The sequence below is a fragment of the Agelaius phoeniceus genome, unplaced genomic scaffold (genome assembly GCF_051311805.1).
Source record: "Agelaius phoeniceus isolate bAgePho1 unplaced genomic scaffold, bAgePho1.hap1 Scaffold_105, whole genome shotgun sequence".
Classification (NCBI taxonomy): Eukaryota; Metazoa; Chordata; class Aves; order Passeriformes; family Icteridae; genus Agelaius; species Agelaius phoeniceus.
The window spans coordinates 2,964,762-3,106,545 of record NW_027509873.1 but is presented as its reverse complement, the minus strand read 5'-3'; the positions used below and the strand labels follow the sequence as shown (position 1 = coordinate 3,106,545).

The following is a 141,784-nucleotide window of genomic DNA, read 5'->3' as shown; positions in this document are numbered from 1 at the left end:
CAACTGTGGCTGAGAGCCCAGACCCCCCTGGGCCAGCCGGGCTTTCAGCTGCCAGGGCAGCACGGAGGGAAAGGGGCAAGAGAGAGCTGAGGACGCTGCCAGAGCAGCCCTTGGGCAGTGCAGGGTGAGAGTGGCTTAAAGTGCTGCTGAGCCCCACTGCGGGGGCACAGGAGGCTGCTCTGCCATGGCCGCGGCTGTGCCGCCCATCCCGACAGAAAGGCAGAGCCAGCAGGCTCTGATGGGGGAGAGCAGCTCCATCCCTCCAAAACTTGGTCAGTCCTGCTAAAACCTCTCTTTGTCCTTCTGTCTGAACGCTGACACTGCTTTGGAAAACAGAATGGAGGTGACACGAGACAATCGATTATAACTTGGAAACAAATTTCCATGGGTTTTTTGGTTTTGTGAAAAATGCATGTATTTTATGATTGGCTTTTCACAAATATTAAAATGAATATTATATGTCTTGTGTTAGAAATTAATGCTGTATTGATTCTCTTAAGTACTGTGTTAAATATAGTTTTAGGTTATAAAAATTGTTAAAATAGAAACGATGCTATGTAGGATACTTTTTTTAAAGGAAGGGCTTGCAGCGAGATAGCAGCCACAGGACACCTAAATCTTTCAGAGAAAAAGAATTTATGGCCCTCTTATCAGAAGAAACGAACTTCTTCCTGCCTCAATGGCGCTGTTAGGATTTGGAGGAAGAAGTTGAGGATGACCAGACAGAATCCTGTGTTTGAATGGAATTTATGCATCATGTATGAAGTGTATGAATATGCAACAGGCTGTTGCTTTTAAGGGTTAATCCTGTGTTAACGGGTGTCCTTTTTTGGGCTTTTGCTGCCCAGAAAAAGGTACCCCAGAAAAAGGTACCCGGACGTCCATAACTCTTTGTATTTGTTGTCTCATATTGTCCTAATTCAAATTGTCCAAATTATTACTACTCTAATTGTATTACAATTTTTATGACTATTTTATTACTATTAAACTTTTAAAATGTTAAAAACAAGTGATTGGTGTTTTTCAGAGTTTGTTGTGGTGTTTCAGTTTGGTTTGGGTTTTTTGCATGTGTGTGAGGCTTACATGTGTCCTAAAGTTCTTGTGCATGCATAAGGCTGTAGAGTGGCCTCCACGGGGATCTCCTTGGCTCTGCACAAGCCCAGAGAGCAGCACGGGCACCTCAGGCCGAGCACAAAGGAGCACAGGATGATCTGCAGGGTGCTCTGTGACAACAGGCACTTGGAGCTGTTGTCCAGTGTGTAAGAGCTACATCCCCTTTTCTTCAGATTCTCCTAAAAATGCCCACTGGTGTTGTTTTGTATGATGCAGCTCTCCTAAGCCCCTATTACACTGTATCTGCATGAGCATTCACACAGGTGTTTGCTAAAACAATTCTGCTCCAGCTGAAAAGCACTGGGTACCCTGAGCAATAGCAGCAGATAAATGGACATAGAGAGACTTCAGGAGCAGAAGCAGCATTAAATCCATGACAATTGTGGAGATGTGAAAATACAGAAATCCACCAATGGGAGCAAAGCCCACACATCTCCACTGGGTTCTGCAGAATGGCAGCAAATAATGCACAGGTGTGGAGACCATGAACTGGTTGGTGCTGCACTTATTTGTCAGTGAGCAGAGCTGTGGGAGGCAGGGATTAAGGGTGATTTTGGAACAGGAAGAAGAAAGGGACAGACAAATTCCAGGTGGAGGCAGAGTGGCTCTGCTCTGCCGACCCAAGGAGAGCAGGGAACAAGTTGGAAAGGAGTAGGAAAAAAGAGTTTTGTAAAAGGAAACCTTGCTATATAGGCATTAGTGTTCTTGCCACAGCCCACAGAGCTTAGAGCATGAATATTCATCCCATTTAAATATTCCTGCAAGAAAAAATCCTTCACATGTGGTTATTGACACAAACATACCCATGAACAAATAAAAAAACTGCACAACTACATGTATCATTAAGCAGGATACTCTGTAGATTCTCACATTAACACTTGCAGAATTATATATGATACTTCCAAACATATAGAGACTCTTGTTCTCTGTTTGCTTCTTTAAAACTCACAAAATGTAATGAAATTCTCTTTCAAAAGTGCAGAGCCTGCTGTGTGGCTAAGCAAGCCATTATTTGCTTGCTCACAATCATCTCTTCCTTGTGTGTTAGTCACTGATGCATTAATTGCTTATCCAAACTTGAAACAGTTCATGAGTCATTCTGAAGAGAAACTAAATATGAAGGAGCCCATTTGAATGGAATTCATGTCCTCTGCCTCTTAAAGCTGAAGGTCTGTATTTATTACCTGTCAGAATGAAGTCTTGTTGCCTAATAAATGGGAAAATAGGAAATATGCTGACTAGAGCACCATGTTTCAAGGGATCATTGCATTTTAGTTTTATTTGACCAAATCAGTAGTCAAAGAGAGAAAGGACTGGTCAATTACAACAGAGAAAGCAGGTGAAAGAGATGTCTAGGTCTGCTGCAGCTGGAGTCAAAAATGAAGTGTGTGGGTTTTGAAGTGGGGAAGGGATTCCAGATCAGATGATTTTAACTAACTTGCATTACTAAATGCATGATCTTCAAACAAACACGTTGGTATTCCTTGTATTGAGGAAAGGAAGGGTATTGGGGAAGATGAAACAGGAAAGCCTTATAAATATGATTGTCTGGCAAAAGATTTTGAGAATATAGAAACTATAAGCAAGATTGAAATGAAAGCAAGCTTTGAGATACCTTAGTTAGTGAACAACTGGAAAACAATGGTGTGGCCCAACTGAAGGTAATCCCCTTTTGAGGAAACAATTCCCTCTGCTTGCAGGCAGGTCCAAGGTTCAGAGCAGACCCTACTAGCTCAGCAGAAGGGGTCCAAAGAGGAGTTTTTAGGGTTTAAAATGTAACACAGTATGGTAATGTAATGATTCTTACAGGCTGGATGTAAATGCTATAGGATTTGTATCTTGGACTAGATTGGTTAGTGAGAATTAGAATATTCAACAGAGAAGAAGGTTTATTGTATTGTAGCGGGAACCTCGCTCTCTTACGCTCTTCCGCTCTTACTCTCTCCCCCTCTCATCCTCTCTGCCCCTCTCTTCTCTCGGGCCTGCTCCGAGCTGTGCCTGGCAGCTCCAAGCAGGGCCCTGCACCCAGGCCCTTTGCAATGAGCCGCAGGTTCCACGGCCTGGCTGCAGAGATCTCTCATCTCCGTCCGTCCCGACCGTCCCACCCGCCAGTGCTCCTGCAGAAGGGGAGAAAGAAGGCATGGAGTTTCCAGGAGTATCCAGATAAATCCACTTTATTCTGGATCAATATGGAATTTTCATGAAGCAAAAGCATTAAGTGGAGGGCTCTTCACCCATTTTTTTTTTACTAAAATTCTGTGAAAGATACTATTTTGGAGTGTAAAAATTGTCATGTTGAAAACATGAATGTGCTGAGAGAATTTGAAGTCTGGGCCAATGACAATTCACTATTGAAAATCCAAGTCTAAAACTTTTCAAATTAAGTGACCCAGGATGAAGTAGGAAACACAAGTCCTGGGCATGCAGATTTCTGAAGGGAGGAAAGAAAAGTGTTGACAAGAATAAGCCTGACTTTTAAACGCCTGAAAGAGTCAAAAATAACACGTTGTGGGATATTGTACCAGATGTTCCACAGAGTTAAAACCAACCACAACTCATTAGTATCTGGACTTCCTTGCCCACTATGCTTAGAAATGTTGCTTGAAGGCACTTTGTATCTAAAAATCCAGTTCCTGTAGATGACTGTAGATGTAGATCAAAATCCTACCAAAAACTCCGTGTCAAAACCAGCAAGAGTGAGACTTCTGTCCTTGGCAGTAGCTTCCAGGTGCTCCTGGAAATCGCCAGGCCTAGACACAAAGATGTGTATTCGGCGGAGGGAGAGAAGCCTTATGCTTAGCTCTAACTGCGACCTTTGCTAGCAGATCTTACTAGCAGCTAATAAATTCCATTTGCTCTGCTCTTAGCCAGAGCCAAGATGGGAATCAAAGTCTAGATCACAGGAGCTTCAGCTTTTCCAGAGGAGGAAAAATACAAAGGCTAGTAAATTTGCGCTGGGTTGACAGGGGTTTTTTACAGATCCATAGACAAGTGATGAAGCTTAAAAGATGACAGCAGAGGAAAATCAACAGATATGCTGAAACTGAGTGAAGAGGAAGGAGACTTCAAATTAACTGAAAAGCTGCAGCGAAAGCTTCTCTACTTTTTGCAGTTGCTTCAAGTTCAAAATGACAAACTCTAGCAGCACTTCCAACTTATTGTTCTTAATTCTAGAATAAAGACCATCAAAACTGTGTACTCCTGCTTAGAGTATGAAGTAAAGCACAGGAAGGCATTAGAGTAAGAAAAATTGTGTTTAGAAGGCTGAGGCAGCCTTAGGGCTAGGAGGAATGGGGAGGCGTGGAAATCAGGCCTGTGGGCACCAGGCAGGGAGCATCCAGTCCCTGAGCGGTCCCTCACAGTGGGTATCCCTGCAGATGGAGTCCAAATGGAGCCACAGCTCGGTGGGAAAAGTGCCGGGCTGGTGAGCCGTGCTTAGCAGGGGCTCCTGCATCAAATTGCTCCCTGACAGGTGCGGTATGCTGTGTGTGTGTGTGTGCCCAACAGCTGGCAAGAGCAGGCTGGCCCAGATGTGGGAAAAGGCCAAGGAGGCAGCAGAGTGGGAATGGGGCTGTGCAGGAGGCCCTGGTGTTGCACACAGACGTGGGGGATCAGGCTGGCCCAGATGGTCCCGGGGGCTCTGGGCTGAAAAGGGGGGAAAAGAGAAGCCGGGAGGAAGGGCCAGATGCCGCTATGAGAATGCCATTCCATCCCATAGGGGACATAGTGAGAGGAGGCTGGGAACAAAATGGTCATTCCTGCTGATCACCCTGACATCTTCACGACAAGAGGCCCAGAAAGGAGTGCACATCTGCCTCCTGGTGTTGTCCTGAATGGGAGCTCATTACCTGGCGTTCATTACCCGCAAGTCTGGCAGCTTCCCGCGGGCATTCCACGCTTCAGGCAAGCAAAGCTGCTTACCTCACTATGTTCTTTGGGCCTCTGAAGGGGACCGTCCACTTAGCTACAGCCTGGCAAGGAAGGGAGTCTTACAACACTCTGGATATTTTAGACTTTTATTCTCACTCGGCCTGAAACAAAGTATCCCCTCACTACTTCTCCATCTTCATCCTTCTGTCCTGCAGGTGGTCTGTTCAGGCTGACAGCTTGGAGCGCCTGCAGGCTCCAGTTCCGCTGCAGCCCAGCTTTTCCTCTCACGGCTTAATTCTTCTTATGACAATTCTTTCATTTCTACTTCAAAGATACCTCAGAGCTTCCTTAAATTAACAACACTCTATTCTAAGCTAAACAATCCTCTATTATCTAAGCTATCTACGTTGCATAGCCCTTCAATGTTGATCCCAATATATCCTAATTCTTTTGAACTTTCATCTCTTTGAGAAAGAAAAAACAACAGAGCTTTAAATTGAACCTAGCACACACCTAACCAAACCTAACCTAACCAAACCTAACCTAACCTAACCTTACCTTACCTTACCTTACCTTACCTTACCTTACCAAACACCTAAACTGAGCAAATACGAAAAAAAAATCATATTTCCTATCTATGGCACAGCTCCTCTTAATACCCGGGGGATGGCTGGAGCTCTGCCCAAAGATGACACATCCCCTTTTCCCTCCTCTTGGCTGGCGGGGCATAAGAGCCTCCTCAGGCGCAGGTGTCTCCTCTCCAGTCTTCCTGCACTTGCTTGGCTGAGGTGATCAGAGCAGCCAGGCTGGAGGCAGGATCGCCGGAGGTAACAAAGGGATGCTGCCCAGAGGAAAAAGAACAAAGAAAGGAACTCTTACTTTCCAGGATCCCATCCTCACGGGCTCAGGCAGGATTCCCTGGCTACCAGGAAGACACACAAAGAGCACCGAGGGCAGCATGTCCCCCTGCGCCTTCCTGTGCTGGGAACTGCCTGCGCCACGTGGCCCACACTCCTCCTCATGCCTTCATGCAGGTGTCCTCAGCTGACAGGGCTTTTTGCCCCTTTGCTTTTCTTACCTGCAGGAGTTCCTGGGCAGACCAGCGCCTGTCCTCGTCTGCCTGCAGGCAGCAGCGGAGGAAGTCACGCAGGAGAGCCGAGTGGTGCCTGGGGTTCTGCAGTTTTGGGGGCCCGTTCCTTTCTATCAGTTCAAAAACCTACAGCACATGGATGCAAGAGGACACTGCACCTGCTCCTTTGCTAGCCACATCAGCTCTCTCCACACAGAGCCCTCTTGCTAAGCTGCACCTTACCCTGAGACGGGCTTCCCGCTCGTAAGGAGCTTCCCCTTCCACCATTTCCAGCCCCATGATGCCCAGGGACCAGATGTCCACTTTGGGGCCGTAGGCTTCTCCTCTCACCACCTCCGGTGCCATCCAGCTGGGAGTGCCGACGCTGGAGCTGCGCTTGCTGCGCTCAGGGCTGAGCTGAGCACAGAGGCCAAAGTCACCTGAGGCCAAAAACAAAGCCTGTCAAAGCCAGCTCCCACTGGCAAAGCGGCCAAAACCATTGCCCACTCCAAGCCTGACCAGGCCATGCTGAATCGAGCTGAAAAAGCAGCTGAGCTCTCCTTCCACGTGCCTGGAGCCAGGCAAAGAAGGCATCGGCCACTTCCACAACACCCTCACCATTCACGCACTGGCCAAGCGGCGCTTCTGCCCAAGTGGCAGTCACCGAAATGCAAGCGCACGGCAGGTGCTGCAAATGCTGCAGCCCAGCAGGGATACCCACCCAACTTGACAGATCCATCCATGCCCACAAGGACGTTGTTGCTTTTGATGTCTCTGTGGATGACTTGGCGGGAATGAAGGAAATGCAGTCCTTGCAGGCACTGAGAGAGAAAAAGGAGGGAGGGAAAGTTAACGTACAGGATGGGATTTCATCCCACCAGAAAGGAAAGAGCTCAACGGGATTGACGGCTTTCTCAGGGAATTGTGAGCGAGGGCACAGCATCATGGTGCTGTCACGAAGAAGAGCTTGCTGCTTCAACACTCTTGGAAGTTTTTTTCTCGATTCCAAGCGAAGGCATCCGGGCTCCCAAAAGTTCCGCCGGCCTTGGGTAGGAAGCGCGTCACCTTTGGCTGGGAGGCGGCACGGCAAAGATTTTTGGGGAAGCCTAGTGGTAGCAGAGGAGGAAGCAGCACCTTAGAGCTGTACCAGAATCCATCGCCATGCGGGCTGCAATGCTATCCTTTGCAGCTGAGGACGGCTCTTTGGCCTTAGCTTGAAATTCTGCCGCCTGCATGCTGCCTTCCCGTGGCAAGGAATGTAGGACAGACAGACAGGCTCCAGGCTAACATTCCCAGGCAAAGCTGAGAAGAGGAAGCAAGTGAACCCAAGCGAGTGAGGCAGCACCAGCGCCAGAGGACACACAGGATGGAAGAGTGCAAGAACAGAGCCTGAGGAGTGCGGGGACAGCGGCAGGCAGTTCACTTCCCATGCTCGCTCTTCTCCTGTGTGTGGTGACAGCAGCAGCAGCAGCAGCAAAAGAAAGGTGAGAGCAAGAAATCCCGGCTGTCCTTAACCTCCAGCTGGCAAGCAGCATCCTGGACAGGCTTGGGGAAGCACAAGCGGGATCCCTCACCTCCCGACAGACAGCGCCTATCTGTCCTTCCTCCGGGTACACTGCGCTGAGCACATCAAACAAGGTGCCGCCGTCCATGAACTCCATGGCCAGCCAGAGCTCCGCATCCACCAGGTAGCTGAAAGAAGAAAACCACGGCATGGAGAGACAGCAATGGGCACAGCCTCAGTCAGCTGAGGGCCCGAGCCAGGTTTTTGCAACTGCTCTCCAAACTACGTGTGCCACACGAGATTCATGATCACCAGCTCCACCTCCTGCCACGCTCTGGAGACCAGCAGAGAAATCACCACCAGCTCCCTTCTCTGCCAGTGACCAAAGGGCATCGTCTCTTCGGGCTTGCACTAGCTAAAGCTACATTGACAGGAGAATACGCCAACCTGTCTAAGTAGGTAACGATATTGGGACTCCTGTTGTCCCTCATGGCCAGGATTTCATTGGCAGCCAGCTCCTCGGACATCTCCTCCTCAAGCGACATGATCTTGATTGCCACCTGAAATGACATTGGCCACCGTTTACCTTGAGAAGACGCCCCCTGCTCGAGATGACAAGCAGCACGGAGCGAGTGCTGCTGCAATGAGGCAGCGGGCTGGGCCAAAGGGCCTTGTCACTAGACAGCAGAGCTTAGCAGAAGCACCAAAGGCCATCCCAAATGCATTCTGCCCCCTGAGCCTAGAGTGTACTTCAGAGGAACAGCCTCTGCTGCAGACATGGAGCTGCCACCCAAACCTCCAGGCAGGGCTCACAGCAGCGGGGAAAGCGCTCCGGAGCTGCAAAATGGCATGGGGCTGTTGGCACTTTACCTGTTGTCCGCTGCTGGTGTCAAGGGCTTTATAAACAGCTCCAAAGCCCCTGGAAAGACAAAAGCAGCAGAAAGAGCCCTTTATCCCTTGGCACTGAAATCAAGCCTAGGCAGCAGATCTCCCCAGGCTGCCTGCACGCCTTCCTTAGAAAACGCCTGGCTGCGGCGTCTCTTCGGCCAACAGCACGTCGGGCCGTGAGCCCTCTGCCATGCGGGGCAGCCTGTCCAAGGGAACACTAAGGTGCAGCATGAAGACCAAGGGCCGCTGGAAATCTCCAAGGCGCACGCCCAGCCAGGTCATTTCCAAACCTAAGGGGAACAGTCCTCCTTGTGCAGGTGTGCATGCATGTGTGTGTCAAAAGAGTGAGAACAATGAGAGTCAGAAGACTGTCCTTGAGAATCTGACATTTCTTGAATGGCAAGGTGCTCTTTCAGGCCAGAAAGCTGCAGGGGCAGAGGGCTTCCCAGCTCCTGCTCCTCCTTGCTGCAAGCAAGACAATGCCAGCATCAACTTGTCTTTGATGAGGCCTTCGGATTGCTCTGCCCCAGCAGTCCAGGCAGGCGACAGGAGGTAAAGCCAGAGCCTGACCGTGATTGGAGCTTGCCTGACTTCACGCTTGATATTGCACCAGCCAAAGACCTGGCCCACACTTTTGTAAAAGGAGCCGAGGCCACGCTTACCCTCGTCCCAGTTCTTCAAATGCCGTGTATTTGCTCATTGGCTGGCCCGGACTCACAATGCTCCCTGAAAGACAAAAGCAGCGCAGGGCGCTCACTCGCACACAGAGACGCCGCTCCCCACACCCTCCCAAAGGCAGCCCCGCTGCCGGCAGCTCTGGGCCCTTTGCGGTCCCCTGGCTTCCAGCTGCTGAGACCAGCAAGTGGGAGGGCCATCTTCTCCACCTTTCATCAGGTGGCCTTTCCAAGAAGGCCTTGGTTTCTTTCAAGCGCAGCATCCCATGCCATAAGCCAAAATGATGAGACCTTAAGAAGAGGGCCCTAAGAGGTCACCAAGGGCCTTTGCAGCCTCTGCAGTCACAGCCACCATCACTGGCAGGTCCACTGCCAGGGCCACAAGGTGTCTGAGCCAGAGGAGGTGTAAGAACGGGAGCCCGAAAACAGCTGGGGCCAGAGAGCTCCCTGGGGCCTAGTCACTTGCTAGGTGCCAGCCTTCTGCTCAAGCAGAAACAATCTCTGCTTTTGTCTTTGGCACACAAGGCAGCCCAGGCAGAGCCAAGCCAGGCCCAGCCGCCCTCACAGGCAGCAGGAAGTCCCTGAGCGCTGCCGCGCTGCCTCAAAGCACAACAACGGCTTCTGCCGAGAGGCCTAAGCGCCTCTGAGAGCGAGGGGCAACTTCTGGCACAGCCTACACCCAGACACGCACACAACACACTGCTCTGGCAGACAAGAAATGCAGCCGACTTACTCAGTGTCTTCCGGCCCTGCTCCTGCCTCATCTCGGGCTGCTGGGCTGCGCTGCTGCAGGAAGTGCCAGCAGCGGGGGGCGAGCTGGCTGCTGCAGGCCACGCTGGTCCAGCGGCACCAGGTTGAATTGCAGAGCCTGTGTTGAGCTGGGACCAGAAAGGATTGCCCGTCAGAAGGGTGCCTGGCACACATCATGCTCCGCCGAGTGCACGGCCAAAGCAAGGCCTTGGGAAGGTGCTGTCAGCCACCGCCAGGCCTCTCCAGCTGGGGCCTTTCCCATGTCCCCTTCTCAAAGGCAACTTTGGCAAAAGCCCAAAGGCTACTTGGATCCAGCCCCTCAGGGCCACCTCCATGCTCCATGTTTTCAGCTTTTCTGCAAGACACTGGCAACAAGGGATCCATGGGGCTGCCAAGATCCAGAAAGCCATCAGAGCAGTTCCCCAGAGCCTTGTTGCTTTCCTCCTCCTGTCTTTCCCTGGGCAATGAAATCAGCCCGCAGCTGGCATGCAGTGCTCTGCTCAGAAGCCCGCAGCATGGCCCCTTCTCTGATCCTTCTCACGCATTGCCCCTCTCCATGGAAGCCTTTAGGGAGCGGCCCTTCGGAGACGCCTTCCTGCCCTGCCCAGACCCACGCGCCCTTCACAATGTAGGGCTGCCAAGGATTCTCCTCTGCAAAGGCTGCTCTGAGCGGCTGGAAGTGAAGCACAGCCTGAAGCTAATTAGTCCATGGAGAGGGCAGGTCCCTTCCAGGGGCCAGTGTCTGCCAGGTCCCCTGCAAGGCCGGCAACTGCGTCTTTGGGCCGCTCCGTCCGCTGACCACAGGCAGCCTGCACTGACAATGGGCACACGGGGCTGACTGCTACACTGAGAATCATTGAATGCTGCCTCCTGTCTGATGCCAGGAGACATTCTCGGGCCCTCTCAGCATCCCAGCTTAAATGCCAAACTTCAGACCCCATTGGCCAGGGCTCCCTGGCTTGCCTGAAGCAGCACTAGGTCCCGGCAGGCACACAGCCGCCAGCATCTTCAGCCACGAGCAACAAGGGCTGCTCCAAAACTGGAAGCCTGGCCCTGCACCAAAGGCAGTGCCAAGCTCACTGCCACTTACCGGCTCTGCAAGCTCAGGCTGTGCAGGGAGAGCAGCTGGAGGCTTGATGCTCTTTTGCTCCTCTTCAGCCTCTTCCTCAATGCCAGAGGCAGCCAGAGGAGCTGCTGACCCTGCTGTTGAGGCCTGCAGACAGACAGAAGTGAGAGAGATGGGCAAAAGGCAATCCCTCAGGAGCTGCTTTCTGTTGAGCTGGGAAAGGACCCAGAAGAAGGGGAAATGGTAGACTTTGATACAAGTGGGACTCTGAGTCATGAAAAGCCCAGGAAGTTGGCTGAATGAGGGGCTACTCCCATCTTGCTGTGCATTTGAGCTTCCCTGCTGCCTAGAAGCAGCAAGATGCCTTGCAGCTGTCCCATTTGCCTTTCATCTCTTGAAAGGCTCTTCCCTGCAAAATCAGCAAACAGCCAGTGCTCCCTTTGCTACTGCTGATGCCACGGGGCACTTGGCCTTTCTTTCAGCCTCCCACGCTGGCACTCCACACTGGACTGCAAGAGGCCAAGCTGGCAGAATTGCCGCCCCATTGTCACACGCCAGCAACGTCCCAGCTTCCTTTGCCACTCACCAAAGGCCAGGCTTGCCTCCATCCGCGTGTCAGGTGACCTGCAGCGAGCAAGGCAAAAGGAACCAGAGGCCCTTAGAAAAGTGCCTGTGCTGGCCACTCCCGCAGCACAAGGCAGTCCCAACACAGAGCATTTCCCTTTCCCAACAGGCCTCCAGGAGCAACAGCTCTTTCCCACAGCAGCCAAGAGAACAACAAGGACGCTAGAGTAGGCTCTGTCTACATTTGGGCCTCTTTTGCCAAGAGAGAAATAGAAAGACGCTGCTGGAAATGCCCCTTGCTCTTCAACACTCTGAGCTTCCCTTGTGCCCAACAGCTCAAGCAGCATTTTCCTCTTCTCTTTCCTGCATTTTAGATGTAGATTCTTTTAAATGGCATGCCCTAATTCCCATGCCTTGGCTGAAGATGGTAGCCCAGCAGAGCTTCCCCAAAGGGCCCCTTCCCTGTGGCAGCTCCCTGCTGAAGCAGCCCAGGAACAGCTGCTGGGCTCAGCAGCAAACCCTCCCTGCACTGGACTTTGTGCTGCATCGCCAAGGCAATCGCAGCCTTGGCACACCATCAAGGGGTCAAGTCACGCAGCCAAGGCCTCTAAGGGGCAATGTTGTAGCGAAAGGCGCTTTCCTTCGCTCCTGGAGAGAGCCACTGAGTTGCTAGCAGTACTTCTGAGCATCTCCCCTCCGAGTCTGCAATTAGCAGCTTTGTCTTGCTTGAAGCAGCAAGCGCAGGAAATGACAGACTCCAGTGCCGCGCACTCTCTCGGGGAGGGAAGGCAACCGCTGCAGGTTGCAGGGCAAATACTCTGCACCCGCCCCCCAGTACACAGATGCCCCCTTTTTAGCTGATGCTGCTGGCAGGACATTGACCAAAGCGGTGGCATCTTCATGGCCATTTTGTTCCCAAATAAACTCGGTCACTGCTGTGGCATGAAGAGCAGAGTCAAGCAAAAGCCGGGTGATGCCAGCCCCAGGAGAAACCTTTACTTACGAGTCAGCTGGGTCAGGTAGTAGCCAGAATAGACAACAGAAAAGACCGTGCAAACCGCGGCACAGACCTGCCCGATCATTTTGGCAGCGCTGTGCGGGTTTGCACACTGGATGCCAGCCAAGGCAAAGCCCAGACTCCTCTCGGGGTGCAGGCCGTCTGCTGAGAACTCCTTGAGCACAAGGATCCTCCTGCAGGGAGCCAGCAGAAGAGCCGCTCTGGACAAGCAGGCCTTGCGTGCACCGGGGCAACGCTGTGCTGACAGCACTGTGACGTGGCACCGCTCCCCTGACCTCACAATAGCAGCTGTTCTATGGCTTCCTTGTGCCCAGCAAGGCAACCTTCTGTACAGCTGATGCGAAAGAAAAGCCTGGGAAGTTCTCCTCACTCATAAAGCAGCAGAAAATGTCCTCCCAGTCCATAAGGCAGTGCTCAAGGCATCCCAGGGGAACTCAGAAAATGGGCCAACCCAAGCGGCATCCAAGGAATCCAAGCAAATGCGCCTTTTGGTCCCAAAAGCTTTGACTGAAAGCAAAAGTCTGCTTCTTCTAGGTGGCATGCTAGCTGGTTCTGAAAAGTCTCACTTCTTCAATGCCATTTAGGGGGGAAAAGAAGCAAAGATAATAAATTTCCAGGAGTATTTTAGGCTGCAGTCACTTCTCAAGCACGCGGGTGCGTGCTGACCTATGGAGGGGCTTGACAGCTGGCCTGCAAGCAAAGCTGAGTTCATAGAAGACACCCCAATTGATGGGTTTTCAGTGTATCCATAGCAAGGAAGAAGACAAGGCCGTCAGCATGGAAACCAATTAGAAAAGAGAGATGAAATTTTCGTAAGCTAGACTAGTGCCTAAGTAGATGTGTATACTTGCCTTATAAATGTCTGTAAAACTTTTGCCAATTCTATTGACGTTAATTGCTTTGCACCAATGGATATAAGAAGTTCTGGTGGTGTAGTCAGTGACTTAAGATCACGCTTGGTTAAGAGTGTATAAGCTGGAGAACAGGCAGAATAAAGAAAACTTTTTTCTTCTTGGACCCTGATCACGTGTGTATGCCACGTCCGGCCTAATGGTGACAGTTGCCCATCTCTGGGTCAAGAGACAAGTATTGTCTGACAGGTAGCTTGTCAACAAACTGAGAAAGAATTGAGTACCTGGGCATGCAGATTTCTGAAGGGAGGAAAGAAAAGTGTTGACAAGAATAAGCCTGAGTTTTAAACGCCTGAAAGAGTCAAAAATAACACGTTGTGGGATATTGTACCAGATGTTCCACAGAGTTAAAACCAACCACAACTCATTAGTATCTGGACTTCCTTGCCCACTATGCTTAGAAATGTTGCTTGAAGGCACTTTGTATCTAAAAATCCAGTTCCTGTAGATGACTGTAGATGTAGATCAAAATCCTACCAAAAACTCCATGTCAAAACCAGCAAGAGTGAGACTTTTGTCCTTGGCAGTAGCTTCCAGGTGCTCCTGTGTCGCAGACGTCTTTCATGAAAAATCCTTTCTTAGGATTTTTCCTTGTGAGAAGCTGCAGTTTCAGCAACCCAAAGTAAACAATGGTTATCTGCTGCTGTGGAATGCAACAGGCAGTCCTGTGATTGGTCTCCTGTGGATGTTTGGATTTCCTGACCACTCATTGCAGAGCTGGCTCTCGCTCTGTCTGAGACACAGATCTTTGTTATTCATTCTTTTCTATTCTTAGCTTAGCTAGCTTCTGAAGAAACCTTTTCCTTTGTATTGTTTTTTAGTATAGTCTTGATGTAACATATATCATAAAATAATAAATCAAGCCTTCTGATCATGGAGTCAACATTCTCGTCTCTTCTTCATCCTGAGAACCCTTATGACCACGGTCACAGTCTATGTCCACGGAATCTTCTTTCCAAATTGTGCATTCCAAATTAAGCCAGATCCTTTAGGCAAATGAATCCTCTCACATGCAGTGACATGCAGTGACATGTCACATGCACATGAACTCCATGCAGTTCATGTGCTTATGCACATGGCTAAATACCCCAATAAATCAGATATCAGGATCTGTCAATGCCTTTTTTTAATCTCTCCCTCAAAGTTTCCATATACTGTCTGTAAAAAGCTACTTCATTTCAGCCAGATCTAGAAATCACTGGATAGAGCTAATCAAAGATTCTGACTAACGGGCAAAATGCAGTTTCACCAACTTCTTGTATCAGATGATTGTTATTTACCTCTGAATCTTAAAAAAATCTTGTCAGAAAAATATTCAAAATTTTTTTCTTAATTTGATTCATTGCTTTATGTCATCCACCAATGACATTTTAATAGGAAAACAATAAACCAGGATTTAGCGCTACATGATATATAAAAATAATAAACAGATTTCATTATTTAATAAATAAATAAATATGATATATCGCATTATGTGATTTAACCATAGGTTATTTTTTCTCTATACTGCATAGGAATAATCAGTATTCATCTTTTTCTTATCTACATAGGCCTGTGTAGGTTTGCACCAAACTGCAGTTTAATTACGTTTAGGCAAATTGCTGTATTTGGACTGGCAGAGAAATTCTGCCATTTGAACATTGGTTTCCATCTAGATTGCAATGAAAGTTTAAAAGAGAGAAAGAAAATCCAGAGAAATATTTTATAGAGATGTCAATGCAATTTTTTAATGCTGAGAAGTTCCAGTATGGAACAGCCATTTGCTAGAGGATTTTAGAAAAAATGGCTTTCCTACTTTGGGAAGGAAGAAAGGAACTGACACCAATTCCCATATACTTGATCATGTGTTTGTCACAGATTAGATTTTGCAGCATCTACAAAATGGATTAACTGCCTGAATCCAATTATCTTTCTCAGCAGAAGGAATTGGGGCAATAACATTACAGAAGGGCCCTCCAGCCCAACAGTCCTCACACAATGCATTTTTACATAGGAAAAGGTCCACACTGGCTGTCCTTGTGCAGCTGGAAGGAGCAGTCAGCACAACTGCAAATGTGTGAAATCCACAAATGCTGAATGAAAATAATCAACGGGGGCAATCAGCTGGTCAAACCCTGAGATGGAAAACACAGCTCTCAGAACAAAACCAAATTGGTGTTTGGAACAGGCAGGGACTGTGCAGCACATCCCTGGGAGCAGAATGTGTGCCTGAGAGTTGCCTGTTCCTGGGTGTTTCCAGGACCAACACACCAATGTGCACTAACAGCAACACAGTGGAGAGCGCCAGCCCCAGGGCAGCAGAATGGAGCTGGCCCTGAATGCACGGGTGTGCAGTCACCTGTGTGTCTGGGGAGAGGCTGCCCGGCTGCCGCAGCAGGAGCTGCTCCCGCTGCCCGGGGCTGCTCCGGCCCCGCAGGAGCTCTCGGAGCCCCGAGCGGAGCACACGGCATCGAGCCCGAGCTGCTGAGCTCCCATCCCTGCTCCTGACGCTCCGGGACGGGCTCGGATCCGTGGGACGGAAAGAGCTGAGCAGGTGAGACGCCGCTTGGATCCGCGCTTGGGGCACTCGGGACCGCAGGGAAAGTGTCACCGCCAGCTGTCATTTGTTTGGCCATTTGTGTGGTGAGGAACGCATTTGTGTCTGAGCTCGGCCTTATTTGGCTGTGCCATATCTGGGAGCACAAAAACTATTTTTCATGAAGGTAAGAAACATGGTTTGATCGTTATCTTATGTGCACATGATGCTAAATATAAACACTCCCTATTTTACATACCAGAGGCCTGCCTTAAAGAACCTATGGCTTTGCAGATATTATTTCCACAATTTTATATCTTTCAGAGGAAGCAGCACAGTTCATCTGAACTAAATCCTACCTTACACTTCAGAGAAAAAACAGGCTGTGTGAGAGCTCTGCTAGCTGGGAATGAATGAATGGAAGAATTTTAGGACACTGCTATGGAAAGTGCAGACGTTCAACCATGAATTAATTTAGGGAAAAGAGCTAGTAGGTATGCTCATTTATGAAGGTAAGTACCAAAATCTGAATTTTTCCTGTATTATATTGAGCCCCCAATATGTTTTGTAATTGCACTTTTCTCTGTATTTTTTCATGCAGATGTCACTGGCAGTGACATGCTCTGTGCTAAGTGCTGGATTGGATGGTTGGCTGGGGAGATGCCTTTAGTTTTATGGCATACAGGGGTCTAGGGAGGGTGTGCGGGTGTCCCTGTGCCCTGGCACCAGCTGAAGTGCAGGAGCACTTCCAGGGCTGCCTCCAGGCACGATGAGCTGGAGTTAAAGCTGTGCCTTCTGCTGAGCAGCTGATACCACCTCTGACCATGAACAGCTGGGCCTGATATCATAAATAGAGCTTTCTTCCTTTCTTACTAAGAGCCAGAGTCTGATAAAATGGGTTCTTCATCCTGCTGTGATCAGTGAAGACAGGGTTCATTTCCAGAAATTTCCCGCTTTCTCTGCTTTGTACCTGCCAGCTACATCAGCCATAATGTCCTGCTGCTCAGCTTCCTTGAGAGAAGCTGGCATTTCTTTGGAAAAGGGCTCTTCACTAACAGTTGGACTCACAAGTGGCTCATTGATGTCCCTCTAATTCCCAAGTTGTTTCCCATCTACAGTTGCCTTTTAGGGATAGACCCTGATGCTCCTCTGATTTCTGTGGGATCCTCTTTGCCTACCACTTTCAGGAATGAGCTAGAAGAGGCAAATCAAGGTTCAAGGGAAGGACTTGTGTTTCCTACTTCATCCTGGGTCATTTAATTTGAAAAGTTTTAGACTTGGATTTTCAACAGTGAATTGTCATTGGCCCAGACTTCAAATTCTCTCAGCACATTCATGTTTTCAACATGAAAGTTTTTACACTCCAAAATAGTATCTTTCACAGAATTTTAGTAAAAAAAGAAATGGGTGAAGAGCCCTCCACTTAATGCTTTTGCTTCATGAAAATTCCATATTGGTCCAGAATAAAGTGAATTTATCTGGATACTCCTGGAAACTCCATGCCTTCTTTCTCCCCTTCTGCAGGAGCACTGCGGGGTGGGACGGTCGGGACGGACGGAGACGAGAGATCTCTGCAGCCAGGCCATGGAACCTGCGGCTCATTGCAAAGGGCCTGGGTGCAGGGCCCTGCTTGGAGCTGCCAGGCACAGCTCGGAGCAGGCCCGAGAGAAGGGAGGGGCAGAGAGGCTGAGAGGGGGAGAGAGTAAGAGGGGAAGAGCGTAAGAGAGCGAGGTTCCTGCTACAATACAATAAATCTTCTTCTGTGTTGAATAGTCTAATTCTCACTAACCAATCTAGTCCAAGATACAAATCCTATAGCATTTACATCCAGCCTGTAAGAATCATTACATTACCATACTGTGTTACATTTTAAACCCTAAAAACTCCTCTTTGGACCCCTTCTGCTGAGCTAGTAGGGTCTGCTCTGAACCTTGGACCTGCCTGCAAGCAGAGGGAATTGTTTCCTCAAAAGGGGATTACCTTCAGTTGGGCCACACCATTGTTTTCCAGTTGTTCACTAACTAAGGTATCTCAAAGCTTGCTTTCTTTCAATCTTGCTTATAGTTTCTATATTCTCAAAATCTTTTGCCAGACAATCATATTTATAAGGCTTTCCTGTTTCATCTTCCTCAATACCCTTCCTTACCTCAAGACAAGGAATACCAACATTTCTTATGCCATGATATTTGTTGCCAATGTGTTTGTTTGAAGATCGTGCATTTAGTAATTCAAGTTAGTTAAAATCATCTGATCTGGAATCCCTTCCCCACTTCAAAACCCACACACCATTTTTGACTCCAGCTGCAGCAGACCTAGACATCTTTCACCTGCTTTCTCTGTTGTAATTGACCAGTCCATTCTCTCTTTGACTACTGATTTGGTCAAATAAAACTAAAATGCAATGATCCCTTGAAACATGGTGCTCTAGTCAGCATAGTTCCTATTTTCCCATTGATTAGGCAACAAGACTTCATTCTGACAGGTAATAAATACAGACCTTCAGCTTTAAGAGGCAGAGGACATGAATTCCATTCAAATGGGCTCCTTCATATTTAGTTTCTCTTCAGAATGACTCATGAACCGTTTCAAGTTTGGATAAGCAATTAATGCATCAGTGACTAACACACAAGGAAGAGATGATTGTGAGCAAGCAAATAATGGCTTGCTTAGCCACACAGCAGGCTCTGCACTTTTGAAAGAGAATTTCATTACATTTTGTGAGTTTTAAAGAAGCAAACAGAGAACAAGAGTCTCTATATGTTTGGAAGTATCATATATAATTCTGCAAGTGTTAATGTGAGAATCTACAGAGTATCCTGCTTAATGATACATGTAGTTGTGCAGTTTTTATATTTGTTCATGGGTAAGTTTGTGTCAATAACCACATGGAAAGGAATTTTTCTTACATCTTGCAGGAATATTTAAATGGGATGAATATTCATGCTCTAAGCTCTGTGGGCTGTGGCAAGAACACTAATGCCTATATAGCAAGGTTTCCTTTTACAAAACTCTTTTTTCCTACTCCTTTCCAACTTGTTCCCTGCTCTCCTTGGGTCAGCAGAGCAGAGCCACTCTGCCTCCACCTGGAATTTGTCTGTCCCTTTCTTCTTCCTGTTCCAAAATCACCCTTAATCCCTGCCTCCCACAGCTCTGCTCACTGACAAATAAGTGCAGCACCAACCAGTTCATGGTCTCCACACCTGTGCATTATTTGCTGCCATTCTGCAGAACCCAGTGGAGATGTGTGGGCTTTGCTACCACTGGTGGATTTCTGTATTTTCACATCTCCACAATTGTCATGGATTTAATGCTGCTTCTGCTCCTGAAGTCTCTCTATGTCCATTTATCTGCTGCTATTGCTCAGGGTACCCAGTGCTTTTCAGCTGGAGCAGAATTGTTTTAGCAAACACCTGTGGGAATGCTCATGCAGATACAGTGTAATAGGGGCTTAGGAGAGCTGCATCATACAAAACAACATCAGTGGGCATTTTTAGGAGAATCTGAAGAAGAGGGGATGTAGCTCTTACACACTGGACAACAGCTCCAAGTGCCTGTTGTCACAGAGCACCCTGCAGATCATCCTGTGCTCCTTTGTGCTCGGCCTGAGGTGCCCGTGCTGCTCTCTGGGCTTGTGCAGAGCCAAGGAGATCCCCGTGGAGGCCACTCTACAGCCTCATGCATGCACAAGAACTTTAGGACACATGTAAGCCTCACACACATTTAAAAAACCCAAACCAAACTGAAACACCACAACAAACTCTGAAAAACACCAATCACTTGTTTTTAACATTTTAAAAGTTTAATAGTAATAAAATAGTCATAAAAATTGTAATACAATTAGAGTAGTAATAATTTGGACAATTTGAATTAGGACAATATGAGACAACAAATACAAAGAGTTATGGACGTCCGGGTACCTTTTTCTGGGGTACCTTTTTCTGGGCAGCAAAAGCCCAAAAAAGGACACCCGTTAACACAGGATTAACCCTTAAAAGCAACAGCCTGTTGCATATTCATACACTTCATACATGATGCATAAATTCCATTCAAACACAGGATTCTGTCTGGTCATTGTCAACTTCTTCCTCCAAATCCTAACAGCGCCTTTGAGGCAGGAAGAAGTTCGTTTCTTCTGATAAGAGGGCCATAAATTCTTTTTCTCTGAAAGATTCAGGTGTCCTGTGGCTGCTATCTCGCTGCAAGCCCTTCCTTTAAAAAAAGTATCCTACATAGCATCGTTTCTATTTTAACAATTTTTATAACCTAAAACTATATTTAACACAGTACTTAAGAGAATCAATACAGCATTACTTTCTAACACAAGACATATAATATTCATTTTAATATTTGTGAAAAGCCAATCATAAAATACATGCATTTTTCACAAAACCAAAAAACCCATGGAAATTTGTTTCCAAGTTATAATCGATTGTCTCGTGTCACCTCCATTCTGTTTTCCAAAGCAGTGTCAGTGTTCAGACAGAAGGACAAAGAGAGGTTTTAGCAGGACTGACCAAGTTTTGGAGGGATGGAGCTGCTCTCCCCCATCAGAGCCTGCTGGCTCTGCCTTTCTGTCGGGATGGGCGGCACAGCCGCGGCCATGGCAGAGCAGCCTCCTGTGCCCCCGCAGTGGGGCTCAGCAGCACTTTAAGCCACTCTCACCCTGCACTGCCCAAGGGCTGCTCTGGCAGCGTCCTCAGCTCTCTCTTGCCCCTTTCCCTCCGTGCTGCCCTGGCAGCTGAAAGCCCGGCTGGCCCAGGGGGGTCTGGGCTCTCAGCCACAGTTGGGTTCTGCTGCTCCAAGCCTGGAGCTGCCACGCTGGGGAAGCCACAGCTGAGAGCTTCCCTGGAGTGCAGCAAACAGAGGGCCTGACACGAGGGGAAAGGGCCCTGAGGTCAGGCCAGAGATGAAGGAAAAGGGAAATGGCAAAGGAGAGAAGAGAAAATTCACAGGGCTTGAGAGCTCAATCTTCCCTGCAAACTTTGCATACAAGTCTGGATTCCCAAAAGATCACTGGTGTCTGAGTTTATTATGAAATAAAAGAGATTAAAAAGAATATTGATTAGTTGCTTATCGGCTATTCTGAGCACTGATGATTTTGGGATCGGAAGGAAAATGCAGTATGTGACCATGCTATCAAACAAAGATACATATGCATATAAAATGTAGCAATCAGAAACACAACATAAAAAACCAAAGATCAAACTAATTCTGGCATTTCCTCATTTGGAAAGTAAGGAATCTGAGCTACAGGTTTCTAAAATCCTTGCAGGTCCTTTTATATGTAATACAAGCATACAAGACTTCAGAATGGCATTTTCAAAAGCACTGTGTCTTCACCATGTTCTAGCAGTTTTCCAAACAGTTGGAGACAAGAAAATATCAAAGTTCTGGAACCTCTCAAGTCCTTTCATCTCAGTCTAATCCTGAAAGAAAAATCTAAGTTATTGTCTTCTGAATAATAGGTATATTATATTCTATTAAGGAGACATTTGCCTTGTTGGTTATTTTTTTTAATCAGCTGTCCAGTACTGGAAAGAAAACAAGATCTTTCTGGAGGTCTAGAATGGTAGCAGAAAGAAGATTTTAAGAGACTCCATTTAGAGCTTCATTTTTCTTACTGGTTATTTTTTCTGGAATTGCCTAGCTAAAACCAGCCAGAATTGCTCTAATAGACTGGTTTCTTCCAAGAGAGTAAGAAGGAGAGGAAAATACAGGTCAGTCAGCCCTGCCTCCATCCCCTGACAGGTGATGGAGTAACCAATCCTGGAAAACGATCCAAACAAATGGAGAAGAAGTTGATTGGGAGTGATGGTTAAGCTACCTGATGCCCGTGATAGGACAATCAAACGGATGGATATGGGTGGAGCAATGGATGATGTCTACCCCAGCTTTCCCCAAGCCTTTGAGACAGTCTCCTACAGCATCCTTAAACACAAACTGCCAAAATGCCCAGCGAGGAAGGCTGAGAAATGGATGAGGACTGTCATCAGTGGCACAAAGTAGAGCTGGAGGCAAGTCACGGGTGCTCTGAGCCCCAGGGGCTGATGCTGGGGCAGATGCTCTTTAATGTCTTCATTCACGGCCGGGCTGGAGGAGCAGCTCACCCTCAGCAAGTCTGCAGACAAAACAAAGCTGGCAGGAGCAGCTGAGAGCCCAAATGATTGCGCCATTCAGAGGGACCTCGGCAGGCTAAAGAACCGGCCTGAGGGGAATCTGATGGAGTTCAAGGATGGGAAATGAGAAGTCTGGGACCTGGGCAGGAATAAGCACAGGCATCAAGAGCTGCAGGAGGCTGACTGCGAGAGAAGCGGCTGTTTTCTCTTCCTTGTCTTGCTGGTTGGGGGTTGTAGCGCAAGGCCAAGGCAGAAGGATGCCTGCAGGCAGAGAAAGAGGGGGTTGGCAGCTGGCCCTGCCGAGCCGAGCGCGGCCAGCCCCGGAGCCGCCCCGCCCGCGCTGTGCCCGCAGCCCCGGCTCTGCCGCGCTCGTCCCCGCCAAGTCCGGCCCGCGCCGGGGCCGCGCTGGGGGCGCGCGGGACCCAGCGCAGCGCCCCCCTCAGGTCGCGCGCCGCCGGCGCAGCCGCGGCCGTTGCGCTGCGGGCGTTGTGGCCACAGTCGGCGATGGACGCCATGGCGGAGCTGCCGCTGCCCGCCGGGCTCAGCGCCGGCACCTTCCCCGCCAAGCTCTGGCGCCTGGTGAACAGCCCCCGCGTCCGCTCCGTGCGCTGGGACAGCCGCGCCCAGGGGCTGCTCATCGACCGCTGCCTCTTGGAGCGAGAGCTGCTCAGCTCGGGCCACGCCCACAGGGGCCGTGGCCATGGGCCGGCCCCGGTGCCGCACACCTTCAGGGCCACGCAGTTCCGCAGCTTCGTGCGGCAGCTCTACCGCTACGGCTTCCGCAAGGTGCCGGGCTGGGTGGGCTCGGCTGCGCCGGGCGATGCCGGGGCCTGGCTCCACTACTGCAACCCCTGCTTTCGCCGCGACCGCCCCGACCTCCTGCTCCGCATCAAGCGCCGCAGCGCGGCCAACAGGCAGCGGCCGGCGGCGGGCCGGGAGGGCCGCAGGCGCCCGCCCTGCGGCTCCCGGCAGCTCCCCGGGCCGCGGCCGCTGCCGGCCGGGCGGCGCGGGCGCGGTCGCTTCCAGCCGCTGCCCAGGGAGCGGCCGCCGCTGCCGGCCGGGCGCCCGCCCAGCGGCTTCCTCCTGCTGCACGGGGAGCGGACGCTGCCGGACGGGCGGGAGCTGCGCAGCCCCCGGCCCGGCCGCCTCCAGCAGCCCCCCGGCGAGCGGCCGCTGCTCGCCCGGCGCCCGCCCTGCGGCTTCCACCTGCTGCACAGGGAGCGGCCGCTGCCGGCCCGGCGGGAGGGGCCGAGCCGCTTCCAGGAGCTCTACGGGGAGCGGCCGCCGCCCGCCGAGCGGGAGGTGCTCGGCATCCCGCCCTGCCACTTCCTCGGGCTCCACGGGGAGCGGCCGCTGCCGCTCGGGCGGGAGGGACCCCGCAGCCGCTCGCAGGAGCTCTACGGGGAGCAGCTGCCTCCGGCCGAGCGGGAGGTGCTCGGGCTCCAGCCCTGCAGCTTCCAGCAGCTCCACAGGGAGCAGCAGCCCCCAGCCTACGACGCACGAGGTAGGAAAAGAGCTGTAGCCTTGTTTTTCTGAAAGGTCGTTAAAAGTGACCATTTCAAGTCGTTTTCCACAAGGCTCTGTCATTCTCGGCCTGAGGCTGTCAAGCCTACTAGCAAGGGGCACCTAGGAGGCCGAAAGATTCTCTGCCTGCTTTGCCTGTGTGCTTCCCGTGATGTTTGATCCACAGCAGCACCAGAGCTCTGTGTCCCACAGCCACGTTGTGGAGCCTGACCAATGTGTTTGGATTCTTGCAGCCAGCCCGGGCACTTCAGGGCCCAGCGCTCCCGCTGGCAGTGCAGCTTGTGCAGCATGGACGGCCTCCAGCTCAGCACAGAACGCGCCTGGGGAGGAGGAATGGCCACCAGCAGATCTAGGCCTTGCTGTAGAGAAAATTATTCGGGAGATCAGGAGGTCCCTGTCTGAAAGATCTCCCTCTGCTCGGGTAATTCCATTGGATGGGGATAAAAGGGGCTGGACTGAAAGCTTTTGAACCTTGTGACATGGTTGAGAAGCAAAGGCTTCTTTAATTGAACTTATTTCATTATTATTTAGTTATTGAATTATTCTTGGTTAAGAAAGATTTCTAAAAGAGGGGATGAAGAAGAAATGAAGAAGAGGTTTTACTTGCTGGGAAAGAGGAGAAGAGTGTTTGGAGAATTGGCACTGAAGGCCAAGTGTCCCGTGCAGGGAGGGGCATGCCAGAGGTGCCTCTGTCCCAGCTGCAGCAGATGTGGGCTGTGCCTCTTTTGGGTGGGAAGGCCAAGGCAAAGCAAGGGCTGGGCTGCAGCTGCTGCTGCTGTTGTTAGCGTTCAAAAACACACAATCACATAAGCGATTATATGCGGTGCTTTTTATTTAAGAGCTCTGGGAATCGGGGTAGTTTCCACCCAAATCTGATTCCGACCATACATTCGAGGTGAACGTGTTTTATACTCTATCGTTATATAACTTTCATGTTAATTATTAAACTTATATTGTTCTATTGTAGGCACAGATTTCAGCTAAACATAGCTTCTCATGGTTCCCCCTTAAATTTCTAACATAGTTTCTCATGATTCTTCTTATGATTATACAATAATTATATTTAGTTACTAAACAATCATCACATCTAACAATTATATCATTTATCCTACTGCTTACGCAGGTGCAGTGATCTGAGAAAACACAAAGCCCAACATTTTCAAAGTCTATCTTTAACATTTTCCAGGCCTCCACTATCACTGTGTGAGCCCTGCCGTGCGTGTAGGCGCTCCCAGAGCCGTGGCTGGGGCTGGGCTGCAGCTGCAGCTCTCTGTCCTTTTGCAGATTATGACATGTGTTGGCCAAAGAATGTCTCTCTTTCTGTTGATGTGCTGACCCATTGCCTGCAGTACATTTGTGATTATGACTCAAGTGGGGAGTGGGATTTACCAATACCTTATTCTCAAGTGGCATGACTTTTGTCTTCTGTAAAGTCACACATAGCAGTTTAGAGAAGCATTTTATTCCATAAGAAAAGGACACATTGCAGGCTCTGAACCATCTTTAGAATCTTTAGGGTTCTGATGGATGAGCTATGGCAGAAGAGATGAATATTCTGAAACTGGTCATAGTGAGAGTATCTTTGTGACCAAAGGTAATTTGCTTCATTGTGGACACTTACTTCCTCAGTGGAATAGAAACACTACTTGGTTGTCTGGCTTTTCCTGTCTTTTGGGTTGTTTTTTTTCCCTACCCTAACGATGTACAGATTTTTGCCACTGATCACCAATGTGATCCTGGAAATACCCAGGGTGCATAAATGTTTGCCTGGATGACACCCGTGGGGCAGCAGCAGAGGGCTCCGAGAAGCAGCACCTTGTGATGGGTTGTGTGAGCGGTTGGCTGCGGGTGCTGAGACTCCCAGGCAGAAATGTGTGCTTTGCCTGTGGGTTTGCAGCACACAGCCCTGGGCAGGGCTGGGAGCGAGCTCTGCCCTTGCTGGCAGCCGTGCTGGCAGCAAGGAGAGCCCCTGGCTTTGTGCTGGCTGATTTCTCACAGCTCTGGGATAAGGCAGGCTCAGAGCGTGGGGGCACCTCCCCTCACTTGGTGTCTTCTGGTTTTCTGTGTTCGTGTTTTGTCTCAAAGGTCATTTTGGAAGAGCTTCAGTTTCACCTTGGCCCCCTGAATCCCGAGTTTAAAAGGCTTGTCATATGAACCGTGGGGGCAGTGTTCCCTCCTCTGTGCTCCATGTCCTTTGGGAGTGGAGAAGGAGAGTTATTGTATCCCTGATATGATTCCAGCAAAATAGCGAGTGATCTTTGGGTTCCTTTCTTTCTGTTTTTCTGCTCAGGACAATGTTGGTGCTGCCCCTGATTCTTCAGGAGGGGAGCCTGTGAACAGAGCTGCAGCAGAGGAGGCTTCATCTGGCACCGAGAGCTGCAGGAACAGTTCCCAGGAGCCCCAGGAGCCTGGTAAGGACAGAGCCCACACTGATTTAGAGAGCTGTGAGATGGCTGCTCTGAGCAGGGTTGGTGCTTCCTGGTGCCTTTAGTTCAAATCCTGCAAGGGGCACAACCTCCCTGAGCCTTGCCCTCCACGCTTCTCCAGAGGCTCTGACACTGAGTCCTCTGCTGTGGCAAGAGAGCAGGGAATAAACCTGACCTTGTGGGAGTTGTGTCACCAAGCCGGGTGTCCCAGTTTTGTGCTGAAGTGGGTGGATAAATTTGCTGCAGGGTGCCAGGGCAGGCCAGGCTGAGCGACTCTTGAAGGAACAGGGGGAAAAAAGAGCAAAACGTCAGGGTAGAAGTCCAAATCACTGACTAAATGTAATACCAGTCTGCTGGTATTGGGCCTGACCCACAAGAAAAACAAGGAGCACAACATCAGAGGCCAACCAATAGAAAAATCACAGTAACTCCAGTATCAGAAGGAAAAGCTTGAATGCCCCCTGATTGGGGGGGCCTAAGAGGAGAGAGGGAGCACTGTGGATCCATTCCTTAGCCAAGCTGGTGCAGCCTGCAGGCCTTGTAGGGAGCTCTGTCCCTCCCAGCCCTTCCTGCCAGAGCTGATGGTCGAGTTGGAGCAGCTGCTGCTGACTGCAGAGGGCAGTTTGTAGATGCCAGGTAATGGAGCTGGTTCATGACTCAGCTCCCAGCACCTTCAGCTTCAGCCATTTCAGTGAGGGCTGAGGTCTCTCTGTCAGCACAGAGAAAGAACAAGGCTGGGCTTCCTTGTGGCAGCTGGGACTGTCTGTGTTTCAAGCTCTCCTGGGTGCCCTTTGCACTGCGGGGGCTGAGACTTTATCAAGATACTTCAGTGTTTTGAAACACACTTTTGAACACTTGGAATGGTCCCTGTTCTTTTAAGGGCAGATTACTTCAAATTGCCAAGTGAGAGTCTGCCTTTCAGGCCATCTTGGACAGCCCCTGGTCGAAGGACAATTGCTGCCCAAGGGAAAGGTGCAGAAGGGCCAATATTGACTGAGCGTTGCCTTTGCTTCCCAGATGCCATCTGACCAACATCTCCAGGAGGGCTGCCCTGCATGGCAGGAAGAGACAGGGGAGAGCCTGTGACCATCGGGCAGGTAGAATTCCTCTGTTTGTAGATATGTTTATAGATTTCTATGGTTCTATTTATTAGTGGGTATAGTTCCATTTATAGATGATAGTGTTCTATTTATATGGACATAGCTTGATAGATCTGTATAGTTAAATGTGGATATGTATATAGTTATAGATGTGATATAATTATATTTTATTATATATTTACATTTATAGATTTTCAGAGTTAGTTTTTTATATGTGTAGAGTAAAATATTTTTATATATATATATATATACATATGTATGAAGTTACATTTATGAATGTGTATAGTTATATAGTAAGAGGAATAGGAATGTTTAGATGGAGAGATGGATGGATAGATTGCTGTTTGTGTAGGCCTAGGTTGCATTTTTAGCTCTTTGCCCCCTCGGCTGCCTTTTTTACCTCTTGCTTTTGCCCCGGTGCCCCCTGTGTCCCCTGTCCCTGTGCTGGGTCCGAGCTGGCGGCCGGGCCGGGCGGAGCAGCACTTCCAGCCCCGGCTGTCCCTGGAGCGGTGGGAGCTGCCGCTGGCCCCAGGCACTGTCCCCTGAGGAGCTGCTGAAGGACGGTGAGACAGAGGGGGCTCAGGGGGCGCTGAAGGGACGGTGACCCTGAGCTGCTGCTGGGGCTGAGGGCTGTGGGGCAGCCGAGGGCCATGGTGGCACTGAGGTGACAGGCAAGTGGCACAGGCTGGCAGGGTGGTGGGTCTCAGGGGACGGGATGGGTCAGAAGGGACTGAGGGGGGTGAGAGGACTGGGAGGGGCTGAAGAAACTGAAGGGGGCTGGGGCTTCACCGAGAGCATGGCGGGGCTGAGGGGATGGAGGGGGCCAGCAGGGAGCACAGAGGGCTCCGGGACTGCAGCTCTGCCAGGCCTTGGAAGCAATTCCAGAGCCTCCACTTTTGCCACAGCTGCCATGAAGACCTTGAGGACAGCCAGAGACTGACGGGAGCCAGCAGGGAGGAGCTGAAGGCCAGCAGCAAGAGCAGTGAACGGGGACCTGCTGCTGCCAGCTTGGAGAGAGCCCGGGTGAGGCCACAGGCCCGGGGAGGCAGGTGGGGCTGAGGGTGCCGTGGGCTGTGGCCGTGGGCACTGCCCGGCGGGGCAGGAGCGGGCCCTGCCCGTGCTGGGGCTGCTCAGCGCAGCTGCCCCGGCCGGCACAGGGGCTGTCCTTGGGCAAGGCAGCTGTGCCGGCAGGGCCGGGAGCTGTGCCGGCTCTGCCGGGCTGCCGGGGCTGCGGGACAGTCCCGCCGCGGCTGCGCTCACCACAGCCTGGCCCGCTCGGCTGCTTTCTCTTTCTGACCCCCCTGGGAGGCTCTGACATTTCCTCTTCCCTGATGGAAGTGCAGCTGCTGCCAAGGGAAACGTCCCCATACTCACTCCGTGTTCCCTTTGCTTGCCAGGTGTTCCATCTGCTGTCACTGTCCAGGAGAGCTGCTCTGCACGGGAGGAGGAGACCGAGCGAGAGGCTTTGAAGATGGGGCAGCTGGGATCCCTCTGCTTCGAGTGCTGTTTAAAGATACACAGACTCGAACGTAGCCATGGTTTTTTATATGTGTATTTCCATATGTGGGTTGCTATTTGTATGTGTTTATTTCCATGTGTATATTCTTATATTTATGTATATTTATTTTGTTATGAATGTATGCTATGTGTATATATATATATTTGAAATTACATATATGTGTATAAATTTATCTATGTAGACATGGATATTGTTATATCTGTGTTAATTTCTATTTCCTGTGGGTAAAGTTGTGTAGGTATCTCTTTTGATACAATTTTTGTTATATGGCTTTTAAAATAGGAATATTGGTATTTGTATAGGTATATAAGTCTATTTTTATATGCATATCTCTCTGTTTCTGGATGTAATTCTATTTACATATCTACAGAGATATTTTTGTATTCCTAGATGAGCTTAATCTTTGTAGTAATATGTAATAAATTAAGTTGTTAAACACCTAATTGATCTTTGTGTATAGTGCGTTGTTGTGGAGGTTGGCAATAAATTAACTGAAGTTGGTATTTGTATATTATTACATAGAAAGGTTGTAATAATAGAATAAATTCCCATTTTTAACCTAAATTGAGATTTGTATAGTTCTGTATTGTCGGCGTGGGTGTAGCACTTTGTAATAAATGACATTTTTCAGCTGAAATTGATTCTCGTGTATTTGTGGATCAGCAGTGCGGCTGTAGCAATCTGCAAGAAATGCCATTTGTCAGCTGCGATGGGTGTTGTGTGATTTGTGCTACCCAAAGCCATGAGCAGATGGAAATGCTGGAGGATTTTGGCCATGCAAGTCTCCGGCCATGCCCAGCACATGCCCCACCTGCACTCAGGCTGGGCAGGGGAAGCGCAGATTTGGGCTGGCAGCAGAGCCCCACCTTGGCTCAGAACTCGCTGCAGAGGCCTGCTGAGAAAATTCAGGGGCTCCACTGAGAGCAGAACTCCAAGCAGGAGCAACCCTGGCAGGAGAAATCATTCACAATGAAAAAAGAGAGAAAATGTGGCCAAGCAGATGTGGGGATACTCTGTGAGGCTGATAAAATGCTCTGAATCACCCCTGCCTGGCCACGTCTTCTGCAAAAATGTTTTGTTAAAAACTGAACACCTCCCATGAAATACAGATTGCACTTTCCCCTTCACTTACCTTGCTGAGTGAGTGGAGACACTCTCTCCTTAGCACTGAGAATTTTTGCCCTTCAGCACCTCACATTTAATCAAAGATGGTGTACTACCACTTGGCACCATCAATGAAAACAGCCCTGCCCTCGTGGCAGCGTTTGCAAAGTCTTCCCTCCTCCTGTCCCCACATCTGACAGATGGAACCATCCCCTTCTGTCCCAACTGTGCCTGAGCTGAGTGAGGGCTCCAGGAGCTCAGGACGGTGCAAGAGCACCGCACGTGGGAAGGTTTTGCAAAGCTTCCTAAGCACCAGTAACCTCTGGGTTTGCCAGTCTTCCCCTGCAATATTGTCCTACTCAAGAATGATCCTGGAGGACACTGTGCCTCCAGCTCACTCAAGCGAAGTTTGTTTTCTTCAAGGCTTGAATAGAGGAAAATGAAACTTGTGGTTTTTAGAGTGAAATTTGGGGGTTGGTGCGGCTGGGTTTGCTCCACTATTTGCTGTGGAAAGTAGGGTAAAAGCTTTAAATTCCCAGCAGAAGCTGACTACCAGCCCACACAGAGCTGAATGAGTCCCAGGTGGGCTTGCTGCATGCTGGGCCAAGGGAAAAGCTGGAACAAAGTCCCCTTTTATTGCAGATGGAGTCTGTACTGGTGTCTCCAGGGCTGTCTGTGGTAAGACACGGCAATCCAGCCAGAAACTGTGGATAGGAGAGTTCCAACAGCAACCTGCTTCTCCAGGGTGAGGGACGAGGCCAGCCCAAAAGCCTGGAAGGTGCTCTGGGCACTGGAGAAGGCCAGGCTGTCCTTGTGCAGGGACGGCCTTCAAAGGGCACCTCACACCTTGTGCTGCTGACCAAGGGCAGCTGGTGGCCTTCCACAAAATGCTTCTTTTGTCCAGCTCTTGGAAAAGTTCCAGCCAGCAACAATTCCTGCTGCTCACACCAGCCCTTTCCAAGCAGGAGGAATTTCAGCAGCAGCCTGACAGCTTAGTGGCAGGAGAATAAAATCCTCAGCTGAGCGTTATCAACTCTCTGTCAGAAGCCACATCCTCAGCCCCTCATCTCCTCCAGTTGTCTCAGACGTGGAGGAAGCAGCAGGAAATCTCTGATCCTGGAAGGGAAAGCAGAAGGAGGAGAGGCAGTGGCTGGTCCCTGCGGCCTTGGGAGCAGTGAGAGCCATCCAAAACAGGATCTCTGCCGGGCTGTGGTGATAAGAGTGACCAACCAGCAATGCTCTGTGCGAGACTGGAGCCAGATTACCAGAAGCAGTTACACTGATTATTGACCTCCACAATTAGAAATGCACAACAACCACTTAGGTGACTTCATCTGGCCATGATCTTTAGCTGCAATGCCAAAATCTCATCAAATATGTTGCTATCCTTTAAACAAGGAAGGAGAGCACAAATACCAACAATTCTCATCAGCCTTCTGGCTTGGAAAGACCATTTAATTTATGCTCCCTTAGCTGTCAGCCTAAACTCTACTGTGCAAGCCTTAGGTCTATGTTGGACCACATAAACTTCTTGAGCATCAACTTAGGTGCAAACCTGCTACAAAACCCTTCAGGCACCACACTGATTTAGAGTGGCAGGACTTCACTGTTCCAGCAGAGAATTTTATTCACTTGCTCCTGCAAGTCATTTCCAGAGTGGAAGTGAAATCAGTGCCTTGCTATCTGGATGTGATAGGAGTTTCCTCCTGTCCCAACAGACAACAGGGGAAAAGATTTGTTCCTATTATACCATTACATCGAAATCTTTGGTTTGAGAGCAAAAGGAAAATGTTCCTTTAAGAAGTAAGTTCTGCCTGGGCTTTTTGGCATGAGGACAAACTGGGGTGTGCTGGCAGGAGCAGCACTGTCCCTGTGGGTGCAAACCCCCTGAAGGACGAACAGGCTGCTGTCACAGGGGCCACACCTGCAGCATGAAAAGCCACCGTGCCATTAACTCGATGCAAACTAAACACAAGTGACACAGCTCTGCATCCTCAGCAAGGACTTGCCTCTGCAGAGATGTTACTGACAGACTCAGCTCTTGTTTGCAAGTGCTGTTAAATTGTCACACAAATCAACCACCCCTCCCTCTCTTGTCCTTCTTGGCGTCCGGCTGCTGAGCTGCTGCTGAGAAAGAAGAGGCAGAGTCCTTCAGGGCAAACGGGGACTTTGCAATGGGCAGAAACTTCCTCCTTTCTTTTGTTTTCAGTGACAACAGAGGGGTTTGTCTTCAGTCCCTGTGTCAGCAGGGAAACTGTGCCTGCCCGTCACACCTAGGATCTGAACAACCTGGATTTTTATTGGTGGAAAACCCACAGTGACCTGACCTTCTTCAGGAATATGGAGAGAAGAGTCAAAAGGGATTCCTGGAATGTTGCAATAAGCAGATAGTGGTCTTAAACATATATAGATAAAAAGGCATAAAAGCTCATAAAAGCGTATGGAACTGATGTAAACCTAATAAAAACAAGCATTTTATTGTAGTAAAGAGTGAGGGTTGCAGACCACAGTGTGAGAAATAGCTACTCACTTTTCATAGTTTAGGAAGGTTTATTAAACCTTATCAAAAATACAACAGAAGACTGAATAAAGAAAAAAGGTTACAGCACCAGCAGCAAAAGATTTTCCTCGCCATGTGCTCAGCCCCCTCGCGCTGGAGGCTTTCCCTTTTTTAACCCTTTAAGCCCTCCCAAAGTTCTGTCCATCAACCCCTTCTTCGCTGTCCAGTGGTGGAGATCTCTTCCTCAAATTCTGATTGGGGCTCAGGTGTCGCCATAGTGACAAGCCAGCCCTCCCAGATGTCCCAACCCCAGTTTTCCCTTGATAACCAGGGCATGGGGTGCAGCATAACTATAAATCTATAAAACTTTCCTTAAGTTATATACATGATATTTGTCTATTAATTGTGAGAGTCAATCATCACATTACTCATCTGTCACAACAGGAAAAGAAGTTTCTGGTGGGAGGAACACTGGTTTTCAAGGTAGGACCAGCTGTTGAGGTTTGATTTGTTCCCTCTTTCAGATTACAAGGAAGTCATGGTGTTCCAGAGTAGAAGCTGGTGCCAAAAGTTTGAGAACAGGGTGTGATAAGATCACCAGAGTATTTTATCTGTATCTAGTGTTATAAGTTGCGGTGAGGAACCAATCACTGACAAGTGAGTCCAAATAAAGTGTAATTTAATAATTGATAAAGCAAGCGATAACAGGCAAATTACAGCACTGGGTGAAGCCAACAAAAGGCTTGCACCCACCGGGAGCACTGGGTGTAGCTGGGGAGTCACCGCTCCACCATCGGCCCACACCGCCCGGCAGTTCAGTCCTCCTTTTTATCTGTTGTTGTTGGGTGTCCTTCCAGTGTTCTCTGCGTCTGTGCCGAGAGTTGCTAGGGGGTCTTATTCTGCCTTCTGGTGGTCGTCTGGACGAAGGCTCCCATCCTCTTCCTCAAGGTCTCACAATAGCCTTTACCATATATAGGCATATAGCTACATCTAGCTACACATTGCTTATTTAGCCTTTCAACATATTAGCTTCTGACATTTTGCAGTTTAAGCCTTATGACAGTTATTTTGCAATATATTAGCCCGTTATATTCATCTTGCAACATATTAGCTGGTTACATCTATCCTTGCAGTTTTTCTATTATTGGCTTTTCCCCTTTTTATAGTCTTTTTAGCAACTTGATGAACTAACTAAGACATTAACTCATTACATCTGGAACACTTTTCAAAAGGTTCTCTTTGTGGTCAGCCTTGCTGTGAACTCTGTCCAAATTCAGGATCTTCAGTTCTTCAGCTCCTGGCTAGAATCCAATTCTGTGGTCACTTGTGTGGTGACCATCAATGCCACACACTCGGGGTTTAGCCAGTGTAGCAGTGCTCCTCTGGGGTCTCACCAAATGAGGAATTCTTCAGTCACTCGAGGTCACAAATCACAAATTGTGACGGTGTTCGCAGGGGTCTTAGGATGAGGGAAGAGACGAAGATCTGACTCCATGTTTCAGAAGGCTTGATTTATTATTTTATGATATATATGATATTAAAACTATACTAAAAGAATAGAAGAAAGGATTTCATCAGAAGGCTAGCTGAGAATAGAAAAGAAATGGATTGAATAACAAAGGCTTGTGTCTCAGACAGAGAGTCTGAGCCAGCTGACTGTGATGGCCATTAATTAGAAACAACCACATGAGACCAATCACAGATGCACCTGTTGCATTCCACAGCAGCAGATAACCATTGTTTACATTTTGTTCCTGAGGCCTCTCAGCTTCTCAGGAGAAAAAAATCCTAAGGAAAGGATTTTTCATAAAATGTCCCTGTGACAGGGATGCAATTCAGGTTTCGTACAGAAAATACTTCTTCCCTGTCAGGGTGGTGAAGTCCTGGCACAGGTTGCTCAGACAAGCCTAGTAAATAAAGTTTCAGAATTCTTCCTTTCTGTCCCATTCCTATTCCCTAAGTGCAGGTTTGGTTTCCAGAGTGCCACCTTCTCGGCTGGTTGCCATTTGTGTCCTGCTTTCTCTCCTGCCTTCCTTTGTCTGCTCCTTTTCCCTTCCAGTGTCTCTCTTTACCTGTGGCAGCTCCCAGCCAAAGACCCTCCCCTGATTTTTCTTTTTTTTCCTTCCCCAATCCAGGTGCTCAAACAGCCCTGGATGAAGTTATGGAGGCTGGCAGTGAAATGTCTTTGTAAGATCTCGCTCCGTTTGTGCCTTGGCCCCTTCAGAATTTTGCCTTGAAGGGCAGGACCATCTTTTCCTCGCTGGCAGCTGGAATTGCAGCCCATTGCAGTGTGTGCCAGAGCTGTCAGAGGGCAATTGCTGAGGCTGCCAGGGTGCTGCTCCTGCCGTGCCTCCCAAGGGAGCTGTGCAGGGGCAGGGTCAAGCTCCAGCAGCTGGCTGGGCTCCCTGAGCAGACAGCAAAGGCGGCTTTGCTGCACATTCTGCAGCTGGAAGCAGAGGGAAGAAGGGAAGGGAGTCCCTGACAGAATGCTGGAATGCTTGTGGCTGGAAGGAACCTGCCCATGCTTCCATCCAGGCTTAAGGTGTCATGAGGGAGAGGCGCCTCTGCCCCAGTGAAGGCACAAATGAGACCACAGGAGAACAAAACCAGATTGTTTTGGACATGGATTTTATTGAACAAGAAATGGGAGCTAGGGAGATCGAAAGAGGTCTTGGAGAGAGAGAGCTCAGAGGATGATCAGTTGGAAGTAGATACTTTTTAAGGTCCTTTCCTGCATTCTGGGATTCTAGAAGACATGTAGATGTGCATTTTGATTTAATATCCTTCATCTTATTATTATTTCTTCTTCTTTCTCTTCTTCTTTCTCGTCTTCTTCTTCCCCTTCTTCTTCTTCTTAATTGCTGCTAGTATTCTTTCTTCTTCTTTAAAATATTCTTCTTCTTCTCCTTCTAAGTAATCTTATTCACTTGTTATGCTTACTTACTATGTCATTCTTATTTTTTTAATATTCTGATATTAATTACTAGTTGTTCATCTTCCTCTTCATCTTATTCCTATTCTCATTCTTATTATTCTTACTAAATTTATTACTACTATTTCCTCTTCTTCATCTTCTTATTCCTATTCTTTTTTTTAATTTTTAAAATACTTTTCATCTAAGTTTTTTTTCTTTTTTCTTTTTTCTTTTTTCTTTTTTTACTACTACTATTTCTTAAACTCAACTTTAATTTGTTTTGGAAGAATCAAAGTCCTGCAGTCAAATCCATGGAGCAACAGCTCCCATCTGTGCCCATTCTTCAGGGATATAATCCCAAAGGACCAGGGTGGAATCCTTTCAAGATGAGAGGAAATGGCCTTTGATGGCACCAGGGGAGGTTCGGATTCAATATCAGAAGGAATTTTTCTCTGACAGAGGGGTGAGGCATTGGAAGAAGCTGCCCAGGGAGGCGGTGGAGTCGCTGTCTCTGAGGCTTTGAGGAGTTGTGCGGATGTGGCCCTTAGGGATGTGGTTTTGCGGTGGTGATGGTGCTGCCAGGGTGCCAGTGGCACTGGGTGAGCATCAGGGTCTCTTCCCATCTCGATGACTCTGGGATTCCCTGCTGAGCGCTCTGGCACCAATCGTGTCCCACGCGTGCTGTTTAGGGCTGGCCCCAGCAGTGACTGTGGGTGCTGGGGAGATGCTCCAGGTTGGCCGGGGCAGCTGAGGCTGCGGGGCCATGTCCAGGCCGAGGCCGCCCGTGTGGCTCCCTGGGGCCCCGCGCAGGGAGCAGCCGCCATCGGCCGGCCCGGGCTGGGCAGGGCCACGGGCGCTGCTCCTGCAGCTGCCGCGCCAGGCAGGGCCAGCAGAGCAGCGCCCGCAGCGCCCGCAGCGCCCGCCTGAGGCGGCCGGGCCGTTTGCCTGGGGCAGCCGCTGCTGCCTGCGGGCCTGCGCTCCCGGCTGGCCAGCTGAGGCGCCGCCAGGGCTCTGCGGGGCAGGCCCCGGGCTCTGTGGCCCTGCCTCGGGCCCCTGCTGGCCCACGGAGCCTTCGCTGCACAGCCAGGGAAGCGAGGCACACAGGGACTCCGCTGCCTGCCCCTCAACCCAGACCTGCTGAGGGACAGGCAGTGGCAGCCCATCTGCCGCCAGACCTGCCAGCCTTTGGGCCCTGCCTTCGCCTTTATACAGCTCCTGGACGTGGACTTCATGCCAGCCGTCGTCCTCCTCTTCCTCCCACAGCAAGGGAATGGGCCCAAAGCTGAAGAGGCTGTTACCTTCACAGCAGTCCTGTGGCAGGTCTGTGCTGCTGCTGTCTTCCTCCGTGGAATCATCTTGGAGTTCTCTGAGCTCTGGTTCGCTGCAGTCTTCCCAGCTGGAGAGGTCTTGGGAGCTGCTGAACTCTCCTTGGGACAGCTCTGGCTCTGCCTCACCTTGGCACTCTTGGGACAGCTCAGTCTGGCTGTAGGATTCCCAGTCTTCATCACTGCCAGCTGAGGTGCCTTCCTCACTCTCCTTCTCTGCCAGCACTGAGCCCTGCTCTGCCTCTTCCAGCTGCTCACTGGGGCTTTGGGCTCCCAGTGGGCTGGGTGAGGGGCTGGGGGGGCAGCAGGGGCTGTCTGGAGCAGGGACTGGGCTCTGTGTCCCTGCTGATGGCACCTCCTCCCTGGGGGCAGGAGAATGTGCCTGCTTCTCCAGGCTGTTCACACTTCCTTCCCCTCGCTGGCTCAGCTCTGGCTCAGTCACCTCCTTTTCCATTGGGGGCAGCTCCTGGACTGTTGCCCTTTGTTGCCACTGGCAGGGCTGTTGCTGTGCCCCATCTCCCCACAGCACCCTCACAGCCGCCTTCCACTGGTGCAGCTTGTGGGCACTCCTTGCTCTGCGTGGGGACGCTTCCTTCGCTGCCACTGCTGGCACCGACTGGGAGAATTCACAGCTTGTGGCCTCTTCCCTCAGGCCAAGCTCTCGGGCCCCAACATCTCCCCACTTGTCATCGACGTCAGGTTTCTTCTCTTCTTCCATGATGACAAAGGGTCTCTCCTCCTGACTTTTGCCACACGCCGGTTCTCATCATGCCAACACAAGAGGAGAGGGAGGAGGCTCCGGCTCACAATTCTCGTGAGAGGCTTTTCCCCCTCTTCCACTACCAGCTCCATCACTTTGCAGAAGAGCTGAATGGAGAGCAGCTGCACATGGCTGTTGTCCTGGAGGAAAGGAAAAGACCTCAGCACCAAGTATTCCAGGCCCATCAGGGCAGAGGCCCAAAAGTGCACAAGGCACAACATTTCTGGGCAGCGTCCAGTGCCCATGGCTGGGGGCACAGAGCCTTACATTCTCCAAGCATGGCAGGAGTGGCTCAGCCAGCTTCAGGGCGGTGGCGCTGGGTATCTTGAGGTCTTCCTCCTGTAGCATCTGTGTGAGCACAGAGGATCATGCTGACTGTAATAAGTAGCAATATGTTCGTTCATTAATTAAATCAATAGCTAAATAATTATACAATATAAAAGCAATGACTAAATAGCTAAAACTGCTTGATTCTTAAATGTGCAGCCACATACGGTTGCTTGGCTTGCAGGAATCGTATAGTGCTTTGGGAATTCCATGGTAAAGATATACCTTATAAGGAAAAGTTCACCCAGAGGTCACAGAGGAAGGCTGTAACAACAATCCTTAAACTCGCAAGAATTGCTTAGGCTTGCAGGAATCGTACAGTGTTCTGAAAATTCCACTGTCTAGATATGCCTTATAAGGGCAAGTTCACTCAGCGGTTAAAGAGGAAGACTTGGAGCCTTCATCCCATGACCACCAGAAGGCAGAAAAAGACCCCCTAGCAACTGAACGAGCAAGCGCAAAAGACAGACCACGTCATCCCTGGACCCGGGAGAAGAAGGCAATAAAAGGCGAACTTTGGGGATAGGAACGGTGCCAGCCTAGAGGAGACTCCCGGCCGCCCAGCGCTGAACTTTGCTTATTCTCACTTGCATAATAATAAAAATAATTATATGGCCCTTAAATCCAGTGGACTCGTTTATCACAGAAGGGACTCTAAAGAGCTTGGAAGCTTCTTCTCAGCAAAGTCCCCAAGAGGCAAGGCCGGGTGGGCAGGCTGTGCAAGATGACCCATACCGGACCCTTGGGAAGGGTAGTAATGATGGCTCTAATTGCTGGTGGAGCTCTGGGGAGCCCAGGAGAGCCGTGCAGTGAGTGCTACCAACCCCTCTGTGAGGAGGAAGTGAGCTCCTTGTCTAGAGTCCATCAATTCTAACCCTAATTGTGTTAACCTCTCGCAGTTGGTCTTTTGTCAAGAAGATAAGAGAATGTATTGGATAGCCCAGAATACCGCCTTTTTTAGGCAGCAACTCCTGGGACAGTGCCCTGTAGGAGAAGCCTGGTTGCGCTTTGAATGTGATGCTGCTGAAGCAAGCCTGGTAGATCTGGTCAAAGAGAAAGAGTTAATAAAAGCAATAAGAAAACAAGATCATTTAGAGATACCCCGAGGTAAGAACCTTTTCATAGATTCAGTAGAAAGAGTCAGCCACAAACTAAATTTAACCGATTGTCGAGTTTGTACCCAGATGACTGAAATTTGGCCATGGGAAAAAATTAATCTAAGGCTATTAGAAATATTAAATTGGATACGGAATAACTCAGAATTTAGTATTAAAGGGTACAACAGGCCAGTCAAAAGAATGGTCTGTAAAAGGTATCTAGCAGTAAAGAACTCTGCTACCTGGTGGATCTCAGGAGATCCAAATAGATTTTGGTCTGTTGAAAGGAAAGAAAAGAACAAGTGTATCTACCATGAAGCATATGAATTTTATGAATGTATTGAAGAAGGGATAAACCCCTTTTGGAGAATGAAAGACATTTCTAAATATTGGGAATGTCCAACAGAAGCTAAAAACACATTTTTGGGGAGCCCCTAAACACCTGTTTTTGATCTATAGTACTATAGAATGCACTAAATTGCCGAGAAGCTGGTCTGGCAGCTGCACCGCTAGAATGATAAAACCAGCTTTCTTCTTATTACCCAAAGAAACTGGATCAAGTTTAGGAGTTCCTATACACAATGATTTAAGAGAAACCAAACAGAAGAGGCAAAATGCAATAGAAATTGGGAGAATCCAAGATTCTAAGAGCCAGGTTTGGACCCCAAGAAAAATTATCAAGACTTATGGCCCAGCCACCTGGGCTCAAGATGGGTCCTGGGGTTATCGGGCCCCGATATCCATGTTAAACAGAATCATCAGGCTTCAGGCAGTATTAGAGATGAAGAGAGCAATCATTAGAAACCTCTCCAACAAGATAAAAAACTAGCATGTGTAAGTAACCAAGAACGGACTCCTAAATTTGATTCCAGTTGCTGGAATAACCTATGGACTTTCAAAGGAGATTGGTGGAAAAAGTAGCTTTCTTCACTGTGTGTACACTTGCTGGTTTGCTCTTTTTACTATGCTTACTTCCCTGCTTCATTAAAATGGTAGTATCTGCCAGGCAGACCAACCTAAAGATCTCTAAAAAAGTTAACCTGAAGAAACCAGGAAAGGGAACAAAGTTAAGTAGCCATGATTATCAGAGTGTTCAAGAAATTTATAATCAATACAAAAAATTAAGGAAATTCTGTGCTCATGAGTCAGAAATTGCAAGTTGATGCAAGCTTAAGTTTAAGCCTGATCAAAGAAAAAGAGGGGGGACTGTTATAAGTAGAAAAAGCTGCCAATTTTTTTTAAAAGGTGGCAGAGTGAACAGGTTGGACCAGTTGCTGCCAGGGTGGAGTTCTAACTGTTTGTTATTATAATCACCAGTCCTTTTAGTTACCTACTCCTTTTGTCAGTACCACCCTGACTGCTGCCAGGTGGATGACATGGCGGGGGGACATGGGAGGGCATGCAAATGACCTTGGAGCCAGCCTGCCACGGGAAAGCCACCCCTCCAAACTTACCAAAAGACCCCAAAAACAACGAACCAACACAGAATTAAGAGATCAAAGTGATGTCTGGATGTGAGGAACAAAGCCCAGAGCCTGCAGAGATGCTGAGACCCTTTCTTTGCCCCTTGCCCTAGCCAAGGGAGGACCTGAGCTACAGGCAGGACCCTGGGAGTGAAACTGAAAAAGTGAACAAGGGATTATTCCTGATGCTCCCATGAGGACAGAATCCCCAGCTCTGGCCACAGACCAGTGGACAAAGCTGCACTCTTCCTCCTCCTCCAAGTCACCACTGGGAGCAGTGGCAGCGTGAGCGTGAACCCGTCAGCTCTCCCCCCAGAGCTCATCACTTGCAATAAAGGCATTAAAAAGGAGAAAAGTCTCCCGCCTGTGTTTATTTCACAGTGGTGCTCAGATCACTTTCTCACAGCTGGATTGGAGGTCAGGTGCTGCCATAGTAACAAGCCGACCCTCCCAAGTGCCCCAACTACTGAGGCCACCCTGTGATAACAATGCAAGGGAGAGGGAAAACATAACTATACAGCTGCAAAACTTCTCTTAACATATACTTAATATTTGCCCCTTACTTGGGAGAGTCCACCATGGCATTACTGATCTGTAACAAAGATATTGATCCTTGTTCTGTCACTGCAAGATCTGTGAGAAAATAACTTTGACCACTGTTTCCATTTTCAAAGACCACGTTGAGGACCCAAAAATCTCCCAAGATGGGGTTGGGAGGCCTCATCACATAACCAGATGTAGAGGCTGATGGCTCTGGGCTCAGTTGTGTGCAGACTGAGGACAGGAGTAGCCTGAAAGGAATTGGAGGGTGGTTCCACAGATGCTGGAGTTTTTCTTCATTGTATGAAACAGGCAGAGAAAGAAAGAATGGCACCAAGGGTGTGGAGTGCCCCCGCCCCAGGCGGCGGGGATTCTACCCAGACAGAGAGCATCGGGCGAGGGGCGAGATTTAACAAAGATTCCACCCCTCCACCCTGTGGGGCGTGGCCCTGCAAGCCCGGGAAAAGACACTCCACCCCATCTGGTCAAAACAGGAATGGCCCCAGAATGTTCTTCCTTTCCTGTGCCCTCATTGCTTTAAATTCTACTGCAGTGTCCCCACCTTATTTTTTTCCATTGGTTTGCTCCTTGATCCACCCCATTGCAGTCCCCTGCTCCTCCTGCTATTGGACCCTGACCCTAAACTCCACCCCTACCCTGTCATGTAAAACCCATGACCCGACCCCTGCCCCTCATTTCTTGTCTTGTTCCCTGGCACAATAAAGGGTCCTGGATTTTGCTAAAGCCGCACCCGTCCTGTTGCATTCCTGTCCCTGTTGGTCACCGGTGGCTGCCTGAGGTCTGAGACTCCGGGGCCGGGGGAGTTGTTGTGCCCCTCGCTGGGGCAGAATGCAGCACAAGGGCAGCTGGGGAGGCCCAGAGTGGCACCAGGAGAAAGGAATTTCCCTGGCAGGGCAGGGCTGTGGTGCAGCACGTCCCCAGCAGGAGCCTGGAGAAGCCCAAGGCTTTGTGTGGGCAGGCAGGGGCAGGCAGGAGGCAGAGCTGCCAGCAAGGGAAGGGCCCAGCCAGGTGGGGCAGCCGGGGGATGCCGAGAGCCTGCAGGGACAGAGGCCAGGGCAGGGACACCGTGGGACAGCCTGGGCTGCACAGGGCACAGGGATGGGCAGCAGCTGCAAGACAGCCCTGCCAGAGCCAGCCTGGGCAGCACCTTGGCCATGGCTGCTGGCCCTGGGCCTGAGCCGTGAGGAGGGGACAAGTGACCCTTGCAGGCCTGGGGCCTCATGGCCTCCTTGTCCCTGCTCAGCAGCGTGGCAGGGGCCGCCCCATGCTCCTGCCCTTGGCATTGCCCATCCCCACATGCCAGTGCCCATCCCGGGAAGAGCCTGAGCAAGGAGGGAGGGACAGGATCTGCCTGGCCAGGCCCTGGGGCTCAGGCCTTGGCCCTTTGCATTCCTGAAACACATCCAGGTTTGCTCAGCACCAGAGACACCTTTGCCTTGCTTGTCCCCAGCTGTCATCACTGCCTCCGGTGTTCTGCTCTCCCTGGAACCTGGGGACACTTTCTCAGTCCTGTCCCTCACAGGGTTCTATTTAAAGTACAAGAAACTTCAGTATTTCAATCTCCCTTTGAGTTCTTGAGAAGTCTTTGAGCCCACTCTGAGGGACTGGCTCTGATGCAAAGAGCACCAAAGCCCCAGAGGGTCATTGAAGTCCTGGTGCTGTGTCTGTGCTGCTGAGCTGGGCCGGGCTCCTGGCCCCGAGGCAGCTCCTGGCAAGGGCAGCAGAGCTGCAGAGAGACAGCTCTGGCCAGGAGCAGCTCCTGGGCACAGCCCAGCAGGGCTGGGGCACTGCCAGGGCCCCTCAGGGACACCAGCAGGGCACAGACAGAGCTCCCAGGGGCTCAGCACTGGCAGGGGCTGTGGGATGTCCCAGAGGGGGCTGTGTCACAGTGGCACCTCTGTGGCTGTGTCACAGAGGCACAGAGCAGCTGGGATGTCAGAAAGGGGCTGTGTGACAACACAGAGTGGGTTCTGTGAGATCACAGATTGGGCTATGACATCCCAGAGTTTGTTGTGTGAGGTCATTGAGCAGCTACAGCATCATAGAGGAGCATCAGGGAGCAGAATGGGCCTCCTGTTATCCAGGAGGAGGCAATCAGAGAACTGCTGAGCTGCTTGGATGTTCATAGATCCCTGGGAGCAGATGGGATCCACCCCAGGGTGATGAGGGAGCTGGCAGCTGAGCTTGCCAAGCCAGTCTCCATCATTTACCAACAGTCCTGGCTCCCTGGTGAGGTTCCAGATGACTGGAAGCTGCCCAATGTGACACCCATTCACAACAAGGGTGGGAAGGAGGATCCTGGTAATTATAGGCCAGGCAGCCTGACCTCAGTACCCGGTAAGGCAATGGAACAGTTTCTAGTGAGTGTCATCAGCCAGCACTTCCAGGATGGCCAGGGGATCAGAGCCAGCCAGCAGGGGTTTAGGAGGGGTAGGTCGTGTTTGAGCAAGCTGGTCTCCTTCTATGACCAGGTGAGCCTCCTGGTGGATGCAGGAAAGGCTGTGGGTGTTGTGTGCCTGGACTCCAGCAAGGCCTTTGGCACTGTCTCCCCCAGCACACTCCTGGAAAAGCTGCAGCCCAGGGCTGGGATAGGAGCAGTCTGTGCTGGGTTCAGAACTGGCTGGCTGGGCCCAGAGAGTGGTGGTGAGCGGTGCTGCATCCAGCTGGGGCCAGGCACCAGTGGTGTCCCTCAGGGCTCTGTGCTGGGGCCAGCTCTGTTCAATATTTCTATTGACACCATGGATGAGGGGCTTGAGTCTTTCATTAGTAAATCTGCAGATGACACTAAGCTGGGAGCGTGTGTCCATCTCCTGGAAGGTAGGAGGGCTCTGCAGGGAGACCTGGAATGGTTGGAGGGAGGGGCAGAGTCCAATGAGATGAAGTTAATTAAGTCCAAGTGCCGAGTCCTGCATTTTGGCCACAATAACCCCTGCAAGGCCAGAGGCTGGGGACGGTGTGGCTGGACAGTGCCCAGGCAGAAAGGGACCTGGGGGTGCTGGTTGGCAGCCGGCTGAACATGAGCCAGCAGAGTGCCCTGGTGGCCAAGAGGGCCAAGGGCTCCTGGTGTGGATCAGGAACAGTGTGGCCAGCAGGAGCAGGGAGATCATTCTCCACCTGTACCTGGCTCTGGTGTACTTGGCATTCTTGCCCTGTACTGGCACCGTACCTTGAGTGCTGTGTCCAGTTCTGGGTGCCCCAACTTAGGAGGGACATGGAGGGGCTGGAGCGTGTCCAGAGAAGGGCAACAAGGCTGGGGAGGGGTCTGGAACACAAATCCTGTGAGGAGAGGGAGCTGGGGTTGTTCAGTCTGGAGAAAAGGAGACTCAGAGGTGACCTTACCACTCTCTCCACCTTCCTGAAAGGAGGTTGTAGTCAGGTGGGGGTCAGTCTCTTTCTCCAGGCAGCAACTGACAGATCCAGAGCACACAATCTTAAGCTGCGCCAAGGGAAATATAGTTTGGATATTAGGAAGAAGGGTTTTCACAGAATGTGTGATAAAGTCCTGGATTGCTTTGCCTGGGGAGGTAATGGAGTCACCTTCTCTGGATGTGTTTATAAAAGGCTGGATGTGGCACTCAGTGTCATGGTTTAGTTGAAGTGTTCGGGCATGGGTGGGACTTGATGGTCTTGAAGGTCTCTTCCAACCCAGTAATTCTCTGATTCTGTGATTCTGGGATTTGATGATCCCATTGGGTCCCTCCCAGCTCAGCCCCTTCTGCAATTCTCATCCTTTGGCTCAGTCTTTGTGTTCCCTCAAGGTGCTGGCAGAGCTGTTGGGGACAGGGCAGAAGTGGAGCAGCCCCAGCGTTGCCCTGTGTGTGACACCCCAGTGGTGACAGCCCCAGTGTCCCCTGTGTGTGACACCCCATTGGTGACAGCCCCAGTGTCCCTGTGTGTGACACCCCATTGGTGACAGCCCCAGCGTCCCCTGTGTGTGACACCCCAGCAGTGACAGCCCCAGTGTCCCCTGTGTGTGACACCCCATTGGTGACAGCCCCAGTGTTCCCTGTGTGTGACACCCCATTGGTGACAGCCCCAGTGTCCCCTGTGTGTGACACCCCATTGGTGACAGCCCCAGTGTCCCCTGTGTGTGACACCCCAGCAGTGACAGCCCCAGCGTTCCCTCCCTGCAGTCGCTCCAAGGGAAGCGTCCAGAGCCGCGTCCAGTCCATGGAACTGAGCGGCCACTGCCCACCCCGGCCTGGGCTGATGTGGATTCCTCTGCACACAGCTCGGGGAAGGTCCCCCTGGCCACCTGCACAGTGCCACAGACAAGTGTCAGACACAGTCACAGAGCTCTGCCCAGAGCTTCTAGGAAGAGAGAATTAAAAAAAACTCCAAAACCATATAAACCAAAAAATAAAAAAAAGAAAAACCAAAAAATGAAAAAACAATAAAAAACCAAACAAAACCATATCAAAAGAAACCCCAGCACCCTAACCAAATAACCAAACCAAAACAACAACACAAACAAACCAACCAAAACAGAACAAAGAATAAAAAACCAAATCAAGCCAAACCAACCAAATAAACAAAAAAACAAATCAAGAAAAAGAGAACTCCCTCCAAGTAGAGCTGTTCCATCCTTCGGTTGTCACACTTGCACTCACACAAGACCTGGGGCTGCAAAAAAAGAGAATTGATTGGGCACATTTGCAGGAAAAGCAGGTTTAGGACAGGCTCTCAGCAGAACTGTTCTCAGCTGAGCCAAAAAAGCCCCTTTGGCAGCTGCAGGGCCATTGGAAATGCAGAGCCTCAGCCCACAGGGCAGAAAAGGGCTCTGAGTTCCCCTCCCCTGACACTAAACCCTGTTCCCAGGCTGCTTCACACTCCAGATTCTGCTGGAGGACTGCACAGAGCTGAGAGTGGGCTCTGGCTTTTCCATGTTGTGTGTCCTGAAGCTGCCTGGGAGAAGAAATTTCGGGTCAGCTCCGCTGGCACAATCCCTGCTGGCACAGGGCAGAGCCCCAGGAAGGGCTTTGCGTGCCGAGGCTTTGCTGCAGGCAAGGAAAGCTCCTGGCTCAGGGTCACCTTTGCTGCTCAGCCAGAGCCCCGAGTGCCCCAGCAGCAGCAGAGAATGGCAGCAGTGCCACGGGCAACCATCACCATTGCATGGCAACCATCACCAGCCCCTGTTGCTATGGTCAGTTTCCATGGCAACCATCCCCAGCTCCCTGTTGCTCTGGTCAGTTTCCATGGCAACCATCCCCATCTCCCTGTTACTATGGTCAGTTTCCTTGGAACCATGCCCACCCCCTGTTTCTATGGTCAGTTTCCATGGCAACAATCCCCATCTCCTTGTTATCACAGTCAGTTTCCATGGCACCATCACCAGCCCCCTGTTGCTATGGTCAGTTTACATGGCAACCATCAGCAGCCCCTTGTTGCTATTGTCAGTTGCCATGGCAACCATCCCCATCTCCCTGTTGCTATGGTCAGTTTCCATGGCAACCATCACCAGCTCCCTGTTGCTATGCTCAGTCCCTCGGCAGCTCCATGGAGACCCCATGCCAGGGGTGGTTGCCATGGACACCAGCTCAGGCCTGCAGCCAGAGCCCGTTGCCATGGCAACCATTGGCCGCCCCATCCCAGGCTCATGGGATCCCAGAAGCACAGAATTGGCTGAGCTGGGAGGGACCCATCAGGATCCTCCAGTCCAACTGCTGGCCCTGCACAGGACACCCCAACAATGCCAGCCTGGGCCTGGCAGCGCTGGCCAAACGCTGCTGCAGCTCAGAGAGCCCTGGAGCTGGGACCCTTCCCTGGGGAGCCTGGCCAGGGCCCCAGCAGCCTCTGGGCAAAAACCTTTTCCTGACATCCAACCTGAGCCTGCCCCGACTCAGCTGCAGCCGCTCCCTCCACTCCTGTCCCTGGGCATCAGAGGGAAGAGGTTCCCACAGCCCCAGCCAGGGACCCGCTCCCAAGGCTGCTGCCATGGCCACCAGGGCTGGCACCAGCTGGGATGCTCGGTTTCCACCTGCTGGGGTTCAGGAATGGGATTCCTCAAATTCCTGCTCCCGCTAAAACCGCGCTGCCCTCGCTGCCCTCCCACCTCCCATGGAAAGCACAAAAGACAAAGATCCCGGGCTGGGATAAGAACAATTTCCTGGGAACAGCAACGAGATAAAGAACAAAAGGAACAGAAATAATATTGGTAACAGAAGGGATAAGAAAATCTATTTACAGGGAAAACTACATCACCAGCGACTGGCTCTTCCCGGCCACGTATTCCCTGCTGCCTGGAAAGGACACCTTTCTTGTCAGGGAGAGAGAGAGTCCCTTTCCTGCCCCTGGCAATGACCTGAGGTGGGAGTGACTGTAATGACACGGCCATGGCCAGACCCTCATGTTCTTCCATCTCCCATCATGACACTGGCAGGGGCAGGAAAAGGGACAGGTGTCTTCCCAGCATGGATCACAGGGAACATGGATCACCAGAGCTCTTCCCAACGTGCGTCCTCCAATAGGGGATGAAGCTGGAGCAGTGCATGAAGCTCCTCCTTCAGTCGAATCATTCCAGGGCTTCCCTTACCGGTGCCTCTGTTGGTGTTTGTTCAAGTGAGAGCTCTGGCTGAAGCTCTTCCCACACTCAGAGCACTTGTAGGGCCTCTCCCCGGTGTGGATGCGCCGGTGCCTGACGAGGGTGGAGTTGTGCTTGAATCCCTTCCCACAGTCAGGGCAGCGGAAGGGCCTCTCCTCAGTGTGAATCCGCTGGTACAGGAGGAGGTGGGAGCTGCTCTGAAACCTCTTCAGACACTCAGGACACTGGTAGGGCCTCTGCCAAGTGTGGATGCACTGGTGGATGATGAGGGTGGAGCTGCAGCTGAAGCCCTTTCCACACTTGCCACGCTTGCCACACTCCTAAGGCCATTCCCCAGTGTGGATCATCTGGTGGCAGATCAGGCTGTTGCTCTGCCTGAAGCTCTTCCCACACTCCAAGCTGGTCATGGGCCACCAGCTCCGAGCTCTGGCTGAAGCTCTGTCCACCTTCCTGGCACAGGGTCGGCCTTTCCTCCTCAGAGCACCCTGGGCTGGGCTTGCAGCCCCTCCTTGTGTGGGATCTGCAGGGATTTTCCTCCCTCTTGCATTCCTGTGCTGTGGAGTCACTCAAAACAGCCTCTTCCATGAGATTATACCATGAGGATTTGTCCTCCCTGGTCTCCATCCTCAGCTCCTGGTCTGGGGGAGGAAGGACAAGGAGAGGATGGGATTTGCCTCCATGCCAGAGGGAAGGAGATCCTCCCAATGTGTCCCTGGCTGCAGGACGGCATCGGCAGCAGGATTGTCCTGCAGCCAGGGCCCGTGCTGGGCTGGGAGATGGAGCAGGAGAGAGGGGGAAAGGGGCACTGACTTCCTCCTCACCTGCCTGCGTGTCCTGGGACATCTTCCTCTTCCTCACAGCCTCCTTCTCCATCCAGCCAAGGTTTGGGAAAGAGAAATCCTGGTTTGGGGAAAAATACAATGGATGAGCACATTGGGTTAGAGGGTTCCTACTGCCCAAGCCCATCCCTAGAAGTCACTGGGAATCTGCCACCCATATAAACCTCCAAAGCACCAAGATTCAGTCCCCCAAAATACACAAATGACCAAGATGCAGCAAAAACACCCAGCCCTCAGTTTCCCCTCTCTAGTCTCTCCACTTTGGGCTCCTGGAGGCCCCCCCTGTCTGGGTTGCTCCAGTTCAAGTTTGTATTGGTGTTCCCCTCTCTGGGCTCTGGGGCTCCTGGCAATCCCGCAGGTTCCCCTTCTCTGGGCTCCCCACTTTGGCATCACAGGCGTCCCAGGGGTCAGCACTGTCCGGGGTCCCTGTTTCAGGCTCCTGGGCTATCCATGGGTCCCCCCTGTCCATGCTCCCAACATGTCCAGGCTTCTGGAGCACCCCCAGCTCTCGTATTGCCCATTTCTGCTGCCCCAGTGCCGGTTTCCCTGCTGCTCTGCCGGTACCGGGCGATCCCCACGTGGCTCTGGGCTGGCAGTGCAGCCCCTGGCCCGGGCAGATCATTCTGCTCTCTGACACTGTCTACCAACCCAAGAGGACAGTTATCCTGTAGGCAAGCCTTCCCACTAAAGACTGAGGCAAAGAAGGTGTTAAGCACCTCTGCCTTCTCCTCATCTGCGGTTACTAAGTCCCCTCCCACATCTAATAAAGAACAAGGGTTGGTCCTACCCTTCCTTTTGCCATTAATATATTTGTAAAAACATTTTTTTATTATCCCTTAAAAAATGTCCCAAGTTAAGTTCATATTGAGCTTTGGCCTCCCTAATTTCTTTCCTACATGCCCTAGCAACCCCCTTAAATACTTGCTGAGAGACCTGACCCTCCTTCCAAAGATGATACATCCTCTTTTTATTCCTATGTTCCATCAAAACCTCCTTGCCCATCCAGGCTGGATGTTTGCCTCATCAACTCTTCTTTCAGCACACAGGGACAGTCTGTTCCTGTTCCCACAAGATCTCTGTTTTGAAGCACACCCACCCTTCCCAAACTCCTTTGTTTTTAAGGGCTGCTTCCCAAGGAACTCTCTGAATAAGTCTCCTAATGAGGCCAAAGTCTGCCCTCCAGAAGTCCAATGTAAGAGTCTTATAGATGTTCCTCCTGATTTCACAAATATTGGGAACTCTATAATTTCATGCTCACTGTGCCCCAAGCAGCCTCCAACCACCACATCTCCCCCCAGCCCATCTCTAATCCCAAACAACAGGTCCAGCATAGTCCCTCCCCTGCTGGGCTCACTCACCAGCTGTGACAAAAAGTTGTCCTCCACACACTCTAAAAACTTGGAGGCTGCTGCTGAATTTTACTTCTCCAGAGGCTTGTTCAGCCTTCAGCTCTTCAGTTAAGGAATTCAGTGCCCCAGAGCTCATTGACATTCAGCACACCTTAACAAGCTGAGCCTCTGGGAATAATCTGATTTACATTTCCAAATCTTTTCTGGTTAATGGGACAGATTTCAGAACTGCATTCCAAGTGAATATATTATATTTACAAAGACAGTGAGGAAATATTTTTTGGTTCTGTTTAGGTTTTCCTGTTAATTCATTGATATGTGCAATCTCCAGTTGATACTGAATCCAAGTACCTCCTCATGCAGTTGGAATAGATATGAAAATCAAGACCCTTTATGTCTGACAATCAATCAGACTCTGTCCCTACCCCCATCCCACCATTTCCCCCACCCAAGCCCTGGCACTCAGAGCAGCCTTGTGCAAATCTGAGCTCCCTCCAGCCCAGGCTGGACCTGCAGGTTTCAGCTCCTTGGCTCCAGTTCCCCCCTGCTTTCCTTGGAGAAGGAGCTGCCAGAGACCAGAGGGATGTTCATTTATTGTCAGCCAGCAAAGCCAAGGGGAGGCACAGCTCTGTAAAATGCAAAAGTCATTCATTTCCCTGGCTGTGCCCTGCACCTGATCCCCACAGCCTGTCCTGTTTCCTTCATCCCTGCATTGCCAGGCACTTTCTGGGACAAGGGAGCTCTGCTCTGGCTATGGAGCAAGGTCCAAGTGCCACCATTGGAGTGGGAACCACAACTCATCAGGTTTGTGTCCATTGGGGACCAGGAACTGGTGGGACTCAGAGGCACAGAAAGTTTCTCTTCAAGGCCAGCAGACCATAGTTGAACAGGACACAATTAAATAACAATCACGCTCCTCCCTGAGCTCTGTGCAATGTCCCAGCAGTGTCTGATGAGTGCACCCTCCACAGGTGATTTCCATACTAAAATTAATTTTAGACAAACCTGGTAATAGATATAAACACAATTAATTTCTTGTATCACGATGCTCATCCTGGTGTCGGGGCACAACAGCTCAAACAATTCCTGATTTGCAAAGCTGCCAGTGGTGGATGGAGAAGGGAGGTCAGGCTGCTCTTGGTGTTGAGGAAATGCTGAAAGCAGCCTGACTCATTTCATCTCCTCATGCCCTGGCTGATCTCCCCTCTTTCCCCTCCCACCCATTGGCTTTTGTCTCCCACCAGCCCCCCTGTGAAGAGCCTGGCTCTGTGTTCTCCATCCCCTCCTCGCTGGCACTGCCAGGCTGGGATGAGGAGCCCCTCAGCCTTCCCTGCTCCAGGCTGGACAAGCCCAGCTCCCTCAGCCTCTGCTCACAGCCCAAGGGCTCCAGCCCCACCTTGGAGGCCCTTCCCAGGCCCTGCTCCAGCTGCCAGACATCTTTCCTGCCCTGGGCAACCCAACCCAGGCCACAGTGACCTGGATAATCCCCGTCCTTGATGTCCTGGTCACACAGCCCTGGCCCCTTGCCCCCTGTCAGGCTCTGGGGTGGATCCTGTGGAACATCCTTTGGTGGAGGCTGTGGCTCCAGGTGGGCTGGGGGGATCCCGGGGGACAGGGACCCTGCTGGGCATGGACAGCATTGGACTTGTTGGGAGAAACGGTGAGGGGGAGCTGGGGCAGAGTGAGCAACCCAGTGACCTGACACAGCCCTTCTGGGATGTCACACAGCCCCTCTGGGATGTCACAGCCTCCTCTGTGATGTCACAGCCCATTCTGTAATGTCACACAGCCCCTCTGGGATGTCACAGCCTGCTCTGTGATGTCACAGCCCATTCTGTAATGTCACACAGCCCCTCTGGGATGTCACAGCCTCCTCTGTGATGTCACAGCCCATTCTGTAATGTCACACAGCCCCTCTGGGATGTCACAGCCTCCTCTGTGATGACACACCAGAGTCTGTGATGTCATAGTCTGCCCTGTGATGTCAGACCTCTGCCCTGTGATGTCACAGCTGGCTCTGTGATGTCACAGACCATTCTCTAATGTCACACAGCTGCTCTCTGATGTCACACCAGAGTCTGTGATGTCATAGTCTGCCCTGTGATGTCAGACCTCTGCCCTGTGATGTCACAGCCTGATCTATGATGTCACAGAGGCAGTCTATGATGCCACAGCTGCTCGATGACCTCACATGATCCACTCTGTGATGTCACAGCCCACTCTGTGACCTCATGTTACCAGATGATAAATTGTCTCCACCAGCTGAGCTGACCCCTGGAGATTGTTCTCCACAACCCCAGGCCTGTGGAGAGCACACAATGCCCATTGTGTGAGAAGGGGAACTGGAAGTTCAGCAGCCTCAGTGTCCTGCCAGCTCAGCCAGGCCCACAGGAACATTGGGCTCCACGAGCACCAGGGACCAGCAGGGACACCCCCAGGACAGAAGAACACATGGGTTAAGAGGAGGGGAAATATGTTAATGATTTTCGGGAAATTATTATCACATGTGTAAAAAAGAATAGAAAATCAGCAAATTTGGAGATGACAGCAAGCTGGGTGTGAGTGTGGATCTGCTGGAGGGTAGGAGGGCTCTGCACAGGGCCCTGGACAGGCTGGATGCAGGGCCCAAATCCAACAAGGTGAGGTTGAACAAGTCCAAGTGCCGGGTCCTGCACTTTGGCCACAACAACCCCTGCAGCTCTACAGGCTGGGGACAGAGGGGCTGGAGAGCAGCCAGGCAGAAAGGGACCTGCAGGGACAGATGGACAGCAGGCTGGACATGAGCCAGCCGTGTGCCCAGGTGGCCAAGAAGGCCAATGGCTCCTGGCCTGGCTCAGGAATGGTGTGGGCAGCAGGAGCAGGGCAGGGATTGTTCCCCTGTGCTAAGCACTGCTTGGGCAGCACCTCGAGTGCTGTTTGCAGTTCTGGGCCCCCAATTTAGGAAGGACATGGAGGGGCTGGAGCGTGTCCAGAGAAGGGCAACAAGGCTGGGGAGGGGTCTGAAACACAAGAGCTTTGAGGAGCAGCTGAGGGAGCTGGGCTTGTTTATCCTGGAGAAGAGGAGGCCCAGGGGAGACAAGGCGGTGTCAGGGCACAGGTTGGACTTGATGATCTCCATGGCCTGTTCCAGCCTTGCTGATTCTGGGATTCTCTGAAAGAACCCTTGGAGCAGCTGCAGGATGAGCCCTGGGCCTCCTCTTGAGGAGCTCCAGCAGCCCAGGGCCCTCAGCTTCTCCTGGCAGCCCCAGAGCCCATCCTGTCAGTCGTGCAGAGCCTCTGCAGCTCCTCCTCACTGCCCAGAACAGGGAGCCCCAGAGGCAGACACAGCAGCCCAGATGTGCCCCCCTGGCCTGGGCTGCCTCTGGCAAGGGAGCAGCAGCAGGCACTGCAGGAGCCTGCAGACAATTCCTGCAGCACTTGTAGGATGATCCTGCTGCCCAAGGGATGTTCCCATGGGGCCAAGTCAGGAACTGCAATGGGCAGTGGGGCCAGAGAGGAAAGGGCAACCAGGGATGGGCTGTTTGCAGGGGAGGGAACGGGGGTGGGCAATGGGAAGACATTTGTATCAGGAAGAGGAAAGAAAGCAAAGGTGAAGCCAAGGAAATGCTGAGGGCAGTTTGGGGGTGGCTGCCAGGCAGCCCTGGCTCTGAGCAACAGCGTCTGCAGTGGCACAGGAAACTCCCAGCTGATGGGAACAAACTTTCTGGCTGACTGCAGAGGCCAGGACAAAGCTGAGTGGTTTCCCTGGTGTCCCCCAGCCCTTGCTGGCCCCAGGGCTGATGGCATTTGTGCTCCCTCAGGTTCATGTCCCCACAGCAACAGCATGGGGGTGCTGCCCCTGCTGTGGGCAATGCAAACAGGGGCTGCTGAGCCAGTGCTGCCGTGTCTGTGCCTGCAAGGATGGGGCACCTGTGTGAGCTGGGGGAGAGGCCAGGGCTGCAGAGGGGGGATGTTGTTGGCAGCTGCATGAGGACGCTCTGGGACGCTGCCCTGGGCTGTGCAGCGCACTGGGCATGGATCAGCCCCTGCTCTGCTGCTCCTTCCCGTCTGCCCCAGGGCCCTTGCAGAGCCCCAGCCATGCTGTTTGCCCCCACCTGCCCACGGCCAGCCTGGGGCTGCTCACGGGGGTTTCTGTGCTGAGCATTGGCCTGGCCGTGTTCTTGAGAGAGCCTGGGCAAGGAGCCTGGAGCCCCCAGGGCCTGGGCTGAGGCATCAGCGCTGCCCCAGCAGTGCCCATGGCCTGTCCCTGCTGCAGCCCCGGCACTGCCACCCCCAGGGCTGTGCCCGGCCCCGAGAGCACTCAGGCCCTGCAGCAACACCAGGGCCACCAGGGCAGCGGGGCAGGGCCACGGCAGCAGCACTGGCAACACCAAGTGCTGCTGCTGCTGCTGCTGGGCACAGCTGCTGGGCCAGCCCTGATCTGCCCCAGCTCTGCACACAGACATTGCTGCTGCAGCTCCAGAGAAGGCAACAAAAGGGCATCTCTGCAGAAAACTCTGCTGGGAGATCCTTCAGTTCCTTTAAAGGCACCAAGAGCTCATTGACACAGTCTGTGGCCACAGGGAAGATGGAGAGAAACAAAATGAGAAATGGCACAAACAATGACATTTCTTTGTGGACAATATGAAAAAAAACTAAAACAAAGAAAAAGAACTGCCAAACTGAAACCAACAAGAAGTATTAAAGATGACTTTTATTACAAGTGATTTGCTGAAACTGGCAAGCAGATGAATGTTCCTGAAAGCATCCAGTCATCAGTCTCCACACTGCAGCCTTGAGCTCCTGGTTCCTCAGGCTGTAGATGAGGGGGTTCAGGGCTGGAGACACCACTGAGTACAGAACTGACAGGGCCAGATCCAGGGATGGGGAGGACATGGAGGGGGGCTTCAACTGAGCAAATATGCCAGTGCTGACAAACAGGGAGAGCACGGCCAGGTGAGGGAGGCAGGTGGAAAAGGCTTTGTGCTGTCCCTGCTCAGAGGGGCTCCTCAGCACAGCCCTGAAGATCTGCACATAGGAGAAAACAATGAACACAAAACAACCAAATACCAAAGAGGCACTAACTGTGATGAGTCCAACTTCCCTGAGAGTGTTGGAGTGTGAGCAGGAGAGCCTGAGGATCTGGGGCACCTCACAGAAGAACTGGCCCAGGGCATTGCCATGGCACAGGGGCAGGGAAAATGTATTGGCTGTGTGCATGAGAGCATGGAGAAAGGCACTGGCCCAGGCAGCTGCTGCCATGTGGGCACAAGCTCTGCTGCCCAGGAGGGTCCCATAGTGCAGGGGTTTGCAGATGGACACGTAGCAGTCGTAGCACATGATGGTCAGCAGTGAATACCCTGCTGTGATAAAGAACAGAAAGAAAAAGAGCTGAGCAGCACAAGCTGAGTAGGAGATGGTGCTGGTGTCCCGGAGGGAATTGTGCATGGCTTTGGGGACAGTGGTGCAGATGGAGCCCAGGTCGCTGAGGGCCAGGCTGAGCAGGAAGAAGAACATGGGCGTGTGCAGGTGGTGGCCGCAGGCTACGGCGCTGATGATGAGGCCGTTGGCCAGGAGGGCAGCCAGGGAGATGCCCAGCAAGAGGCAGAAGTGCAGGAGCTGCAGCTGCCGCGTGTCTGCCAATGTCAGCAGGAGGAAGTGCCTGATGGAGCTGCTGTTGGACATTTGCTGGGGCTGGCCATGGGGACCTGTTCATGGAGAAAGGACAGTGAAGAGTTAGAGGAGATCCCTGTAACCAAAATCAAAGCCATTTCCTATACACTCTCCCCAAAACACACACAGACACATCCTTTTGTGTTCAAGAGTTCTGGGGTTTTTCTTATAAGCTTCCCCACACCTCTTCTGGTGTTTTTGGATATCAGAAGCCCTCAGCATTTCTGCTGCACTCAGGGAGAACAGAGCAAGTTCTGTGAGGCAGAGTGATGAGTGGAGACTGAGGAGAGATGGTCTGTCATTGTGACCTGTTCAGAGTTTCTCTGGGCTTTAACCTGTCTCAGGTGGAGGGTGATCACCTTCCCATGCTTCCCCTAAAATGTCACCAGGTACTGCTGAGAGCAGATGGATCCACCCCAGCCCAGCTGCACATTTGTAGCCAAGGACTCGCATTGCTCATTTCACCAACCCAGCAGCATTTTCAGAGTCAGAACACCTCTGCCTTTCCCCATCAATCTCATGACTCAGAGATGCTCTAGGACAGGTTTGCACCCTGGATTGGAGCTCCCAGCTTGGACTGAAATCTCAGGGAGACTCCCAAGTGTCCTTCTGCTGGCATTGGATTGTGGGAGATGCAGCTCCTTCCCTGGCTGCACTGACAGCATTGCCCAGAGCTGGGCACTGGGGACAGCATCACCCTGAGCCAGCTGTGCCCCCTCCAGAGCCCCCAGGGCCAGGCAGCTGCTCCCAGCCCTGTGCTCTGCAGAGGGAACTGGGCCCGGGGCTGCAGAGCTGCCCCACGGCTCTGCTGCAGCTCTGCCTGCACAGGAGGGGCTGCACGCCTTGGAGCCCCGGCCCTGAGGGCAGAGGCTTGGCTGGGGCACAGGAGGGAGGGGGCTTGTTCAGAGGGAGAGGCTGCACTGCAGGGGATCCTGTGCACATCTCTAATCTTAGCCTGCCACAGCATTGCTGGGTTTTGTTTTCTCTCCTTCCCTGATCTTCTCTCTGTTTCCTGGAGACTTTCCTCCTGCAGGTGTTTCCCTGTGCCCGATCTCTCCACACCAGCACTCACAGACCCCAAATCTCTGTGCACTCCCTGTGCCCCTACAGCCTGTTTGCAGGGCATGGGCTGGGGGCAGGTTCTGTTTGCAGCTTGGAGAAAGGACAGCTCAGACTGAATCTCATGGGTCCAGCAAAAGTGATGCTGGTCCTGGCCATGGGCAGAGGAGTGGCTGAAAGCACATTAGGGATCTCCTGTGAACCTATTGATCACTAAAAGTAACAGTTCAGATGTCTCAGGCACTTGTCAAAATCCATAATCATCCTTTAATATTTATCACCCCCTCCCTGCCATTCTCCAATAGTAGGAAACTGAATACAAAGTCTTAGGAAATTTCCTCATTTTTATCAAAATCCTTGTCTTGGGAATATTCTGTGACTGATCAGAACCCCTCAGTACATCAGAGCTTCATGAGCATTTCACCTCCCCTGCACCAGAAATACTCAGAGTGGTACTCACAGAGTCTGCAGGCATTGGGATGTTGCAGCTTTAGGAGATCACTGCAGGAGCTGCAGCTGCATTGTCCTGCAGCCAGAGGTTGCTGTGCCAAGGGCTGGCAGTGATTGTGCCCCAGGCACTTCTCAGCCCCTTCCCAGCCCTGAGTGCTTGAAGCTCTCTGTGCCTCTGTGCTGTGCCCGGGCTGGCTGCAGGCAGTGCCCCAGCCCTGCTGGGCTGTGCACAGGAGCTGCTCCTGGCCAGAGCTGTCTCTCTGCAGCTCTGCTGCCCTTGCCAGGAGCTGCCTCTGGGCCAGGAGCCCGGCCCAGCTCAGCAGCACAGACACAGCACCAGGACTTGAATGAGCCTCTGGGGCTTTGTGCTGAGGCCCTGAACATCAGTCCCTGAGGGGGAGCTGAAGAAACCTCTCCAGAACTCTGAGTCAGAATCCAACTCTAAAGTTTCTTTAATTTTTAATGCGTCCCACTGAGGGACAGGACGGAGAAAGTGTCCCCAGGCCGCAGGCAGAGCAGAGAACTGGAGGCAGTGATGGCAGGAGGGGACAAAGAGAAGCCAAGTCTTGGTGCCCTGGGGCACAGCAGGGTCTGTGCCACCAAGGGCTGTGAGGAGACACCTTGTCCTGAGGCCCTGGGGCCTCCTGGCACAGCCCCAGCCAGGCTGGGCACTGCCAGCCCCTTGTCCTGCCCTCAGCATCCCCCCCTAGCCCACATCCCAGTGGCCTCAAGGATCTGCTGGAAGGAGTCCCAGGGGAGCCTTGCTCAGGAATGGCCCTGGGGGCTCCTGAATGCTCCCTGCAGGGACTGCAGGTTTTTCAAAGGACTTTGGGTTTTGCTTTTGCCTTGGAGTCTCTGAGAGGTTTGTGCAATCATGGCCCCAATTATCTGCTTTAAGGAGTCCCTTGAGGGCTTTGTACTGACACTCAGTGGGGCTCATTAATACTTTGAGATACTCAAGATTTTTAAGGTGATTTGTGTGGAGGCTGGAGAACTGGCCAAGGAAAAGTCTGCTCTACTCCCCTGGAGGACCAACCCCTAAGCCATAACCTCTGGTTAGGGAGAGCAAAAAGATCACCCCCAAAATCCTTTGTTGCTTTATGTTGATCCCTTGCAATCCATTGGTCCTTCCCCTTTGCTCTGCCCTGTGCCCTGATCCCATTCACTCTAGTGTTCTGTCCTGCCCTTCGAGACCCCAATATAAAGCCCTGCTTTCCCTGCCTGAGTGGCTTTTTGTCCCTGGACCCTTTTGAGGATGAAGCTCAGGAAAGGTTCTCCTTGGAACACCACACCAAGACCCCATCTCTCCTCCTGCGTCGCCGGGATCACAGAAGAGCTGAAATCCCTCGGCATGAGCACAGACATTGCCTGTGCCCCGAGGTGTCTTCTTCAAGAAGTTTCTTCGGGAAGGTTGCAGCGCTCTGAGCACCACCTGCCACAACCTGTGGCGCCCAGCGTGCGGCCTCTGCAAAGAGATCCCTGAAGAAGTGTCTCCTGCAGCCTCCCACTGCAGGACAAAAGTCGCTGTTGGCGCAGCCGCTTTCCCCAGGAGAAGCCCTCACGTTTTAGTGGGGGCTGTCCGAAGGGCGACCGGGACCCTCCGAAGACTGAAGAGGCCGAAGAGCTCCCGGAGTAGTGGAGGCCAATTGAGGGGCTGAGCACCTGCCCAGCAGATTTTCATTGACCCGATGGGCAATGGCCCAAAGAGCAACTGTAAGTTATATATATATATATATATATTTTTATATATATATATATATATATATATATGAGGGTCTTCTGCTTTTTCATTTTCCTTTTTCTGCTGGGTGTGGGAACAAAGTCTAAGGATGGGCAACAACCTTAGTCACCCTAAGCTGAGTCCTCCTCAAAGACACGTCTATTCCAAGGTTGTGGGTGCCCTTGTTGATTGGAGAATTTGTTTTTCTAAGGGAAATTGGAAAGCTTTTGTTCATTTTCTTTCCAAATACTTTGCAAATGTTATGAGGGAATCGGTTTTATTTCTTGAGTTTTGGATGTGGTTGGGATCAAGTTATTTGTTTTACAAATGGAGGGAAATTTTAAAGTGGGGAAGTTTTATCCTCTTTTCCATTTATCCTTATTTTCATTCTATTTATGATTCAGTTAAACAATCGGGGGAAAATTCAGGAAAAGGTTTTGGTCCCCAGTTCAAAACCACTTCCCCTTCTTCCTGTCCCCATGTACCCAAAGCCCTTCCTCACCTGAGGGGCAATGGGCAGGCAGTCGTTGTCACTTGGCCCAGGGTTGCTATCGATCCCCTGACGCCTCCCGATCCCCTCTCTCCCTTTGCCTGGAGAGCAAAGCGTCTGCTGCCCTGGACCTTCCCCTCATCCTCCCTCCTGTGCCCCTTTACCCACTTCCCCCTCCTGTTGATTCCCCACTAAACAGTGCCAGCAACGTATCCAGCCCCACCATTTTGTTGCCTCCATTTCCAAGTTTTCCTGCCCTTACACCCCGAAGTGGCCACCTCCCCACCTCTCCTCCTCCCTTTTCTGTGCCCTCCATTGCACTCGTCTCCCCCCTTCCCCCCATGTTGATGGGTGTACCCACACCAGGACCCCCCCCCAGTGGTCAGGAATCCCCTCCCCATCATGGACCCCATTGCAGTTGTGTATAAACAGGGGAGAAGGACAACATCACCCAGCTCCTGGGACCCCATCCCCTGCAGGGACACCTCCTCAGCAGAATGTCCCCGGGTTGTCCAGAGCCGTGCCCCTGCCCCAGGTGGGGATGGCGAGCTGGGGGGTGCCCTGCTGCTGCACAGACCTGCAGGGACAGCCCCTGCCAGTGCCCGTCACCAGCGGAGCACACTGCCCCTGGAGCAGGCAGGTTGGAGCTGGGAGACATCCTGCCCCGTTTGGGATTTCAGGAGGCAGCACCCACTCGGGGTCACAGGCCCATGGACATGAGCACTGGGTGGAGGAAAGATCTAATGTTAAAAACATCATCCAGGCAATGCTCTTTTGACAAGTTCTGCCCTGAGTTTTCCTTAAGAAGATCTGAAACGCTCAATGTCACCAGCAAAAGCTCCTGCAATGGCTGCAGGCCAGCAGAGCACGGCTGTCAGCTGTGAAACAAGTGCTGCCACAAGCAGCAGCTCCCCCAGGGCAGCAAACCAAGAGCTGGGAAGGAGCTGATCTAAAGTCCAAACCTCCTTAGCTCCTTCTGAAAGAGCAGGAACAGTTCCTCATTCCAGTGAGGTGGAATGCTGGGCACCACAGCTCCAGGTGAGGACTGGACACAAGTTTGCTCCCACTGAGTGCTGTGATGGGTTCTGCAGGAGCTCTGGGCTCCTGTGCTTGCCAGGCACAATGAGCAGAGAAGGAGCCAAGTGCACTGATGTGGGAAATGGGTTTGTAGAAAGTTTTCAGGGCCTAATAGAAGGCCCACACAGTATGAATCTGTTTATAAACCTTGAGACAAGAAATGCTAACTTAAAAATGCCATGGAATAGGACAGATATTGTTGAGAGAGGAATGGAGCTGGAAAAAAGTTTCAAAAGATGGCCTTGCAAATAAGACTTTGGAAAAATAGAGCTAGGAAAGATGCATTGTAGAGGGACCCACAAGGGGTAGTTTGAAATAATTGGCTTTAAGGCATCTACAACATGGTGTGGCAAAAAGCTGATAGACAAAGAAACACTTATAATGTACTGTAATTAGGAAATAGTCAGCTTCTGATTGAATTATAACATCTGTATTGTCTCACCCTTCTCATGAGACTGAAAACGGAATACAAGTTTTTAAAACACCTCTCAGTGTCCCCATCTCTAGGTCAAGAAAAGAGTATTATCCAACACACTGACACACCTTTGCCTCGAGCACAACCCAGCCTGGACCAAACACACTGAAAGGTTTCCCCTTTGGGCCATGACTCGAAACGTCAGGTCTGCTGTTTGACAACTCAGGTTGGTTTGGTGTCAAGGAGTTTCCCTCAGAAATACTGGGTTTGTCTTCCTCTGTGCCTTCCCCTCAGCAGCCTTGGGGATGCTCCTATGTGAAGCCATCTGTCTCACACAGTTTGAGACAACTTAAAACAGGATATTGTGCAATAAGTCATCTCCTCTAAAGTGTTCCCGCAATCCCTTTCCAGCAATAGGAAATTGTTACTAATAGATGAAAGTGGGAAAACCCCAGCAGTTTATTAACAAACAGAATCCCCCCATGACACGCGTTCCAAGAAGGCGCCGGGTTCTCTCTCGGGAAGAACAGGAGCTGTCGCGGAGCAGTTCCAGCAGCTGATGGAAGCTCGGTGGCTCGTGCGGCGTCACTTTCTCCCATGGCAGAGCTCCATGGAACGGTCAGGGCAGGGGAAGCAGCTGGGCTGGAGCCCCTCGCTGTCTTTTCTCCCCGGCGTGGCTCAGCTCACAGACTCTCGGGCTGGGAGCGGGGCCGCTCCGCTTCTGCCGGCACCATGTCCCTGGGCTTGGACAAACAGTTTTCTGCCAGGAGAGCCCTGCACACTGCTCCACAGATCTCCCAGAAAGGCCCAAACCAACTCCAAACACTCTGTCTGCAGCAGCTTTTCACAAAGGGCTGCAGAAATCCAGGACAGCTGCAAGGGAGTGTCGCAAGGCTCTTGTCTTGTTCCTGACAGCAGAATTCTTGATGATCTGATGCAATTTTATTCAAATGTAACAAGAGAGCTGAGATATTTTGTTAAAATATTTCATGAGGAGTAACAAGCCTTGGGAGCATGAGGTACAGGACTGACATGTGAAAGCATGAGCATATCCTCCAAAGTGGCCAGTTTAATTGTCCATTTTATTACTCTTGTATTTACTCCACACTAATAAGGAAAGCCAAGCTTTTCTTGGAGGCAAAACAGGCATGGGATACACTACAGTCCCTCGCAGGCTCACCAGGGCTGGCAGTGACAAAGCAGGCAGTCTGCTTCATTGTGAACCACTACAGAGCCACATCCCAATCTGGTTTAAGTAGCGTGGTATTATTAAGAGCTCCTTTTCTGCATGAGATAGAAAAAGGAGATCCCAAATGATCTTCATGCAAGCATGCAGTCAAGAACTGGTCCTGCTATGCTAATGAAGCGTTTGCTTTGGCAATTACACTCTTCCCATTCATCTTTGGATGCAGACACTTCAGGTTCTCCCCTACACCCCTGCAAGGCTGGCAGTCGCTGGTTCCCATTTCCTGTTCTTCCCTAGAGATGGTGCAGTGGCTGCTTTGAGACAAAAAGCCCTGAGATCTGGACAGCTCGAAGGAGCATGAAATGCTAATTAAGTGCTCATATTGGTAATACCCAGGTCTGCACTGCCCAGTGCTCTGAAGCAGCAGCAGCAGCAGGACCATGCATCATTCCTGCTGGTGGATGTTCATGTTTCTGGTGTGCAAGAGCAATGGCTTTGAGGAGGGACAAAAATGCCCCTCTTCAAACAGTGGGTGTGCAAGGAGATGTGAAGTTTCACAGCCTTTTCTAGGATATTTTAGAAAGATCTAAGAGAATATTGTGGCATGGAGTAGGTCCCTAATTTTGTCTCCAGAGAAATCCCCAAAGGGCACATTCACTCTGCTGCTGATGGCAACCCCATAAGCTCATGGACCCATTTTCCCTGCAACATGCCACCCTGCCTGGGCTTTACTAGGCCAGGACTAGACCCAGAGCTCAGCAAACAAATGCAGCCAGGTGACATTGTGTGACATCAGAAGCTGGCAACCATGAGGACTTTGCTGTCAAAAGGTTACAGTTTGCACTGGGCCCAGAAGTGTTCTTCCCTAAGGCAAAGCACATTGAAATGTGAAGTTTAAAAGCTTCAAATGATTATGAAAGGAAACTGCAGAATAATTTCTGGGAGGGCAGCATTGTCAATGACCATGCAGCCCACCAAGAGCTGGAGCTGAATCCAGAATTGCTTCTTCCAGCTGTGCAGGAATTCATTACACTGGCAAGCACTGGTCCATGGGAACAAATGATCCCCAGGCTCTGGGCTGAATGGCACCCAGGCTGCAGTACAGATTGGAGGAACCCTTGGCACTTGTTATTGGCCTCCCAGGGCACTCATCCTTCTGCAAACAAGGTGCAAACAACACAGCTGGACTGCTGTCCTGGGTAAATATACATACAGGTGACTCTGCCAAAGCCATGCATCATTTCCCAGGGAAAGACATGACCTCTTCTTACCTGTGGAATTGTGATTGAAGACACCTGTGAGCCAGATCTGTGGGAGATTGCAAAGGAGCAAAGCTTTGGCATTTGGGCACACTTCTCTTGGTTTCTTTGCTCAGGCCTTTGGTGAGCCCAGAACACACCTAGGTAGAAAACCTTTGACTAGACAGGATCTTTTGGATCCATTGTCCCCCAAACAGGTCAACAGGAGACCCTGTTGTAATGCCAAGTAACAAAGAGCAGCACAAATGACACAAAGAAAACATGGCCAAAGAGGAAGAGGAGAGGCCCAATGAGGAAAGGATGTGGTGAGACACTGGCACATTGAGTGAGCTGCACTCCCATAATCTCTAGGCTAGCAGGTCCTGGTCTCACATACTCCTTTTAATTTATTTAAATGTAATTTATTTATTTATTTACTTTTTTATCATCAAAATAAAATATATACAATTAAAAATATGTCATCAAATTTTAAAGACAGAATCAAAACACATTAATTCAAAACTACATCTAAAGATCAGAACATATGTACAGCTTTAACTACGAAGCCTAAGGCATCAATCCTGTTCTTCAAACACTCTTCATACAGGTGGCAGCTTCTTCCTGAGCTTGGAGGAAAGAGAGCTCTTCTGGACGGGAGGCGAGGACTTTGTGGGTGAGGGAACATTGGAAGTGTCCCGAGAAAACTTCTCGGTAAGACTGTAACCAGCCAGATCTGCAAAATGGAGACACAAAGTTTAACAGAGGCCACCATGCAAACCTAAAGCAGCTGAAGCTCCATATTTCATGGGACACATTTCCTGGAAACTTCTAAACAGCTGCACAGGGAAACATGCTCCTGCTGGCAGACACTTGAGGCAGGCCAGGGCAAAACCCTGAGCCACTTGCCCAGAGCTAGCACAGGCACAGCCTGGCCTCTGGGCTGCCCTGGGACAGCAGGGAGCCCAGAGCCCTGTGCTCTCCAGGAATGGCTCAGCTGCACATGCACCCTCCTGCTCCTCTGCCTGCCCCACAGCTCAGCAGCCCTGCAGCTCCAGGGGCACTGGCAGCAGCACAGCTCCTTGCAGGGGCACATGCAGGGCACAGCTGTTCCCTGGCAATGTGCACAGCCTCTCTGCGCTGCCACAAGACCCTTCCTCCCAACAGAGACTGGCCCAGCTCCCCCTCACCTCTGTGTGAGGCTGAGCCATGGTTCCCTTCACCTTGTCCTCCATCTGGAGCTGCTCCAGGCCCCCCATGCCATGACCAGGAAGGGCAATGGAGAGAGCAGGGGCAGATGCAAACCCTTCCTTTGGATTTGGTCATTTTTGGCACAGCTAAAAAGGCAAATCCAGAGGTGTCCAACTCAGCGCTTCCTCAGCTTTCTGGAGAACATCTCGCCCTCACCAGCCCAGCATTTTGGAGAGGTTTTCCTGCACGTGTGCAGGCTTGCTGGCAGCACATTTCTTCAGCTGGGTGCCCATCACCTTGTAGAGGGCAGAGGCGAGCTTGGTGGCCACGGTGCGGACATTGGCGCTCCGCACGGGCAGCGCCTTGTTCTCCAGGAAGGACCAGAGCACGGGCAGGGCGTCGCGCTGGACGACTGCAGGGCTCCTGGCATGGACCCACTGCACAAGCACTGCCGGGACAGAGACACAGCTCCTTAGCCACAACCTCAATGCAAACAAGCATCTACCTCTGCTTTTGCTTCTGGCAAGCCTCTCTGGCCAAGGTCAGCAAAACGGCACACAGAGCCCCTTGATCCAGAAACGGGCAAAGCAGCTGATCATCCTGGAAACAGAACCACCAACCCCTCAGGACTAATTGCTCCAACCAGAGCCTTGTCCCTGTGGCAGACTTTACTAAATTATTTCACCTTTACTAAATTATTTCACAATCTCTTTCTGCATGAACAATGAATGAAATGTCCAACTGCCTTTTATTTCCATTAAGAAGTTGTCTAAACCCACCCTGAAGATTTGGAACTGCACCATAGAGAGGAAATGGAGAGATTTCTAATAAAAGGGAAGATTCCATTTTTGTACCTTTGATGTCAAGTGCCAAATACCTAATCTGGCTCTTCCCTTGGCTCAGTGGCACACAGCAAAGGGCAGGATTAGAACACACCTCAAAACTCCAGCCCACCAGAGATGGCTGCTGCCTGACAGCTGGATGAGAAACATCAGGGACCAGCTGGTGTCTTTGGCTGAATGCTTTTGGGGCTTCCTACAAAGAGCTGTTTCAAACCTCAGGGTGTCTTAGAGAATTACCCAGACCCCATTGCTGTGGCATTTGGGCATCTCCACATTTTAATGCCACTTCCCCTCCCAATGTTAATGGCATTTTTTCTTATAATGTCCACTGAAATAGGGGCATAGAGAGAGAAAAATGCTACACAGGGGACTGAAATGTAGCCAAAACACGAGTGTTTTCTCATATTGTCTCTGAAATCTCTCTGCCCATTTTCTGAACTGAACTGTATCAAACACAGACAAAAAGTTACTACCAACAGGCTTCTTGCATGGCAGATTTGGCTGAGAGATCAAAACCTGAAATGCTCTGGAGACCATTCTTATTTCCTGATCAGACAAAATGTTATCTAGCAGCCATTTAATATTCTGTGGTGGAAGAGACTTCATTTTCTCAATGCTGTTAATCCACCAGCAGTCATCAACATTGAAAGAGTTCCTGCAAGTACCCAAAACCAATTCTGCTAAGCAGGAAAGGGTTATGGTACCCATTTTAAAATGGGAATTCATTTGAGTTTAAATGCAATTAAAGACATTGGTGACTACTGAACGTGAGGAACAGCTGTCTGTTCCTACTAAATCTCAGAGAGAACATCTGCTCTTTCTAAAGTACTCCTAATTTATGGTTGATTCCTTTATTTGAAAAAGAGATCAAAAGAACTGCTAAACTAAATTCCCTATTGCTGGAGATCTACTTTATTCAAATGCTCTTTAAAGGGCCTTTGACATTCCCAATTGCTGAACATGCCCTTTTGAGATTCCTAATGAAAACACAAAGTGTATTAAACCTTGCATTCAAAGATGCTGGCATCATTAGCAGTGGATTTAGCCCCAGGTAAAGCAAGGCTATCAATCATCTTCTATATATTGAGATTATCCTTTTTCCATTCCTTGGCTGTTGCTGACATAGCAAGCTCCTCTGAGGAATCAATTATCAGCTGCATTTGTAGCATTTTGGACAGCGCTGGCACAGGCAGACACTGTTTGCACACCCTGAAAGGCTCAGTCCAAGGCCACTTGGACAGCACAGGCAGGGAGCCTCAGCCCTCTGCTTCTGTCCCTGTGCCCCAGAGGCTGCCTTGCACTAAACCCGTGCCTCTGATGCCTCTGTTGAGTTTTGACCTAAGCTGTGACCCCCAGGCTCTGCACGGTTCAGCCTCAAAACTTTCCAAGAGAAAAACAAGAATTCCATGAGGACAAAACAAACTGATGCCCTGAAAGAGCATTTGCCACCATTTCCCCTCAAAGATCACAGATGTCCCTGAGCTTCCCAGAGAGGAGCCAGCTGGGGTATTTGTAGCCCCTCCCTTTGCTGGAGGTGGTTCTGAGATGCCCCAGTGAGAGCTCAGCCCGAGGCCGAGCGCTGCCCCCATCTCAGATGCTGCCCAGCTCTGCAGCAGCCAGGGCAAACCTGCCAAATCCACCTGCCTGGGCTATTGGGCAGCAGGGACAAGCTCAGCACCTCCTGATGTGGAGGAGCTGCTCTGCTGTCTGTTCACAGGCATTCCCTGTCAATACTCCCTGGGCAGAGCTCTTGGCTTAGAAGGGGAGGCCATACCTGTGATACGCTCGGTGACATCCAGCAGAGCTTGGCCACTCAGGTGATTCCATTGGTAGCTGAACTCTTTCAGCAGTGACACTTGATCTACAAGGGAAACACATGGTTCTGCTCACTTTTCTCAGGTCATAGGAGAAAGGACAGTGGGGAGGCAAAGGGCAGGGCCAACCCCATTTTATAAAATCAAGTACATTTCTGCTGGGTTTTGAATCCTTTTCTTCATTCCTTCCAGCCTCCTTGGCAGGGTTTTAAATTCCAAAAGAAAAGCTCTCCTTTCACATTTGTAAATGCAAACTTCTCTGCTGTAGCAGGAGCTGTGTTAAAACATCTCACATCAGGGACCTCAAGAGTTCAGTCACATGGAAGCAGTGAAAAGGTTTTGCATCCCAGAGCAAAAAGGAAGAAGCCCATACTTGGGTCACAGAAAGGCACTGAGTCAGGCAGTTCCTGAGTTCACAGAGCAACTGGGGAGGAGAAAGTGGAAACTCCCCTTGAAGACCTGCCTCTTCAACACTCCTTTTTCCAGGCATATTTCCCCAGTGCAGCATTCTCAGAGCTGACATAAATCTGTGTGGCAGAGGAATTTAGAGCAGCCCTTGCCTATGTAGTTAATTGCTGTGGCCATCTTGCTCCATGCAAAACAACATGTGGAGCAAGGCATCATTGACAGCTGGGTTTATACCTGTTTGTTCTAAAGAAATGAACTTGGTGAATCATCAGTTCCCCTTTGAAAATAGAAGACAAAGAAGAAAAGTGGAAAATAGGCAGCTGATGCCTCTAATGTAGAGCCTTGCAGGTGGCTGCTCTGCAGAAGCTCTGATGGGTCAGTGTCCCTTCATGCCAACAGCAAAGCTGTTCATTTGGGAAGTCAGACAGGGCCTAAGCAAACTCCAAACCCCCTTTGCCTCTGAACTGCAGCAAAGCTGTAGCCCAGGACTTGCTCTTCAGACAAGCAGCACAGAGCCAAGGGCTCCTGGGACTGTTGGGAAATGCTGATGACATTCCAGCCTGTTGGGGATGGTGCATAAGGACTGCAGCTGCACAGCTTCTGGTGGGTGTCAGCTGCAGTGTTCCACAGACAAGAGCAGCTGTCAAGGCACTCAGCGCTCTCTTGTGCAGGAGAGACAGAGACGAAGTTGAGGAGAGTCCCTGCCAGGGCTCAGCCTTACCCAAATGAGCAATGGATTCTTCCAGTGCTTTCACAGCTGCCCCACGAACCCTGGCATCCTTTGAATTCAGGTTCTTTGTTATTCCTTCCACCAAACCAATGATCACCGGGTTCAGGGCATCTTTCAGGGCTCCTGTGATTTCAGCCAGCACGTCCAGCGCCCTCTGCTTCACTTTCTTGTGGCTGTCAGATATTCTCAGGACAAAATAATCAAAAATCTGTGAAGAGAACAAGCAACGTGAAAGCTGGATTCAAATGTCCTTGTTTGAAGAGTGGCTGTAGCAGTCAGCAATGTCAAAGATGAAAGTGATCCTTTCTCTCAGGCCAGCACTCGCTTGCACAATTGCACTGTTTTCCTGTGGGCCACTCACTGGAATGGTGGCACAACCTCATGCTGGTTGAAAGATTTTCTTCTGTTTTTAGGAGGTTTGGCTGGGGACAGAATAGTTCCTATGGCATTTCTCTCCATCTCTAAATCATTAAATCAATTCCATTTATTAATGCTAAAGAGTACCTTTGCTCTGAATGGAAGCAGATGTTTACAATGCCCGGTTTTCTATACAGTTGCCTCAAGTACTGAGGGCAGTTATGATTTTGCCAAAACTATGGCTGGAGGAGATCTGAGTTTTCTTTTGTTTGTCTCAGAGGCTGTGTCTGGAGAAGTGCAGGGCTCTGATCAACTCTTCCACGATCCAGACCATTTCTCTAAGTAACAGGTGGACTTCTGAAATGTCATGTGCTGTACAGCTCTCATTAGAGCAGGCTCAGTCCCTTGACAGCCTCATTGTCAGGCAGCTTTTCCTGGAAAAAGGGAAAAAGCAGCTACTGGGAGGAGAAGGCAGAGATGAGTCCTTCGCTGTTTTCCTCCTTTTCCAAAGAGAAAAAAAGACCCCCAAGAAGGGTGAGCACTGTCTTTACAAGAGGAATAGGAACAAGGATGGAAATGAGTAGCCAGAGCTGTGCCTGTGCAAGAGAAGATGGAGTTTACAGAAGTATTCTTTAAAAAAAAACAACTGGGTTTAAATCAACCAAGCCTGATACTTCTTTTCCCTATGCAAACCCATTTTTGGTCTAGAGAACAATTGCCTTGCTTTCAGGGGCTGGATTCCCTTAACCCAACTGGGAGTAGGAGAGAGCAGCAGTTACACCAGCAGAAAATTCTGCCATCATCTGATGAACAGCATCAATAGGCACCTGCCAGACAAATACAGCTGGACTGAAATAACTTGTCCTGAAGCCTGGACCTGAATTACATTTGTCTGGGTAAGAGGGACCAGCATGTCCAAACAGCCAGGACAGAGTGCCAAGACACACTGAATTAACTTTGCTGCTACAGGCTTAGGAAAGGAGCTAAAGGAAAGGAGCAGTGAAGATACCCTACATACTTGGACAATGTTAGTGGAGATGAGCTGGGGGTTTGTTCTGCACAGGTCTTGGAGGAGTTCCACTCCTTCCATCCTTGTCTGAAACCCCTTGGCTTCCAGGAGATGGTAAAGCTTCTGGAGCAGCTCTGTTTCTTCCACAGCTGGAGGTGACGTGACCTGGGCTTTTGCACCGTGTAGGAGGTGCCCATCAGAGGGAGATTTCACCCTGGAAAATAAAACCAAATGAGGACCTGGTGGTGATCATTATCATAGCATGGCATCCCCATCAAGGAAATAATTAGCATTGCCTCCATGATTCCAGAAGGCTGAGGCTGATCAATCACTTTATTATACTGTACTATACTGTACTATACTATACTATACTATACTATACTATACTATACTATACTATACTATACTATACTATACTATACAGAAACTCATTGCCCTTACAGACAGTCTGATACAGACAGACCAGATTGGTCAATTGAATCCAATTGACTAATTAAGTGGCCAATTAAGAAACTACCCTTTGGTAAACAAATCTCCATAACACATTCCACATGTTCACAACAAGAGGTGCAGCAAGTGCAGCTAAGAATTGTTTCTCATTCTTTTCTCTGATCTTCTCACAGCCTTCCCCAGGACAATGCCTGGGAAAGTTGTGCCTGCTGCTCTCTATGGAGAGAGCTGCAGCCACAGACAATACCTTCAGTTAATTGTGAACAAAACATCTTGAGCAGCTTTCCCAATTATGTGATTTCAAGCTGGAAAATCATCAGGCTCTGAAGAACAACGTGGACCTCATGACAATCATTATGGCAGACAATCTGCAAGTGACATTCTCAGCACTGCTCACTCAGGAAAACCAAGGATGAGATGCATCTGATCTATCTTCAGATGGCTGCCAGGGCACACAGGTCACATTGCTTTGTGGAGAAAGAGAGACACTACTTCCAAGTTTAAATGCCTCCTCATATGGGACGTGTGTGTCTTACAATAAGGAAACTCATCACTCTGGAGAAGTGTCTCTACAACCAGGCATGACAATCTGGAAAAGTAGCTCAGATGCATCTGAACAGATAAACAGGGCCATATTTGAAGGATTCAGAAAATCAGTAACAGAGATAAAAACAGAAGCCTGACATGCCAGAACTACACTCACATTTCATTTGCTTCCCTAGAGACTAGATGCACAGCTTAACAACCCCACTGGGAACAATTCTCCTGATCAACCTGTCTCTTCCACGAGCACAGGAAGATGCTAGCTGTGCTACTGAGGCATGTGGTCACTTTCCTGCCACTGCTGAGCAGGACAGAGCTAAAGAAATCCCCTCTGCTATCAGAGGAGAACAGGTACAAGTAGCTCTGCCAGTGGCATGAAGAGACAGCAAGGAGCAAATTCCTGTCTTAAATGTTGATTGCAGCACAGGGGAAAATAAACCAAACATGCTGTCCATCAAGCAAGTTACATGAAGGACAGGAATATCAAGACAAAAAGTCCACATTCAGACACCTGTTGACTGAAGTTGCTCAGAAATTGCCTTGCTCCTTACTACTCAAACTTGGTACTGTTTGAGGGTAAGAAAACCATGATTCAGCCAGGCCAAAGCCCATGGATGAGAACTGCATCTTTGTGGAATGGCATCTTGCATCCAGACTGAGATTTCTCATCAAAACACCCATCTGAAAAAGACTCCACTCAGATGGAAAAAAAGCCCTGGTTGAATTTACTTGTCCCAAGTCAGGCAGCAGAAACTTGGCCCTCTCCCAGCCTCCACAACACTGCCCTTGCCACTGCACTGCATCGTCTGAGCTGCAACCAATGGGTGTCTTTTTGTCTCTCCATTTTTGTGGAAACCCCTCCAGAGAAGTTGTGTTCAGCACAATGCAGAAGTCGACATTTTTTATCCTAGAGCATTTGTAGGGAAAGGAAACAATCTGTGGCACTGGTCATGTCTTCCAGGAAGATTTTCCTGAGGAAGAGACATGTAAAGCTTGTCATGTGCTTTGTCTCATCTGACAAAAGTGCTCAGTACCGTTTGCTAGAAGACAATGTGGCCTGGGGCTTCTTTGAGCCATCGTTCCTCTCCTTCACCGGCTCCTTGACAGATGGGCCTTCAGCCTTCTGGTTTGCCATGCCCTACAAAGACATAGAGAAACCCCATCCATCTTTAGAATATAAAACAGGAAATTCCCTCTTGAAAACACAAGTTAGAACCAGGATCACTGCTACCAAGGCTTAGGGAAACATTTCCTAACTTACAGATGGAAGCAGAGCAGAGACTGAGTGATGCCAACTCTTTGTTTTCAACAGCCCAAGGCAGGTTACGGGTGCTACCAGACTGAGCAGCAGTCTAAAATCCCAAATTCCTTCGTCTTGAGCATAAATGGGAATAATGCAAACTGGCAGGCAATGAGTGTTTGTGAAGGAAGCAGCAGAACAAACTGGACTCTTTGGGGGTTGGCCCATTGTGTTGGAAGTTGATTTGGTTCAACACTCACTCTCCCTGTGCCTGCTCAAAGGCAGGCTCCCTTCTGAAATGTCAATAAAAAAAAATAAAATCCCCCCCATCAAACAAACAAAGGATTTTCCACTGGATGCTGCTGAATTCACCAAGCTCCTTCCAGCTCCACAGGGCTTGACAGCAGGGCAGCATTCCCAAAAGACAGACAGTCATTGTAGTAACTAGGACTGACTTGGACATCTTTTGTAAATTTGGAAATTTTCTTGGTGCTACTACTTCCAGTGTCCTTTGCAAAGACTCTGTTATCTTCAGAAGCACAATTCTCACTTAATTGCTTTACAGGGGGCAGAGTAGGGAGAGCATGGCGGGGGTTACTCTTAAATGTAAACCCATTTTCTCCTCTTTCCCTTCCCTCTTTGTGACTGATATTGAAAATATTCAAAACCCCACTTCTTCCCTAATAATATCAGTTCCTTTGTGGCCTGCTGATGAACAGGCTGAGGATCAACAACTCATTCCCAGGAGCAAAATGATTCAGCAGAAGAGGAATGAGCTCAAGACAGATTGGGTATGTTTGATCTCATATTAGCAGTGGCAATACTTGCACAAAGGAGACATTTCTCCTGCCAAGCACTTACTTCCTTCTTAATTCTTGTCAGAATATCTTCCAGGTCACGGGGGGAAAGAGATTGTTCCAGAAGCATTTTAAATTGTTGATGAGTGAGCAACATCTTCACCATCTCCTGTCCATAATGCCTAAGGAAGGAAGGAAGGAAGGAAATGAAAAAAAAGTGAACAAACACAGGAAGAGTGTTAACAGAAGAGGCTGATACCTTAAACTCATCAGGTGCAATCCCTGCATGAGAAGGCATTACCTACTCAGCAAAGAGGGAGATTTACCTCACTTGACACTGCACAGTGCTGTCAGCTGAACACAAGAGGCAGGAGGAGAATGTGGGGCAACAGAAAAATACCATTTCACTCTGAAACTGGGGGTGTGCTTCTGTGGCATCACAGGATCCCAGGGAACAAGCAAAACACATCTGCTTTGTTGTCAGAGCCTCTTAGCAGTGTCTTGCTGCCATTGCACAATAATTTGCCTTTCTTTAACTGGCAGGGAAGCCAGGACAAAACACCTCATGCATCCTCTTGATTATTCTATACTATGTGTATGCACAGGGGCAGCTAGTTGCTCTGGTGTTCTTGGCAGCTATTCATGGGAATTTCATCACCAAAGGAAGGGGATTTTAGTGGTTTGGTTGATTTTGCCACTAGGAAACCACAGTTTTCTTCAAGAAGAAATGTGGAGCTCACTGAGCCACAGATAACAGCATTCTAGAAATCTGCAGAACAGGTTTAGAAAGACTGAATATGTTGGCTAAAGACCCCTGAAATATTTCTAGGAAAGTCTGAAGTTAATGAGAAATGGATGTTTGGGATCCTTCAGTGATGAACATTAGCCAACACTTTGGCTTTGTGTTGTGCACCTAAGGCCAAACAAGACTGTTGGACTGGCTGATCTGAGCTCTTTTGATCTCAGGAAAGAATCCTTCAAGCCACAGGAAAAAGTTGGCAATGCTCCTTTTTGCTGGCCAACCTCAGGTTTCCCAGTACAGCCATTTGCCCAGGCAGCCCAGAGCAGTGGTCACAGCACCAAGGCTGACAGAGCTGAAGAAGTGTTTGGACAATGCTCTCAAGCACATGGAGTGACTCTTGGGGTCACTGCACATGGCCAGGGGATGGACTCCATGACCCTGATGGGTCCCTTCCAACTCAGCATATTCCGTGATTCTATGACCTTTATTCACACCATGAGGTAACTTCATATTCCCTTTAGTTTCCACTCTTGTGTGGTTTCACCTTTATAGCCAGACACAAAAGGGTTTTCCTGTTTTAGGAGGTGAAATGAAGATCATTACCTTGTGTCCTTGTGATAGTCCTGAGCAAGCTTCCCTGCCACGTGTGCCAGCCTCTCAGCCCAGGCTGTGCCTGCGAGCTTGGTGACTCCAATTGTCTGCATCAGGGACAGGAGGAGTTGGGCCGCACACTGCCGCACCGGGGCGGGGCGGCTGCTGGGGAGGAGAGAGCAAACCCTGGGCCACAGGGACCAGGAGCAGCAGCAGCACAGGCCTTGGCCAGAGCCTGCTCCCTGCCCGTGCTGGGGGAAGGAGCCTGGGCTCTCCCTGCACCTTCAGACACCTGCAGAAGGTTCTGTCCTCAGGTAAACACAAAGTTAGCATTGTACACAAGGCCTGCCTGCACGGAAGAGGGAGGAATTCAGTCTCCCTGCACTGTCTGATCCTCAATTTCTTTCACAGTATTTACTCGGAGAAAGATTCAAGAAATAGATGACATATGAATAATTTAGAGATTAAGGACAATTGATGCTGACCATCAGAGGGCACCCAGTACACAGAGCTGCAGCAGGATTGAGGCTCTTTCCACTCATTTATCCCCAAATCTGCAGACCTTTGGAAAACAACAAATGCAGGGAAAACACATTGTGGGCCATGAAGTTGCAGAATATCCAGCAATGCAGCCTGTTTCTTCTGTGGGGCTTGGCAACGGATCCATCTGAATGTTTTACCCTATTCCAAAGCTGAGGAAAGGGTGGCAGGCAGTTTAGCCAGGTTGTCCTGTTCTAGAGAGTGTCTCTTGGGAACTATCAGGCCCAGCACCAACATTTAAGGCAGCATTTGCTTCAACTGTCCCATGGCAGTCAGCCTGTGAAGGTGCCTGTAAAGTGATTCATCATCTCAAGGCTAACATGAAACATCAGTTTGAATAGAAAGTAGAGCTCCAAGGCCAGGACAGTCATACAAGGCTTCTTTGGCAGGAGCTGCACCTGCTGTGCAGGCTGGGCCACACCCAGCAGATTGTCCCCCATGTGCTCCACGCCCCAGCAAGGACCCTCCTCATTTCTCAAGTTAATGGCATCATGAGGAGCCATGGTTTTCCCAGGGCCTCTGTGGTTAGTGCTGTGAAATACCAAACACTGCTCACAGCTGCAATTGCAATTGTCCCTCTTCCCACTAAAGCCCAAGGCTCTATCCTTGGCCTTTGCAGGCACTTTCACTTCCCCACTGATCACCACATCTAGGAAAATCTGACAGGCTGGGAGAACTCCAGGAAGCAGCAGGAAGCTGAGTCAGAGGAGCTTTACTTTGGGTATCAGGAAAAAGGGTTTTTCACCCAGAGGGTGGCTGGGCACTGGAACAGGCTCCCCAGGGCAGTGGTCACAGCACCAAGCCTGACAGGGGTGAAGAAGCATTTGGACAACAATCCCAGGCACTTGGTGTGACCCTTGGGCTGTTCTGGGCGAGGCCAGGAGCTGGACTCGATGGTCCTGATGGGCCCCTTCCAACTCCCCATATTCTACAGTTCTGTGATTCTGAGAACTGATAGGCTGCAGGAGGGCAGAAATAGGTGACAAGAGGAAAGAAGTGAGGTTCGTTGGAGAATCAAGTCACTGAGTTCACGGAAGATGCAGGATACAGGACCCTTCCCTCCCACCATTCCCATTCTCTGTCTCATCCCTTCTCCCTCCCACGCACACGAAGGTGAAGAACATCACTAAAAGAAGAAGAACCTACTTGACTCCCATGTCCATGAGAGCAGTCATTGCTCGTGCAGGAGTCACATTCTCCACCATGATCCCCAGGGTCTGACTGGCTGCTTTCCGAACAAATTCTGGGGAGTTGGACACCATCTGGAGAAGGACCCGAGCAACCTCATCCACCTCAGAGTCCATGTCCTTCTTCAAGGTCACAAAGAGCTCTCCCAGAGTGACAATGGCAGAGTAGGACACCTTGGAACGGAGGTTGGTCACCTGGGGAAATCATGAGGGGAAACAGAAGAATCACCTTGGAAAGAAAACCAGTTGCCTTCAACAGAAGTCCCAGGAAATGACAACACATCCCACTGTGTCCAGAGGAACATACAAGTACAGGGAGAGCAGGAGAGCACAAGCACAGAAAGGCACTTACTCTGGCACCAATTTCTGGCCTCAGACCTGCTCACTGCAGGCCTAAAATAAAAATTTCATTAAGTGTTCTACTTAACCCTTCTAAAATGTCCACAGCTTTGATTGTAGGCCCTTTTACTAGAAAATCAAAGCAAGAGCTGCTTTCAAATCAGAAAGGCACAAGTGATAAAGATAAAAGAGTCAGGTGCTCCTGTTCAAAAAAGCAACACCAGCAGTTGAAGCACTCAGCCAGGAAACAGAAAACACAGGCTCAGCTCTACAGACTCATTTGCAGTGTTGAATTACAACTTGGGCAGAGATTGGGACTCTGGCAAATAACAGCATTAGTGTCTCAGTTTCTGCATTTGCACATTGCATTATAAAGGCACCACACTCAAAGATGAGTGTCAGATACCCGACCTGCCAGTAAATACAGCTGCATGTGCCCACAGATCCTGCAGATAGCTGAGAGACATTGGAAATCTCAGGTCTAAAACCAGAAATGAAGGCAGACCCTGAGCACACATGGAGATGAACAAGCTCATCCCTACTCTACTCACTGTGTATGAAGTAGGGGGGACAATTCAGAGCAATGTTCTCACCTCGCTGGTAAGTGCCAAGCAAACCTCACGAAGTCTACAAAGCAGGACCTCTGAATGGGACCCAGCCAGGTGTTGGATGCTGAAGAGTCCCTTCTCCTTCAGCTCCCTGAAAGGCAGAAGATTGATTTTTCTCTCCACCAAGGCAGCAGCCTCTGAAATGACCAGGCTGGCAGCTCAGTTGAACAATGGGAGGAGCTTTTCAAGGAGTATTTAATGAAATCGTGGAACGCGTTGCCCCAGGATGCTGTGGCTGTCAAAAGCATTCACAAACCCAAGAGGCAAAGAGAGGGGTTTCAGAGTGGCCATTTAAGAAGACAGCCTTTCTGAAATCTCTGGCCCATGAGGCCCCTCTGTCACTGCTTCCTAGAAGCTGTGAGACCGGGCCATGCTGCTGTTTCTTGTCCCCTCCCTGTACCTGTCCCTGAGACACAGTGCCACCGGGCTGTTATTGGGGCATTTTCCTTCTTTGTCAGCCCCAGCAGGCATTCAGCAGGGAGAGTCTGCACTGCCACTCTGGAGCTGAGTTTCCACTCTACAATCTCGGCCTCTCTGTCACCCCCTCCACTCCACCTCACACATTCCCCAAAAAAGCAGCAGGATGTCCCAGGAGATTCCACCCCTGGGCAAGAACTGTTGAAACTCTGGCTTTTCCCAAAACCCCCTACCTAAAACAACCCCCACAACAGCAACAGGTTATTTAAAAGGTGCAAACAACTCTGTCTCTGAGCACTTGCTTTGTGCAGGCCCTCAGCCACAGGAAGGTCTGTGAGGCATCAGGGCTGCAGCCCAGGTCTAGTGACCGATCCCACGGGCACCCCTGAGGGTCATCCGGACCCCCCACACCTGCAGAAGCTCTCTGCACCTCAGAGGGCACCAAAGAGAAATGGGGAAGAGAAAGCAGAAGAGAAAGGGCAAAGCAAAGGTGACTGCACAAGGAGATGCATCGTGGCAGATTTTTCATGCTTATCCCAGTGAGAATGGAGTCCTTAACCCAGTGTGAATGAAGCATCCACCAGGGAGTGATCAAAAAGACATCAGAAAGAAAACCAATATCACCTAACATTTGTAGGGTTATCACCTCTGGGCCTCCTTCTGCTTGTGTATAGTTTTGGGACACATTGGGAGTATTGACAAAACATCTCAGGCCCATATGAAGCAGTGAGAAGGAAAAAGTTGAATTCCAAAGTTCAAGATTTCTAGAGGATTTTCTTTCTTTTTCCTTCTCTTCTGCCATGAGCCCTTCAGGAGTAATGGCAGGCTGAGGGACTTGAAAGTACAACTCAGTCCATTTCTCAGAAAGAGGAACTCCCTGGAGCTGCTTCTGGGACTCCCATGCAGGAGGTCACAGGGAGACCCTGTCACCTGCCATTGCTGTCAGCAGTGGGAGCAGAGAGGAATCTTACTCAGTCCCATTGGGCCAGTGGCCCGAGGCACCCAAATCTCTACACTCAAAACTTCTGCCATCCTGCTTCTGCCTTCAGCCAGCAAATCATCTCCTTCCAGAGCTTTCTCTCTTCCCTCAAGGTTTCCTTTGCAGCTCCATGGAGCAGCAGGCAAAGCGAGGAAACAGCACAGACCTGCTGCAGCTGCAGCACTGCTGCAGAGCAAGGCCAAGAAAAGGCTGCTCCCCAATCTTCATCCTCTCCCTGCTCTGCAGTGGTTTCACCAGTGCCCTTTGGCCCTCTGGGCTCTCGGGGCTCCGAGGCACGAGCAAGACACGCTTCTGACCGACCGTAACGCCGAGAGGGACACAGAGGGAACGGGGCCTTTCTTACCAGTCATCGCTGCCCAGCAAGGAGACTGCCTCCTGCAAGGACTGCTGTGGGTCTGAAGAGGCTCTGTCCTTCTGCCCACGCCCACGGAGCGGCTCCTCTCGGCGCTTGGCACCAGGGCCCGGCTGTGAGGTCACTGTGAGGAGAGGGTCGGCCATGGGCGCTGCAGCCCCGGGCAAGGCCCCGCCATGGAGCGGCCTCAGCCCCATCTCCCAGCCAGGGCTCCGTGTGCTACAAACTGGCGCTGGCTCAGAGGCTTCCCTGCTGTCTGGCTCCTGGGGCTCCTTGCTTGCTCCCAGCCTCCCCCAGCTGGGCCCAGCTCCGGGCTGAAGCTGACAATTGCCCCCGCAGTGCCAGCTCCCAAGTGCCACAGGTGCCACAGCCAGCGGCAGTTCCTGCGGCCGCAGAGCTCCCGCTCCCTGCGAGGCAGCGCTGACCAGCAGCACTGGCTGCCCAGGAGGGAACCCCTCAGGGGCCCCTCTTGTCTCAGTGCCCTGATTGCCCCCAGCCCTGAGGACAGGGGCCCTCTGCAACTCCCTGAGGAGAGACCTGCAGCTGCCTGGAGACAGCACCAAGCCCAGCCTGAACAACCCAGCCCTGCTGGGCCCGGCTCAATCCCCACGGAGCAGCTGCCAGGGAACAGCCACACCTGACCCTTCCCACCTGACAGCGCCTCTGTTCCCATTGACTGCAAATATTCCAGACAGAGGCAGCTGAGTGCACATACATTTTAGCCTGCTATTAGGAAGGGAGTTCTTTATGGATTTTCTTCTTTCCAAGCATCATGAACCTTTCCTCTTTCAGAGGTACACACTGCCTGTATTTCAAGGATGCTGAGGTGAAATTGATTTCCCATCTAATGGACCTCTTTGCAAACACAGCAGTTTCTAAGCTTTCTCTTGTGGAAAAACGCAATTTCCAGACTAGACAGTTGATAAAAAAGCCTTCCAAATGCACTCTGAGGATAAAAATATGCAAATACAGATCCACACTGTTGACAGATGCACTCTCTTGTTAATCAGTTGACCTGGGTTTGCCTTAATTGAATTTTTTAGTAAGGAAAACAATTTACAAGGTATGAAAAAAATCTGATGAGAAATGCATTCCTTATGAAACCCGTTTGTCATCAAAAGCACCGTCAATCAAAAATTTCATGTCATGCACTCAGAAGCTCATTTTCTAATGCATAGATGAAAACATTTGAGATGTCTAAAATGATGGAGTATAAATATTGCACAGAATCTAGATGAACTGCTCTGGACTCTGTAGGGTTTTTGTGCTACCTTGCATGTTCTCACAAAGTGTGGAGGAACCATAACACCAAAAATATTCAGAAGGGAGCTAATCTGGATGTCACTGAGGTACCCCAGCCACTGACACCAGTGATGTAGACACACACATCTGGATTCCCTGTGAATGGAGAGCCATACCAGGCTAGTTCTGGTCAATTCTGAACATGGAAGTAGCATCACTAGAAAAGAGCATTCAAGTATCACTCCTAGCTCCCTTCTTCTTATCTCACCCTACTTGGGATCACAGCACAGGCAGGCTGCCCACAAAGGAGAGACCAGAGCCATAGGGACTATCTGCTGGGTATTTGCTGCAGGCAGCAAACAGCCTGGGAGCAGCAGGCAGCCCCTGCTGGCTGCCATCTGCTGCACAGGGGTGCTGTATTTGCTGGGTGACACAGGAGGCACTGCTTGTTCCCTCCTGGCCCTGCAGGCTGTGGGATGGCGGCAGCGAGGAGCCATCGGGCACCTCTGGCAGCAGCAGCAGCACGACTGCACCGAGCCACTGAGTGCCCTGCAGAGACAGCCCTTGCTGGATAGCAGGACAGCTGGCTGCAGAACTGGACAGCAGCACAGGCACAGGGCCCAGATGCTGAGTGAACAACTGATCGTGGTGGTTCTCGTAGGAGCACAGTGAGCACAGCCTGGCAGAGTGCCCTGCAGCTCATCCCTGCAGTCCCAGCTGCCTCCTGGCACCAGTGCTGTAGTTTGGACTCTCAGCATGGGCAAAAGCCAGAGCTCAGGCCTTTACCACGACTTTATTCAGCTCAGCTTTCCAATGGATCTCTAAGAACCAACTGCTCCAGTACTTCCAAGCTGGAGTAACTCAAAAGTACATTTGCTATTCACTCTCAGGACAGACTATGGAGCCAAGATCCCAGCAGTGCTGGCTGAGGCAGGAGGCAGTTTGTGCTCCTTGTGCAAGGACAAACCCGAGTGGGAGAAGCTGCCATGGAGCAGGCTTACCTGAGGAGCTGTGTGGGAAGCTGCCATCCCCATGGATGATGGGTGTATTGGGCAGTAAAGGAACATTGTCCTGCTTCCTCACGACCTCCTTCTTCAAGGCACCACCAGGGTGTGTTCTCTGCACTCTAGAAGCTGTGCCATCAACAGGTGGTAGGCTAAAGGCTGCAGGGACCAAAGAGGAGCTTGTAAGGGGAGAGTGCTGGACAGAAAACTTGCTGGAGCTGGGTAACATCTGCTTGTTATCCCAATGAACTTCAAGTATAACAATGAAATGCCACTTTATACCAAGTATAACACTAACATGGGACAATGATCACAGAATCCTAGATGAGTTTGGATTGGAAGGCACCTTTAAGCACCATCTAGTCCAACCCCTGTGAGCAGGGACATCTTCATCCTGATCAGGTTCCTCAGATACCCATGTAAGCTGGCCTTGAACACCTTCAAGGATGGACCAACAACAGCTTCTTTGGGAAAACCCTTCCAGCTTTTCATTCCCTTCATTATTAAAAAAAAAAATCTCCCTAATATCTAATCTAAATCTACCTACCCTATTCTAGCCAAACTGCAGTGATGCTTCCCCTAAGAAACAAGGACAGCCGGGATTCAGTCGGGAACGCTGCTGCCTCCTGGGGCTACAGCAGAAGCCCTGGCTGGGGCTTCAGCACAGCTCTACAGCGCCAGCTCCTCAGCAGGGAGTGGCAGGAGAAGGATCTCTGGTGTTTTCATTACAAGGAGCTGAATTTTGTTTCTTCCAGGTTGCAGCCTGGTTGAAAAGCATTCTTTTGGACTCCCCTTCCCTGGAGGCTGCTCTCCAGGAGAGAGTCTGAAGCCCCAGTGTACTTTGCAAGACAGAATTTTCTACTCTGAAAGACTTTAGAGGTGAAGGGGGCAAGCTGATATTCTCTTACTGACTCAGTAAGGCCATGGGCAAGACACTTCATGCCTCTCTATTTTTCTTTGGGAAACAGAATGCAATCCCAAGCAAGCTTCCACTCAGATGCAAGCAGAACAGCTCCCCAGTCTGATTGCAACACTGGCAAAGGGCAAGCAAGTGGTCAAAAAGGACCACCACAAGTGTAGCCACCACTTACTTGCTTCAGCTGCATCCCCAGGCTTGACTGTCCCAGGAATAGGTGGCAATGATGTTTTCCTCTGTCTCCTTTCCTTCATCTCTCTCTCCAAAAGCTCTGCGTCCTTCCGCCCCAAGTTCTTTTGAGCCAACATGCACAAAGCAGCACGGATCTGGGTGCAATGGAAATACATCATAGACTGTAAGCAGAGACACACAAACCACACACAACATCTCATCAGGAGCACAGAGTCCACACAGTGCCATAGCTTCAATGCAGCTCCAGCCACATTCCAATAGTTTCAGAGGAACGTCTCCTGTCCTCACCTTGGCAATTACACACAGTGAGGGGGAACACTTCAGTGCCACAACCTTCCACTGCTGCAACTGCAACCTATGTCAGGAAGCCCTGCTTGAAGCATCAAAGTCATAGGAGTGCTCCAAGACAGAGGAAGAGCTGACATGGCCAGTGAGCAGGCAGTTCAGTTCCTACAGGCCATGGCAGGAGAATAAAAACCATGTGCAATACCCAGCAAGGAGGGCTAATGAGCTGTTGCTTAACACTCGTGGCCAGGAATTGCAGCTGTTTCTCACTTCCTGGCTTCTGAACAACTCAGCTCTGAAGGGCTCTGAAGGACTTGGTCTCTGAGACCAGGAGACCAAAAGGAGGAGTCATGTGAAAACAAATTGCAGAAACACTGATGGCAATGAGCAGAAAACTTGAGAATGAGAGGGCTGTGAGATACAGCCACAAAGGTGACCAGGAAAAATCAACCTCTCCCATTTTCTTTTGCAGCCTTGCTTACACCCAACATTAGAATCTTTGCTTCTCTGCTTCCGAGGGTGCACTTTGCCCACAGTCACTGATGTGTAGCTTGCTCTGCCATTCAGAACTTCTCTAAAACAGCCTTTGCACATAAAGAATGCTTCTGGCATGACCTTAGCACCATCTCCAAACCAGGGACCCTGGCACCACTGGAAATAGCCAAGCAATGGTTCTGTAGCTGTCCAATATATTCCCAAGGGAATCCCCATCCCCCAAGAGTGGCAGATGATGATTTTCAGTGACATTTTGGGCCAAGCACTAAACAGCCACAGGAAAGGAAGTCTGCTCATCCCTGTCCTTATCCCTTACCTTTCCAAAGCCGTCCCTCAGCTCTTTGTCCCTCGTTAGACCAGGACTGGTGGGATGATCTGTCTCCTTGGCCTGGCTCAGTGGGAGGCCTGGGAATGGAAGCAAAGGTTCCTGTAAACCTCTGGCAGACTTCAAGCCCCCAAAAACGCAATGCTGGGCAAGAGGCAAGACAGGTTCCAGAGTGCAGAGCTCTCAAGACACAGAGATTGGGATGGAGAGCAGCAAGGTACAATGCCTAGACCCTCTCCCAAGGGAGGGGCTACTGGCAGCAGACATGCCATGGCTCTGTTGGCCAGCAGACTGAAACCTGCTGCATGGTGAAGGCCTCAGCCCCTGCATGCTGGAGAGCCTCTGTGTCTGATAGAGAAGGGCAGAGATGGAGATTGCTCTGGACAGAGATTCTTATCTGCCCTTATTCATGCTGATTGTAGTAAACATCATCTTTCCTGTTCCTGAAAGGAGCCCCAGGTTCTAATACCTGGATGTATTTAGATCAACATTGTCTTCTCTTTGTCGGAAAATTTTAGAGGACATCCAAAGAAAATCTGAGCATTGCAGGAGTGCAGGAGTGTTACCCAAATGTGAACTGTGTTTTTGACACTAGATATTTCAATTTCCCCAAGGATTTTCATTCTAAACTGTATGAGATTGGGCCACTTTTGGGCCAGGCTGACTAAAGGCTGATTTTCTAGTTGAAATTCTATACAACAGCTGCACAGAGGATAAATTAAGTGGCAACACAGTAGAAAAAAAGCAATGTCTTAAATCAGGATTTTTGGCCCCTGCAGAATGGTCAGCATAATAATAAAATAGGAGACAGATAGCAGCTATGTGAAAGGAGGGCCTTGGAAGGGAAAAGCATTTGGGATGTGGGCAGGGAAACTACAGATCCCAAGGTAACCTCCTTGGGACCACTGCTGTCAGTCAGGCCAGCAAAAGGGACAAACAAAATGTAACAGAGGCGGCGATGCAATCTAAAGCATCTGAAGCTCCATATTTCATGGGACACATTTCCTGCAAACTTCTAAACAGCTGCACTGGGAAACATGCTCCTGCTGGCAGACACTTGAGGCAGGCCAGGGCAAAACCCTGAGCCACTTGCCCAGAGCTAGCACAGGCACAGCCTGGCCTCTGGGCTGCCCTGGGACAGCAGGGAGCCCAGAGCCCTGTGCTCTCCAGGAATGGCTCAGCTGCACATGCACCCTCCTGCTCCTCTGCCTGCCCCACAGCTCAGCAGCCCTACAGCTCCAGGGGCACTGGCAGCAGCACAGCTCCTTGCAGGGCACATGCAGGGCACAGCTGTTCCCTGGCAATGTGCACAGCCTCTCTGCGCTGCCACAAGACCCTTCCTGCTGCCAGCAAGCAGCCCAGCTCCCCCCTCCCCTCTGCCCTTGTCCTCCCTGGCAGTGCCCCTGGGGCCAGCGCGGCTCCGCGGCCTCTGCCGGGGCTCCTGGGCCAAGGCCCCTGAGCTGCCCGGGAGCCCAGACCTCCATTCCCAAGGCCGGGCTGCGGCACAGGAGGCTCCAAGCCCAACAGGTCAGCCAGTTTCCTTGGGAACAGAGCCATCCCAGCTCCTATCTTGCACCAAGAGCTCTTTCCCTTCTTCCTCTGGGTCTTTGCTGTAGGCTCAGAAGAAGCTGACATTCAGGTGCAAGAGAAGAAGTGAGTTAATTGAACTCATGCCTTTACAATCAACCCATCTAATGGGTGAGGAATTCAAAGCGTATTCTAGTTACTGAAAAGATTGCTTGGTTTTTTATTTTTCATGAAACTAGCATCAGTTTCATTTCTCTGAACAAGATGGAGCTGGCAAGCCAAGAGAGAAGGGCTCTACTAGTTCATGTGGTGCCCGTTGCCTCCCCACTACTACAGGATCCCTTTCCTTCCAAACAGTTGGGAATTCACAGTGCTCTCTAGAATCTGACCCTGGCAAGGAAGTAATTGTTTTCAAAAGTAATTTCCAAGGCCTTTGTTTCTGTAGGTCCCACTCAATTCCAGGTCTGGTTTTGCATTTTTGGGGTTTTTATATTAGTCTTTGCAACAAAAGAAGTGCTGGGACATAAACAATGGCACCATATTTTAGAAAGCAAAAGAAGCTTTGCTTTCTGCATTAGATGTGCCCAGTATTCTGGGAGCCTGTCTTTGTAGGGAACAAAATGCTCATCTCAAAGTTCCACTTTTGCTCTACTTACTTGTTCCAGGGGTTTATTCCCTGCTGTCTTTTCAGCAGAGACACCCAAACCCAACATAAACATGACCTGCCTCCAAACATTTCTGATCTTGGCTAATACTGTCAATTCAAAATATTCCTAATGGAAATAGCAGAGGGTAGGTCATTTTGAAATACTCTCCAACAGAGCAGTTAGAATTAAGAGAACAAGTTCTTTACATGGCTGCACAGAGAATAAAATCCTATGGCAGCCAAGCAGGATGAGTGTCTTAAACCTGGATTCCTTCACCCTGGAGAATGCTGGGGTCAGTAATAAAAGTGAGACAGGTAAGGTTTAATGAGATAGGGAATTTCTAGTCCAGAAATGATCCAGCAAAAATGTCACCTTACTTACTGAGCAGGACTATTCTCTGGCTGCATTAAGCATTCCAGATGCACATCAGCAAGTAAGGAGTCATTCCAAAGGGGCCATAGCCAGGATTTGGCAGAACTAACCCTGAGCCCCAAAGGGACCAGGGGATCTGATCCCTTGTTCTGCATCAGCAGAATTATTTCTCCAAGTCTCATCTCTCCTATCCTTACACACCCAGAGATGCCTAAGGAACAACAACATTGTCATTGAGGCTTTCAGCTTGAAAGCACTGCCTGACCCAGATGCAGCAGAGACTGCATTTTGTCTGGCACAATTCCACTTGTCAGGGATCAGGCAAGGCAGGGACAGGGACAAGGCAGAAGGCATCTCCTGCCCCAGCCTCAGCCTGCAACACTGACACAGGCAGAGACAGCCAGGGAAGAGATTTGTCACTGTGAACCTGCCATAGGTGGCTTTGGGCTTGTGCTGTCACAGCATGACAAACTCACACCCTGCCTAGGCTGCATCCATTTGGAAGCCTCCTTCTCCTTCACTGGAAAATTCTAAAGGACTTTCTATCATAGGAGGTTTCCCTATTTCTGCCAGTGCAAAACCAGGTAATGTCCATTAATCCCCTTCAGATGTCAAAGGGTTAAGCTCAGAAACTGCCCCAAGGAAAGCTTTTCTGCTTCAAAAGCAGGAGGAAGGAGTGGGAACATCTCACATTTCATGTTAAATGCCTTCTTTTTCCCTGCTAGTTGTGACACTAAAAAGGCTGCAGGGAGATAAAAAGAATGAGCAGGATGGAGAGGAAGGTATCGTCTTCCAGCACTGCATTTCAGGGGCCCCCAGGTACCACTCAACACTTCACACTGGAGGAATTCTCACTGTGCCACGAGAGAACACTCCCACTGACTGGGCTCTCAGAGAGTCCACTGAGCCCAAAAAAGAATTGAAACGAATTTAAAGAAATTTTGAAAAGAATTGGTTTTAACCAAGCTTTCCAAATGTCACCTCTGAGTCAAGACTACAATGGTCATTCTAGGACAGACATGCCCTGTACCTACCTGCATCTTCAGAATTCTCTTTGCTTCTGCTGCTGAGTCTTGGCCTTGAGAAAATGAAGAACAAAAGAACATGTGAGGAGGTAGAAAGAGAAGGGAGGGGAAGGGCTTACCATAAGAGGAGGCAAAACTTTGAAACATGGTCACTGTGATTAAGAGGAAAATGCAACACAGAAACCCAACAAGATGCAAAGCTGATTCATTGTCCTTAAGTTTGCCATTGCTGGAGTCACACAGAGCTGGCCAAGCTCTGGCTGAAACACAGCAGTCATTCTTCAACTTACATCAGAACTCCCCAGTTCTGTTGCCTCTCCTTTTGGGGCCAAGTGGCTCCCACAGCCTCTCTGAAGCAGCAAGAGCTGCTGAGCTGAGACACGAGTCTGTAAGGAGGGCAGCTACTTTTGTACAGCTGCCAAAGCTTGACTTGGCCTGCCCGTGCCTGACCCTGGTGACAGCCTCGTGCTACATGTGGTCAGAGCACTGCTGTCTCCTGAGAATGATATTACACCTGCTGGCTCTTTCAGGAAAACAAAGGCTGTTTCCAACTCAGCTGCTAGGGAAGGATGTTCAGATCACACCTTAAAAGCTCCACCAAAGATTCTCAATTGGCATGATACTTCTCTGTCTCCCTCCTTATTGTTATCACTCAAATAAGCTTGACAGCTACATTTTCTCACACACATCCAAGCCAATATTTTTCCATCAGGTACAGTCCTATGCCTCTTCTCTAGCACCTTTCCCTCTTTGATCTTAAACCCAGATCAAAATATTAAACATCAATCGGACTATATGTCAGATTTTACATCTATACTGCAAAATTCATCTGGGATCTCATTTCACAGTGGAGGCCCAGGCACAGTGAAGTTACACCTGATGTTGACAGAAGCAGCACCTGAATTTGCTGACCCCTCTCCAGTAGCCAATATTTGCCCAAGCATATTCACCTGGTTGTAGAATTTGACAGTCAAGGATCACAGCATTCAAAGACCTGCAGGACCCCATCCCATGCAATTCAGTTCCCAAATGACACCACAACCATTACAGAGGGATTCAAGTGCCAAGTCCAGCAGAGGACCCATCCTGAGGTGCTTTAAAGCCCTGCCTCCTCTTCCCCACCACCACCTCTGCTCTTGGGACATTGCTGTTGCCTTTGCCATTGTGCTGGATGATCATAGATGGCCAAAATGGTGAATACACAGAGCTTTGCCTAAATACATGGGACACCTGACTGGGAAAAATAACCACACGAGATGGGAAGAGAGAGGTGAACAGCACACTGGAGTAACAGACACCTTGGCTTACCTCATCTCCTGGGACTCCTGGAATTCCAGCTGGGCAGAGCTTGGCAGGGACCCTGCAGCACTGCCCACAGGGGGACTCACTGTCCTGCGGATGGGGGGGATCAAAGGCAGTCCCAGTGACCCCTTCTTCATATCCCCACCAATGGAGTAGAGCAAGGAAGCCTGGAAAGAGAAGAACACAGTGCTCAGATCAAGCATCCAGCCTTGCCCCCATTCATACCTCAAGACATTTCGCCATGCATTTAACAGGGACCTGCCAGGAAAAGCCAAACTGATCCTCCAGCTTGGCCCAGGACAGGGAAAGGTGACCTAGGAAAGGGAAGTGGTGAGGGAGAGACCATGTCCCACATTTGCCACCACTCCCCTTGTGCTCAGTTTTCTCCAAGTGTGGCTGCATTCCCAGCTGGCTTCCACGTGTTTGACATCAAGATGTTCTGGGGTGCCACTGCCTGCACTGGCCTTGTGGATGGCATGGGAATGGCTTTAGATCAATATTCTCTTGCTGTCCCTGAGGCACCAAACAGCCAGTGCTGATCTCCAGCCATGTCCCCACAAAGCCATTCTGCAGGATGTCCAAACCTGCTTTTCTCAAGCCCCTCATTTCTCCCGCTGCTGCCCTTCCCTCCTACACTTCCCCAGCAGCCTTTGAGCCCAGATGCTGCTGAGCTCTCGGGATGCTGGCTGCTCTCCAGCTCCCACACATCCATCATCTCAGCCTCCCTGGCACTGAGGAAGTTCAGCAGAGCTCCCTGCCCTGCTGCTCTCTGCAAGGTCTCTGCCGGCCCCAGTTGCTCCAGGGCCCCCATGCCATGGCCAGGAATGGGGCTGGAGGCAGCAGGGGCAGGTGCACACCCTTCCTTCATATCCCATCATTTCTGGCCCAGCTAAAGAGCCAAACCAGGACCTGTTCAAACTTCACTGAAAGGGTCAGTTCCTGTCAGGGATACACTGGGCCCTTTCTCAGCAAGGCTGAAATCAACTACCAGAGTCCTTGATTGCACATTCTGTCTACCAAAGCTGTTGCTCATCTGCCTCCTCCTGCACCCCATGGCAAACACAAAACAACTGCAGGTCCTGGCCCTGCTGCCAAAGGCAGTCGTGGGGCTGGGCTCTGGGCTGCTCTCCCCATGGCCACCTCCCATCCCTTCCCTCTGCACAAAGCCAAGCCAGAGCACACAGCTGCCCAGAAGCTGATGAACTCTAGAAATAGCAGCAGACACAACTGTGCACAGGGCATGGCTGTGCAACTCAAAAGCTGAGACAACCTGGAACTGACTTTGCAGGACTGCCTGTTCCAGCAAACACCTTTTTCCATCCTAACCAGACACAGCTGACAGAAAACACCACCAAGACACAGAGATGGTTCACAGATACCCATAGTTTACTCAGTCTAGAAGGACAGCTTCTCCAGATTGGACAACTTTAGCTGCTCTGACTGCTTGTTGCTGTTTTCTCAGCCATAAGACACACAAGGAACCAGGGCAGAGCCCAGAAGCCATTCAAAGACCTCTCCTGCTATTGATCCATGCTGAGGATGTGAACTCTCCACTACACACCCATTGCAGAGACAGCCTGAAGCACAGTGTCCAGCTGAGCTCTTCTTTGGCTCAGCTGCTTCCCTGGGCTCACAGCACAGGAAGAGGTCTCCAAGCTCTGCCTACAGCAAATAAACTGAAAATCTACCACACAGGACTTAGCTTGGTCTCCTTACCTTAGAACTTTTTCCTTCTGAACTCTGCTCCTGGTTTCTTCCTCTCTCCTCATCATAGGCAGTGCCATTTTTCTTGTTCTCCTTCTCCATGCTGTCCATTTCATTTGTGTCAGAGGAAGGAGAGCTCGCCCGGATGGGAGGCAATGGCTTGGAGGGAAGCAGCGAAGAGGGACACGGCCGGAAAGACTTGGAAGAAATGAACCTATCCCAGCCTGCAAAGTGAGGAATTCTCACTGTGCCACCAGAGAACACTCCCAGTGACTGGGCTCTCAGAGAGTCCACCGAGCCCATCAAGGAATTGAAGCGAATTTAAAGAAATTTTGAAAAGAATGGGTTTTCACCAAGCTTTCCAAATGTCTCCTCTGAGTCAAGACTATAGTGGTCATTCTAGGACAGACATGCCCTGTACCTACCTGCATGTTCAGAGTTCTTCTCTTTGTTTAGGCTGCTGGATCCTGGCCTGGAGAAAATGGAGGACAAAAGAACATGTGAGGAGGTAGAAAGAGAAGGGGGGAATGGGTGTACCATGAAAGGAGGAAAACCTACTTAGCATGGTCACTGTGATGAAGGGGGAAATGCAACACATAAACCCAACAGGATGCAAAGCTGATTCATTGTCCTTAAGCTTTCAGTTGCTGGAATCACACAGAGCAGCCAGGCTCTGGATGAAATAATGGCCAAGTCCAGCAGAGGACCCATCTTGAGGTGCTTTGAAGCCCTGCCTCCTCTTCCCCATCACCAGCAGTCATTCTTCAACCTGCATCAGAACTCCCCAGTTCTGCTGCCTCTCCTTTTGGAGCCAAGTGGCTCCTACAGCCTCTCTGAAGCAGCCAAGAGCTGCTGAGCTGAGACACGAGTCTGTAAGGAGGGCAGCTACTTTTGTACAGCTGCCAAAGCTTGACTTGGCCTGCCCGTGCCTGACCCTGGTGACAGCCTCGTGCTACATGTGGTCAGAGCACTGCTGTCTCCTGAGAATGATATTACACCTGCTGGCTCTTTCAACAACAAAAAGGCTGTTCCCAACTCAGCTGCTGGAGGAGGATATTCAGATTGCACCTTAAAAGCCCTACCAAGGATTTTCAATTGGAATGATACTTCTCTGTCTCCCTCCTTATTCTTATCACTCAAATAAGCTTGACAGCTACATTTTCTCACACACATCCAAGCCAATATCTTTCCATCAGCTACAGTCCTGTAACTTTTCTCCACCACCTTGCCCTCTTTGATCTTAAGCCCAGATCAAAATATTAAACATTGATCAAATTATGCATCTATACCCCAAAACAAATCATGGATCTCATTTCACAGTGGAGGCCCAAGCACAGTGAAGTTACACCTGATGTTTACAGAAGCAGCACCTGAATTTGCAGACACCACTCCAGTAGCCAATATTTGTCCATACATAATCTCATGGGTGCAGAATTTGACAGTCAAGGATCACAGCATTCAAAGATCTGCAGGATCCAGACCCATGCAATTCAGTTCCCAAATGACACCACAACCATTACAGTGGGAATCAAGTGCCAAGTCCAGCAGAGGACCCATCTTGAGGTGCTTCGAAGCCCTGTCTCCTCTTCCCCACCACCACCTCTGCTCTTGGGACATTGCTGTTGCCTTTGCCATTGTGCTGGATGATCATAGATGGCCAAAATGGTGAATACACAGAGCTTTGCCTAAATACATGGGACACCTGACTGGGAAAAATAACCACACAAGAAGGGAAGAGAGAGGTGAACAGCACACTGGAGTAACAGACACCTTGGCTTACCTCATCTCCTGGGGCTCCTGGAATTCCAGCTGGGCAGAGCTTGGCAGGGACCCTGCAGCACTGCCCACAGGGGGACTCACTGCCCTGCGGATGGGGGGGATCAAAGGCAGTCCCAGTGACCCCTTCTTCATATCCCCACCAATGGAATAGAGCAAGGAACCCTTGAAAGAGAAGAACACAGTGCTCAGATCAAGCATCCAGCCTTGCCCCCATTCATACCTCAAGACATTTAGCCATGCATTTAACTGGGACCTGCCAGGAAAAGACAAGGCAAACTGATGGAGCAGCTTGGCCCAGGACGGGGAATGGAAAGGGAAGTGGTGAGGGACAGCCCATGTCCACATTTGCCACCTCTGCCCTTGTGCTCAGTTTTCTCCAAGTGTGGCTGCATTCCCAGCTGGCTTCCACGTGTTTGACATCAAGATGTTCTGGGGTGCCACTGCCTGCACTGGCCTTGTGGATGGCATGGGAATGGCTTTAGATCAATATTCTCTTGCTGTCCCTGAGGCACCAAACAGCCAGTGCTGATCTCCAGCCATGTCCCCACAAAGCCATTCTGCAGGATGTCCAAACCTGCTTTTCTCAAGCCCCTCATTTCTTCTGTTGCTGCCCTTCCCTCCTACACTTCCCCAGCAGCCTTTGAGCCCAGATGCTGCTGAGCTCTCGGGATGCTGGCTGCTCTTCAGCTCCCACACATCCATCATCTCAGCCTCCCTGGCACTGAGGAAGTTCAGCAGAGCTCCCTGCCCTGCTGCTCTCTGCAAGGTCTCTGCCAGCCCCAGTTGCTCCAGGGCCCCCATGCCATGGCCAGGAATGGGGCTGGAGGCAGCAGGGGCAGGTGCACACCCTTCCTTCATATTCCACCATTTCTGGCCCAGCTAAAGAGCCAAACCAGGACCTGTTCAAACTTCACTGAAAGGGTCAGTTCCTGTCAGGGAAAAGGTCTCACAGCTCTGCTGACAGGACAAAAACTGAAAATTTACCACACAGGACTTTGCTTGGTCTCCTACCTTACATCCTTTTCCCTCTGAATTCAGCTCCTGTTTTTTTCTACTCTCCTCATCCCAGCCAGTGCCATTTTTCCCATTCTCCTGCTCTCTGCTGAATGTTTGGCTTGGCTTGGTAGAAGGAGAGCTCTTCTGGATGGGAGGCAACGGCTTGGAGGGAAGGAGCATGGAGGGACTTGCCAGGGAAAACCTCTTGGCAAGAGGGTAACCAGTCAGGCCTGCAAAGTGGAGACACAAAATAGAACAGAGGCCACCATGCAAACCTAAAGCAGCTGAAGCTCCATATTTCATGGGACTCATTTCCTGGAAATGTCTAAACAGCTGCACAGGGAAACATGCTCCTGCTGGCAGACACTTGAGGCAGGCCAGGGCAAAACCCTGAGCCACTTGCCCAGAGCTAGCACAGGCACAGCCTGGCCTCTGGGCTGCCCTGGGACAGCAGGGAGCCCAGAGCCCTGTGCTCTCCAGGAATGGCTCAGCTGCACATGCACCCTCCTGCTCCTCTGCCTGCCCCACAGCTCAGCAGCCCTGCAGCTCCAGGGGCACTGGCAGCAGCACAGCTCCTTGCAGGGGCCCATGCAGGGCACAGCTGTTCCCTGGCAATGTGCACAGCCTCTCTGCACTGCCACAAGACCCTTCCTCCCAACAGAGAATAGCTCACATCCAATCTCACCTCTGTGTGAGGCTGAACCATGCTCACAAGAAAGGAAGTGGGTTTTGTGAACTCCCACCTTTATCATCAACACATCTATTGGGTGTGACACTCAAGGGTTTTTTTTAATTTCTGACACAATTTCTTTGGGTTTTTTTTATGGAACTAGCTTGTGTTTAATTCTTCTGAACAATATTAAGTTAGCACGTCTGAAGGGAAAGATAGAAAGCTCCAATGGTAAGAGGGGAAAAAGATTCCCTCTTGAGGGTGGCCTTCTGTGAATCCACAGGAAAAATCCACACAGATATGACTGTTATTTCTGAAAACCACAAAGACCTCTCAGCCACCAGGCAGGCCTTATTGGTGTGTCTGTAGCACCGTAATACCATCCTCAATGTTTGACCTGATCAGCAAGCAGAGGAAGAATGGGAAATTTATCTGTAGTGAGACCCAACATTGATGGCAAAGAAAGCAACAGGACTTGCATCTCATGCCCATGTCCTATCTGTGGTCAGCTGTGGCCACAGTCCCTGTCCTGGCTGACAGTATGAGTGATTTGGCTACTGTCAAAAAGGAGAATGCAGAGTAAACTAATGACAGAATGTTGTGATGCCATGGGTGTCCTTGCAGGATCATCTGTAGCTGTCAGCCACCTACTCTGACACAGAGCCAGCACTGACCACCATGGAGCAGTTTTCCCTGAAATCTGGGGGGATTATTTTTCCATTTTGTTCTGGCCTTTCAGCTCCTTTCTGTCCTCACCTTTTCCTTCAGGGGTCTTTCCTTTTCCAGTAAAATCCATGTTTGAGCCCGTGCTTCTGCCTGGCAGAAGTGGCGGGGTTGGAATTTGGGAACGCTCTCAGAGCAGTCAGCGCCGGGAGCTCGGTGCCAGCCTTTGAACAAGGCCGGGTGACTCCAATCGCCAGCGCTCGGCACAGACAGGCAGAGCCAGACGCGTCTGCTGCCACTGGGGCCGTGCCAAGCACAACCTGCACCACCCCAGCGTGGGGCTGCCCCTTTGTGACACGCTCACCATGGTTCTCTCGTTTCCATGGCTGCAAAACCCCAGCCCAACTCCATCCCCTTCCATTCCCCTCCCAAGGGCAGCCAGCCCTTAGCCCAGCCAGGCCAGGCCTGAGCGTTTCTCACTGTCTAGGAAGGAGACCCTTTCCAAAGCTACTTTTCAAGGCCTTTATTTCTGTAATTCCCACTGGGTTCTGGGTTGCAGCTTGTTGGTGGGGGATTTTGTTTATTTCTCTTCACATCAAACCAAGTGCTGGGACACAAACAATGGCCCCGGGCTCTCAGGACTCTAGCTGGTCAGAGTGACCCTGAGATACGTTAGAAAGTCTCTTTTCCCAGCCAGGCGGTTGAAGAAGGAGTCAGAGCTTTCATTTCTTGGTCTCAAGGTTGTTTCTTGGCTCTTATCTATAAACTTCTTTCTCCTGCCTGCCGAGGTCCACTCAGCAAGAATGTCAGAGGCACTCTGCCTGCCTCCGGGGTGGTGTTACCTTTTTTACTAAAAACTACGTGTACAATATTTACAATTACTTTCCAATACCTATCACCTATGTTAGACAGTGAGCTTCTACTCTAAACCAATCTAAAAGTGCCAACATCACAGCTGAAGATGGAGGCTAGGAAGAAGAAGGAAAAAGGACAAGGCACACCCAAATTCCTCCATCTTGGGACCCCGAGCCCCCATTCTAAAAACCTCAAAAATCTATTTCACTCTGTGATAAATTCACTATCATACCACTTAAACTTGCGTGGCTTGTAATTCTTCATATAAGGTTGGTAATTGTTTTCTCCAAGGGCTAAATCAAAGGCAATGGGGTCTTGGGCTCTGGGCCAGGGTCTCTGAGCCCCCTGGGCAGGGGCTCAAGTCCTCCAGGGAACCCAGAGAATTTCCTGGGTTCTGACACCGGGCGGTGGAAGTAAAAGCAGCTTTGCACTCCCCTGTAGATGACCCCAGAATTCAGTTGGCTGAGAGGTGTAGGGAGCAAACTGACCATCCAAACATTCCACTTTTGCTCTACTTCATTGTTCCAGGGGTTTATTTCCTGCTTTCTTTATTGCACAGACACCCAAACCAAACATAAACATGATCTGCCTCAAAACATTTCTGATCCTGGCACTTCCTGACAATTCCAAATTTTCTTAATAGAAATGGCAAGGGGCAGTCATTCTGAAATACACTCCAACAGAAAAGATAAAACGAATCATGCTTGATTTGGCAGAACTAAGCCAAATCTATGGGACCCCTGGGGCTGATCCCTTTTTCTCATCTTCAAGTCTCATCTCTCCTGTCTATTCAAAGAAGCTTTGCACTCTGCATTAGATGCCCCCAGTATTCAGTGGGCTGATATGATCAGTGTATCTGCAGGGTGTAAATTGGCCATGCAGAGTTCTCCTTTGTTGTTCAAGGGGTTTATTCCTATTTTCTTTCCTGCAGACACACCCAAACCCAACATTACAACATGCCTCAAAGCAATTCTCATTTGGACTGTCCCTGAAAATTCAAACCTACCCTCAGAGCGTTTCCCTGTCCCCAGGGACAGGCTCCAAGGCTGGGCTCTCACCTGCACGGAATGAAGAAGAGCTGCTGCCCTTGCCAGCGGCTCCGGGCTCTCGCCATCAGCGCTTTGAATGCAGCTTTTGTACACACTCGGCCTCTCTGAGCCCCGCAGCATTCCCGGGCATCAGCAGTGCTGCTGCAGGCCAACATCCTCCAGGCACAGCTGCAGCAAGGAGATTGCAACAAGGCCTGGCTGCAGGAGTCTCCAGCCTGCAGCAGCCCTTCCCCTGCGGCGGAATCATCTTGCGCTGCCATGGGGGAGCAAAGGGGGTGAGGGGCTCTTTGCAGATGAGGGTCTCCTCCATGTGCTGCTGCTCGCTGGGCTGATACAGCTGCTGGTGCCCTCCCCCACAGCTGTACCAGGAGCCTGCCTGGGAAAATAACACTGCCAGTGCCAGTGCCAGCCACCCATTTTATAAAACCGTGCAGACTCTGATATCAAACCCGTGCTGTAGAGAAAAGATTGACCTTGGCATCCTGGGGCACTTCCTGGGTGGGTGTTTGAATCTGCTTTTCCAGGCCTTGGGCTGAGCACGGTGAGGCCGAGGCCTGGGCCCCTCCAGGCGGCGCCGGGAGCCCCGGGGCAGCGGCGAGGGGCGGCCCTGAGGGGCGGCACAGGGGGCATTTCCCCCGAGCGGGCGGGCGGGCGAGCGGCGGGGAAAGGCGCCCTGGCCACAAGGGCCGGCACAAGGGCCCCGGCTCTCTGCAGTGCGGGCAGCCCAGCGCCAATCGCTGCTCCCGGAGCCGCTGCCAGGGCCGGGTCTCCTCCCCGCCGCTGACCCTGCACCTGCAGCGCTGCCTCCGCCTCTGCCGGGCTCCCCGGCACGGACGGCAAGGACGTGGACACGCTGCAGCAGGGGCCCAGCAGGGACACCCAGATGGTGCCGGGGCTGCAGCTCCTCTCCTGCAAGGAAAGGCTGACACAGCTCGGCTTCTTCAGCCTAGGAAAGAGACCGAGCCTTGATCCAGCTGCGGCCTTCCAGTACCTGAGGGCAACCTACAAGAAAGCTGGACAGGGACTTTGTACGAGGGCAGGTAGGGACAGGACCAGGGAGAATGGATCCAAATGGAGAGAGAGTCAGTTTAGGTAAGGGATTCAGAAAAAAGACTCTCCTGGAACAGTTTGCCCAGAGAAGGTATGGGTTTTGAGAAGAGGAAATCAGGAGAAGAGGGAGAGAGAGATCCACAGTCGGCCTTGGATTAAGGATGGGTCCATTTGCCATGGATCCATCATCAGGTGGGAGGAGCTGTGTTGGAAATGGGCTCCATGAGCCTGGATCAGCTCCCAGTGCCCAGACAGCAGCAGAGCAGAGGTGGCTGAGCCCCACTGAGCCCAGGCTGTTTGTAGAGGGGGCAGCCTTGGCCAGCAGCTGCTTCTCTTCCTGTGTGGGAGCTGTCACCTTGTAGCTCTGAGTCTGTGGAAACAGAACACAGGGCTGAGTGTCAGAAGGGGAGCACTTGGGCAACAAAGTCCTGTGCTCCTGGGCCAGGGAGTTCGGAGGGCCCTCTTCTTAAGGTCTCATCATTTTGGCTTATGGCATGGGATGCTGTGCTTGAAAGAAATCAAGGCCTTCTGGGAAAGGCCACCTGATGAAAGGTGGAGAAGATGGCCCTCCCACTTGCTGGTCTCAGCAGCTGGAAACCAGGGGACTGCAAAGGGCCCAGAGCTGCCGGCAGCGGGGCTGCCTTTGGAAGGGTGTGGGGAGCGGCGTCTCTGTGTGCGAGTGAGCGCCCTGCGCTGCTTTTGTCTTTCAGGGAGCATTGTGAGTCCGGGCCAGCCAATGAGCAAATACACGGCATTTGAAGAACTGGGACGAGGGTAAGCGTGGCGTCGGCTCCTTTTACAAAAGTGTGGGCCAGGTCTTTGGCTGGTGCAATATCGAGCGTGAAGTCAGGCAAACTCCAATCACGGTCAGGCTCTGGCTTTACCTCCTGTCGCCTGCCTGGACTGCTGGGGCAGAGCAATCCGAAGGCCTCATCAAAGACAAGTTGATGCTGGCATTGTCTTGCTTGCAGCAAGGAGGAGCAGGAGCTGGGAAGCCCTCTGCCCCTGCAGCTTTCTGGCCTGAAAGAGCACCTTGCCATTCAAGAAATGTCAGATTCTCAAGGACAGTCTTCTGACTCTCATTGTTCTCACTCTTTTGACACACACATGCATGCACACCCGCACAAGGAGGACTGTTCCCCTTAGGTTTGGAAATGACCTGGCTGGGCATGCGCCTTGGAGATTTCCAGCGGCCCTTGGTCTTCATGCTGCACCTTAGTGTTCCCTTGGACAGGCTGCCCCGCACGGCAGAGGGCTCACGGGCCGACGTGCTGTTGGCCGAAGAGACGCCGCAGGCAGGCATTTTCTAAGGAAGGCGTGCAGGCAGCCTGGGGAGATCTGCTGCCTAGGCTTGATTTCAGTGCCAAGGGATAAAGGGCTCTTTCTGCTGCTTTTGTCTTTCCAGGGGCTTTGGAGCTGTTTATAAAGCCCTTGACACCAGCAGCGGACAACAGGTAAAGTGCCAACAGCCCCGTGCCATTTTGCAGCTCTGGAGCGCTTTCCCCGCTGCTGTGAGCCCTGCCTGGAGGTTTGGGTGGCAGCTCCATGTCTGCAGCAGAGGCTGTTCCTCTGAAGTACACTCTAGGCTCAGGGGGCAGAATGCATTTGGGATGGCCTTTGGTGCTTGTGCTAAGCTCTGCTGTCTAGTGACAAGGCCCTTTGGCCCAGCCCGCTGCCTCATTGCAGCAGCACTCGCTCCGTGCTGCTTGTGATCTCGAGCAGGGGGCGTCTTCTCAAGGTAAACGGTGGCCAATGTCATTTCAGGTGGCAATCAAGATCATGTCGCTTGAGGAGGAGATGTCTGAGGAGCTGGCTGCCAATGAAATCCTGGCCATGAGGGACAACAGGAGTCCCAATATCGTTACCTACATAGACAGGTTGGCGTATTCTCCTGTCAATGGAGCTTTAGCTAGTGCAAGCCCGAAGAGACGATGCCCTTTGGTCACTGGCAGAGAAGGGAGCTGCTGGTGATTTCTCTGCTGGTCTCCAGAGCGTGGCAGGAGGTGGAGCTGGTGATCATGAATCTCATGTGGCACACGTAGTTTGGAGAGCAGTTGCAAAAACCTGGCTCGGGCCCCTGGCTGACTGAGGCTGTGCCCATTGCTGTCTCTCCATGCCGTGGTTTTCTTCTTTCAGCTACCTGGTGGATGCGGAGCTCTGGCTGGCCATGGAGTTCATGGACGGCGGCACCTTGTTTGATGTGCTCAGCGCAGTGTACCCGGAGGAAGGACAGATAGGCGCTGTCTGTCGGGAGGTGAGGGATCCCGCTTGTGCTTCCCCAAGCCTGCCCAGGATGCTGCTTGCCAGCTGGAGGTTAAGGACAGCCGGGATTTCTTGCTCTCACCTTTCTTTTGCTGCTGCTGCTGCTGCTGCTGTCACCACACACAGGAGAAGAGCGAGCATAGGAAGTGAACTGCCTGCCGCTGTCCCCGCACTCCTCAGGCTCTGTTCTTGCACTCTTCCATCCTGTGTGTCCTCTGGCGCTGGTGCTGGCTCACTCGCTTGGTTTCACTTGCTTCCTCTTCTTAGCTTTGCCTGGGAATGTTAGCCTGGAGCCTGTCTGTCTGTCCTACATTCCTTGCCACGGGAAGGCAGCATGCAGGCGGCAGAATTTCCAGCTAAGGCCAAAGAGCCGTCCTCAGCTGCAAAGGATAGCATTGCAGCCCGCATGGCGACGGATTCTGGAACAGCTCTAAGGTGCTGCTTCCTCCTCTGCTGCCACTAGGCTTCCCCAAAAATCTTTGCCGTGCCGCCTCCCAGCCAAAGGTGACGCGCTTCCTACCCAAGGCCGGCGGAACTTTTGGGAGCCCGGATGCCTTCGCTTGGAAATCGAGAAAAAAACTTCCAAGAGTGTTGAAGCAGCAAGCTCTTCTTCGTGACAGCACCATGATGCTGCGCCCTCGCTCACAATTCCCTGAGAAAGCCGTCAATCCCGTTGAGCTCTTTCCTTTCTGGTGGGATGAAATCCGATCCCGTACGTTAACTTTCCCTCCCTCCTTTTTCTCTCTCAGTGCCTGCAAGGACTGCATTTCCTTCATTCCCGCCAAGTCATCCACAGAGACATCAAAAGCAACAACGTCCTTGTGGGCATGGATGGATCTGTCAAGTTGGGTGGGTATCCCTGCTGGGCTGCAGCATTTGCAGCACCTGCCGTGAGCTTGCATTTCGGTGACTGCCACTTGGGCAGAAGCGCCGCTTGGCCAGTGCGTGAATGGTGAGGGTGTTGTGGAAGTGGCTGATGCCTTCTTTGCCTGGCTCCAGGCACGTGGAAGGAGAGCTCAGCTGCTTTTTCAGCTCGATTCAGCATGGCCTGGTCAGGCTTGGAGTGGGCAATGGTTTTGGCCGCTTTGCCAGTGGGAGCTGGCTTTGACAGGCTTTGTTTTTGGCCTCAGGTGACTTTGGCCTCTGTGCTCAGCTCAGCCCTGAGCGCAGCAAGCGCAGCTCCAGCGTCGGCACTCCCAGCTGGATGGCACCGGAGGTGGTGAGAGGAGAAGCCTACGGCCCCAAAGTGGACATCTGGTCCCTGGGCATCATGGGGCTGGAAATGGTGGAAGGGGAAGCTCCTTACGAGCGGGAAGCCCGTCTCAGGGTAAGGTGCAGCTTAGCAAGAGGGCTCTGTGTGGAGAGAGCTGATGTGGCTAGCAAAGGAGCAGGTGCAGTGTCCTCTTGCATCCATGTGCTGTAGGTTTTTGAACTGATAGAAAGGAACGGGCTCCCAAAACTGCAGAACCCCAGGCACCACTCGGCTCTCCTGCGTGACTTCCTCCGCTGCTGCCTGCAGGCAGACGAGGACAGGCGCTGGTCTGCCCAGGAGCTCCTGCAGGTAAGAAAAAGCAAAGGGGCAAAAAGCCCTGTCAGCTGAGGACACCTGCATGAAGGCATGAGGAGGAGTGTGGGCCACATGGCGCAGGCAGCTGCCAGCACAGGAAGGCGCAGGGGGACATGCTGCCCTCGGTGCTCTTTGTGTGTCTTCCTGGTAGCCAGGGAATCCTGCTTGAGCCCGTGAGGATGGGATCCTGGAAAGTAAGAGTTCCTTTCTTTGTTCTTTTTCCTCTGGGCAGCATCCCTTTGTTACCTCCGGCGATCCTGCCTCCAGCCTGGCTGCTCTGATCACCTCAGCCAAGCAAGTGCAGGAAGACTGGAGAGGAGACACCTGCGCCTGAGGAGGCCCTTATGCCCCGCCAGCCGAGAGGAGGGAAAAGCGGATGTGTCATCTTTGGGCAGAGCTCCAGCCATCCCCCGCGTATTAAGAGGAGCTGTGCCATAGATAGGAAATATGATTTTTTTTTTTTCGTATTTGCTCAGTTTAGGTGTTTGGTTAGGTTAGGTTAGGTAAGGTAAGGTAAGGTAAGGTAAGGTAAGGTAAGGTAAGGTTAGGTTAGGTTTGGTTAGGTTAGGTTTGGTTAGGTTAGGTTAGGTTTGGTTAGGTGTGTGCTAGGTTCAATTTAAAGCTCTGTTGTTTTTTCTTTCTCAAAGAGATGAAAGTTTAAAAGAATTAGGAGATATAGGGATCAACATTGAAGGGCTATGGAACATAGATGGCTTAGATAATAGAGGATTGTTTAGCTTAGAATAGAGTGTTGTTAATTTAGGCAAGCTCTGAGGTATCTTTGAAGTAGAAATGAAAGAATTGTCATAAGAAGAATTAAGCTGTGAGAGGAAAAGCTGGGCTGCAGCCGAACTGGAGCCTGCAGGCGCTCCAAGCTGTCAGCCTGAACAGGCCACCTGCAGGACAGAAGGATGAAGATGGAGAAGTAGTGAGGGGATACTTTGTTTCAGTCCGAGTGAGAATAAAAGTCTAAAATATCCAGAGTGTTGTAAGACTCCCTTCCTTGCCAGGCTGTAGCTAAGTGGACGGTCCCCTTCAGAGGCCCAAAGAACATAGTGAGGTAAGCAGCTTTGCTTGCCTGAAGCGTGGAATGCCCGCAGGAAGCTGCCACACTTGCGGGTAATGAACGCCAGGTAATGAGCTCCCATTCAGGACAACACCAGGAGGCAGATGTGCACTCCTTTCTGGGCCTCTTGTTGTGAAGATGTCAGGGTGATCAGCGGGAATGACCATTTTGTTCCCAGCCTCCTCTCACTATGTCACCTATGGGATGGAATGGCATTCTCATAGCGGCATCTGGCCCTTCCTCCCTGCTTCTCTTTTCCCCCCTTTTCAGCCCAGAGCCCCAGGGACCATCTGGGCCAGCCTGATCCCCCACGGCTGTGTGCAACCACCAGGGCCTCCTGCACAGCCCCATTGCCACTCTGCTGCCTCCTTGGCCTTTTCCCACATCTGGGCCAGCCGGCTCTTGCCAGCTGTTGGGCACACACACACACAGCATACCGCACCTGTCAGGGAGCAATTTGATGCAGGAGCCCCTGCTAAGCACGGCTCACCAGCCCGGCACTTTTCCCACCGAGCTGTGGCTCCATTTGGACTCCATCTGCAGGGATACCCACTGTGAGGGACCGCTCAGCGACTGGATGCTCCCTGACTGGTGCCCACAGGCCTGATTTCCACGCCTCCCCATTCCTCCTAGCCCTAAGGCTGCCTCAGCCTTCTAAACACAATTTTCTTTCTCTAATGCCTTCCTGTGCTTTACTTCATACTCTAAGCAGGAGTACACAGTTTTGATTGTCTTTATTCTAGAATTAAGAATAATAAGTTGGAAGTGCTGCTAGAGTTTGTCATTTTGAACTTGAAGCAACTGCAAAAAGTAGAGAAGCTTTTGCTGCAGCTTTTCAGTTAATTTGAAGTCTCCTTCCTCTTCAGTCAGTTTCAGCATATCTGTTGATTTTCCTCTGCTGTCATCTTTTAAGCTTCATCACTTGTCTATGGATCTGTAAAAAACCCCTGTCAACCCAGCGCAAATTTACTAGCCTTTGTATTTTTCCTCCTCTGGAAAAGCTGAAGCTCCTGTGATCTTCTCCTGTGATCTAGACTTTGATTCCCCTCTTGGCTCTGGCTAAGAGCAGAACAAATGGAATTTATTAGCTGCTAGTAAGATCTGCTAGCAAAGGTCGCAGTTAGAGCTAAGCATAAGGCTTCTCTCCCTCCGCCGAATACACATCTTTGTGTCTAGGCCTGGCGATTTCCAGGAGCACCTGGAAGCTACTGCCAAGGACAAAAGTCTCACTCTTGCTGGTTTTGACACGGATTTTTTGGTAGGATTTTGATCTACATCTACAGTCATCTACAGGAACTGGATTTTTAGATACAAAGTGCCTTCAAGCAACATTTCTAAGCATAGTGGGCAAGGAAGTCCAGATACTAAGGAGTTGTGGTTGGTTTTAACTCTGTGGAACATCTGGTACAATATCCCACAACGTGTTATTTTTGACTCTTTCAGGCGTTTAAAACTCAGGCTTATTCTTGTCAACACTTTTCTTTCCTCCCTTCAGAAATCTGCATGCCCAGGTACTCAATTCTTTCTCAGTTTGTTGACAAGCTACCTGTCAGACAATACTTGTCTCTTGACCCAGAGATGGGCAACTGTCACCATTAGGCCGGACGTGGCATACACACGTGATCAGGGTCCAAGAAGAAAAAAGTTTTCTTTATTCTGCCTGTTCTCCAGCTTATACACTCTTAACCAAGCGTGATCTTAAGTCACTGACTACACCACCAGAACTTCTTATATCCATTGGTGCAAAGCAATTAACGTCAATAGAATTGGCAAAAGTTTTACAGAAATTTATAAGGCAAGTATACACATCTACTTAGGCACTAGTCTAGCTTACGAAAATTTCATCTCTCTTTTCTAATTGGTTTCCATGCTGACGGCCTTGTCTTCTTCCTTGCTATGGATACACTGAAAACCCATCAATTGGGATGTCTTCTATGAACTCAGCTTTGCTTGCAGGCCAGCTGTCAAGCCCCTCCATAGGTCAGCACGCACCCACGTGCTTGAGAAGTGACTGCAGCCTAAAATACTCCTGGAAATTTATTATCTTTGCTTCTTTTCCCCCCTAAATGGCATTGAAGAAGTGAGACTTTTCAGAACCAGCTAGCATGCCACCTAGAAGAAGCAGACTTTTGCTTTCAGTCAAAGCTTTTGGGACCAAAAGGCGCGTTTGCTTGGATTCCTTGGATGCCGCTTGGGTTGGCCCATTTTCTGAGTTCCCCTGGGATGCCTTGAGCACTGCCTTATGGACTGGGAGGACATTTTCTGCTGCTTTATGAGTGAGGAGAACTTCCCAGGCTTTTCTTTCGCATCAGCTGTACAGAAGGTTGCCTTGCTGGGCACAAGGAAGCCATAGAACAGCTGCTATTGTGAGGTCAGGGGAGCGGTGCCACGTCACAGTGCTGTCAGCACAGCGTTGCCCCGGTGCACGCAAGGCCTGCTTGTCCAGAGCGGCTCTTCTGCTGGCTCCCTGCAGGAGGATCCTTGTGCTCAAGGAGTTCTCAGCAGATGGCCTGCACCCCGAGAGGAGTCTGGGCTTTGCCTTGGCTGGCATCCAGTGTGCAAACCCGCACAGCGCTGCCAAAATGATCGGGCAGGTCTGTGCCGCGGTTTGCACGGTCTTTTCTGTTGTCTATTCTGGCTACTACCTGACCCAGCTGACTCGTAAGTAAAGGTTTCTCCTGGGGCTGGCATCACCCGGCTTTTGCTTGACTCTGCTCTTTATGCCACAGCAGTGACCGAGTTTATTTGGGAACAAAATGGCCATGAAGATGCCACCGCTTTGGTCAATGTCCTGCCAGCAGCATCAGCTAAAAAGGGGGCATCTGTGTACTGGGGGGCGGGTGCAGAGTATTTGCCCTGCAACCTGCAGCGGTTGCCTTCCCTCCCCGAGAGAGTGCGCGGCACTGGAGTCTGTCATTTCCTCCGCTTGCTGCTTCAAGCAAGACAAGCTGCTAATCGCAGACTCGGAGGGGAGATGCTCAGAAGTACTGCTAGCAACTCAGTGGCTCTCTCCAGGAGCGAAGGAAAGCACCGTTCGCTCCCAATCCTGCCCCTTAGAGGCCTTGGCTGTGTGACTTGACCCTTTGATGGTGTGCCAAGACTGCGATTGCCTTGGCTCTGCAGCACAAAGTCCAGTGCAGGGAGGGTTTGCTGCTGAGCCCAGCAGCTGTTCCTGGGCTGCTTCAGCAGGGAGCTGCCACAGGGAAGGGGCTCTTTGGGGAAGCTTTGCTGGGCTACCATCTTCAGCCAAGGCATGGGATTTAGGGCATGCCTTTTAAAAGAATCTACATCTAAAATGCAGGAAGGAGAAGAGGAAATTGCTGCTTGAGCTGTTGGGCACAAGGGAAGCTCAGAGGGTTGAAGAGCAAGGGGCATTTCCAGCAGCGTCTTTCTATTTCTCTCTTGGCAAAAGAGGCCCAAATGTAGACAGAGCCTACTCTAGCGTCCTTGTTGTTCTCTTGCCTGCTGTGGGAAAGAGCTGTTGCTCCTGGAGGCCTGTTGGGAAAGGGAAATGCTCTGTGTTGGGACTGCCTTGTGCTGCGGGAGTGGCCAGCACAGGCACTTTTCTAAGGGCCTCTGGTTCCTTTTGCCTTGCTCGCTGCAGGTCACCTGACACGCGGATGGAGGCAAGCCTGGCCTTTGGTGAGTGGCAAAGGAAGCTGGGACGTTGCTGGCGTGTGACAATGGGGCGGCAATTCTGCCAGCTTGGCCTCTTGCAGTCCAGTGTGGAGTGCCAGCGTGGGAGGCTGAAAGAAAGGCCAAGTGCCCCGTGGCATCAGCAGTAGCAAAGGGAGCACTGGCTGTTTGCTGATTTTGCAGGGAAGAGCCTTTCAAGAGATGAAAGGCAAATGGGACAGCTGCAAGGCATCTTGCTGCTTCTAGGCAGCAGGGAAGCTCAAATGCACAGCAAGATGGGAGTAGCCCCTCATTCAGCCAACTTCCTGGGCTTTTCATGACTCAGAGTCCCACTTGTATCAAAGTCTACCATTTCCCCTTCTTCTGGGTCCTTTCCCAGCTCAACAGAAAGCAGCTCCTGAGGGATTGCCTTTTGCCCATCTCTCTCACTTCTGTCTGTCTGCAGGCCTCAACAGCAGGGTCAGCAGCTCCTCTGGCTGCCTCTGGCATTGAGGAAGAGGCTGAAGAGGAGAAAAGGAGCATCAAGCCTCCAGCTGCTCTCCCTGCACAGCCTGAGCTTACAGAGCCGGTAAGTGGCAGTGAGCTTGGCACTGCCTTTGGTGCAGGGCCAGGCTTCCAGTTTTGGAGCAGCCCTTGTTGCTCGTGGCTGATGATGCTGGCGGCTGTGTGCCTGCCGGGACCTAGTGCTGCTTCAGGCAAGCCAGGGAGCCCTGGCCAATGGGGTCTGAAGTTTGGCATTTAAGCTGGGATGCTGAGAGGGCCCGAGAATGTCTCCTGGCATCAGACAGGAGGCAGCATTCAATGATTCTCAGTGTAGCAGTCAGCCCCGTGTGCCCATTGTCAGTGCAGGCTGCCTGTGGTCAGCGGACGGAGCGGTCCAAAGACGCAGTTGCCGGCCTTGCAGGGGACCTGGCAGACACTGGCCCCTGGAAGGGACCTGCCCTCTCCATGGACTAATTAGCTTCAGGCTGTGCTTCACTTCCAGCCGCTCAGAGCAGCCTTTGCAGAGGAGAATCCTTGGCAGCCCTACATTGTGAAGGGCGCGTGGGTCTGGGCAGGGCAGGAAGGCGTCTCCGAAGGGCCGCTCCCTAAAGGCTGCCATGGACAGGGGCAATGCGTGAGAAGGATCAGAGAAGGGCCATGCTGCGGGCTTCTGAGCAGAGCACTGCATGCCAGCTGCGGGCTGATTTCATTGCCCAGGGAAAGACAGGAGGAGGAAAGCAACAAGGCTCTGGGGAACTGCTCTGATGGCTTTCTGGATCTTGGCAGCCCCATGGATCCCTTGTTGCCAGTGTCTTGCAGAAAAGCTGAAAACATGGAGCATGGAGGTGGCCCTGAGGGGCTGGATCCAAGTAGCCTTTGGGCTTTTGCCAAAGTTGCCTTTGAGAAGGGGACATGGGAAAGGCCCCAGCTGGAGAGGCCTGGCGGTGGCTGACAGCACCTTCCCAAGGCCTTGCTTTGGCCCTGCACTCGGCGGGGCATGCGTGCCAGGCACCCTTCTGACGGGCAATCCTTTCTGGTCCCAGCTCAACACAGGCTCTGCAATTCAACCTGGTGCCGCTGGACCAGCGTGGCCTGCAGCAGCCAGCTCGCCCCCCGCTGCTGGCACTTCCTGCAGCAGCGCAGCCCAGCAGCCCGAGATGAGGCAGGAGCAGGCCCGGAAGACACTGAGTAAGTCGGCTGCATTTCTTGTCTGCCAGAGCAGTGTGTTGTGTGCGTGTCTGGGTGTAGGCTGTGCCAGAAGTTGCCCCTCGCTCTCAGAGGCGCTTAGGCCTCTCGGCAGAAGCCGTTGTTGTGCTTTGAGGCAGCGCGGCAGCGCTCAGGGACTTCCTGCTGCCTGTGAGGGCGGCTGGGCCTGGCTTGGCTCTGCCTGGGCTGCCTTGTGTGCCAAAGACAAAAGCAGAGATTGTTTCTGCTTGAGCAGAAGGCTGGCACCTAGCAAGTGACTAGGCCCCAGGGAGCTCTCTGGCCTCAGCTGTTTTCGGGCTCCCGTTCTTACACCTCCTCTGGCTCAGACACTTTGTGGCCCTGGCAGTGGACCTGCCAGTGATGGTGGCTGTGACTGCAGAGGCTGCAAAGGCCCTTGGTGACCTCTTAGGGCCCTCTTCTTAAGGTCTCATCATTTTGGCTTATGGCATGGGGTGCTGCGCTTGAAAGAAACCAAGGCCTTCTTGGAAAGGCCACCTGATGAAAGGTGGAGAAGATGGCCCTCCCACTTGCTGGTCTCAGCAGCTGGAAGCCAGGGGACCGCAAAGGGCCCAGAGCTGCCGGCAGCGGGGCTGCCTTTGGGAGGGTGTGGGGAGCGGCGTCTCTGTGTGCGAGTGAGCGCCCTGCGCTGCTTTTGTCTTTCAGGGAGCGTTGTGAGTCCGGGCCAGCCAATGAGCAAATACACGTCATTTGAAGAACTGGGACGAGGGTAAGCGTGGCCTCGGCTCCTTTTACAAAAGTGTGGGCCAGGTCTTTGGCTGGTGCAAGATCAAGCGTGAAGTCAGGCAAGCTCCAATCACGGTCAGGCTCTGGCTTTACCTCCTGTCGCCTGCCTGGACTGCTGGGGCAGAGCAATCCGAAGGCCCCATCAGAGACAAGTTGATGCTGGCATTGTCTTGCTTGCAGCAAGGAGGAGCAGGAGCTGGGAAGCCCTCTGCCCCTGCAGCTTTCTGGCCTGAAAGAGCACCTTGCCATTCAAGAAATGTCAGATTCTCAAGGACAGTCTTCTGACTCTCATTGTTCTCACTCTTTTGACACACACATGCATGCACACCCGCACAAGGAGGACTGTTCCCCTTAGGTTTGGAAATGACCTGGCTGGGCGTGCACCTTGGAGATTTCCAGCGGCCCTTGGTCTTTATGCTGCACCTTAGTGTTCCCTTGGACAGGCTGCCCCGCACGGCAGAGGGCTCACGGGCCGACGTGCTGTTGGCCGAAGAGACGCCGCAGCCAGGCGTTTTCTAAGGAAGGCGTGCAGGCAGCCTGGGGAGAACTGCTGCCTCGGCTTGATTTCAGTGCCAAGGGATAAAGGGCTCTTTCTGCTGCTTTTGTCTTTCCAGGGGCTTTGGAGCTGTTTTTAAAGCCCTTGACACCAGCAGCGGACAACAGGTAAAGTGCCAACAGCCCCGTGCCATTTTTGCAGCTCTGGAGCGCTTTCCCCGCTGCTGTGAGCCCTGCCTGGAGGTTTGGGTGGCAGCTCCATGTCTGCAGCAGAGGCTGTTCCTCTGAAGTACACTCTAGGCTCAGGGGGCAAAATGCATTTGGGATGGCCTTTGGTGCTTCTGCTAAGCTCTGCTGTCTAGTGACAAGGCCCTTTGGCCCAGCCCGCTGCCTCATTGCAGCAGCACTCGCTCCGTGCTGCTTGTGATCTCGAGCAGGGGGCGTCTTCTCAAGGTAAACGGTGGCCAATGTCATTTCAGGTGGCAATCAAGATCATGTCGCTTGAGGAGGAGATGTCCGAGGAGCTGGCTGCCAATGAAATCCTGGCCATGAGGGACAACAGGAGTCCCAATATCGTTACCTACTTAGACAGGTTGGCGTATTCTCCTGTCAATGGAGCTTTAGCTAGTGCAAGCCCGAAGAGACGATGCCCTTTGGTCACTGGCAGAGAAGGGAGCTGCTGGTGATTTCTCTGCTGGTCTCCAGAGCGTGGCAGGAGGTGGAGCTGGTGATCATGAATCTCGTGTGGCACACGTAGCTTGGAGAGCAGTTGCAAAAACCTGGCTCGGGCCCTCGGCTGACTGAGGCTGTGACCATTGCTGACTCTCCATGCCGTGGTTTTCTTCTTTCAGCTACCTGGTGGATGCGGAGCTCTGGCTGGCCATGGAGTTCATGGACGGCGGCACCTTGTTTGATGTGCTCAGCGCAGTGTACCCGGAGGAAGGACAGATAGGCGCTGTCTGTCGGGAGGTGAGGGATCCCGCTTGTGCTTCCCCAAGCCTGCCCAGGATGCTGCTTGCCAGCTGGAGGTTAAGGACAGCCGGGATTTCTTGCTCTCACCTTTCTTTTGCTGCTGCTGCTGCTGCTGCTGTCACCACACACAGGAGAAGAGCGAGCATGGGAAGTGAACTGCCTGCCGCTGTCCCCGCACTCCTCAGGCTCTGTTCTTGCACTCTTCCATCCTGTGTGTCCTCTGGCGCTGGTGCTGGCTGACTCGCTTGGGTTCACTTGATTCCTCTTCTTAGCTTTGCCTGGGAATGTTAGCCTGGAGCCTGTCTGTCTGTCCTACATTCCTTGCCACGGGAAGGCAGCATGCAGGCGGCAGAATTTCAAGCTAAGGCCAAAGAGCCGTCCTCAGCTGCAAAGGATAGCATTGCAGCCCGCATGGCGATGGATTCTAAGGTGCTGCTTCCTCCTCTGCTGCCACTAGGCTTCCCCAAAAATCTTTGCCGTGCCGCCTCCCAGCCAAAGGTGACGCGCTTCCTACCCAAGGCCGGCGGAACTTTTGGGAGCCCGGATGCCTTCGCTTGGAAATCGAGAAAAAAACTTCCAAGAGTGTTGAAGCAGCAAGCTCTTCTTCGTGACAGCACCATGATGCTGTGCCCTCGCTCACAATTCCCTGAGAAAGCCGTCAATCCCGTTGAGCTCTTTCCTTTCTGGTGGGATGAAATCCCATCCCGTACGTTAACTTTCCCTCCCTCCTTTTTCTCTCTCAGTGCCTGCAAGGACTGCATTTCCTTCATTCCCGCCAAGTCATCCACAGAGACATCAAAAGCAACAACGTCCTTGTGGGCATGGATGGATCTGTCAAGTTGGGTGGGTATCCCTGCTGGGCTGCAGCATTTGCAGCACCTGCCGTGAGCTTGCATTTCGGTGACTGCCACTTGGGCAGAAGCGCCGCTTGGCCAGTGCGTGAATGGTGAGGGTGTTGTGGAAGTGGCTGATGCCTTCTTTGCCTGGCTCCAGGCACGTGGAAGGAGAGCTCAGCTGCTTTTTCAGCTCGATTCAGCATGGCCTGGTCAGGCTTGGAGTGGGCAATGGTTTTGGCCACTTTGCCAGTGGGAGCTGGCTTTGACAGGCTTTGTTTTTGGCCTCAGGTGACTTTGGCCTCTGTGCTCAGCTCAGCCCTGAGCGCAGCAAGCGCAGCTCCAGCGTCGGCACTCCCAGCTGGATGGCACCGGAGGTGGTGAGAGGAGAAGCCTACGGCCCCAAAGTGGACATCTGGTCCCTGGGCATCATGGGGCTGGAAATGGTGGAAGGGGAAGCTCCTTACGAGCGGGAAGCCCGTCTCAGGGTAAGGTGCAGCTTAGCAAGAGGGCTCTGTGTGGAGAGAGCTGATGTGGCTAGCAAAGGAGCAGGTGCAGTGTCCTCTTGCATCCATGTGCTGTAGGTTTTTGAACTGATAGAAAGGAACGGGCCCCCAAAACTGCAGAACCCCAGGCACCACTCGGCTCTCCTGCGCGACTTCCTCCGCTGCTGCCTGCAGGCAGACGAGGACAGGCGCTGGTCTGCCCAGGAACTCCTGCAGGTAAGAAAAAGCAAAGGGGCAAAAAGCCCTGTCAGCTGAGGACACCTGCATGAAGGCATGAGGAGGAGTGTGGGCCACGTGGCGCAGGCAGTTCCCAGCACAGGAAGGCGCAGGGGGACATGCTGCCCTCGGTGCTCTTTGTGTGTCTTCCTGGTAGCCAGGGAATCCTGCCTGAGCCCGTGAGGATGGGACCCTGGAAAGTAAGAGTTCCTTTCTTTGTTCTTTTTCCTCTGGGCAGCATCCCTTTGTTACCTCCGGCGATCCTGCCTCCAGCCTGGCTGCTCTGATCACCTCAGCCAAGCAAGTGCAGGAAGACTGGAGAGGAGACACCTGCGCCTGAGGAGGCCCTTATGCCCCGCCAGCCGAGAGGAGGGAAAAGGGGATGTGTCATCTTTGGGCAGAGCTCCAGCCATCCCCCGCGTATTAAGAGGAGCTGTGCCATAGATAGGAAATATGATTTTTTTTTTTCGTATTTGCTCAGTTTAGGTGTTTGGTTAGGTTTGGTAAGGTAAGGTAAGGTAAGGTAAGGTAAGGTAAGGTAAGGTTAGGTTAGGTTAGGTTTGGTTAGGTTAGGTTTGGTTAGGTGTGTGCTAGGTTCAATTTAAAGCTCTGTTGTTTTTTCTTTCTCAAAGAGATGAAAGTTCAAAAGAATTAGGATATATTGGGATCAACATTGAAGGGCTATGCAACGTAGATAGCTTAGATAATAGAGGATTGTTTAGCTTAGAATAGAGTGTTGTTAATTTAAGGAAGCTCTGAGGTATCTTTGAAGTAGAAATGAAAGAATTGTCATAAGAAGAATTAAGCCGTGAGAGGAAAAGCTGGGCTGCAGCCGAACTGGAGCCTGCAGGCGCTCCAAGCTGTCAGCCTGAACAGGCCACCTGCAGGACAGAAGGATGAAGATGGAGAAGTAGTGAGGGGATACTTTGTTTCAGGCCGAGTGAGAATAAAAGTCTAAAATATCCAGAGTGTTGTAAGACTCCCTTCCTTGCCAGGCTGTAGCTAAGTGGACGGTCCCCTTCAGAGGCCCAAAGAACATAGTGAGGTAAGCAGCTTTGCTTGCCTGAAGCGTGGAATGCCCGCGGGAAGCTGCCAGACTTGCGGGTAATGAACGCCAGGTAATGAGCTCCCATTCAGGACAACACCAGGAGGCAGATGTGCACTCCTTTCTGGGCCTCTTGTTGTGAAGATGTCAGGGTGATCAGCGGGAATGACCATTTTGTTCCCAGCCTCCTCTCACTATGTCCCCTATGGGATGGAATGGCATTCTCATAGCGGCATCTGGCCCTTCCTCCCGGCTTCTCTTTTCCCCCCTTTTCAGCCCAGAGCCCCAGGGACCATCTGGGCCAGCCTGATCCCCCACGGCTGTGTGCAACCACCAGGGCCTCCTGCACAGCCCCATTGCCACTCTGCTGCCTCCTTGGCCTTTTCCCACATCTGGGCCAGCCGGCTCTTGCCAGCTGTTGGGCACACACACACACAGAGCATACCGCACCTGTTGGGGAGCAATTTGATGCAGGAGCCCCTGCTAAGCACGGCTCACCAGCCCGGCACTTTTCCCACCGAGCTGTGGCTCCATTTGGACTCCATCTGCAGGGATACCCACTGTGAGGGACCGCTCAGGGACTGGATGCTCCCTGCCTGGTGCCCACAGGCCTGATTTCCACGCCTCCCCATTCCTCCTAGCCCTAAGGCTGCCTCAGCCTTCTAAACACAATTTTCTTTCTCTAATGCCTTCCTGTGCTTTACTTCATACTCTAAGCAGGAGTACACAGTTTTGATTGTCTTTATTCTAGAATTAAGAATAATAAGTTGGAAGTGCTGCTAGAGTTTGTCATTTTGAACTTGAAGCAACTGCAAAAAGTAGAGAAGCTTTTGCTGCAGCTTTTCAGTTAATTTGAAGTCTCCTTCCTCTTCAGTCAGTTTCAGCATATCTGTTGATTTTCCTCTGCTGTCATCTTTTAAGCTTCATCACTTGTCTATGGATCTGTAAAAAACCCCTGTCAACCCAGCGCAAATTTACTAGCCTTTGTATTTTTCCTCCTCTGGAAAAGCTGAAGCTCCTGTGATCTTCCTCTGTGATCTAGACTTTGATTCCCCTCTTGGCTCTGGCTAAGAGCAGAACAAATGGAATTTATTAGCTGCTAGTAAGATCTGCTAGCAAAGGTCGCAGTTAGAGCTAAGCATAAGGCTTCTCTCCCTCCGCCGAATACACATCTTTGTGTCTAGGCCTGGCGATTTCCAGGAGCACCTGGAAGCTACTGCCAAGGACAGAAGTCTCACTCTTGCTGGTTTTGACACGGAGTTTTTGGTAGGATTTTGATCTACATCTACAGTCATCTACAGGAACTGGATTTTTAGATACAAAGTGCCTTCAAGCAACATTTCTAAGCATAGTGGGCAAGGAAGTCCAGATACTAAGGAGTTGTGGTTGGTTTTAACTCTGTGGAACATCTGGTACAATATCCCACAACGTGTTATTTTTGACTCTTTCAGGCGTTTAAAACTCAGGCTTATTCTTGTCAATACTTTTCTTTCCTCCCTTCAGAAATCTGCATGCCCAGGACTTGTGTTTCCTACTTCATCCTGGGTCACTTAATTTGAAAAGTTTTAGACTTGGATTTTCAACAGTGAATTGTCATTGGCCCAGACTTCAAATTCTCTCAGCACATTCATGTTTTCAACATGACAATTTTTACACTCCAAAATAGTATCTTTCACAGAATTTTAGTAAAAAAAAAATGGGTGAAGAGCCCTCCACTTAATGCTTTTGCTTCATGAAAATTCCATATTGATCCAGAATAAAGTGGATTTATCTGGATACTCCTGGAAACTCCATGCCTTCTTTCTCCCCTTCTGCAGGAGCACTGGCGGGTGGGACGGTCGGGACGGACGGAGACGAGAGATCTCTGCAGCCAGGCCGTGGAACCTGCGGCTCATTGCAAAGGGCCTGGGTGCAGGGCCCTGCTTGGAGCTGCCAGGCACAGCTCGGAGCAGGCCCGAGAGAAGAGAGGGGCAGAGAGGCTGAGAGGGGGAGAGAGTAAGAGGGGAAGAGCGTAAGAGAGCGAGGTTCCCGCTACAATACAATAAATCTTCTTCTCTGTTGAATAGTCTAATTCTCACTAACCAATCTAGTCCAAGATACAAATCCTATAGCATTCACATCCAGCCTGTAAGAATCATTACATTACCATACTGTGTTACATTTTAAACCCTAAAAACTCCTCTTTGGACCCCTTCTGCTGAGCTAGTAGGGTCTGTTCTGAACCTTGGACCTGCCTGCAAGCAGAGGGAATTGTTTCCTCAAAAGGGGATTACCTTCAGTTGGGCCACACCATTGTTTTCCAGTTGTTCACTAACTAAGGTATCTCAAAGCTTGCTTTCATTTCAATCTTGCTTATAGTTTCTATATTCTCAAAATCTTTTGCCAGACAATCATATTTATAAGGCTTTCCTGTTTCATCTTCCTCAATACCCTTCCTTTCCTCAAGACAAGGAATACCAACGTGTTTGTTTGAAGATCATGCATTTAGTAATGCAAGTTAGTTAAAATCATCTGATCTGGAATCCCTTCCCCACTTCAAAACCCACACACTTCATTTTTGACTCCAGCTGCAGCAGACCTAGACATCTCTTTCACCTGCTTTCTCTCTTGTAATTGACCAGCCCTTTCTCTCTTTGACTACTCATTTGGTCAAATAAAACTAAAATGCAATGATCCCTTGAAACATGGTGCTCTAGTCAGCATATTTCCTATTTTCCCATTTATTAGGCAACAAGACTTCATTCTGACAGGTAATAAATACAGACCTTCAGCTTTAAGAGGCAGAGCACATGAATTCCATTCAAATGGGCTCCTTCATATTTACTTTCTCTTCAGAATGACTCACGAACCGTTTCAAGTTTGGATAAGCAATTAATGCATCAGTGACTAACACACAAGGAAGAGATGATTGTGAGCAAGCAAATAATGGCTTGCTTAGCCACACAGCAGGCTCTGCACTTTTGAAAGAGAATTTCATTACATTTTGTGAGTTTTAAAGAAGGAAATGGAGAACAAGAGTCTCTATATGTTTGGAAGTATCATATATAATTCTGCAAGTGTCAATGTGAGAATCTACAGAGTATCCTGCTTAATGATACATGTAGTTGTGCAGTTTTTTTATTTGTTCATGGGTATGTTTGTGTAAATAACCACATGGAAAGGAATTCGTCTTACATCTTGCAGCAATATTTAAATGGGATGAATATTCATGCTCTAAGCTCTGTGGGCTTTGGCAAGAACACTAATGCCTATATAGCAAGGTTTCCTTTTACAAAACTCTTTTTTCCTACTCCTTTCCAACTTGTTCCCTGCTCTCCTTGGGTCAGCAGAGCAGAGCCACTCTGCCTCCACCTGGAATTTGTCTGTCCCTTTCTTCTTCCTGTTCCAAAATCACCCTTAATCCCTGCGTCCCACAGCTCTGCCCACTGACAAATAAGTGCAGCACCAACCAGTTCATGGTCTCCACACCTGTGCAGTATTTGCTGCCATTCTGCAGAACCCAGTGGAGATGTGGGGGGCTTTTCTACCATTGGTGGATTTCTGTATTTTCACATCTCCACAATTGTCATGGATTTAATGCTGCTTCTGTTCCTGAAGTCTCTCTATGTCCATTTATCTGCTGCTATTGCTCAGGGTCCCCAGTGCTTTTCAGCTGGAGCAGAATTGTTTTAGCAAACACCTGTGTGAATGCTCGTGCAGATACAGTGTAATAGGGACTTAGGAGAGCTGCATCATACAAAACAACATCAGTGGGCATTTTTAGGAGAATCTGAAGAAGAGGGGATGTAGTTCTTACACTCTGGACAACAGCTCCAAGTGCCTGCTGTCACAGAGCACCCTGCAGATCATCCTGTGCTCCTTTGTGCTCGGCCTGAGGTGCCCGTGCTGCTCTCTGGGCTTGTGCAGAGCCAAGGAGATCCCCGTGGAGGCCACTCTACAGCCTCATGCATGCACAAGAACTTTAGGACACATTTAAGACTCACACACATGCAACAAACCCAAACCAAACTGAAACACCACAACAAACTCTGAAAAATGCCAATCACTTCTTTTTAAAATTTTAAAAGTTTAATAGTAATAAAATGGTTATAAAAATTGTAATACAATTAGAGTAGTAATAATTTGGACAATTTGAATTAGGACAATATGAGACAACAAATACAAAGAGTTACGGACGTCTGGGTACCATTTTCTGGGCAGCAAAAGCCCGAAAAAGGACACCCGTTAACACAGGATTAACCCTTAAAAGCAACAGCCTGTTGCATATTCATACACTTCATACATGATGCATAAATTCCATTCAAACACAGGATTCTGTCTGGTCATAGTCAACTTCTTCCTCCGAATCCTAACAGCGCCTTGGAGGCGGGAAGAAGTTCGTTTCTTCTGATAAGAGGGCCATAAATTCTTTTTCTCTGAAAGATTCAGGTGTCCTGTGGCTGCTACCTCACTGCAAGCCCTTCCTTTAAAAAAAGTATCCTACATAGCATCGTTTCTATTTTAACAATTTTAATAACCTAAAACTATATTTAACACAGTACTTAAGAGAATCAATACAGCATTAATTTCTAACACAAGACATATCACATTCATTTTAATATTTGCGAAAAGCAAATCATAAAATACATGCATTTTTCACAAAATCAAAAAACCCATGGAAATTTGTTTCCAAGTTATAATCGATTGTCTCGTGTCACCTCCATTCTGTTTTCCAAAGCAGTGTCAGTGTTCAGACAGAAGGACAAAGAGAGGTTTTAGCAGGACTGACCAAGTTTTGGAGGGATGGAGCTGCTCTCCCCCATCAGAGCCTGCTGGCTCTGCCTTTCTGTCTGGATGGGCGGCACAGCCGCGGCCATGGCAGAGCAGCCTCCTGTGCCCCCGCAGTGGGGCTCAGCAGCACTTTAAGCCACTCTCACCCTGCACTGCCCAAGGGCTGCTCCGGCAGCGTCCTCAGCTCTCTCTTGCCCCTTTCCCTCCGTGCTGCCCTGGCAGCTGAAAGCCCGGCTGGCCCAGGGGGGTCTGGGCTCTCAGCCACAGTTGGGTTCTGCTGCTCCAAGCCTGGAGCTGCCACGCTGGGGAACCCACAGCTGAGACCTTCCCTGGAGTGCAGCAAACAGAGGGCCTGACACGAGGGGAAAGGGCCCTGAGGTCAGGCCAGAGATGAAGGAAAAGGAAAATGGCAAAGGAGAGAAGAGAAAATTCACAGGGCTTGAGAGCTGAATCTTCCCTGCAAACTTTGCATACAAGTCTGGATTCCCAAAAGATCACTGGTGTCTGAGTTTATTATGAAATAAAAGAGATTAAAAAGAATATTGATTAGTTGCTTATTGGCTATTCTGAGCACTGATGATTTTGGGATCGGAAGGAAAATGGAGTATGTGACCATGCTATTAAAAAAAGATACATATGCGTATAAAAATGTAGGAATCAAAAACACAACATAAAAAGCCAAAGATCAAACTAATTCTGGCATTTCCTCATTTGGAAAGTAAGGAATCTGAGCTACAGGTTTCTAAAATCCTTGCAGGTACTTTTATATGTAATACAAGCATACAAGACTTCAGAATGGCATTTTCAAAAGCACTGTGTCTTCACCATGTTCTAACAGTTTTCCAAACAGTTGGAGACAAGAAAATATCAAAGTTCTGGAACCTCTCAAGTCCCTTCATCTCAGTCTAATCTTGAAAGAAAAATCCAAGTTATTGTCTTCTGAATAATAGGTATATTATATTTTATTAAGGAGACATTTGCCTTGGTTGTTTTTTTTTTTTTTAATCAGCTGTCCAGTACTGGGAAGGAAACAAGGAAGAAAACAAGATCTTTCTGGAGGCCTAGAATGGTAGCAGAAAGAAGAATTTAAAAGACTCCATTTAGAGCTTCATTTTTCCTACTGGTTATTTTTTCTGGAATTGCCTAGCTAAAACCTGCCAGAATTGCTCTAACAGACTGGTTTCTTCCAAGAGAGTAAGAAGGAGAGGAAAATACAGGTCAGTCAGCCTTGCCTCCATCCCCTGACAGGTGATGGAGTAACCAATCCTGGAAACCGATCCAAACAAACGGAGAAGAAGTTGATTGGGAGTGATGGTTAAGCTACCTGATGCCCGTGATAGGACAGCCAAACGGATGGATATGGGTGGAGCAATGGATGATGTCTACCCCAGCTTTCCCCAAGCCTTTGAGACAGTCTCCTACAGCATCCTTAAACACAAACTGCCAAAATGCCCAGCGAGGAAGGCTGAAAAATGGATGAGGACTGTCATCAGTGGCACAAAGTAGAGCTGGAGGCAAGTCACGGCTGCTCTGAGCCCCAGGGGCTGATGCTGGGGCAGATGCTCTTTAATGTCTTCATTCATGGCCGGGCTGGAGGAGCAGCTCACCCTCAGCAAGTCTGCAGACAAAACAAAGCTGGCAGGAGCAGCTGAGAGCCCAAATGATTGCGCCATTCAGAGGGACCTCGGCAGCCTAAAGAACCGGCCTGAGGGGAATCTGATGGAGTTCAAGGATGGGAAATGAGAAGTCTGGGACCTGGGCAGGAATAAGCGCAGGCATCAAGAGCTGCAGGAGGCTGACTGCGAGAGAAGCGGCTGTTTTCTCTTCCTTGTCTTGCTGGTTGGGGGTTGTACCGCAGGGCCAAGGCAGAAGGATGCCTGCAGGCAGAGAAAGAGGGGGTTGGCAGCTGGCCCTGCCGAGCCGAGCGCGGCCAGCCCCGGAGCCGCCCCGCCCGCGCTGTGCCCGCAGCCCCGGCTCTGCCGCGCTCGTCCCCGCCAAGTCCGGCCCGCGCCGGGGCCGCGCTGGGCGCACGCGGGCCCGAGCGCAGCGCCCCCCTCAGGCCGCGCGCCGCCGGCGCAGCCGCGGCCGTTGCGCTGCGGGCGTTGTGGCCACAGTCGGCGATGGACGCCATGGCGGAGCTGCCGCTGCCCGCCGGGCTCAGCGCCGGCACCTTCCCCGCCAAGCTCTGGCGCCTGGTGAACAGCCCCCGCGTCCGCTCCGTGCGCTGGGACAGCCGCGCCCAGGGGCTGCTCATCGACCGCTGCCTCTTGGAGCGAGAGCTGCTCAGCTCGGGCCACGCCCACAGGGGCCGTGGCCATGGGTCGGCCCCGGTGCCGCACACCTTCAGGGCCACGCAGTTCCGCAGCTTCGTGCGGCAGCTCTACCGCTACGGCTTCCGCAAGGTGCCGGGCTGGGTGGGCTCGGCTGCGCCGGGCGATGCCGGGGCCTGGCTCCACTACTGCAACCCCTGCTTTCGCCGCGACCGCCCCGACCTCCTGCTCCGCATCAAGCGCCGCAGCACGGCCAACAGGCAGCGGCCGGCGGCGGGCCGGGAGGGCCGCAGGCGCCCGCCCTGCGGCTCCCGGCAGCTCCCCGGGCCGCGGCCGCTGCCGGCCGGGCGGCGCGGGCGCGGTCGCTTCCAGCCGCTGCCCAGGGAGCGGCCGCCGCTGCCGGCCGGGCGCCCGCCCAGCGGCTTCCTCCTGCTGCACAGGGAGCGGACGCTGCCGGACGGGCGGGAGCTGCGCAGCCCCCGGCCCGGCCGCCTCCAGCAGCCCCCCGGCGAGCGGCCGCTGCTCGCCCGGCGCCCGCCCTGCGGCTTCCACCTGCTGCACAGGGAGCGGCCGCTGCCGGCCCGGCGGGAGGGGCCGAGCCGCTTCCAGGAGCTCTACGGGGAGCGGCCGCCGCCCGCCGAGCGGGAGGTGCTCGGCATCCCGCCCTGCCACTTCCTCCGGCTCCACGGGGAGCGGCCACTGCCGCTCGGGCGGGAGGGGCCCCGCAGCCGCTCGCAGGAGCTCTACGGGGAGCAGCTGCCTCCGGCCGAGCGGGAGGTGCTCGGGCTCCAGCCCTGCAGCTTCCAGCAGCTCCACAGGGAGCAGCAGCCCCCAGCCTACGACGCACGAGGTAGGAAAAGAGCTGTAGCCTTGTTTTTCCGAAAGGTCGTGAAAAGTGACCGTTTCAAGTAGTTTTCCACAAGGCTCTGTCATTCTCGGCCAGAAGTTGTCAAGCCTACTAGCAAGGGGCACCTAGGAGGCCGAAAGATTCTCTGCCTGCTTTGCCTGTGTGCTTCCCGTGATGTTTGATCCACAGCAGCACTAGAGCTCTGTGTCCCACAGCCACGTTGTGGAGCCTGACCAATGTGTTTGGATTCTTGCAGCCAGCCCGGGCACTTCAGGGCCCAGCGCTCCCGCTGGCAGTGCAGCTTGTGCAGCATGGACGGCCTCCAGCTCAGCACAGAACGCGCCTGGGGAGGAGGAATGGCCACCAGCAGATCTAGGCCTTGCCGTAGAGAAAATGATTCGGGAGATCAGGAGGTCCCTGTCTGAAAGATCTCCCTCTGCTCGGGTAATTCCATTGGATGGGGATCAAAGGGGCTGGACTGAGAGCTTTTGAACCTTGTGACACGGTTGAGAAGCAAAGGCTTCTTTAATTGAACTTATTTCATTATTATTTAGTTATTGAATTATTCTTGGTTAAGAAAGATTTCTAAAAGAGGGGATGAAGAAGAAACGAAGAAGAGGTTTTACTTGCTGGGAAAGAGGAGAAGAGTGTTTGGGGAATTGGCACTGAAGGCCAAGTGTCCCGTGCAGGGAGGGGCATGCCAGAGGTGCCTCTGTCCCAGCTGCAGCAGATGTGGGCTGTGCCTCTTTTGGGTGGGAAGGCCAAGGCAAAGCAAGGACTGGGCTGCAGCTGCTGCTGCTATTTTTAGCATTCAAAAACACATAATCACATAAGCGATTATATGCGGTGCTTTTTATTTAAGAGCTCTGGGAATCGGGGTAGTTTCCACCCAAATCTGATTCCGACCATACATTCGAGGTGAACGTGTTTTATACTCTAGCGTTATATAACTTTCATGTTAATTATTAAACTTATATTGTTCTATTGTAGGCACAGATTTCAGCTAAACATAGCTTCTCATGGTTCCCCCTTAAATTTCTAACATAGTTTCTCATGATTCTTCTTATGATTATACAATAATTATATTTAGTTACTAAACAATCATCACATCTAACAATTATATCATTTATCCTACTGCTTACGCAGGTGCAGTGATCTGAGAAAACACAAAGCCCAACATTTTCAAAGTCTATCTTTAACATTTTCCAGGGCTCCACTATCACTGTGTGAGCCCTGCCGTGCGTGTAGGCGCTCCCAGAGCCGTGGCTGGGGCTGGGCTGCAGCTGCAGCTCTCTGTCCTTTTGCAGATTATGACACGTGTTGGCCCAAGAATGTCTCTCTTTCTTTTGATGTGCTGACCCACTGCCTGCAGTACATTTGTGATTATGACTCAAGGGGGAGAGTGGGATTGTTTGGATTTACCAATACCTTATTCTCAAGTGGCATGACTTTTGTCTTCTGTAAAGTCACACATAGCAGTTTAGAGAAGCATTTTATTCCATAAGAAAAGGAAACATTGCAGGCTCTGAACCATCTTTAGAATCTTTAGGGTTCTGATGGATGAGCTATGGCAGAAGAGATGAATATTCTGAAACTGGTCATAGTGAGAATATCTTTGTGACCAAAGGTAATTTGCTTCATTGTGGACATTTCCTTCCTCAGTGGAATAGAAACACTACTTGGTTGTCTGACTTTTCCTGTCTTTTGGGTTGTTTTTTTTCCCTACCCTAATGATGTACAGATTTTTGCCACTGATCCCAAATGTGATCCTGGAAATACCCAGGGTGCATAAATGTTTGCCTGGATGACACCCGTGGGGCAGCAGCAGAGGGCTCCGAGAGGCAGCACCTTGTGATGGGTTGTGTGAGCGGTTGGCTGGGGGTGCTGAGACTCCCAGGCAGAAATGTGTGCTTTGCCTGTGGGTTTGCAGCACACAGCCCTGGGCAGGGCTGGGAGCGAGCTCTGCCCTTGCTGGCAGCCGTGCTGGCAGCAAGGAGAGCCCCTGGCTTTGTGCTGGCTGATTTCTCACAGCTCTGGGATAAGGCAGGCTCAGAGCGTGGGGGCACGTCCCCTCACTTGGTGTCTTCTGGTTTGCTGTGTTCATGTTTTGTCTCAAAGGTCATTTTGGAAGAGCTTCAGTTTCACCTTGGCCCCCTGAATCCTGAGTTTAAAAGGCTTGTCATGTGAACCGTGGGGGCAGTGTTCCCTCCTCTGTGCTCCATGTCCTTTGGGAGTGGAGAAGGAGAGTTACTGTATCCCTGATATGATTCCAGCAAAATAGTCAGTGCTCTTTGGGTTCCTTTCTTTCTGTTTTTCTGCTCAGGACAATGTTGGTGCTGGCCCTGATTCTTCAGGAGGGGAGCCTGTGAACAGAGCTGCAGCAGAGGAAGCTTCATCTGGCACCGAGAGCTGCAGGAACAGTTCCCAGGAGCCCCAGGAGCCTGGTAAGGACAGAGCCCACACTGATTTAGAGAGCTGTGAGATGGCTGCTCTGAGCAGGGTTGGTGCTTCCTGGTGCCTTGAGTTCAAATCCTGCACTGGCACAACCTCCCTGAGCCCTGCCCTCCACGCTTCTCCAGAGGCTCTGACACTGAGTCCTCTGCTGTGGCAAGAGAGCAGGGAATAAACCCGACCTTGTGGGAGTTGTGTCACCAAGTCGGGTGTCCCAGTTTTGTGCTGAAGTGGGTGGATAAATTTGCTGCAGGGTGCCAGGGGAGGCCAGGCTGAGCGACTCTTGAAGGAACAGGGGGAAAAAAGAGCAAAAAGTCAGGGTAGAAGTCCAAATCACTGACTAAATGTAATACCAGTCTGCTGGTATTGGGCCTGACCCACAAGAAAAACAAGGAGCACAACATCAGAGGCCAACCAATAGAAAAATCACAGTAACTCCAGTATCAGAAGGAAAAGCTTGAATGCCCCTTATTAGGGAGGCCTAAGAGGAGAGAGGGAGCACTGTGGATCCATTCCTTAGCCAAGCTGGTGCAGCCTGCAGGCCTCGTAGGGAGCTCTGTCCCTCCCAGCCCTTCCTGCCAGAGCTGATGGTCGAGTTGGAGCAGCTGCTGCTGACTGCAGAGGGCAGTTTGTAGATGCCAGGTAATGGAGCTGGTTCATGACTCAGCTCCCAGCACCTTCAGCTTCAGCCATTTCAGTGAGGGCTGAGGTCTCTCTGTCAGCACAGAGAAAGAACAAGGCTGGGCTTCCTTGTGGCAGCTGGGACTGTCTGTGTTTCAAGCTCTCCTGGGTGCCCTTTGCACTGCGGGGGCTGAGACTTTATCAAGATACTTCAGTGTTTTGAAACACACTTTTGAACACTTGGAATGGTCCCTGTTCTTTTAAGGGCAGATTGCTTCAAATTGCCAAGTGAGAGTCTGCCTTTCAGGCCATCTTTGACAGCCCCTGGTCGAAGGACAATTGCTGCCCAAGGGAAAGGTGCAGAAGGGCCAATATTGACTGAGCGTTGCCTTTGCTTCCCAGATGCCATCTGACCAACATCTCCAGGAGGGCTGCCCTGCATGGCAGGAAGAGACAGGGGAGAGCCTGTGACCATCGGGCAGGTAGAACTCCTCTGTTTGTAGATATGTTTATAGATTTCTATGGTTCTATTTATTAGTGGTTAGAGTTCCATTTATAGATGATAGTGTTCTATTTATATGGATATATATTGATAGATCTGTATAGTTAAATGTGGATATGTATATAGTTATAGATGTGATATAATTATATTTTATTATATATTTACATGTATAGATTTTCAGAGTTAGATTTTTATATGTGTAAAATATTTATATATATATATACATATGTATGAAATTACATTTATGAATGTGTATAGTTATCTAGTAAGAGGAATAGGAATGTTTAGATGGAGAGATGGATGGATAGATTGCTGTTTGTGTAGGCCTAGGCTGCATTTTTAGCTCTTTCCCCCCTCGGCTGCCTTTTTCACCTCTTGCTTTTGCCCCGGTGCCCCCTGTGTCCCCTGTCCCTGTGCTGGGTCCGAGCTGGCGGCCGGGCCGGGCGGAGCAGCACTTCCAGCCCCGGCTGTCCCTGGAGCGGTGGGAGCTGCCGCTGGCCCCAGGCACTGTCCCCTGAGGAGCTGCTGAAGGACGGTGAGACAGAGGGGGCTCAGGGGGCGCTGAAGGGACGGTGACCCTGAGCTGCTGCTGGGGCTGAGGGCTGTGGGGCAGCCGAGGGCCATGGTGGCACTGAGGTGACAGGCAAGTGGCACAGGCTGGCAGGGTGGTGGGTCTCAGGGGACGGGATGGGTCAGAAGGGACTGAGGGGGGTGAGAGGACTGGGAGGGGCTGAAGAAACTGAAGGGGGCTGGGGCTTCACCGAGAGCATGGCGGGGCTGAGGGGATGGAGGGGGCCAGCAGGGAGCACAGAGGGCTCCGGGACTGCAGCTCTGCCAGGCCTTGGAAGCAATTCCAGAGCCTCCACTTTTGCCACAGCTGCCATGAAGACCTTGAGGACAGCCGGAGACTGACGGGAGCCAGCAGGGAGGAGCTGAAGGCCAGCAGCAAGAGCAGTGAACGGGGACCTGCTGCTGCCAGCCTGGAGAGAGCCCGGGTGAGGCCACAGGCCCGGGGAGGCAGGTGGGGCTGAGGGTGCCGTGGGCTGTGGCCGTGGGCACTGCCCGGCGGGGCAGGAGCGGGCCCTGCCCGTGCTGGGGCTGCTCAGCGCAGCTGCCCCGGCCGGCACAGGGGCTGTCCTTGGGCAAGGCAGCTGTGCCGGCAGGGCCGGGAGCTGTGCCGGCTCTGCCGGGCTGCCGGGGCTGCGGGACAGTCCCGCCGCGGCTGCGCTCACCACAGCCTGGCCCGCTCGGCTGCTTTCTCTTTCTGACCCCCCTGGGAGGCTCTGACATTTCCTCTTCTCTGATGGAAGTGCAGCTGCTGCCAAGGGAAACGTCCCCATACTCACTCCGTGTTCCCTTTGCTTGCCAGGTGTTCCATCTGCTGTCGCTGTCCAGGAGAGCTGCTCTGCACGGGAGGAGGAGACCGAGCGAGAGGCTTTGAAGATGGGGCAGCTGGGGTCCCTCTGCTTCGAGTCCTGTTTAAAGATATACGGACTTGAACGTAGCTATGGTTTATTATATGTGTATTTCCATATGTGGGTTGCTATTTGTATGTGTTTATTTCCATGTGTATATTCTTATATTTATGTATATTTATTTTGTTATGAATGTATGCTATGTGTATATAAATATATATTTGAAATTACATATATGTGTATAAATTTATCTATGTAGACATGGATATTGTTATATCTGTGTTAATTTCTGTTTCCTGTGGGTAATGTTGTGTAGGTATCTCTTTTGATACAATTTTCGTTATATTGCTTTTAAGATAGGAATATTGGTAATTGTATAGGTATATAAGTCTATTTTTAAATGCATACTTATCTGTTACTGGATGTAATTCCATTTACATATCTATGGAGATATTTTTGTATTCCTAGATGGGCTTAATCCTTGTAGTAATATGTAATAAATTAAGTTGTTAAACACCTAATTGATCTTTGTGTATAGTGCGTTGTTGTGGAGGTTGGCAATAAATTAACTGAAGTTGGTATTTGTATATTATTACATAGAAAGGTTGTAATAATAGAATAAATTCCTGTTTTTAACCTAAATTGAGATTTGTATAGTTCTGTATTGTTGGCATGGGTGTAGCACTTTGTAATAAATGACATTTTTCAGCTGAAATTGATTCTCTTGTATTTGTGGATCAGCAGTGTGGCTGTAGCAATCTGCAAGAAATGCCATTTGTCAGCTGCGATGGGTGTTGTGTGATTTGTGCTACCCAAAGCCATGAGCAGATGGAAATGCTGGAGGATTTTGGCCATGCAAGTCTCCGGCCATGCCCAGCACATGCCCCACCTGCACTCAGGCTGGGCAGGGGAAGCGCAGATTTGGGCTGGCAGCAGAGCCCCACCTTGGCTCAGAACTCGCTGCAGAGGCCTGCTGAGAAAATTCCGGGGCTCCACTGAGAGCAGAACTCCAAGCAGGAGCAACCCTGGCAGGAGAAATCATTCACAATGAAAAAAGAGAGAAAATGTGGCCAAGCAGATGTGGGGATACTCTGTGAGGCTGATAAAATGCTCTGAATCACCCCTGCCTGGGCACGTCTTCTGCAAAAATGTTTTGTTAAAAACTGAACACCTCCCATGAAATACAGATTGCACTTTCCCCTTCACTTACCTTGCTGTGTGAATGGAGACACTCTCTCCTTAGCACTGAGAATTTTTGCCCTTCAGCACCTCACATTTAATCAAAGATGGTGTACTACCACTTGGCACCATCAATGAAAACAGCCCTGCCCTCGTGGCAGCATTTGCAAAGTCTTCCCTCCTCCTGTCCCCACATCTGAAAGACGGAACCATCCCCTTCTGTCCCAACTGTGCCTGAGCTGAGTGAGGGCTCCAGGAGCTCAGGAGGCTGCAAGAGCACCGCACAGGGGAAGGTTTTGCAAAGCTTCCTAAGCACCAGTAACCTCTGGGTTTGCCAGTCTTCCCCTGCAATATTGTCCTACTCAAGAATGATCCTGGAGGACACTGTGCCTCCAGCTTACTCAAGTGAAGTTTGTTTTCTTCAAGGCTTGAATAGAAGAAAATGAAAATTGTGGTTTTTAGAGTGAAATTTGGGGGTTGGTGCGGCTGGGTTTGCTCCACTATTTGCTGTGGAAAGTAGGGTAAAAGCTTTAAATTCCCAGCAGAAGCTGACTACCAGCCCACACAGAGCTGAATGAGGCCCAGGTGGGCTTGCTGCATGCTGGGCCAAGGGAAAAGCTGGAACAAAGTCCCCTTTTATTGCAGATGGAGTGTGTACTGGTGTCTCCAGGGCTGTCTGTGGTAAGACACGGCAATCCAGCCAGAAACTGTGGATAGGAGAGTTCCAACAGCAACCTGCTTCTCCAGGGTGAGGGACGAGGCCAGCCCAAAAGCCTGGAAGGTGCTCTGGGCACTGGAGAAGGCCAGGCTGTCCTTGTGCAGGGACGGCCTCCAAAGGGCACCTCACACCTTGTGCTGCTGACCAAGGGCAGCTGGTGGCCTTCCACAAAATGCTTCTTTTGTCCAGCTCTTGGAAAAGTTCCAGCCAGCAACAATTCCTGCTGCTCACACCAGCCCTTTCCAAGCAGGAGGAATTCCAGCAGCAGCCTGACAGCTTAGTGGCAGGAGAATAAAATCCTCAGCTGAGCGTTATCAACTCTCTGTCAGAAGCCACATCCTCAGCCCCTCATCTCCTCCAGTTGTCTCAGATGTGAAGGAAGCAGCAGGAAATCTCTGATCCTGGAAGGGAAAGCAGAAGGAGGAGAGGCAGTGGCTGGTCCCTGGGGCCTTGGGAGCAGTGAGAGCCATCCAAAACAGGATCTCTGCTGGGCTGTGGAGATAAGAGTGACCAACCAGCAATGCTCTGTGCGAGACTGGAGCCAGATTACCAGAAGCAGTTACACTGATTATTGAGCTCCACAATTAGAAATGCACAACACCCACTTAGGTGACTTAATCTGGCCATGATCTTTAGCTGCAATGCCAAAATCTCATCAAATATGTTGCTATCCTTTAAACAAGGAAGGAGAGCACAAATACCAACAATTCTCATCAGCCTTCTGGCTTGGAAAGACCATTTAATTTATGCTCCCTTAGCTGTCAGCCTAAACTCTGCTGTGCAAACCTTAGGTCTCTGTTGGACCTCATAAACTTCTTGAGCATCAACTTAGGTGCAAACCTGCTACAAAACCCTTCAGGCACCACACTGATTTAGAGTGGCAGGACTTCACTGTTCCAGCAGAGAATTTTATTCACTTGCTCCTGGAAGTCATTTCCAGAGTGGAAGTGAAATCAGTGCCTTGCTATCTGGATGTGATAGGATTTTCCTCCTGTCCCAAGAGACAACAGGGGAAAAGATTTGTTCCTATTATACCATTACATCTAAATCTTTGGTTTGAGAGCAAACGGAAAACGTTCCTTTAAGAAGTAAGTTCTGCCTGGGCTTTTTGGCATGAGGACAAACTGGGGTGTGCTGGCAGGAGCAGCACTGTCCCTGTGGGTGCACACCCCCTGAAGGATGAACAGGCTGCTCCACACCTGCAGCATGAAAAGCCACCGTGCCATTAACTCGATGCAAACTAAACACAAGTGACACAGCTTTGCATCCTCAGCAAGGACTTGCCTCTGCAGAGATGTTATTGACAGACTCAGCTCTTGTGTGCAAGTGCTGTTAAATTGTCACACAAATCAACCACCCTCCCTCTCTTGTCCTTCTTGGCGTCCGGCTGCTGAGCTGCTGCTGAGAAAGAAGAGGCAGAGTCCTTCAGGGCAAACGGGGACTTTGCAATGGGCAGAAACTTCCTCCTTCCTTTTGTTTTCAGTGACAACAGAGGGGTTTGTCTTCAGTGCCTGTGTCAGCAGGGAAATTGTGCCTGCCCGTCACACCTAGGATCTGAACAACCTGGATTTTTATTGGTGGAAAACCCACAGTGACCTGACCTTCTTCAGGAATATGGAGAGAAGAGTCAAAAGGGATTCCTGGAATGTTGCAATAAGCAGATAGTGGTCTTAAACATATATAGATAAAAAGGCATAAAAGCTCATAAAAGCATATGGAACCGATGTAAACCTAATAAAAAGAAGCATTTTATTGTAGTAAAGAGTGAGGGTTGCAGACCACAGTGTGAGAAATAGCTACTCACTTTTCATAGTTTAGGAAGGTTTATTAAACCTTATCAAAAATACAACAGAAAACTGAATAAAGAAAAAAGGTTACAGCACCAGCAGCAAAAGATTTTCCTCGCCATGTGCTCAGCCCCCTCGCGCTGGAGGCTTTCCCTTTTGAACCCTTTAAGCCCTCCCAAAGTTCTGTCCATCAACCCCTTCTTCGCTGTCCAGTGGTGGAGATCTCTTCCTCAAATTCTGATTGGGGCTCAGGTGTCGCCATAGTGACAAGCCAGCCCTCCCAGATGTCCCAGCCCCAGTTTTCCCTGGATAACCAGGGCATGGGGTGCAGCATAACTATAAATCTATAAAACTTTCCTTAAGTTATATACATGATATTTGTCTATTAATTGTGAGAGTCAATCATCACATTACTCATCTATCACAACAGGAAAGGAAGTTTCTGGTGGGAGGAACACTGGTTTTCAAGGTAGGACCAGCTGTTGAGGTTTGATTTGTTCCCTCTTTCAGATTACAAGGAAGTCATGGTGTTCCAGAGTAGAAGCTGGTGCCAAAAGTTTGAGAACAGGGTGTGATAAGATCACCAGAGTATTTTATCTGTATCTAGTGTTATAAGTTGCGGTGAGGAACCAATCATGGACAAGTGAGTCCAAATAAAGTGTAATTTATTAATTGATAGAGCAAGCGATAACAGGCAAATTACAGCACTGGGTGAAGCCAACAAAAGGCTTGCACCCACCGGGAGCACTGGGTGTAGCCGGGGAGTCACCGCTCCACCATCGGCCCACACCGCCCGGCAGTTCAGTCCTCCTTTTTATCTGTTGTTGTTGGGTGTCCTTCCAGTGTTCTCTGCGTCTGTGCTGAGAGTTGCTAGGGGGTCTTATTCTGCCTTCTGGTGGTCGTCTGGACGAAGGCTCCCGTCCTCTTCCTCAAGGTCTTACAATAGCCTTTACCATATATAGGCACATAGCTACAAATAGTTACACATTGCTTATTTAGCCTTTCAACATATTAGCTTCTGACATTTTGCGGTTTAAGCCTGTGGTGGTTTGACAGGAAATGTGTTTTTTGGGATGCTGTGTTTTTGGCCAATGGATATTCAGGCTTTAATATTGGCATTTAACCTGGCCATTGGGACATGGACACGCCTCTGAGAACACGGGGTTAAAAGCAGAGCTCTCCCCTGGGAGGGTTCTCTTGGGTTTCCGGCGGGAAAGAGTTCGGGTCTCTCCCCCGGCCCAGCTGCTGGCTGGGCAGGGGGAGGGGAAAGCCATGTGGCCAAGAGAGGTAGGCCTGAGCCCCGGGGTGGAAGGGTGGAAGGAAGAGAGAAAGAGAGAGAGAGACACCGGGAGCCATCGGGCAGCCCCCCCTGAGAGACACAGAGAGAGGGAGAAAGAGCTGCTGCCTGAGACTGTGACCTTGAAGCTTGATAAACATGGGCCTGTGCCGGCAGCACGGCTGGGACAGAGAAGAGGGGGGGGGTTCAGCCGGCTGCTTGTAGGAGCTTTTAACCCCTTTTTGGAGAATGAGAACTTTACAGAACATTGACCTTTCCTAGAAGATAGAGTGGAAGATCAAAAAGGAAATGGGCCGGTGTGAGAGAGGTCTGGGCAAGCGAGAGATAGTAGAAGAGTAGAGAAGAATCCTAGTGGGAAGAGATGATGGAGTGGCTTTTGCTGGACTCTTTTTGTATAGCCATGGACAGAACCAAGAGGGTTCAGGGTTGATGCCCCTCGGCCCCAGGGGGTGGAAAAATATGGGGGGGACAGCTGTCCCAAAGGAGAGATTGTGGGGACAGGTGTCCCAGAAGAGAGATGACGGCCTCAGAACCAAGAGGGTTCAGTGTTGATGCCCCTCGGCCCCAGGGGGTGAAAAATATGGGGGGGACAGGTGTCCCAAAGGAGAGATTGTGGGGACAGGTGTCCCAAAGGAGAGACTGTGCCTTTTTTGGATCGGGACAGAGCATCCTTAAAAGACAACCCTAGAAGCAGTTCTGGTCCGTGTTCAGTGGTCAGAGCACTGGACATGAAAAGGAAGAAGTCACGACGGCAGATGTACTCCGGGCGGTGCCACAAGTGACACAGGAACACATGAGGCTTCGATTGTGTTTCCAGGGGAAGCCCATGGCACAAGAAGGACTCCTCTCCTCTTGATGAACTGAGGATTGATTGTTTGAAGGGTGGTGCTGGACCGAGAGTTGGTGATTTGAGAAACAAATGTATTGTGTTAGAAATTTGGTGGGGGGAGGAGGAAATGCATTTGTGAAGTTTTCATTTTCCCAGTGTGTGTGTTTCATTTTATCTGTAGTTGTAGAGTAGTTAATAAAGTTCTAGTTCTTTTTTTTCCCTAAGTAAGAGCCTGCTTTGCTTATTCCTGGTCACATCTCACAGCAGAAACCAGGGAGAAGGTATTTTCATGGGGGCACTGGCATTGTGCCAGTGTTAAACCATGACAAAGCCTTATGACAGTTATTTTGCAATATATTAGCCCATTATATTCATCTTGCAACATATTAGCTGGTTACATCTATCCTTGCAGTTTTTCTATTATTGGCTTTTCCCCTTTTTTTAGTCTTTTTAGCAACTTGATGAACTAACTAAGAACATTAACTCATTACATCTGGGACACTTTTCAAAAGGTTCTCTTTGTGGTCAGCCTTGCTGTGAACTCTGTCCAAATTCAGGATCTTCAGTTCTTCAGCTCCTGGCTAGAATCCAATTCTGTGGTCACTTGTGTGGTGACCATCAATGCCACACACTCGGGGTTTACCCAGTGTAGCAGTGCTCCTCTGGGGTTTCACCAAATGAGGAATTCTTCAGTCACTCGAGGTCACAAATCACAAATTGTGACGGTGTTCGCAGGGGTCTTAGGATGAGGGAAGAGACGAAGATCTGACTCCATGTTTCAGAAGGCTTGATTTATTATTTTATGATATATATGATATTAAAACTATACTAAAAGAATAGAAGAAAGGATTTCATCAGAAGGCTAGCTGAGAATAGAAAAGAAATGGATTGAATAACAAAGGCTTGTGTCTCAGACAGAGAGTCTGAGCCAGCTGACTGTGATGGCCATTAATTAGAAACAACCACATGAGACCAATCACAGATGCACCTGTTGCATTCCACAGCAGCAGATAACCATTGTTTACATTTTGTTCCTGAGGCCTCTCAGCTTCTCAGGAGAAAAAAATCCTAAGGAAAGGATTTTTCATAAAATGTCCCTGTGACAGGGATGCAATTCAGGTTTGGTACAGAAAATACTTCTTCCCTGTCAGGGTGGTGAAGTCCTGGCACAGGTTGCTCAGACAAGCATAGTAAATAAAGTTTCAGAATTCTTCCTTTCTGTCCCATTCCTATTCCCTAAGTCCAGGTTTGGTTTCCAGAGTGCCACCTTCTCGGCTGGTTGCCATTTGTGTCCTGCTTTCTCTCCTGCCTTCCTTTGTCTGCTCCTTTTCCCTTCCAGTGTCTCTCTTTACCTGTGGCAGCTCCCAGCCAAAGACCCTCCCCTGATTTTTCTTTTTTTTCCTTCCCAATCCAGGTTCTCAGACAGCCCTGGATGAAGTTATGGAGGCTGGCAGTGAAATGTCTTTGTAAGATCTCGCTCCGTTTGTGTCTTGGCCCCTTCAGAATTTTGCCTTGAAGGGCAGGACCATCTTTTCCTCGCTGGCAGCTGGAATTGCAGCCCATTGCAGTGTGTGCCAGAGCTGTCAGAGGGCAATTGCTGAGGCTGCCAGGGTGCTGCTCCTGCCGTGCCTCCCAAGGGAGCTGTGCAGGGGCAGGGTCAAGCTCCAGCAGCTGGCTGGGCTCCCTGAGCAGACAGCAAAGGCGGCTTTGCTGCACATTCTGCAGCTGGAAGCAGAGGGAAGAAGGGAAGGGAGTCCCTGACAGAATGCTGGAATGCTTGTGGCTGGAAGGAACCTACCCATGCTTCCATCCAGGCTTAAGGTGCCATGAGGGAGAGGCGCCTCTGCCCCAGTGAAGGCACAAATGAGACCACAGGAGAACAAAACCAGATTGTTTTGGACATGGATTTTATTGAACAAGAAATGGGAGCTAGGGAGATCGAAGTACGAAAGAGAGAGAGAGCTCAGAGGATGATCAGTTGGAAGTAGATACTTTTTAAGGTCCTTTCCTGCATTCTGGGATTCTAGAAGACATGTAGATGTGCATTTTGATTTAATATCCTTCATCTTATTATTATTTCTTCTTTCTCTTCTTCTTTCTCGTCTTCTTCTTCCCGTTCTTCTTCTTCTTAATTGCTGCTAGTATTCTTTCTTCTTCTTTAAAATATTCTTCTTCTTCTCCTTCTAAGTAATCTTATTCACTTGTTATGCTTACTTACTATGTCATTCTTATTTTTTTAATATTCTGATATTAATTACTAGTTGTTCATCTTCATCTTATTCCTATTCTCATTCTTATTATTCTTACTAAATTTACTACTACTATTTCTTCTTCTTCATCTTCTTATTCCTATTCTTTTTTTTAATTTTTAAAATACTTTTCATCTAAGTTTTTTTTCTTTTTTGTTTTTTCTACTACTATTTCTTAAACTCAACTTTAATTTGTTTTGGAGGAATGGTGTGAATCAAAGTCCTCCAGTCAAATCCATGGAGCAACAGCTCCCATCTGTGCCCATTCTTCAGGGATATAATCCAAAAGGACCAGGGTGGAATCCTTTCAAGATGAGAGGAAATGGCCTTTGATGGCACCAGGGGAGGTTTGGATTCAATATCAGAAGGAATTTTTCTCTGACAGAGGGGTGAGGCATTGGAAGAAGCTGCCCAAGGAGGCGGTGGAGTCGCTGTCTCTGAGGCATTGAGGAGTTGTGAGGATGTGGCCCTTGGGGACGTGGTTTTGCAGTGGTGATGGTGCTGCCAGGGTGCCAGTGGCACTGGGTGAGCATCAGGGTCTCCTCCCACCTCGATGACTCTGGGATTCCCTGCTGAGCGCTCTGGCACCAATCGTGTGCCACGCGTGCTGTTTAGGGCTGGCCCCAGCAGTGACTGTGGGTGCTGGGGAGATGCTCCAGGTTGGCCGGGGCAGCTGAGGCTGCGGGGCCATGTCCAGGCCGAGGCCGCCCGTGTGGCTCCCTGGGGCCCCGCGCAGGGAGCAGCCGCCATCGGCCGGCCCGGGCTGGGCAGGGCCACAGGCGCTGCTCCTGCAGCTGCCGCGCCAGGCAGGGCCAGCAGAGCAGCGCCCGCAGCGCCCGCAGCGCCCGCCTGAGGCGGCCGGGCCGTTTGCCTGGGGCAGCCGCTGCTGCCTGCGGGCCTGCGCTCCCGGCTGGCCAGCTGAGGCGCCGCCAGGGCTCTGCGGGGCAGGCCCCGCGCTCTGTGGCCCTGCCTCGGGCCCCTGCTGGCCCACGGAGCCTTCGCTGCACAGCCAGGGAAGCGAGGCACACAGGGACTCCGCTGCCTGCCCCTCAACCCAGACCTGCTGAGGGACGGGCAGTGGCAGCCCATCTGCCGCCCGACCTGCCAGCCTTTGGGCCCTGCCTTCGCCTTTATACAGCTCCTGGACGTAGACTTCATGCCAGCTGTCGTCCTCCTCTTCCTCCCACAGCAAGGGAGTGGGCCCGAAGCTGAAGAGGCTGTTACCTTCACAGCAGTCCTGTGGCAGGTCTGTGCTGCTGCTGTCTTCCTCCATGGAATCGTCTCGGAGTTCTCTGAGCTCTGGTTCGCTGCAGTCTTCCCAGCTGGAGAGGTCTTGGGAGCTGCTGAACTCTCCTTGGGACAGCTCTGGCTCTGCCTCACCTTGGCACTCTTGGGACAGCTCAGTCTGGCTGTAGGATTCCCAGTCTTCATCACTGCCAGCTGAGGTGCCCTCCTCACTCTCCTTCTCTGCCAGCACTGAGCCCTGCTCTGCCTCTTCCAGCTGCTCACTGGGGCTTTGGGTTCCCAGTGGGCTGGGTGAGGGGCTGGGGGGCAGCAGGGGCTGTCTGGAGCAGGGACTGGGCTCTGTGTCCCTGCTGATGGCACCTCCTCCCTGGGGGCAGGAGAATGTGCCTGCTTCTCCCGGCTGTTCACACTTCCTTCCCCTCGCTGGCTCAGCTCTGGCTCAGTCACCTCCTTTTCCATTGGGGGCAGCTCCTGGACTGTTGCCCTTTGTTGCCACTGGCAGGGCTGTTGCTGTGCCCCATCTCCCCACAGCACCCTCACAGCCGCCTTCCACTGGTGCAGCTTGTGGGCACTCCTTGCTCTGCGTGGGGACGCTTCCTTCGCTGCCATTGCTGGCACGGACTGGGAGAATTCACAGCTTGTGGCCTCTTCCCTCAGGCCAAGCTCTCGGGCCCCAACATCTCCCCACTTGTCATCGACTCGGGTTTCTTCTCTTCTTCCATGATGACAAAGGGTCTCTCCTCCTGACTTTTGCCACACGCCGGTTCTCATCGTGCCAACGCAAGAAGAGAGGGAGGAGGCCCTGGCTCACAATTCTCGTGAGAGGCTTTTCCCCCCTCTTCCACTACCAGCTCCATCACTTTGCAGAAGAGCTGAATGGAGAGCAGCTGCACGTGGCTGTTGTCCTGGAGGAAAGGAAAAGACCTCAGCACCAAGTATTCCAGGCCCATCAGGGCAGAGGCCCAAAAGTGCACAAGGCACAACATTTCTGGGCAGCGTCCAGTGCCCATGGCTGGGGGCACAGAGCCTTACATTCTCCAAGCGTGGCAGGAGTGGCTCAGCCAGCTTCAGGGTGGTGGCGCTGGGTATCTTGAGGTCTTCCTCCTGGAGCATCTGTGTGAGCACAGAGGATCATGCTCACTGTAATAAGTAGCAATACATTTGTTCATTAATTAAATCAATAGCTAAATAATGATACAATATAAAAGCAATAACTAAATAGCTAAAACCGCTTGATTCTTAAATGTGCAGCCACATATGGTTGCTTGGCTTGCAGGAATCGTATAGTGCTTTGGGAATTCCATGGTAAAGATATACCTTATAAGGAAAAGTTCACCCAGAGGTCACAGAGGAAGGCTGTAACAACAATCCTTAAACTCGCAAGAATTGCTTAGGCTTGCAGGAATCGTATAGTGTTCTGAAAATTCCACTGTCTAGATATGCCTTATAAGGGCAAGTTCACTCAGCGGTTAAAGAGGAAGACTTGGAGCCTTCATCCCATGACCACCAGAAGGCAGAAAAAGACCCCCTAGCAACTGAACGAGCAAGCGCAAAAGACAGACCACGTCATCCCTGGACCTGGGAGAAGAAGGCAATAAAAGGCGAACTTTGGGGATAGGAACGGTGCCAGCCTAGAGGAGACTCCCGGCCGCCCAGCACTGAACTTTGCTTATTCTCACTTGCATAATAATAAAAATAATTATATGGTCCTTAAATCCGGTGGACTCGTTTATCACAGAAGGGACTCTAAAGAGCTTGGAAGCTTCTTCTCAGCAAAGTCCCCAAGAGGCAAGGCCGGGTGGGCAGACTGTGCAAGATGACCCATAGCGGACCCTTGGGAAGGGTAGTAATGATGGCTCTAATTGCTGGTGGAGCTCTGGGGAGCCCAGGAGAGCCGTGCAGTGAGTGCTACCAACCCCTCTATGAGGAGGAAGAAGTGAGCTCCTTGTCTAGAGTCCATCAATTCTAACCCTAATTGTGTTAACCTCTCCCAGTTGGTCCTTTGTCAAGAAGATAAGGGAATGTATTGGATAGCCCAGAATACTGCCACTTTTAGGCAGCAACTCCTGGGACAGTGCCCTGTAGGAGAAGCCTGGTTGCGCTTTGAATGTGATGCTGCTGAAGCAAGCCTGGTAGATCTGGTCAAAGAGAAAGAGATGGTAAAAGCAATAAGAAAACAAGATCATTTAGAGATACCCCGAGGTAAGAACCTTTTCATAGATTCAGAAGAAAGAGTCAGCCACAAACTAAATTTAACCGATTGTCGAGTTTGTACCCAGATGACTGAAATTTGGCCATGGGTAAAGATTAATCTAAGGCTATTAGAAATCTTAAATTGGATACGGAATAACTCAGAATTTAGTATTAAAGGGTCCAACAGGCCAGTCAAAAGAATGGTCTGTAAAAGGTATCTAGCAGTAAAGAACTCTGCTACCTGGTGGGTCTCAGGAGATCCAAATAGATTTTGTTCTGTTGAAAGGAAAGAAAAGAACAAGTGTATCTACCATGAAGCATATGAATTTTATGAATGTATTGAAGAAGGGATAAACCCCTTTTGGAGAATGAAAGACATTTCTAAATATTGGGAGTGTCCAACAGAAGCTAAAAACACATTTTTGGGGAGCCCCCAAACACCTGTTTTTGATCTATAGTACTATAGAATGCACTAAATTGCCGAGAAGCTGGTCTGGCAGCTGCACCGCTAGAATGATAAAACCAGCTTTCTTCTTATTACCCAAAGAAACTGGATCAAGTTTAGGAGTTCCTATACACAATGATTTAAGAGAAACCAAACAGAAGAGGCAAAATGCAATAGAAATTGGGAGAATCCAAGATTCTAAGAGCCAGGTTTGGACCCCAAGAAAAATTATCAAGACTTATGGCCCAGCCACCTGGGCTCAAGATGGGTCCTGGGGTTATTGGGCCCTGATATCCATGTTAAACAGAATCATCAGGCTTCAGGCAGTATTAGAGATGAAGAGAGCAATCATTAGAAACCTCTCGAACAAGATAAAAAACTAGCATGTGTAAGTAACCAGGAACGGACTCCTACACTTGATTCCAGTTGCTGGAATAACCTATGGACTTTCAAAGGAGATTGGTGGAAAAAAGTAGCTTTCTTCACTGTGTGTACACTTGCTGGTTTGCTCTTTTTACTATGCTTACTTCCCTGCTTCATTAAAATGGTAGTATCTGCCAGGCAGACCAACCTAAAGATCTCTAAAAAAGTTAACCTGAAGAAACCAGGAAAGGGAACAAAGTTAAGTAGCCATGATTATCAGAGTGTTCAAGAAATTTATAATCAATACAAAAAATTAAGGAAATTCTGTGCTCATGAGTCAGAAATTGCAAGTTGATGCGAGCTTAAGTTTAAGCCTGATCAAAGAAAAAGAGGGGGGACTGTTATAAATAGAAAAAGCTGCCATTTTTTTTTAAAAGGTGGCAGAGTGAACAGGTTGGACCAGTTGCTGCCAGGGTGGAGTTCTAACTGTTTGTTATTGTAATCACCAGTCCTTTTAGTTACCTACTCCTTTTGTCAGTACCACCCTGCCTGCTGCCAGGTGGATGACATGGCGGGGGGACATGGGAGGGCGTGCAAATGACCTTGGAGCCAGCCTGCCACGGGAAAGCCACCCCTCCAAACTTACCAAAAGACCCCAAAAACAACGAGCCAACACAGAATTAAGAGATCAAAGTGATGTCTGGATGTGAGGAACAAAGCCCAGAGCCTGCAAAGATGCTGAGACCCTTTCTTTGCCCTTGCCCTAGCCAAGGAAGGACCTGAGCTACAGGCAGGACCCTGGGAGTCAAACTGAAAAAGTGAACAAGGGATTATTCCTGATGCTCCCATGAGGACAGAATCCCCAGCTCTGGCCACAGACCAGTGGACAAAGCTGCACTCTTCCTCCTCCTCCAAGTCACCACTGGGAGCAGTGGCAGTGTGAGTGTGAACCCGTCAGCTCTCCCCCCAGAGCTCATCACTTGCAATAAAGGCATTAAAAAGGAGAAAAGTCTCCCGCCTGTGTTTATTTCACAGTGGTGCTCAGGTCACTTTCTCACAGCTGGATTGGAGGTCAGGTGCTGCCATAGTAACAAGCCGACCCTCCCAAGTGCCCCAGCTACTGAGGCCACCCCGTGATAACAATGCAAGGGAGAGGGAAAACATAACTCTACAGCTGCAAAACTTCTCTTAACATATACTTAATATTTGCCCCTTACTTGGGAGAGTCCATGATGGCATTACTGATCTGTAACAAAGATATTGACCCTTGTTCTGTCACTGCAAGATCTGTGAGAAAATAACTTTGACCACTGTTTCCATTTACAAAGACCACATTGAGGACCCAAAAATCTCCCAAGATGGGGTTGGGAGGCCTCACCACATAACCAGGATGTAGAGGCTGATGGCTCTGGGCTCAGTTGTGTGCAGACTGAGGACAGGAGTAGCCTGAAAGGAATTGGAGGGTGGTTCCACAGATGCTGGAGTTTTTCTTCATTGTATGAAACAGGCAGAGAAAGAAAGAATGGCACCAAGGGTGTGAAGTGCCCCTGCCCCAGGCGGCGGGGATTCTACCCAGACAGAGAGCATCGGGTGAGGGGCGAGATTTAACAAAGATTCCACCCCTCCACCCTGTGGGGCGTGGCCCTGCTAGCCCGGGAAAAGACACTCCACCCCATCTGGTCAAAATAGGAATGGCCCCAGAATGTTCTTCCTTTCCTGTGCCCTCATTGCTTTAAATTCTACTGCAGTGTCCCCGCCTTATTTTTTTCCATTGGTTTGCTCCTTGATCCACCCCATTGCAGTCCCCTGCTCCTCCTGCTATTGGACCCTGACCTTAAACTCCACTCCTACCCTGTCATGTAAAACCCATGACCCGACCCCCGCCCCTCATTTCTTGTCTTGTTCCCTGGCACAATAAAGGGTCCTGGATTTTGCTAAAGCCGGACCCGTCCTGTTGCATTCCTGTCCCTGTTGGTCACCGGTGGCTGCCTGAGGTCGGAGACTCCGGGGCTGGGGGAGTTGTTGTGCCCCTCGCTGGGGCAGAATGCAGCACAAGGGCAGCTGGGGAGGCCCAGAGTGGCACCAGGAGAAAGGAATTTCCCTGGCAGGGCAGGGCTGTGGTGCAGCACGTCCCCAGCAGGAGCCTGGAGCAGCCCAAGGCTTTGTGTGGGCAGGCAGGGGCAGGCAGGAGGCAGAGCTGCCAGCAAAGGAAGGGCCCAGCCAGGTGGGGCAGCCGGGGGATGCCGAGAGCCTGCAGGGACAGAGGCCAGGGCAGGGACACCGTGGGACAGCCTGGGCTGCACAGGGCACAGGGATGGGCAGCAGCTGCAAGACAGCCCTGCCAGAGCCAACTTGGGCAGCACCTTGGCCATGGCTGCTGGCCCTGGGCCTGAGCCGTGAGGAGGGGACAAGTGACCCTTGCAGGCCTGGGGCCTCATGGCCTCCTTGTCCCTGCTCAGCAGCCTGGCAGGGGCCGCCCCATGCTCCTGCCCTTGGCATTGCCCATCCCCACATGCCAGTGCCCATCCCAGGAAGAGCCTGAGCAAGGAGGGAGGGACAGGATCTGCCTGGCCAGGGCTGGGGCTCAGGCCTTGGCCCTTTGCATTCCTGAAACACATCCAGGTTTGCTCAGCACCAGAGACACCTTTCCCTTGCTTGTCCCCAGCTGCCATCACTGCCTCCGCTGTTCTGCTCTCCCTGGAACCTGGGGACACTTTCTCAGTCCTGTCCCTCACAGGGTTCTATTTAAAGTACAAGAAACTTCAGTATTTCAATCTCCCTTTGAGTTCTTGAGAAGTCTTTGAGCCCACTCTGAGGGACTGGCTCTGCTGCAAAGAGCACCAAAGCCCCAGAGGGTCATTGAAGTCCTGGTGCTGTGTCTGTGCTGCTGAGCTGGGCTGGGCTCCTGGCCCAGAGGCAGCTCCTGGCAAGGGCAGCAGAGCTGCAGAGAGACAGCTCTGGCCAGGAGCAGCTCCTGTGCACAGCCCAGCAGGGCTGGGGCACTGCCAGGGCCCCTCAGGGACACCAGCAGGGCACAGACAGAGCTCCCAGGGGCTCAGCACTGGCAGGGGCTGTGGGATGTCCCAGAGGGGGCTGTGTCACAGTGGCACCTCTGTGGCTGTGTCACAGAGGCACAGAGCAGCTGGGATGTCAGCAAGGGGCTGTGTGACAGCACAGAGTGGGTTCTGTGAGATCACAGATTGGGCTATGACATCAAAGAGTTAGTTGTGTGAGGTCATTGAGCAGCTACAGCATCATAGAGGAGCATCAGGGAGCAGAATGGGCCCCTGTTATCCAGGAGGAGGCAGTCAGAGAACTGCTGAGCTGCTTGGATGTTCATAGATCCCTGGGAGCAGATGGGATCCACCCCAGGGTGATGAGGGAGCTGGCAGCTGAGCTTGCCAAGCCAGTCTCCATCATTTACCAGCAGTCCTGGCTCCCTAGTGAGGTTCCAGATGACTGGAAGCTGCCCAATGTGACACCCATTCACAACAAGGGTGGGAAGGAGGATCCTGGTAATTATAGGCCAGGCAGCCTGACCTCAGTACCCGGTAAGGCAATGGAACAGTTTCTAGTGAGTGTCATCAGCCAGCACTTCCAGGATGGCCAGGGGATCAGAGCCAGCCAGCAGGGGTTTAGGAGGGGTAGGTCGTGTTTGAGCAAGCTGGTCTCCTTCTATGACCAGGTGAGCCTCCTGGTGGATGCAGGAAAGGCTGTGGGTGTTGTGTGCCTGGACTCCAGCAGGGCCTTTGGCACTGTCTCCCACAGCACACTCCTGGAAAAGCTGCAGCCCAGGGCTGGGACAGGAGCACTCTGTGCTGGGTTCAGAACTGGCTGGCTGGGCCCAGAGAGTGGTGGTGAGCGGTGCTGCATCCAGCTGGGGCCAGGCACCAGTGGTGTCCCTCAGGGCTCTGTGCTGGGGCCAGCTCTGTTCAATATTTCTCTTGACACAATGGATGAGGGGCTTGAGTCTTTCATTAGTAAATCTGCAGATGACACTAAGCTGGGAGCGTGTGTCCATCTCCTGGAAGGTAGGAGGGCTCTGCAGGGAGACCTGGAATGGTTGGAGGGATGGGCAGAGTCCAATGAGATGAAGTTAATTAAGTCCAAGTGGCGAGTCCTGCATTTTGGCCACAATAACCCCTGCAAGGCCAGAGGCTGGGGACGGTGTGGCTGGACAGTGCCCAGGCAGAAAGGGACCTGGGGGTGCTGGTTGGCAGCCGGCTGAACATGAGCCAGCAGAGTGCCCTGGTGGCCAAGAGGGCCAAGGGCTCCTGGTGTGGATCAGGAACAGTGTGGCCAGCAGGAGCAGGGAGATCATTCTCCACCTGTACCTGGCTCTGGTGTACTTGGCATTCTTGCCCTGTACTGGCACCGTACCTTGAGTGCTGTGTCCAGTTCTGGGTGCCCCAACTTAGGAGGGACATGGAGGGGCTGGAGCGTGTCCAGAGAAGGGCAACAAGGCTGGGGAGGGGTCTGGAACACAAATCCTGTGAGGAGAGGGAGCTGGGGTTGTTCAGTCTGGAGAAAAGGAGACTCAGAGGTGACCTTACCACTCTCTCCACCTTCCTGAAAGGAGGTTGTAGTCAGGTGGGGGTCAGTCTCTTTCTCCAGGCAGCAACTGACAGATCCAGAGCACACAATCTTAAGCTGCGCCAAGGGAAATATAGTTTGGATATTAGGAAGAAGGGTTTTCACAGAATGTGTGATAAAGTCCTGGATTGCTTTGCCTGGGGAGGTAATGGAGTCACCTTCTCTGGATGTGTTTATAAAAGGCTGGATGTGGCACTCAGTGTCATGGTTTAGTTGAAGTGTTCGGGCATGGGTGGGACTTGATGGTCTTGAAGGTCTCTTCCAACCCAGTAATTCTCTGATTCTGTGATTCTGGGATTTGATGATCCCATTGGGTCCCTCCCAGCTCAGCCCCTTCTGCAATTCTCATCCTTTGGCTCAGTCTTTGTGTTCCCTCAAGGTGCTGGCAGAGCTGTTGGGGACAGGGCAGAAGTGGAGCAGCCCCAGCGTTGCCCTGTGTGTGACACCCCAGTGGTGACAGCCCCAGTGTCCCCTGTGTGTGACACCCCATTGGTGACAGCCCCAGTGTCCCCTGTGTGTGACACCCCAGCAGTGACAGCCCCAGTGTCCCCTGTGTGTGACACCCCAGCGGTGACAGCCCCAGTGTCCCCTGTGTGTGACACCCCAGCAGTGACAGCCCCAGCGTTCCCTGTGTGTGACACCCCAGCAGTGACAGCCCCAGTGTCCCCTGTGTGTGACACCCCAGCAGTGACAGCCCCAGCGTTCCCTCCCTGCAGTCGCTCCAAGGGAAGCGTCCAGAGCCGCGTCCAGTCCATGGAACTGAGCGGCCACTGCCCACCCCGGCCTGGGCTGATGTGGATTCCTCTGCACACAGCTCGGGGAAGGTCCCCCTGGCCACCTGCACAGTGCCACAGACAAGTGTCAGACACAGTCACAGAGCTCTGCCCAGAGCTTCTAGGAAGAGAGAATTAAAAGAAACCCCAAAACCATATAAACCAAAAAATAAAAAAAAGAAAAACCAAAAAACGAAAAACCAACAAAAAACCAAACAAACCATATCAAAAGAAACCCCAGTACCCTAACCAAACAACCA

The 141,784-nt window shown here is 50.9% G+C and overlaps 1 protein-coding gene across 1 annotated transcript; it reads right to left on the bottom strand.

Annotated features, from left to right (window-relative positions):
• Positions 1-64,094: 64,094 nt before the first annotated feature.
• Positions 64,095-117,878, bottom strand: LOC143692794 (TOG array regulator of axonemal microtubules protein 2-like). Its single transcript, XM_077173027.1, has 16 exons — positions 117,753-117,878; positions 96,230-96,316; positions 88,897-89,043; positions 87,267-87,347; positions 81,186-81,336; positions 80,092-80,253; positions 77,840-77,972; positions 76,065-76,170; positions 75,092-75,327; positions 73,418-73,570; positions 72,137-72,254; positions 71,070-71,173; positions 69,484-69,490; positions 67,668-67,884; positions 66,499-66,585; positions 64,095-64,294 (listed from the first exon to the last, which is right to left on the bottom strand). The coding sequence occupies exons 1-16, from the start codon at positions 117,876-117,878 to the stop codon at positions 64,095-64,097; spliced, it is 2,115 nt and encodes a 704-aa protein (XP_077029142.1).
• Positions 117,879-141,784: the final 23,906 nt, after the last annotated feature.

What these genes read in the sequence shown, in the direction of transcription:
- LOC143692794 (XM_077173027.1), bottom strand. Translation starts at nt 117,878, where the DNA reads ATGGCGTCCATCGCCGACTGTGGCCACAACGCCCGCAGCGCAACGGCC. An exon ending in CTACAAACAGCCTGGGCTCA is followed by an intron (nt 89,044 to 96,229) that starts GTGGGGCTCAGC and finishes CTTCCCTCCAAG; the next exon opens with CCATTGCCTCCCATCCGGGC. An exon ending in AGAATCCATTGCTCATTTGG is followed by an intron (nt 66,586 to 67,667) that starts GTAAGGCTGAGC and finishes TTTCCCTTGTAG; the next exon opens with ATCAAGTGTCACTGCTGAAA.